Source organism: Bufo gargarizans, chromosome 7 (genome assembly GCF_014858855.1).
Source record: "Bufo gargarizans isolate SCDJY-AF-19 chromosome 7, ASM1485885v1, whole genome shotgun sequence".
In the NCBI taxonomy this organism is placed as follows: Eukaryota; Metazoa; Chordata; class Amphibia; order Anura; family Bufonidae; genus Bufo; species Bufo gargarizans.
The window spans coordinates 108,870,284-109,014,462 of record NC_058086.1 but is presented as its reverse complement, the minus strand read 5'-3'; the positions used below and the strand labels follow the sequence as shown (position 1 = coordinate 109,014,462).

Here is a 144,179-nt window from a genome sequence, read left to right as displayed (position 1 = left end):
TCTACCAAGCCAACCATAGTAAATCGGGTCTAAGTTGAAATCGCAATGAGATTAATTCAAGTTATATTAATCGCATTGCGATTTTAACATAATTCTCAAATCCGACAGTACATTCTAGATTCTAGTATGGAGACGTTCCCATGGTGCTCCATGAGCACGGAAGTCAGCAGAAGCGGCAACGGTCACTGACTGGAGCAGCCAGGAAGCCAGGAATTCTAAGGACAGATAAGAACTACTTTTGGGAAGTGGGAAAGAAAAAAATATAATAAAAATAAAAAATAAAACAAATCTTCGAAATGGCGAATTTATAGCACTATATTCGAAAAATATTTGCAAAAAAAATTTGATATTCGAATATTCGCGCTCAACACTAATAATCGACAGGGCTCATAGGGTACTGAAGCCTCCTCATCTAGGTCCCAGCGTCGCAAGAGACACCTTGGCCCGCATCCATTTCTTCCATACCAAAGAGGCATTGATGTCTGCTGCCAAGAAGCAAGGTATACTACCATTGCCTTATGAATCTGTTAAACTCTTTACTGACCTATCTATGACAACCCTCCGCCAGCGTAGGTCGCTACAACCCATCACATTGGTCCTCCGTGCACACAATCTTCCGTACAAATGAGGATTCCCCTTGAAATTGATCCACAAAAATGGGCAAGTTCACGTTGTCAAGTCATTTGAAGACGGAAAGAAGCTACTGCACACCTGGCAGATTCCAATGGCGTTGGGCAAACCCCAGAGAAGCCCTCAGTTGAACTGAATTCTTATAATCTATTATGGAACCGTGAGGAAGGATCACCATACAATAGCTGGTATTGATATAAGAGAACTCCGGCTGTTGTGCTACTATTCCTCTACCCAGCGCTGAGCAGAAGGGAGTGTTATGGAATACATCTCTTGGTAACTGACACAGCGTCTCCTAGTATTGTGCCGACCCTCATTGGATGCATACCACACTATACCTATTACTCTCATCCTATAAGGACTTTACGCCCTACACCACACTGAGAGGTCGATTACTCATCCGATCTAATCTTTCCTCTCTTTCCTTTCTTTTTTTTTGTGTTCTGGTTTTAACTAGTGCAGATGTATAGCAGCCTTCTCTCCACCATTATGGGTCTTAAGAGTCTGTCTTTAAATGCCAAGGAGCTCAATTGCCCTAAAAAAACGGTCCTATATCTGGAAAGAAGCATCTGCTGATATTTTATGTATCCAGGAAACTCACTTGTTGCAAAGTGATGCAGTGAGAATACGTCACCACCTTTAGAGGGATCCCCCTTCCCGTCTGACATGCTAACCGCCTTAATAGTCACCCTCCCGAAACCAGGCAAGTCACCGGACACCCCCCAAAATGTTAGGCCTATTTCATTACTCAACTCTGATATAAAACTTTTCACCAAACTCATTGCAAGCAGGTTGTCTCCTCTGCTTCCCTATCTGATTGAAGCAGACCCGACTGGGATTGTGGCAGGTAGGCAAGCATCAGACAACACCAGAAGAATAGTTGACTTGTTCAATTATGCTGAAGTACACAACCTACCAATGCTTGCAGTGACATTGGATGTGGAAAAGGCGTTTGACCGCCTACACTGGTCATTTGCATTTTCTGCAATCGGGGAGATGGGGTTTAAGGGACCTATATTGAATGCCATTGAAAATGTATACTCTTATGCCTCAGCTAAAGTATGGGTCAATGGTGTGGTCTCTGACCCTTTCCAAATCACTAACAGTTCCAGACAGGGATGCCCCTTATCACCCCTGCTATTCATCCTTGCCTCAGAACCCCTGGCACGACACATCAGAAACTCAGATAGCCTCTCTGGGATTGAGATTGGAAGCCGGTCTCATAAAATCACACTCTATGCCAATGATATTATCCTAACTTTAACGAGACCCCTCTTCTCGCTAAAACACGCAATGGACATTATTTCCCATTTCAGACGACTTTCATATTATAAAATAAATAGCTCCAAATCTCAAGCGCTACCCATTAATATGACACAAGATGAAGTGACATTGTTGCGGTCCCATTATGACTTAGATTGGCAATCATCTGAATTGCCCTATCTGGGAGTCAAACTTACTTCACCATGCTCGCTAATATACAAGCAGAATTACGAGCCCCTTCTTTCCACTATGACAAAGGACTTCTCGTCTTTTGCAAGGAAATCAGTGCCGTGGGTTGCTAGAATTGCATCATTCCAAATGATGCCTCTCCCCAAACTTATATCCATGTTCTGAGCTTTTCCCATCCCCATTCCATCCACTTTTTTAAAGAAGGCTCAGACTATATTGGGTAAATATATTTGGGGCTCATCTAAACCTAGAATTGCCAAAAATCTTTTGCCCGTGAATGGTGGTTACAAGGCAGTATAAAAGCCTGGTTCCACATAGAAACTCAGTCCATAGAGCGTGGTACTTTGAAAGACTACCTAATACGGTCACTATGGAATTCAGAGCCCCCCAAAGCTAAATTGCTTACAGTGGCCCATGCGGGTAAACTATGGACCCAAACCCACAGGTCACAAGGGGACTCCCACTCGCCACTCTTCCGACATGCTACCACTCACTGAATGGCGGATGAGGGGAATTCATAGTACTTCCCAACTACTGGCAGCAAATGTAGTCCTTCCTTTTGAATCACTTCAGCTGTCTTTTCAACTACCACAGAAAGAACTCTTTAACTACCTGTGGGACAGTCATTTCCTAACCCATATAATAAAATCATCCCCTTTGGTGAATACTGACATTCTTAGACTTTACCAATTGCCTTCTTCAAAAAATACACTCATTGTGAGTCAGGGAGAGCTGCGCTTAGGAAGGGACAGATAGTGTTGGGAATGTGATCGCTATATATTCAATAGAAAAACGTTTCAAAGACCCAAAAGTCCTTTTAACAAATGCAAAAGTATTTTCTGTCTTGAATGCTAAGGATGGCTTCTGGCAAGTAAAACTGGACACTAAAAGCAGTTAGCTTACTACATTCTGGACTCCCTTTGGGCGTTACCGATGGCTACGCATGCCTTTTGGGATTACTGCACCAGAAAAATATCAATGTAGACAACATGAAGCAGTAGAAGACCTGCCCGTAGTGGAAGTTATTGCAGATTATATATTGGTGTATGGCTGTGGTGACACTACAGAGGAGGCCACAAAGGATCATTACAAGAATTTGATTGGACTCTTAGAGAGAGCACGAAAGCTGAACCTAAAATTTAACAAAAATAAGCTTAGATTGAGGCTATCTTCGGTACCATACATGGGACATTTACTCACAGCAGAAGGCCTGCGTCCTGATCCAGAAAAAGTCAGAGAAATTTTAGAGGCACCAAAGCCTGACAATGTACAAGCAGCCTACTAGGGTTTGTAAACTACCTTTCAAAATTCTCACCACATCTTTCGGATTTATATGAACCACTACGCAGACTGACAGACAAAGACAGCTTGTGGGCCTGGCAATCCAGCCATGATGAAGCCCTCAAGCAAATAAAATATATTGTTACTAAACCTCCAGTTTTGAGATACTACAATGTCATTGAAGAAGTAACAGTCCAATGTTTTGCAAGGAGGTCAGCCAGTGACGTTTGCATCATGTACACCGTCTTCAACAGAACAAAGATATGCCCAGATTGAAAAGGAAATGTCGCTCGTGTAAACGCATGTAAACGTCACGCTTGTCTCTCCATTTCACAATGAGCAGTTCTTGGTTACACAAGGCAGCCCTCTCCCCCCTTGCAAGACGGGTGGTAACGAGCCGTTGGGGGAAGCCCCGGCAACTAGGTCGCGCGGTGCCACAGCAGCCAATCTGTTCTAGGAACAAATGCCTGAAGAGGGGCACACTTGTGTAGAAATTGTCCACATAAAGATGGTACCCCTTGCCAAATAAGGGTGACACCAAGTCCCAGACTGTCTTCCCACTGCTCCCCAGGTAGTCAGGGCAACCGACCGGCTCCAGGGTCTGATCTTTACCCTCATAGATCCGATATTTGTGGGTATAGCCTGTGGCCCTTTCACAGAGCTTATACAATTTGACCCCATACCGGGCGCGCTTGCTTGGGATGTACTGTTTGAAGCCAAGGCGCCCGGTAAAATGTATAAGGGACTCATCTACGCAGATGTTTTGCTCAGGGGTATACAAATCTACAAATTTCGGGTTGAAGTGGTCTATGAGGGGCCAAATTTTGTGGAGCTGGTCAAAAGCTGGGTGGCCTCTGGGACGGGAGGTGCTGTTATCACTAAAGTGCAGGAAACGCAGGATGGTCTCAAATTGTGTCCTGGACATGGCAGCAGAGAACATGGGCATCTGATGAATTGGGTTCGTGGACCAATATGACCGCAATCCATACTTTTTTGGTTAAACCCATGTTGAGGAGAAGGCCCAGAAAAAAATTTAATTCAGAAACTTGGACGGGTTTCCACTGGAAAGGCTGGGCATAATAGCTTCCCGGGTTGGCGGCTATAAATTGAGTGGCATACCGATTGGTTTCTGCCATGACTATGTCCAAGAGCTCCGCAGTCAAGAACAGCTCAAAAAATCCCAGTGCCGAACCGATCTGAGCTGTCTCAACCTGAACTCCAGACTGGGCGGTGAAAGGGGGAACTAATGGTGCGGCTGAAGTTGGGGACTGCCAATCAGGGTTTGCCAGCACCTCAGGGACTCTAGGGGCTCTACGGGCCTGTCTGTGCAGTGGCTGCGACGGGGTAACTTTTGCACGTGCCACCATACTGACTTCAACTACCCTTCTGGTGCTCGCCACTTCACCATGTTGTACGGTAGTGCTGGTGTTAAAGATGTGTGAATTTTATTCTATATTTTGTATATCTAGGATTATAATGAGTTAACTTTTTCTACTTCCAAGTGCCCACCCACCCCCCTCTTTGTTTCAAGACTGGAGAGGAGAGAGAGGGGGGCAAAGAGCTGTGCTGTGGGAAGTATCTGATTTCTCATCTTTCTACAGGTGTCCCATAGAGTGTCAGGCATTGCCTTATGCATGAACAGGTGGAATGCGTAAGCCAATCATATGGCTTGATGATATGTATATATTATTCACTGCCTATAGAAAAGCACCTCTTTGAAGTGTCACATATGACGTAGGCAGTATTCTTGTTAGAATAAACTCCATTACAAAATGGCGATGGTAACCAGATGTTTACATTAGTTCACATTCCAAAGTGGTACTCACTGCGCAGATGTTGAAGTGTTATCTCTGTTTCTCTTATCACTTTTTCCTTTTTGACCAATGAAACAATGTTTTAGCCTCAGAGAGGACTGCCCTCTTCTGAAGATTCATATACGCTTAGACCATGTAATAAAGTTAGAGATTGCTTTGACCAACTTCTGTGTCAGTGTCCAGTCTCTCAGCCACGCGTGGATATTAACCCCTGGGGGGGGGGGGGGGTACATTGATCTGGAACACCAGAGTGTATCTAAAATGCCCTAATTTAGGGTGGTTTTAACACTGGTACTAGGTCCAGGGTGGGCTGCGCTGCTGGTGTATGCCTCACCACGTAATCCGACAGCGCCAGCCCCACTCTGCTGCCCTTGAAGCGGATCCTGCGCAACCGGTGGTGTAGCAACACGGGTCCGGGTATGCCTGTTGGTATCAGGGACCTCAACCTCCTCATCCGAACTTTGGGTTAGACTGCCACTGCTTTCTACAGGTTCATATTCGGACCCGCTGGATTCGTCAGATGAGGGTTCCCATTCCTCATCCGACTGGGTCAGAAGCCTGTAGGCCTCTTCAGAAGAATACCCCTTGCTTGACATTTGGACTACTAAATTAAGGGGGTATTCCCTGAGACTACCCAAGAAAAAAAGCAAGCCTGTCTTACAAATGGGAGGCTAGCGAAGTACCGGAGGCCACTGCGATTGATAAAAAATATCAAAACAGATTTTTTTTCTATCGCCGCAGCGCTTGTAAAGTGATTGTGCAGTGATAAAAAAATAAAACATTTTGTCACTGCGGCGGGGCGGGTGTGGGTGAACGCACATGTGGGCAACTGATCAGGCCTGATCGGGCAAACACTGCGTTTTGGGTGGAGGGTGAGCTAAGGTGACACTAGTACAGCAGGCTGGATTTCCAGCCTGCATTTGTGGGAGGGTATTTACCTGCCGCACAGCCTCTCCAGGCTGTCGGCATCACGTGGTGCATCTCGTATTGCGGTGACGTCATCCGGGTGCGACTTCCGGTTCCGGCCTTCCCTGCATCGACGGGCAGCGGTGACGGCGGTACTCCTCGCCTGCGCGGCAATTTTGGTAAGCGAAATCGGCCCCGTTCGCTCTACCACCTGTCTGCATATCCGGGCGGCCACCGCCAGGCTCGCGGTCCCTTCAGCTCTCACCCCGCTCACTGTGCTCCCTCCGCACGCCTCACATGGCCCATGTGTATAGCGGCCCCTGCTGCTTCGCTGTCGGTCCAGGCATGTTCGCACCGCCGCAGCTCCCCCAGGTCTTGGTACATTTCGATCATTTAACCGCTCGTGTGCCGAAGCTGTGGTGGGGGGCGCTTGTCTAGGACGGATCAGTGAAGCAGGTCAGGGCCCATCACTGGCTCCTGGCCGGCTGCACGGCTCAGGCTGTCATTTACTCATTCAGCACCCCCCCCCCTCGCCTGTTGTCAATGCTCCCAGTTTTCTAAATGCCCCTGTATTTTTGGGTTCACTATTCAGGGTCACATTCAGAGGTCACATTCTGCTCACGAGTCGCAGCATCCCCAAACCCCTTTTTCACGCCGAGGGACCCCCCCCGATCCAAGTCCAACGGATCAGTGGGTCTGGCTGGTGGAGAACCCTCCCCGTTTACCATATGCTGCATCTAATCAAGCAGCACTTGCACTGCCAAAAAAAAAGGAAGCTATTATGCCCAGCCTTTCCGGTGGAAACCCGTCCAAGTTTCTGAATTAATTTTTTTTCTGGGCCTTCTCCTCAACATGGGTCTAACCAAAAAAGTATGAATTGCGGTCATATTGGTCCACGAACCCACGCTTTTTTCTTGGGTAGTCTCAGGGAATACCCCCTAAATTTAGTAGTCCAAATGTCAAACAAGGGGTATTCTTCTGAAGAGGCCTACAGGCTTCTGACCCAGTCGGATGAGGAATGGGAACCCTCATCTGACGAATCCAGCGGGTCCGAATATGAACCTGTAGAAAGCAGTGGCAGTCTAACCCAAAGTTCGGATGAGGAGGTTGAGGTCCTTGATACCAACAGGCATACCCGGCCCTGTGTTGCTACACCACAGGTAGCGCAGGATCCGCTTCAAGGGCAGCAGAGTGGGACTGGCACTGTCGGATTACGTGGTGAGGCATACACCAGCAGCGCAGGCCCACCCTGGACCTAGTACCAGCACTACCGCACAACATGGTGAAGTGGCGAGCACCAGAAGGGTAGTTGAAGTCGGTATGGTGGCACGTGCAAAAGTTACCCCATCGCAGCCACCACACAGACAGGCCCGTAGAGCCCCTAGAGTCCCTGAGGTGCTGGCAAACCCTGATTGGCAGTCCCCAACTTCAGCCGCACCATTAGTTCCCCCTTTCACCGCCCAGTCTGGAAGTCGGGTTGAGACAGCTCAGATCGGTTCGGCACTGGGATTTTTTGAGCTGTTCTTGACTGCATCAGCGCGAAAGGCCGATCTATACCGTCTGCTTTTTCCCGAATCACCCAGGGCTCCCGAACCACCCAGAGCCTCCGAAGATCTGGTGTCCATGTCTACCATTCAACTATCCCTGACCCAACTCCACGCGACCATCAACAACTTAGCGTCATCAATTTCAGACATTGATTCCAGGCTCCAGGCCATCGAGAACAAGGTTTCCACGTCTCCTCCTCCCCCAGAACCCGTTCCTTCCACTTCCCGGTCCAACACCCCAGGTAGAAAGTCTCTGCACTCCCGACATCGCCCCCGCCTTCTTCGTGCCAGAAAATATCAGGCGTGATATTCTGGCAGGAAAGGACATCAACCTAGCCGCCATCCTGATCTCCACCCACGACACAGTCGAAAACCGAACAATTGCCTGCGGTGATGTATCAGTGGTGCTCAGGTCTAAAGATGTCCGCCTCAATAGGAAGCTTACCATCCCCAAATTCATGCTGACCTTCAGCCTATACCGTGATATCGTGTGCTCCGTGCATCCCCACCGCAGGGAGGAACTAGATACGTACCTGTACAGAATCACCAAGTTAGGGTACAAATACGGCGGCTCCGCTTTCTATGAATACCACCGGTCATTTTCTGCAAAGGTCTCAGAAGACCTACGATTAAGAATTGTTGACTTGCATAAAGCTGGAAAGGGTTATAAAAGTATCTCCAAAAGCCTTGCTGTTCATCAGTCCACGGTAAGACAAATTGTCTATAAATGGAGAAAGTTCAGCACTGCTGCTACTCTCCCTAGGAGTGGCCGTCCTGTAAAGATGACTACAAGAGCACAGCGCAGACTGCTCAATGAGGTGAAGAAGAATCCTAGAGTGTCAGCTAAAGACTTACAAAAGTCTCTGGCATATGCTAACATCCCTGTTAGCGAAACTATGATACGTAAAACACTAAACAAGAATGGATTTCATGGGAGGATACCACAGAGGAAGCCACTGCTGTCCAAAAAACATTGCTGCACGTTTACAGTTTGCACAAGAGCGCCTGGATGTTCCACAGCAGTACTGGCAAAATATTCTGTGGACAGATGAAACCAAAGTTGAGTTGTTTGGAAGAAACACACAACACTATGTGTGGAGAAAAAGAGGCACAGCACACCAACATCAAAACCTCATCCCAACTGTGAAGTATTGTGGTTGGGGGCATCATGGTTTGGGGCTGCTTTGCTGCGTCAGGGCTTGGACGGATTGCTATCATCGAAGGAAAAATATATTCCCAAGTTTATCAAGACATTTTGCAGGATAACTTAAGGTCATCTGTCCACCAGCTGAAGCTCAACAGAAGATGGGTGTTGCAACAGGAAAACAACCCAAAGCATAGAAGTAAATCAACAACAGAATGGCTTAAATAGAAGAAAATAGACCTTCTGGAGTGGCCTAGTCAGAGTCCTGACCTCAACCCGATTGATATGCTGTGGCATGACCTCAAGAAAGCGATTCACACCAGACATCCCATGTGTATTGCTGAACTGGAACAGTTCTGTAAAGAGGAATGGTCAAGAATTACTCCTGACCGTTGTGCACGTCTGATCTGCAACTACAGGAAACGTTTGGTTGAAGTTATTGCTGCCAAAGGAGGTTTAACCAGTTATTAAATCCAAGGGTTCACATAGTTTTTCTTGCAACTGTAAGCATGTCACCAACTGGGCTGTCTTGGACATGGAGCTCTTTTGCAGGCATTTTGCCGGCCAGAAAGCCCCAGCTTGTTCCAGTTGCCAATCAGTCCTTCATTCTTCCGATTGGTGCCCCCACGTCTCCAACCCACCCCCTTACAGGCCAATCATCAACACCGGAGCACAGAAATCCAACCCCTTTATGGATAAACTCGGCCGTCCCATCACCTTCTTAGGGAAGAATCAAATATGCAATAATTTCAACTTAGGCTTCTGCAGTTATGACAAGTGCAAAGCATTACACATTTGCTCCATCTGTTTTAGGGCCCACCCTCAGTCCTCCTGTTCCCAGCGAACAGCTAAACGCTCCTGACTAGGCGGGGTCAACATCGACCTGTTACTCTCCCTCCTCCAACAGCACCATGACCCCAATATCATCCTGTTCCTCAAAAAGGGTTTTTCCGAGGGTTTTCATACAGGGTTAGTCACCCTTCTGCAGGTCACTCATGAATGCCCCAACCTTCTCTCATCTTTGGCGGACACTGTGGCGGTGGACGAATTGTTGGAGGCAGAATTGCAGAAAGGCTTCATGATTGGCCCATTTGCCGAATCCCCTTTCCTTGTGTACCGGGTCAGCCCCATAGGCCTAGTTGTAAAGAAATCCTCAAATAAAAAAAGATTAATCTACGACCTGTCTGCTCCTCATGCATCCAGCAACCCCAGCCTCAATTCTCTGGTCCCGTCAGACGAGTTTTCCATGCAGTATTCTTCTCTGGACGAGGCCATACAACTCATCTTACAGGTCGGAGCAGGTTGTCGAAGGCAGACATTTCGGATGCCTTCAAGCTGCTGCCAATTCTGCCTCACCTGTGGAAATTCTATGGCATCAAATGGAGAGCAAAGTATTACTTTGCCACCCGCTTGACGTTCGGGTCAAAGAGCAGACCCTGGCTCTTTGATCAGTTCGCCCAAGCACTTCACTGGATTCGGGTCAACCATGCCCATTTTCCGAGGGTGATCCATTACTTGGACGATTTCTTGCTCATTGAGCAGGCCGAACACGTTCCGGACAGGCTGGACAGCCTCCTCAGCCTGTTCAGTAATCTGAACGTTCCAGTGGCCCCCTCAAAGGTCGAGGGCCCCTCCAGGGTAATCACCTTTTTAGGTATCACCCTAGACACCGTCAAAATGGAGGCCAGACTTCCCCTGGACAAGTTAATTAGGCTAAAGGACTCAGTGGGCAGGCTTGTGGGTACCCGCACGGTGTCAAAGCTGGAACTCCAATCGTTGTTAGGGTCTTTCAACTTTGCCGCCAGGATCATGCCGCAGGGCAGATCATTCACCTCCGGCCTACTCAGACTCCTTCCAACAGCCTCAGATCAGCATGCCCTCATCCACCTCGAACGCGATGCGTTGGCGGATCTAGCCATGTGGTCATTTTTCTTGTCCAGCTGGAACGGCATCTCCCTCTTTGTTCCCCAGTGGAACAATGCATCCCCCTTGGTGTTTTACGATGCTGCCGCGTCCCGCGGTTTTGGAGCCATCTGCGGGGACCAGTGGTTTGCGGGTCCTTAGCCCGCGCAGGTCTCTTCAGACCAGGAGACCGCCAAGTCCTCTCCCCTGCTCGAAATGTACCCCATCGTAGCAGCGGCTCTTGTCTGGGGGCAGTCATGGAAGAATAGGCCAGTATGCTTCATGACGGACAACCAAGCAGTTGTCGACATCCTCGCTAGGGGTAGGTCCAGCTCCCCCAAGGTCATGCGTCTAGTTCGCAAACTCACCTGGCTATCTTTGCAACAAAATTTCCACGTCATCTGTAGGCACATAGAGGGCCAAAAGAACACCGCAGCCGATGCCCTTTCCCGATTAAACTTCAATTTATTCTTTCAGATCATGCCAGGAGCTTGGAGAATCGGAATCAACCCTCCAGGGTTCGAAGCCCTGATCATGTGTACATTTCCGCAGCCCACGGTCTCATCCGCTAGTCACTCTTGGCCAATTCTGCCCGGAACTACCAAACGGGGTAGAACACCTTCAGACGATTTTCATGCCTTCATCCTAGGGGGGACAAGGACAAGGTCTCCTTCGTCCTGGCCTTCTTGGCGTACTGCCATAAGGAGCTCAGGTTATCCCACAACACCATCAGACTTTAACCTAGCGGGCATCCAGCATCACCACATGATCAATCATCCCAGTCATATCTCCTTCTTTTCTTCCCAGGCGGTCAAGGCAGTCTTGAGCGGCATCCAGAAGCTCTCCTCTCCGTCCACTCCCACCAGACAACCAGTCACAGGGGATTTATTTCAAAAGATTTCTGCCGCCCTAGATGGTAATCCTTTCAGGCCATTCAAAAGTTTCATCCTCAAAGCTGCCCTCTACCTCTGCTTCTATGGGTTCCTCAGGCCAGGGGAGTTCTGCTGCACCTCAGCCCAAAACTTAGGGCCAGTAATTAGTCAGCTCCACCGTAGTCTCGACCATTTAATTTTCCTCCTACCTTCCTCTAAAACCTCCCAAGTCGGTAAACCGGTTCAGATCGAGTATTTCAATTCCTTCAATCCTTGGTGCCCAGTGGCAGTGTTCAACCAACTGCTCTCCACTCTCCGTGACAGAAATCCTGACAGTCCCTTACTGCCATTTCCCATGCTCTCACTGACTTCTGCGCAGTTCATCAGACATATTCGCACTCTAGCTTTGGGTCTAGGGTTTCACGCTGCCTCCATATCCGGGCATTCCTTCCGAATCGGGGCCGCATCCGCAGCTTCCAAACATGGCGTCCCAGCTCACATCATACGGAAAATGGGACGGTGGCAATCTTCATGTTTTTTCCGTTACATCCCACATCCACGGGTCGAGATCACCAAAGCTTTTTCTAATTTGGTTCTGTAAATTTCTCAATCAATAAACTGCCTAAATTCATGTTTTGCCCCCTTTTCTGGCTTACCCGCGTACATGGCTAAAGGCACACCACTAGCCAAGTTAGGTTCAACCGTGTCCAGTTTCTCTCACCTTCATCCAGCGTTCCCCCCGGAGCCTTGACCACAAATACTATTATAGATCTGACTGTGATCAGTTCTGATCACTTACAGATACTATAAAAGTACAAATGCTGATTAGCGATACGCTAATCAGCGAATCAGTGACTGTGGTGCGGTGGGCTGGGCGTTAAACGATCGCTAAACTACCTAACAAAGGGGCCTAAACTATCCTAAAATTATCAGTCAGTACCAGTGAAAAAACTGTTTACACTGATCACTTTTTTCCCTTTCACTAGGTGATTGACAGGGGCAAGAAGGGGTGATCAAGGGGTTAATTGGGGTGCTGGGGGGTGATCTGGGGCTAAGGTGTAGTGTTTGGTGGCTACTCACTGTGATGCCTGCTCCTCTGCTGAGACCAACCGACCAAAAGGACCAGCAGAGGAGCAGAGAAGCCATTTAACACCTTATATTTACAAATATAAAGTGTTAACTGGCTTCTGATTAGATTTTTGGCTGGCAGGCTGGTGACGAAATACAACTCTAACTTTTGCCGGCCCGCGAGGCGCGTCCAGGAGGAATTACAGGGCCGGTCCTGTAGCGGTTATAGAAGTTCGGGTCTGGGCACCACATTCAGTTTTTTCACGCGCGTGCAAAACGCATTGCACTCGCGCAGAAAAAAAAAGAACAACGCAATCACAGTCAAAACTGACTGAAATTGTGTGCTCACCCACACGATTTCCCCGCCACGCACACGCATCCTGTCCGGCCCCAATCCGTAACGCCCGTGTGAAAGAGGTCTTAGATCTTAACACCTCTCAGAACGTGTTCACACACACTATAGGTAGTCTAGTGGTAGGACCCATGCCACACGGAGATACCTGGACGGTGGTTCAAAAGGGCTCCAATGTGTTCCCGACAGGGATACATTGGCTAAAGTCTCCATTTTTAACATCAGCCTGAGCGATAAGCCAGTATTGTCAGTTGCATAATCATTGTGGTGCACCTTTTGCCAGTGATTTATATATTTGTATATTTTCATCTACACACTACTCCACCTTGTGTAGGATGCCTTTGTGGTGCATATGGTCCGCTGCTGACATCCTCCATTGTATGCATTTTTGCTGGGGATTCCCCCTAGCAACGGATTACATGTGGAGGGATTGCTCCCCTGGTTATAAACACGCTACAGTGTTTGGGGTTTTTGAGCATTTTCTCCCATTTAGGCCACTTTATTTTAGTGATTTTTCCATATATATTTGGACACTGACACAAATTTAGTTTTTTTACCCGTTTACTAAAACATATTCAAGTTCTAGTTATATAATGGACATAATGTCCAGACTGTTAGCTTTCAGTTGAGGGTATCCACATTAAAATTGGATGCAGGGTTTAGGAGTTTCACCTCCTTTACATGTGGCACCCTGTTTTTAAAGGGACCAAAAGTAATTGGACAATTCCATCAAATGCTGTTTCATGGGTAGGTATGGACAATTCCTTCATTACTGTATTTCATTCTCAAATATGCACATAAAAAGGCCTGGAGTTAATTTGAGGTGTGGTGCTTGCATTTTGAAGATTTTGCTGAGAAGTAAACATGCAGTCAAAGGAGCTCTCCATGCAGGTGAAACAAGACATCCTTTATCTGCGAAAACAGAAAAAAAAAAAAAAAAACATCCGAGAAATTGCTACACTATTAGGAGTGGCAAAATCTACAGTTTGGTACATCCTGAGAAAAAAAAGCAAGCACTGGTGACCTCAACAATGCAAAAAGACCTGGACGACCACAGAAGATCACAGTGGTGAATGGTCGCAGAATAATTACCATGGTGAAGAGAAACCCCTTCACAACAGCCAACCAAGTGACCAAAACTCTCTCGGATATAGGTGTATCAAAATCCAAATCTACCATAAAGAGAAGACTGCATGAAAGTAAATACAGAGGGCTCACTGCACGGTGCAAGCCACTCATAAGCCTCAAGAATAAGAAGGCTAGATTGGACTTTGCTAAAAAAAACAGCACACTTCTGGAAGAACATTCTTTGGACAGATGAAACCAAGATCAACCTCTACCAGAATGATGGGGGGAGGGAGAATAAAAAGTATGGTGATTGCAGGGTGGAGCTCATGATCCAAAGCATACCACATCATCTATAAAACACAGCAGAGGCAGTGTGCTGGCTTGGGCATGCATGGCTGCCAGTGGCACTGGGTCCCTAGTGTTTATTGATGAAGGGACACAGGACAGAAGCAGCCGGATGAACTCTGGGGTCTTCAGAGACATAATGTGTGTTCAAATTCAGCCAAACTGATTGTCTATCTGTATTATGAAACTCTGACCAATGACCTAAAACATAAAGCCAAAGCAACCCAGCAGATTATTAAAGCAAAGAAGTGGAATATTCTTGAATGGCCAAGTAAGTCACCTGATCGAAACCCAATAGAGCATGCATTTCACTTGTTAAAGACTAAATTGGACAGAGAGGCCAACAAACAGCAACTGAAAATCGCTGCATTAAAGGCCTGGCAGAGCATTTAAAAAGGAGGAAACGCAGCGTCCGGTGATGTCCATGAGTTCAAGAATTCAGACAGTCATTGCCAACAAAGGATTTTCAACCGAGTATTAGAAATGTACATTTTATTTACAATTATTAAATTTGTCCAATTACTTTTGAGCCCCTGAAATGAAGGGATTGAGTAAAAAAAAAAAAAAATGCTTTAGTGCTTCACATTTTTATGCAATCGTTTTGTTCAACCCACTGAATTAAAGCTGAAAGTCTGTACTTCAGTTGCATCGGAATTGTTTTGTTCAAAATCCATTGTGGTAATGTACAGAACAAAAATTAGAAAAATGTTGTCTGTCCAAATATATATGAGCCTAACTGTATAACTAACTACCACTAACTGCAGGTCTTTTGTCACACAAAAATGAAAAGAAAACCCTCAAATGTGCAGATGTAAGTGAGCACACTACTGATCGGTGCTCTGCAGCACACACGCAGATAGTGTGCAAAAACTGTAATATAAAAATTCACTACAATATTAAAGTGAACACTGGCTAAAAATTAACTTCCATCTATTGTATGGATTTGCTCTGGTAGGCGGATTAAGCGGACACAATTCAGAGACAAGACCACGGTTGAAAAAAAAAAAGTGTTTATGCACACAGAAGAGGCAGAAAAGAAAAAAAAACAATGCTTTACAGAGTTCTGGAGTTAGTTCACACAGCAAGAGCTCCCAAAGTAACATAAATCACCTGACTCCCAGCAGGCAGCTCTCAGCCATGCAGTATGGCGGATCTCCTCAGCTCCCAAAAACGCAGAGCTTCTACAGCTCCACTATCACTTGGAGAAACATACCACACCCAGCTGAGCTGCTGGCTGGGTTTTTAACCCCAGCCCAAAACCTGGCCTGGACGTGGGGAACATCCACCCACCCTGCTCTTTGGCTGCTCCCAATAAGAACCGGCCCAGATTGTCTTTAACCGCCTCCGGACCGCCTAACGCAGATGTGCGGTCCGGAGGCGGCATCGCTGCGCAGACTGACGCATATACGCGTCATCTCGCGAGACGCGAGATGACGCGCTTTGCCGGCCCGCGCATGCGCAGTTCGGGCCGGCATTTCGTCGAGGAGTAATTCGTCATCAGCTTGCCAGCCAATGATCGCGGCTGGCAAGCTGATGATTTTTAAAAAATCCAATCAGAGTGCCAGATAGCAGATCATATTAGTAAATATGATCTGTTATATGGCTGCCTGCTCCTCTGCTGGTTCTTTTCGTCGGTTGGATCCAGCAGAGGAGCAGGCTACACAGTGAGTACACCAACACTACACACTTAGCCCCAGATCACCCCCCTGAACCCCAATTAACCCTTTGATCACCCCTTTGATCGCCCCTGTCAATCACTAGTGAAAGGAAAAAAGTGATCAGTGCAAACTGTCACTTTTTTTTTCCACTGGTATTGACCGTTAGGTTTTAGGTATAGTTTAGGCCCCTTGGTTAGGTAGTTTAGGGATCAGTTAGCGCCCAGCCCACCGCACCGCAGTCCGTTATTCGCTGATTAGCGTATCGCTAATCAGCATTTGTACTTTTATAGTATCTGGAAGTGATCAAAACTGATCACGGTCAGATCTATAATTGTATTAGTGTCACTTTAGTTCTCCCTCCACCCAAAACGCAGTGTTTGCCCGATCAGGCCTGATCGGTCGCCCACACGTGCGTTCGCCCACACCCGCCCCACCGCAGTGACAAAAAAATTATTTTTTTTTATCGCTGCACATTCACTTTACACGAACTGCGGCGATAAAAAAAAAATCAGTTTTGATATTTTTTATCAACCGCAGCGGCCTCCGGTACTTCGCTAGCCTCCCCTTTGTAAGACAGGCTTGTTTTTTTTTCTTGGGTAGTCTCAGGGAATACCCCTAAATTTAGTTGCCCACATGTCAAACAGGGGGTATTCTTCTAAAGAGGCCTACAGGCTTCTGACCCAGTCGGATGAGGAATGGGAACCCTCATCTGATGAATCTAGCGGGTCAGAATACGAACCTGTAGAAAGCAGTGGCTCTCTGACCCAAAGTTCGGAAGAGGAGGCTGAGGTCCCTGATAGCACCAGGCGTACCCGGCCCCGTGTCGCTAGACCGCAGGTTGCGCAGGATCCGCCTTTAAGAGCAGCAGAGTGGGGCTGCTGCTGTCGGATTACGTGGTGAGGCATACACCAGCAGCGCAGCCCTCCCTGGACCTAGTACCAGCACTGCCGTACAACCTGGTGAAGTGGCGAGCACCAGAAGGGCAGTTGAAGCTGGTACGGTGGCACGAGCAGTAGTGACCCCGTCGCAGCCACCGCAAAGACGTGCCCGTAGAGCCCCTAGAATCCCTGAGGTGCTGGCAAACCCTGATTGGCAGTCCCCAACTTCAGCCGCACCTGTAGTTTTCCCTTTCACTGCCCAGTCTGGAGTTCGGGTTGAGACAGCTCAGATCGGTTCGGCCCTGGGATTTTATGAGCTGTTCTTGACTGCGGAGCAGGTATGCCACACAATTTATAACCGCCAACCCGGGAAGCTATTATGCCCAGCCTTTCCGGTGGAAACCAGTCCAAGTTTACGAAATTAAAACTTTTCTGGGCCACCTCCTCAACATGGGTCTAACTACAAAAGCATGAAATGCGGTCATATTGGTCCACGAACCCAATTCATCACATGCCCATGTTCTCTGCTGCCATGTCCAGGGCACGTTTTGAGGCCATCCTGCGTTTCCTGCACTTTAGCGACAACACCGCCTCCCGTCCCAGAGGCCACCCTGCTTTTGACCGGCTCCACAAAATTTGGCCCCTCATAGACCATTTCAACCTGAAATTTGCAGATTTGTATACCCCAGAGCAAAACATCTGCATAGACGAGTCCCTGATACATTTTACCGGGCACCTTGGCTTCAAACAATACATCCCAAGCAAGCGCGCCCGGTATGGGGTCAAATTGTATAAGCTCTGTGAAAGGGCCACAGGCTATACCCACAAATTTCGGATCTATGAGGGAAAAGATCAGACCCTGGAGTCGGTCGGTTGCCCTGACTACCTGGGGAGCAGTGGGAAGACAGTATGGGACTTGGTGTCACCCTTATTCGGCAAGGGGTACCATCTTTATGTGGACAATTTTTACACAAGTGTGGCCATCTTTAGGCATTTGTTTCTAGAACGGATTGGCGCCTGTGGTACCGCGCGAACTAGTCGCGCGGGCTTCCCCCAACGGCTCGTTAGCACCCGTCTTGCAAGGGGGGAGAGGGCCGCACTGTGTAACGAAGAACTGCTCGCGGTGAAATGGAGAGACAAGCGTGACGTTTACATGCTCTCCTGCATTCACGCAGACATGACAATACAAATTGAGCGAGCAACCCGTGTCATTGAAAAGCCCCTCTCAGTCCACGACTATAACCTTCACATGGGAGGGGTGGACTTCAATGACCAGATGTTGTCTCCATATTTAGTTTCCCGCAGAACCAGACGCTGGTATAAGAAGGTGTCTGTATATTTAATTCAATTGGCTCTGTATAATAGTTTTGTTCTCTACAGTAAGGCTGGGAGACCTGGATCCTTCCTCAAATTTCAGGAAGAGATCATCGAGAACCTCCTGTACCCAGGAGGTTCCGTGGCCCCATCCACCAGTGTAGTTTGCCGTCTACACGAGCGACATTTCCCCAATGTCGTTTCTGGTACCTCAACCCAACCGTCACCCCGAAAAAGTTGTCGTGTCTGTAGCAGGAGTGGAATAAGGCGTGACACCCGCTATTTCTGACTGTCCTGACCACTCTGCCCTATGCTTTGGAGAGTGTTTCCGGAAGTACCACTCACAGGTACACTATTAGCATAGGGATCATCTCACCAGGACAGGCACACAGGGCTATTAGGGCCCATTCACTCACACAGCTGCTGCAAACCTCTCCTTTCACCTGGGACAAAGTGCATAACGCACTTCGCCACATCTTTGGGCGATTTGCGCTTTGCACATTGACCCATGGGGAAGGAGAGGTTTGTTCTATAAAGGTAAAAAAAAAACAAAAAAAAAAAGCACCAGTAAGCAAAAAGGTTAATGTTCAGTTAAAAAAGTTAAAGTTTATATATTCTGTTTCAAAGTTAATAAAATTATTGCATTGCGGCCTGTTTTTTTTTTTTTTTTTTTTTACCTTCCAGGTGGACCAACCGATCGACTAGCTGCAGCACTGATGTGCATTCTGACAGAAGCATTGCGCTGCTGTCAGATTACACGCAAGTCGGTGTATGCGGCGCTGCAAGACGAGATTTCTCCTCTGCAGTAACAGATACTTTTGCCGAGGCATACGAGCTGAGGAGGAGGCGGCGTTCCTATGCTTTGGCAAACACTTTGTATGTAAAAAAATAAAAAATAAATCCCGGCAATGATTTATTCATCCACATTGATTGATGTGAATGGAGAAATCTGGTTTGCCAGGGCATACGAGCTAAGTGGGTATGGATGTTGTGCGGAGCTCCTATGTCCTGGCAGACGCCTTTCCCCTTCTTTTTTTTTTGGGGCAGAGATTTTTTCATCCACATTGATTGATGCGAATGAAGAAATCTGTGCCGTTCATTTTTTTCTTTCAGCCCAGAGGCTGAACGGAAAAAAAAATCTCATTACCTGTATGCTCAATATAAGGAGAATAGCAGAAACTCCTAATGCTGGCCATACATGTAATGATTGCGGAGACCCTCAAATGCCAGAGAAGTACAAACACCCCACAACTGACCCCATTTTGGAAAGAAGACACCCCAAGGTATTTGCTGAGGGGCATATTGAGTCCATGAAAGATTAAAATTTTTGTCCTAAGTTAGCGGAAAGTGAGACTTTGTGAGAAAAAAAAAAAAATAATCAATTTCCGCTAACTTATGCCAAAAAAAAAAAAATTCTATGAACTTGCCAGGCCCCTCATTGAATACCTTGGGGTGTCTTCTTTCCAAAGTGGGGTCACATGTGGGGTATTTATACTGCCCTGGCTTTTTAGGGGCCCTAAAGCGTGAGAAGAAGTCTGGGATCCAAATGTCTAAAAATGCCCTCCTAAAAGGAATTTGGGCCCCTTTGCGCATCTAGGCTGCAAAAAAGTGTCACACATCTGGTATCGCCGTACTCAGGAGAAGTTGGGGAATGTGTTTTGGGGTGTCATTTTACATATACCCATGCTGGGTGAGAGAAATATCTTGGTCAAATGCCAACTTTGTATAAAAAAATTGGAAAAGTTGTCTTTTGCCAAGATATTTATCTCACCCAGCATGGGTATATGTAAAATGACACCCCAAAACACATTCCCCAACTTCTCCTGAGTATGGCGATACCAGATGTGTGACACCTTTTTTGCAGCCTAGGTGGGCAAAGGGGCACACATTCCAAAGTGCACCTTTCAGATTTCACCGGTCATTTTTTACAGATTTTGATTGCAAACTACTCCTCACACATTTGGGCCCCTAAATTGCCAGGGCAGTATAACTACGCCACAAGTGACCCCATTTTGGAAATAAGACACCCCAAGGTATTCCGTGAGGGGCATGGCGAGTTCCTAGAATTTTTTATTTTTTGTCGCAAGTTAGTGGAATATGAGACTTTGTAAGTAAAAAAGAGAAAAAAAAAATCCTCATTTTCCGCTAACTTGTGACAAAAAATAAAAAATTCTAGGAACTCGCCGTGCCCCTCATGGAATACCTTGAGGTGTGTTCTTTCCAAAATGGGGTCACTTGTGGGGTAGTTATACTGCCCTGGCAATTTATGGGCTCAAATGTGTGAGAAGTATTTTGCAATCAAAATGTGTAAAAAATGGCCTGCGAAATCTGAAAGGTGCACTTTGGAATATGTGCCCCTTTGCCCACCTTGGCAGCAAAAAAGTGTCACACATCTGGTATCGCCGTACTCAGGAGAAGTTGGGGAATGTGTTTTGGGGTGTCATTTTACATATACCCATGCTGGGTGAGAAAAATATCTTGGTCAAATGCCAACTTTGTATAAAAAAATGGGAAAAGTTGTCTTTTGCCAAGATATTTCTCTCACCCAGCATGGGTATATGTAAAATGACACCCCAAAACACATTCCCCAACTTCTCCTGAGTACGGCAATACCAGATGTGTCACACTTTTTTGCAGCCAAGGTGGGCAAAGGGACCCACATTCCAAAGTGCACCTTTCGGATTTCACCGGTCATTTTTTACAGATTTTGATTGCAAACTACTTCTCACACATATGGACCCCTAAATTGCCAGGGCAGTATAACTACGCCACAAGTGACCCCATTTTGGAAAGAAGACACCCCAAGGTATTCTGTGAGGGGCATGGCGAGTTCCTAGAATGTTTTATTTTTTGTCGCAAGTTAGTGGAATATGACACTTTGTAAGGAAAAAAGAGAAAAAAAAAATAAATCATCATTTTCCGCTAACTTGTGACAAAAAATAAAAAATTCTAGGAACTCGCCGTGCCCCTCATGGAATACCTTGGGGTGTCTTCTTTCCAAAATGGGGTCACTTGTGGGGTAGTTATACTGCCCTGGCAATTTAGGGGCCCATATGTGTGAGAAGTAGTTTGCAATCAAAATGTGTAAAAAATGGCCTGCGAAATCCGAAAGGTGCACTTTGGAATATGTGCCCCTTTGCCCACCTTGGCAGCAAAAAAGTGTCACACATCTGGTATCGCCGTACTCAGGAGAAGTTGGGGAATGTGTTTTGGGGTGTCATTTTACATATACCCATGCTGGGTGAGAAAAATATCTTGGTCAAATGCCAACTTTGTATAAAAAAATGGGAAAAGTTGTCTTTTGCCAAGATATTTCTCTCACCCAGCATGGGTATATGTAAAATGACACCCCAAAACACATTCCCCAACTTCTCCTGAGTACGGCGATACCAGATGTGTCACACTTTTTTGCAGCCTAGGTGGGCAAAGGGACCCACATTCCAAAGTGCACCTTTCGGATTTCACCGGTCATTTTTTACAGATTTTGATTGCAAAGTACTTCTCACACATATGGGCCCCTAAATTGCCAGGGCAGTATAACTACGCCACAAGTGACCCCATTTTGGAAAGAAGACACCCCAAGGTATTCTGTGAGGGGCATGGCGAGTTCCTAGAATTTTTTATTTTTTGTCGCAAGTTAGTGGAATATGAGACTTTGTAAGAAGAAAATAAAAAATAAAAATAATCATTTTCCGCTAACTTGTGACAAAAAATAAAAAGTTCTATGAACTCACTATGCCCATCAGCGAATACCTTAGGGTGTCTACTTTCCGAAATGGGGTCATTTGTGGGGTTTTTCTACTGTTTGGGCATTGTAGAACCTCAGGAAACATGACAGGTGCTCAGAAAGTCAGAGCTGCTTCAAAAAGCGGAAATTCACATTTTTGTACCATAGTTTGTAAACGCTATAACTTTTACCCAAACTATTTTTTTTTGCCCAAACATTTTTTTTAATCAAAGACATGTAGAACAATAAATTTAGCGAAAAATTTATATATGGATGTCTTTTTTTTTTTGCAAAATTTTACAGCTGAAAGTGAAAAATGTCATTATTTTTGCAAAAAAATCGTTACATTTTGATTAATAACAAAAAAAAGTAAAAATGTCAGCAGCAATAAAATACCACCAAATGAAAGCTCTATTAGTGAGAAGAAAAGGAGGTAAAATTCATTTGGGTGGTAAGTTGCATGACCGAGCCATAAACGGTGAAAGTAGTGTAGTGCAGAAGTGTAAAAAGTGGCCTGGTCATGAAGGGGGTTTTAGCTAGCGGGGTTGAAGTGGTTAAACAGTGTCAGCGAGCACTAGCTGCCGCTGACACACAAAATTACCGGTTCTTATCTCACCGAGGCCAGGAACCTCCGTGACACGTACCTTCCGTCAATGACGGACCCTTGCGCCTTCCTACATACCTCCACCCCTTTGTTCAACCCTGAGGGGGGTCAACACACGCCAGACAGTGTACTCGGGACAGGGCATCCGTGTTTCCCTGTAACCGGCCAGCCCTGTGTTCTACTGTGAACTTCCTCCCCAACAGATAATAATGGAGAGACTTGAGTGCCCACTTGATGGGCAGGCACTCTCTCTCCACTATACTGTATTGGGTCTCCGCTGGAGTGAGCTTACGGCTGAGGAAGACAACAAGATGCTCCTCCCCGTTGACTTCCTGAGACAGTACCGCACCGAGACCTATTTCGGAGGCATTGGTCTGTACCACAAATTCCCTCTTGAAGTCGGGCATCACCAAAACCGGGGACCCACACAGGGCCGACTTTAAAGCGGAGAAAGCCTCTTCCCACCATCACCAGGAATTACTTTACTTGTCTAGAGGTGGCAGGTCGGGGCCAATTCTGTATCCCCTCTATTTTGTTTACTTGGGGTTTGACTCCGCACCCAATGACATACCCAAGATATTTAGTCTCCTCTAACCCTATCGCACATTTTTTGGGGCTAGCTTTTAGTCCCGCCTTTCGGAAGGAGTCCACTACGGCCTGTACTTTAGGCAGGTGACTTTCCCAGTCAGTACTGTGAATGATATCGTCCAGGAAAGCCGAGGCATACCGCCGAAGTGGACGAAGTACAATATCCATTAGACGTTGGAAAGTGGCGGGGGCGCCACGCAGACCAAAGGGTAACACCTTATATTGGTACAGCCCCTCTGGTGTAACAAAGGCAGTTTTCTCTTTGGCAGCCTCTGTCAAGGGTACCTGCCAGTACCCTTTGGTGAGGACCTGGCTTAGCCTAACCTCTCAATTAGTTCATCTACCCGAGGAATGGGATTTGCATCGAATTTTGATATTTTGTTCAACTTTCTAAAATAGTTACAAAATCGTAACATCCTATCTGGCTTAGGAATCAAGACTATAGGACTGGCCCACTCACTTTAGATTCATCAATGACGTCTTCCTCAGAGATGGCTTTTTGCAGAGCCTCGAGAACCCGGTATGGCTTTAACCACCTCCAGACCGCCTAATGCAGGATCGCGGTCCGGAGGCGGCTGTCCCAGGCAGAGTGAAGCATATACGCGTCATCTCACGAGACGCGAGATTTCCTGTGAATGTGCGCACACAGGCGCGCGTGTTCACAGGATCGGAAGGTAAGAGAGTGGATCTACAGCCTGCCAGCAGCGATCATTCGCTGGCAGGCTGTAGATGCGATTTTTTTTAACCCCTAACGGGTATATTAGATGCTGTTTTGATAACAGCATCTAATATGCCTGCTACCTGGTCCTCTGGTAGTCCCTTTTGCTTGGATCGACCACCAGAGGACACAGGCAGCTCAGTAAAGTAGCACCAAGCACCACACTACACTACACTACACCCCCCCTTGTCACTTATTAACCCCTGATCACCCCATATAGACTCCCTGATCACCCCCCTGTTAGGCTCCATTCAGATGTCTGTATGTGTTTTATGGATCCACGGATCCATGGATCGGATCCGCAAAACACATACGGACGTCTGAATGGAGCCTTACAGGGGGGTGATCAGGGAGTCTATATGGGATGATTTCATCAAAAGACCACGGCACTCTGTAAATGTTTTACTTGGTTATTTTATTTCATTTTTTTTTTTTTTATATATATATATATATTTTTTTTTCTTTTGTATATCCATCCAAAGGTAATAGCCACTGGCCAGCGTTTCGGTCTAGCCTTAGACCTTGTTCACGCCCTATTACATAAACAAGTACATATTTACATTAATATATACAGTGATAAAGCAAAGAGTAGTTACATACATAGCATGTTCTCAAAAAGACAATGTATTATGAGTTATGTCATTGTTATGGGGAGATAGAGACATCAGACATGAACGAGAGTACCAAATGAACCAGACACATCCATGTTATCCAATTATGGATCTTGGGCTTGTAGTACGTAGACGGATAGGCAGCCTAGTATATAATAGGCAGCCTAGTCTAGAACATGACAGTAGCAAAATTACAATAGTAGAATGACAGTAGCAAAAAGCCAATAGCAAAATGACAGTGGAAAAATGACAGTAGCAAGATGACTGTAGCATCAACTACAGTATTCAGATAGTGAGTTAGTGATTGCCAGGTAGAGATGCCAGGGACGGTATGGATGCAATATCTGTGGGATCCAAATGGTATATAATTAGATGGAGGGTAGTATGTATAGTCATTCCATAGGTATAGTAGAACAACAGTAGCCATGCTCTAAGGGAGGGGGGGGGGGGGCTACATGGTTAGGGACAGCAGTGGCACCAGTAAAGTAAACATATGAGACGTTTAAGCAGTTCAGTAGGCATTAATGTTAGTGGGTAAAATACCCAGATTACTTTGTATGGGCACTGTCTTAGCGTAGCTGACCTAACAATCATACCAAGAATAACATAGCTCATATTATCGCGACTCGCTAGATCGCAGTGGCTATACATACCTTAGTTCTGTGGAGTAAGGAGAAAAGTGGATGGCGTGGGAATGAGGAGCGCCTGTTTGATTTAAAAGGACGGCGGGGATGACGAGGCATGGTGCGACTCGCGTCGGAATGATGACGTCATATCTCCGCGCATGTGCAGAGTGAATGCTCAGTGTCGGACGCGCGATCATAAGTGGGCGCATGCGCAGAGGCACTCAGAGGTCTAGAGAGGGAACTGGCAAGTTGTACTTGTGCATAGGAGAGTAGAAGCTCGCAAGAATGGCAATGGGGAGTCTGTTAGAGGTACTAACATATAGTTTGAGACGTTGGACATATGTATCTTGGGGGAAAAAAAGTATATGTAATATGTTAGTCATTTAGCAGATAACATTGATATGGAGGATTGGCTAGGATGATTAGTAAGATGATATATCTCTACATCTGATAATATATCTATATTTCTATCAATATATCATAATGTTATACTCTAACAATGGCAGTATACTATATTATATCACTAATGGCATACTACTACCTGCCTGATAGTGGTCATTTCACCTGTGGAAAATAAAGAGGGGGGGGGGAAATAGAATTAATATTTGGAAATCCATAATTACGGTAAGCAGGGGACCAGGAGAGCAGGGCAGGCCAGACAGGTGCTGGTAGTGGGAGACTCAATTATTAGGGGAACAGATAGGGCGATCTGTCACAAAGACCGTGATCGCTGAACAGTGTGCTGTCTTCCTGGCGCTAGAGTTCGACACATCGCGGATCGGGTTGACAGATTACTGGGAGGGGCTGGAGAAGATCCAGCGGTCATGGTCCATATCGGAACCAATGACAAAGTTAGGGGTAGGTGGAGAGTCCTTAAAAATGATTTCAGGGATTTAGGTCAAAAGCTTAGGGCAAGGACCTCAAAGGTAGTATTTTCCGAAATACTACCTGTACCACGGGCCACACAAGAAAGGCAGCGGGAGATTAGGGAGATTAACAAGTGGATCAAGAACTGGTGTAGGAAGGAGGGGTTTGGGTTCCTGGAGAACTGGGCCGACTTCTCTATCGGCTACAGGCTCTATCGTAGGGACGGGCTGCACCTCAATGGGGAAGGGGCAGCTGTGTTGGGGAAGAAGATGGCTAGAAGGTTGGAGGAGTGTTTAAACTAGGGACTGGGGGGGGGAGGGTAATTATGTTATAGGATGGGAAGATAGTGCAGATAGAGACCAGGGGCAAGGTAATGGGACTGGGGGAGGAATGGAAGGAGGGACTAGAACAGTTCAAAAGGAAAGGTGTAGGGTAAAAAATATACATAAACCTCTCAAATGTATGTATACTAATGCCAGAAGCCTGACTAATAAAACTGGTGACCTGGAATTTGTGATGTGTGAGGAGGACTATGACATAGTGGGAATAACTGAGACATGGCTGGATGATAGCTATGACTGGGCAGTTAATGTACAGGGTTACAGTCTGTTTAGAAAGGGTCGTCAAAACCGGAGAGGGGGAGGGGTTTGCCTTTATGTAAAGTCCAGTCTAAAGCCCACACTCACAGGTGAAGATATAAGTGAGGGACATGAACATGTGGAGTCACTGTGGGTAGAGGTACAAGGCGCGAAAAACAATAATAAATTACTAATAGGAGTTTACTATAAACCACCTAATATACCATAGTCCACAGAAAATCTACTACTAAATGAGATTGACAAGGCGGCAAATCATAATGAGGTGGTTATTATGGGGGACTTCAACTACCCAGATATAGACTGGGAAACTGAAACTTGTATATCTCATAAAGGAAACAGGTTCTTGGCAATAATCAAAGACAATTACCTCTCCCAACTGGTTCAGGACCCGACTAGAGGGATGGCCATACTGGACTTAGTATTACCAATAGGCCTGACAGAACAACAGACGTGCAGGTTGGGGGACACCTGGGAAATAGTGACCACAAAGTAATAACCTTCCAATTATCATTCAAAAAAGCGTTTCTACAGGGAGGAACAAAAATACCAAACTTCAAGAACAGCTAAATTTAGCCAACTAAGAGAGGCCATAGGCCTAACTAAATGGGATAAAATTCTCACAAATAAAAATACAGCCACAAAATGGGATATCTATAAAAGCATCCTAAAATCTCATTATGAGAGGTACATACCGTATGGGAACAAAAGGTTAAGGAACAAAAAGAAACCAATGTGGATAAACAGTACTGTAAAGAAATCAATAAATGACAAAAAGAAAGCATATAAAACACTAAAACAGGAAGGTAGCACGGAAGCACTGAAAAACTATAAGGAAAAAAATAGAACATGTAAAAAACAAATAAAAGCGTCCAAACTAGAGCCCGAGAGATTAATTGCCAAAGAGAGTAAAACTAACCCTAAAATATTCTTCAATTAGATAAATGTTAAAAAGTATAAATCTGAAGGTGTTGGCCCTTTAAAGAGTAATGAGGGGGGAGTCGCAGAGAGCGACGAGGAGAAAGCAAAGCTGTTAAATATTTTTTTCTCCAATGTATTCACTGAGGAAAATAAACTGTCAGATGAAATGCTGAATGTTGAAATAAATTCCTCATTAAAAGTGTCCTGTCTGACCCAGGAAGAAGTACAACAGCGACTTAAAAAGATTAAAATAGACAAATCGCCAGGACTGGATGGCATACACCCCTGTATCCTAAGGGAATTAAGTAATGTCATAGCCAGACCCTTATTTCTGATATTTGCAGATTCTATATTGACAGGGAATGTCCCACAGGATTGGCGCATGGCAAATGTGGTGCCAATATTCAAAAAGGGTCCAAAAACAGAGCCTGGAAACTATAGGCCGGTAAGTTTAACATCTGTTGTGGGTAAACTGTTTGAAGGTTTTCTGAGAGATGCTATGTTAGAGCGTCTCAACGGAAATAAGCAAATAATGCCATATCAGCATGACTTTGTGAGGGATCGGTCATGTCAGACTAATTTAATCAGTTTCTATGAGGAGGTAAGTTCTAGACTTGACAGCAGCGAATCAATGGATGTCGTGTATCTGGACTTCTCCAAAGCATTTGACACTGTACCACATAAAAGGTTAGTATATAAAATGAGAATGCTCGGACTGGGAGAAAACATCTGTAAGTGGGTAAGTAACTGTCTCAATGATAGAAAACAGAGGGTGGTTATTAATGGTACATACTCAGATTGGGTCACTGTCACTAGTGGAGTACCTCAGGGGTCAGTATTGGGCCCTATTCTCTTCAATATATTTATTAATGATCTTGTAGAAGGCTTGCATAGTAAAATATCAATTTTCGCAGATGACACTAAACTGTGTAAAGTAATTAACACTGAAGAGGACAGTATACTATTACAGAGGGATCTGGATCGATTGGAGGCTTGGGCAGATAAGTGGCAGATGAGGTTTAACACTGACAAATGTAAAGTTATGCACATGGGAAGAAATAATGCAAGTCACCCGTACATACTAAATGGTAAAACACTCGGTAACACTGACATGGAAAAGGATCTAGGAATTTTAATAAACAGCAAACTAAGCTGCAAAAACCAGTGTCAGGCAGCTTCTGCCAAGGCCAATAAGATAATGGGTTGCATCAAAAGGAGCATAGATGCCCGTGATGAGAACATAGTCCTACCACTTTACAAATCATTAGTCAGACCACACATGGAGTACTGTGTACAGTTCTGGGCTCCAGTGAACAAAGCAGACATAGCAGAGCTGGAGAGGGTCCAGAGGAGGGCAACTAAAGTAATAACTGGAATGGGGCAACTACAGTACCCTGAAAGATTATCAAAATTAGGGTTATTCACTTTAGAAAAAAGACGACTGAGAGGAGATCTAATTAATATATATATAAATATATCAGGGGACAGTACAGAGATCTATCCCATCATCTATTCATTCCCAGGACTGTGACGAGGGGACATCCTCTGTGTCTGGAGGAAAGAAGGTTTGTACACAAACATAGAAAAGGATTCTTTACGGTAAGAGCAGTGAGATTATGGAACTCTCTGCCTGAGGAGGTGGTGATGGTGAGTACAATAAAGGAATTCAAGAGGGGCCTGGATGTATTTCTGGAGCGTAATAATACTACAGGCTATAGCTACTAGAGAGGGGTCGTTGATCCAGGGAGTTAATCTGATTGCCTGATTGGAGTCGGGAAGGAATTTTTTATTCCCCTAAAGTAAGGAAAATTGGCTTCTACCTCACAGTTTTTTTTTGCCTTCCTCTGGATCAATTTGCAGGATGACAGGCCGAACTGGATGGACAAATGTCTTTTTTTTGGCCTTATGTACTATGTTACTATGTTACCACCTAATAGACATAAGGGATAATCAGAGCATATAGAGTAATGCGATTATATACTTATAAAACATAGAAACATAGAAACATAGAATGTGTCGGCAGATAAGAACCATTTGGCCCATCTAGTCTGCCCAATATATCTGAATCTTATGAATAGTCCCTGGTCCTATCTTATATGAAGGATGGCCTTATGCCTATCCCATGCATGCTTAAACTCCTCCACTGTATTTGCAGCTACCACTTCTGCAGGAAGGCTATTCCATGCATCCACTACTCTCTCAGTGAAGTAATACTTCCTTATATTACTTTTAAACCTGTGTCCTCTTGTGGTAGTTTTTCTTCTTTTAAAAATGCTCTCCTCCTTTACCGAGTTGATTCCCTTTATGTATTTAAAAGTTTCTATCATATCCCCTCTGTCTCTTCTTTCTTCCAAGCTATACATATTAAGGTCCTTTAACCTTTCCTGGTAAGTTTTATCCTGCAATCCATGTACTAGTTTAGTAGCTCTTCTCTGAACTCTCTCTAGAGTATCTATAGCCTTCTGGAGATATGGCCTCCAGTACTGCGCACAATACGCACAATACTCCAAGTGAGGTCTCACCAGTGTTCTGTACAGCGGCATAAGCACTTCACTCTTTCTACTGCTTATACCTCTCCCTATACATCCAAGCATTCTGCTGGCATTTCGTGCTGCTCTATTACATTGTCTTCCCACCTTTAAGTCTTCTGAAATAATTACTCCTAAATCCCTTTCCTCAGATACTGCGGTCAGGACTGTGTCAAATATTCTATATTCTGCCCTTGGGTTTTTACGCCCCAGGTGCATTATCTTGCACTTATCCACATTAAATTTCAGTTGCCAGAGTTCTGACCATTCTTCTAGTTTTCCTAAATCCTTTTCCATTTGGCATTTCCCTCCAGGAACATAAACCCTGTTACATATCTTTGTGTCATCAGCAAAAAGACAAACCTTACCATCGAGGCCTTTTGCAATATCACTTATGAAGATATTAAACAAAATTGGTCCCAGTACAGATCCCTGTGGAACCCCACTGGTAACATGACCTTGTTTTGAATGTTCTCCATTGACTACAACCCTCTGTTGTCTGTCACTCAGCCACTGCCTAATCCACTCAACAATATGGGAGTCCATGCTCAATGACTGCAGTTTATTGATAAGTCTTCTGTGTGGGACAGGGTCAAAAGCCTTACTAAAATCTAGATATGCGATGTCTACTGCACCTCCACCGTCTATTATTTTAGTCACCCAGTCAAAAAAATCTATAAGATTAGTTTGACATGATCAAAAGTTTTTTCTCTAAAGTTGCAGAAGTCAGTAGAAAAAGCTCAATAGGTTATTGGGATGAAAACAATGTGAGTCAGTAGTATATAGACATTGACAAAGTAAAATAAAAGAGTGCAAGAAGTCAAGAGATGCAAAAATCAAAGTCTCTATTTCATCCACGGGGAGTCAAAGTATTAAGTTCGTAGATCCAGTATGCCTCACGTTGTTTTAACCGCGCTCTCCTGTTTCCTCCACACCTTGCCGATGCTACTTGTTCTAGAATTTGGAATTTTAATTGGTTGATCTGGTGGTTTGCTGAAATGAAGTGATGTGGTACCGGTATTTCGGTTTTGTGGCAGTGGATATCCGATTTGTGTTTGGAAATGCGGTCCCGTACACATTGGGTAGTTTCTCCCACATATGCAAGGCCACATGGACAACGGATCAGGTATATGACATATAAAGATGAGCATGTATAGAAGCCTTTTGGGTGGTATATTTTGCCTGAGTGAGGGTGAATAATCCTGTTACCTCTAATGACATTGTTGCATTGGGTGCAGTTGAGGCATGGGTAGGTGCCTGTTTTTGAGGGTGCTAGTGTGGTTTGTTTTATAGATGGTTTTAATGGTCCAATATCTGCCTTCACTAATCTATCTCTTAAATTTTGTGGTCTTTTGTAACACATGCGGACTGGCGACTGAAATTCAGGGATGTCTGGATAGGAATCTTTCAGAATCGACCAGTGTTTTTTTATTACAGTTTGAATTTTGGGCATGATAGGGTGGTATGTTACTACTAGCGGTAGACGGCGTGATAATGGAGTAGTATTAGAGGGGGAGTCTTGGCGTACGGGAAGAGTCTTTTCTCGTTTGAGTAGAGGAAGAGGATATCCTCTATCTTGAAATTTTTGAGATATTTCTTGTAGTCTTTGTTTCTGAAGTATGGGGTCTTTGACAATTCGAGCTACCCTTTGGAACTGTGAGCGGGGTAAGGATTGTTTGGTGAGAGGATGGCAACTGGAATAATGTAAGAGTGTGTTCCGGTCTGTGGGTTTGCAATATAAATTGGTCGTCAGTGTGCCTGTGGGGGTTTTAATGACAACCGTATCATCATGATTGTGGGTCCGTATGTGCAGTGAATTGTAAGTCAGGGTCAAAACTATTGATATATAGCAGAAATTCAGTGAACGTGTTCTGATCACCTTGCCATATGCAGAATATATCATCGATATATCTGTACCATGTTAGTGCATGGGTCTGGAATTAGGCATTGGAATAGACCCAGTCTTCTTCAAATTGTGCCATAAAGGCATTAGCATAGGGCGGCGCCACGTGCGCGCCCATGGCGGTCCCTTTATTCTGAATATAGAAGTTGTCGCCAAACATAAATAAATTGTGCTGGAGCACAAATTCTAATAGACCTATACAGAAAGTCTGTGCTATTGGAAGGAGTTCAGAAGTACTTAACAGTGTGGTGACTGCTTTAATTCCTTTGTCATGAGAAATTGAAGTATATAAGCTATTGACATCTAATGTCACTAGCAGACTGTCTGGGGGTAGGTCCTGTAGATCAGAGATGATGGATAGGAATTGTGAAGTATCAAGTAGGAAGGAACGTGTTTGAGTGGAGTTAATATCTTTTCAAGAAACTTTGATAGCGGTGAGAGTAGAGAATCAGTGGAAGCTACAATAGGTCTTCCTGGTGGGTGAGTGAGGTTTTTGTGAATTTTGGGCAGAATGTAAAACACCGGAAGAATGGGATTGTTGTTGAGGAGAAAGGTATATGTGGGTTTATCAATGGTGTTGAGTTGAAGCTGATGGTCTAGAAATGTGGTGATATCCTTAGTAAGTTGGAAAGTGGGATTGTGTTGGACCTTCTCATATGTGGTAGTGTCGGATAATTGTATCTGTATTTCCTGAATGTAAAATGTGGTATCCATTACGACTATCGCTCCCCCTTTGTCAGCTGGTTTGATGGTAATTGTTCTGTCTGTAGTGTATTCAAAGCCATATGTTCCTCACTTCTTAGATGGAACACGGAGTTCTCCAATTTTATATGGGATGATCACCCCCCTGTAAGGCTCCATTCAGACGTCCGTATGTGTTTTACGGATCCACGCATCCATGGATCGGATCCGCAAAACACATACGGACGTCTGAATGGAGCCTGACAGGGGGGTGATCACCCCATATACACTCCCTGATTACCCCCCTGTCATTGATCACCCCCCCCCCCTATAAGGCTCCATTTAGACTTTTTTTTTTTTTTTTGGCACAAGTTAGCGGAAATTGATTTTTTTAGTTTTTTTTTACAAAGTCTCATATTCCACTAACTTGTGTCAAAAAATAAAATCTAACATGAACTCACCATACCCCTCACGGAATCCAAATGCGTAAATTTTTTTTGACATTTATATTCCAGACTTCTTCTCACGCTTTAGGGCCCCTAAAATGCCAGGGCAGTATAAATACCCCACATGTGACCCCCATTTCGGAAAGAAGACACCCCAAGGTATTCGCTAAGGGGCATATTGAGTCCATGAAAGATTGAACTTTTTGTCCCAAGTTAGCGGAAAGGGAGACTTTGTGAGAAAAAACTAAAAAAAATCAATTTCCGCTAACTTGTGCCCAAAAAAAATCTTCTATGAACTCGCCATGCCCCTCATTAAATACCTTGGGGTGTCTTCTTTCCAAAATGGGGTCACATGTGGGGTATTTATACTGCCCTGGAATTTTAGAGGGGCCCTAAAGAGTGAGAAGAAGTCTGGGATCTAGAGATACTAATAATTATAATATATAGGATAAAAACACAAATATATATCTACATAAAAGGTTAAAAGATGATACACACAGATAGGATCACTAAATAACGTCTCGAGTGCCTAAGAGACTGTATTTTGCAGGATCGTACACGATATAGTGTGGTAAAGTGGGGCAAATCAATAGGTAAAATCTGTTTAAAAGGATACCAATAACCAATACATATATTGAAATAATGTGGTATCGTAGGTTAATTTACTCACTTTGCGAGGGGGGCGGTTTACCAGGATAAGCATAAAACACCTGCAAACCAAACCCCCCTCCCCCAGCCTGAATCGCTTCTAGAGTTTTAACGGATGAAGGCAGCTAATCACATGGGTGCTTCTCTTCAAAGGTCTTTATTGCATTTACATATAAAAATCCGGCTCAACGCGTTTCGGGACAGGCACGTCCCTTCACCAGGAGCAATAGTATCCCTGTCTGTGGTCACAGGTATTTATACCCTAAGTATATTGTTGAAATGTTTGTTAAAATGGCCACTAATTGGCAAAAAGGCGCCAAAAAACAGAAAAGGGCGCCAAAATTACGTCAGGGGACCGCCCATATGGGAAAGAAGGCATCTGGAGCCTATCTGTACGGCCGGCCGGAAGGGGGAGTGTCCGGCTGCGCTTTTGCGCATGACCGGAAGTTGGTGCGTTCCAGGCTGGAACGCCTCGCAGCGTCCAGCCTTGTTGTTATCCTTCCTTTCCTTCTGCAGTAATTCTATGGGCGGTGCGCTTGTCCGGAAGTTCGGCTTAGCGTTCCAAGCTGGAACGCATGCGGGACTTCCAGTCTTTGGGATCTTTGGTGTCGCTTATTCTTGTGTTTATTATTCTGTTATTTAAACTAAATGGGCACATGAAGCATCAGAATTATGGGGGCATCCGAAATCGGCACGGTGTAATGGGGTAAATCTATCTGTGGGGTATATAGACTTGATATTTATTCTACTGGATATTTGATAATTAAAATTAAAATAAAATAAAAAATCTTTTCTGGTGGCATGTAAAGTCGACCCTGCATATAATATGCCATATATATAGGTCATATAAAAATCGATGTTTATTCATTCTACCTAACATCATGTGGGTATCTGGAAATAGGTGTATAGGGCTAATGGTTGGCGAATATCAGTAGCAAAAAAGGGGGGGGGGTTGTTTTATATGTATTCACATCATGATCTTTATAGTTAAGGTATTTTGGTGTGTTCTTGTACATTCTAATGGGGTATATCATGAAGAAAATATATATAGATAAATGAAAAAGCGAAAAAGGAGGTTGTGTGAACTTGGAGCTTGTGAGAAAAATTAGAATATGAATAAAAGTTATATCACTAAAAGTAAAAATAATATATGGAACATAAAAACGGTGCTGGTGGTGGGGTTGTTTCTTTCGGGATAAAATGAATTCGAGTTTATTGATCAAAGACATATGTATTTAAAATGTGGTTAGAATATAATCAATAATTAAATAAATAAATAGATAATGTGGGATTAGTTTACTCTATGTTGCTGTTTCTTTATTTCTCATAAATAAATATAAATATATATATAAACCGTCCAGCGGTTTAAACGGAACATATATGTTAGTTTGGCAATATGGGGCTGGGGGTGGGGGGGTTGTAAAAGGAGAGGGGAGAAGGAGTACTTTTTTGGGCTTCGGAAGGGGTAGAGTGATGGGGGTATTTTCTGGATATTAGGTGTGACTCTAGTGATAATTGATAATTAGATTAGTAGTTGGCGTGTTCTAGTGTTTCATTAAGGCCAAATGGAGTGCGGGTGTTGAGTTTAAAAATCCAGAACATATCCTTCCTACAAAGTTGTTGGTAGGAAAGGGTTTGCTCTAGGGGGATGACCTTTAAATCGAGGGGGTTGCCTTCGTGCGCTAATGTGAAATGGCGCGAGACGCTGTATGTTGTGATTTTTCTTTTTATGTTTGATCTATGTTCGTCCATTCGCTCTCTCAGGGTTTGTGTCGTATGGCCAACGTAATAGATGTTGCAGGGACATTGAAGTAGGTAAATGACGTTTCTGCTGGCACATGTCATTTGTTGTAGAAATGGGATCTTGTCTATGGGATGTGGAATGTCTATCTCTCTGCTTGCTGTTTTAATCATCTGGCAACATTTACATTTTTAAGCTGCTTATCTTCACAAGGGATTCCCAACCAGTCTCCCTAGCTGGTACTTGCCAAGCTTTAAGCTGCTTATCTTCACAAGGGATTCCCAACCAGTCTCCCTAGCTGGTACTTGCCAAGCTTTAAGCTGCTTATCATTTTTTTTGTTTTGTTTTGTTTTTTTTTGTTTGGTGGGTAGTCAAGAAATAAATAGATGGGGATGGAAAGAGGAGTGGAAGCACTTAGTGGTGTTGGAATCAGTTTTTTTTGAGAAAAAAAATATTGGTAACAGAATACTAAATTTAGCAGAATATGTATGGGGGGAAATTAAAAAAATATTAGAGATTAAAGGGTTTTTGCATTATACACCGATTTGGAAAAATCTTAATTTAAAGGAACTAGAAACGATCAGGATTTATATCGACTGGGAAAAAAAAGGAATGAAATACTTAGATCAGATCTTTGAGGAAGATAATCTGAAGGACTTTAATACAATGGTAATGGAATTTGGGATTCCCCATAGAGATATGTATAAATATTTTCAGCTTAGGAATGCACTGCGGACAGTGGAACAAGATGATAGGTATAGAAGGGAAAAATCGGATATGCTAAATTTATTAGAGGAGGGGAAGGAGGAGGAATAACCGCAAGGAGATATGGGATTTTGATGGAGGGAAAGAAAAAAAGGATTATAATGCCTGCCGTAAAAAAATGGGAGAAAGAACTAGAATCTTTTACGGAAGAGAAATGGAGAGATGCCCTTAGAAACTATGCGAGGGTCTCGGATTGGGGTTCACACAAGGTCTCACAATTTTTCATAGTGCATAGATTACATCGATCTCCATGGATGTTAAAAAGAATGGGTGTGAGGGCGTCAGAGAAGTGTCCAAAATGTTGGGAGGAGAAAGCCGATTTAATACATTGTTTCTGGAGATGCCCCAAACTTCTTAGCTATTGGACAGAAATAGCAGAAACCGTATTTTTGCTTTTGAAGGTTCAGCTGCCCAATGACCCAGTAATCTGTATTTTAGGGGCAACTGAACATTTGAAGTTAGATAAAAAAAATACGATTGGTTTTGAATAAAGTATTATTCCAAGCCAGACTTCTTATACTTAGGAAATGGATAACGGCAGATTCACCGACAGTGGGACAGTGGAGAAAAGCAATAGATAACTTAATTATAGAAGAACGTGCGATAGAGAGTTATACAAAAAAAATCACAAAATCTTGACGAAGTATGGAAAAATTGGTTACTCTAGGGCTGGATGTGGGTTTTTTATTTATTTATTTTATTTTTTTCACGTCCCCCCTTCCTCTTCCTATGGGTAGTGGGAGGGTATAAACAAAGATAAATTGTAACTATGAATTGTCAATATTGACGTTTTTTACTGCCAGATTAATGTGCTTTCTCCTGGATGTTTTTTCTATGAAATCGAAATAAAGACTAATTTAACTTAAAATAAAGAAAAAAAAAAACATTTACATTTTTTCGTGCCGCATTTTGAAGATCCCTTGAATTCTAGTGTTTGTTGATTTTTGTCTGTTCCGTTGTTTTTAGGGTGTGTTTGTTTGGGCATGATGGGGCTATAATGTTTTTAAGGGCTTTGGCTCTTTGGAAGGTGAGTCTTGGTGTTTTCGGTATTTCTTTACCTAGAATGGGGTCTTTGAGTGGTACTGACCAGTGTTTGGTTAAAATATGTCTGGTGATTTTTGTTATATCTTGTGATTAACCATGGTATGAAGGGGGTTTCTTTTATTGGTTTTGGTTGGAGGATTTCCTTCTGATCTATTTGTGAAATTTTCTTTTTCAAATTTTGATGAGTTGTGGGGGGTAGTTTTTGTGCAGGAATCTTAGGCTTAGGGTCTCCATTTGTGTTTTCATGGTGTCCGTATTTGTGCAGTTGTGTCTTATTCTTTTCAACTAGCTAAAGGGTATGTTGGTTTTCCATTTATGGTAGTGACAGCTGTTGAAGTCTAGGAAGCAATTGGCATCTACGTTATTGAAATGTGTGCTGGTGGAGATAATGTTGTTTTTACTGTTGAGGTGGAGGTCTAGGAAAACTGCGTTTGCCGGGTCTGATTCAAGTGTAAGATTAATGTTCCAATTATTTTGGTTGAAGGTCTGTACGAATGTTTTGGGGTCACTGTTATTTCCTTGCCAGATGAAGATGATATCATCAATGTATCTTTTGTAGAATTTGATGTTGGGGTGCTTTAGTAGACCAAGTAGGTCCTCGAAAGCCCCCATGAATAGGTTTGCATAGGAGGGTGCAAATTTGGTGCCCATTGCTGTTCCTTTGGTTTGGATGTAGAATTTATCTTTGTATGTAAAATAATTGTGGTCTAGGATGAATTCTATGGATCTCAAGATGAATTCTTTTTGGGTTGGTGTCATGATGGTGTCGTTGTCCAGATATGTATTTGTGGCTTTAAGGCCTAGTGATTGTATGATGTTGCTGTATAGTGATGTTACATCTAGCGTGGCCCAGATGTAATTATCTTGCCAAGTGACTTCCTCTAGGCTCTGGATGAGGTGTGCCGAGTCTTTAAGGCGGGATGGGAGCATGATAACATATCTCTGACAGGTAAGAGGTAAGGGAATCTATGCCTGAGATAATTGGCCTACCGGGCAAAGGAACCTGGGAGAGGAAACTCCACAAAAGAGCCCCTACACACCATATCCCCCCAGAAAAAAAGCCCCCTTACAGCACTTTCCCCCCAGTAACTAGACAAACCCCACACCTACAAGATACAACAACAATACAGAAATAAAAGGGAAACCTAAAACCTACGCCGAGGCTGCAAACAGGCAGGAAGATAAAAAGTATACAACACAAAATAATAATACGCCCCACCAAATCCGCCCAAACCACCACCAACCATCCCATGCCTCATCAATAGGAGAGAACGACAACAACAAAGAAACCTCCCCACTACCAATACTCCAAAAAACCCAACCCCACCATACGAATACAACCCAGAGTTATCAATTTACACAACACCTCAAGCACCAGACTAGGATCCAACACCCGGCCACACCACACACCGGGAGCTATACAACCCAAATGTACACATGCACATTTTTCACGAAATGCCCACCCACTCCGGCTCCAAAATCATGCAGAAAGAAACGCAGCAGAAACGCAAGCAGACACAGAGAACGACTCACTACACCCACTATCTCCACTTAATATTACCACACACTCAGTTAGCTCATCCTACCCAAGCCCAACATTTTTTAGACTTACCCCCCACTCTAACAGAAAGTCCTCTCCTAGAGCAACTATCCACGCTCAACAAGACAGGACCAACGGGGGGCTCTCCTTCACTTACAATACCACCTCCCCGCCTGAAACTATCAAGCACACAAATCCTAAACACACTCATTTCCACACCAGGCCCCACACACCCAACTCAATCCAAACCAAACCACTAAAAATCAAAATTTTTTACAGCCCCATCTCGAACCCCAAAAAAAGACCAAACCCCGCTACAGAGGATGTAGAGGTGGCAGGAAACAATCTACCAACAAACCAAAAACCCAGTCACGATAAAATCAGTTTCTGACACACTAAAAGAAAAAGGTATCTTTAACCTCTCAGAATATAGCCTAAACGAAACAGAAATGGAACTATTAAGCAAAGGCCTATCCTTCTGCCCCACCAAAAAAACAGACCTTTTTGAGCTATTCGTAGATCTCAACCAATTTATTAGAAGACTAACCCTGCAACGCCATTTCTGTATCAAAAATTATGTAACAAACATAGGCCTACATCTAGAAAAGTTACTATAACATGGTTCTAGATGACCTCAAAGGTGCATTCTCACCAACTAAAGCCCCCCCAAAAAAGGCAAAGATCCAACACGACCAGACATATCCAAACCAATAACAAACTAACCAGATAACCTCAATATTAACCAGAAAAAAGCCCTAAAAAACCACACCAACATCGTCATAAAAAGCGCAGATAAAGGAGGAGGAATAGTTGTCCTCAGCACGGACCAGTACGAAAAAGAGGCCCAAAGAATATTATCAGACACTAATTACTATAGACCGATCACTGAAGATCCCACCAAAGACTACAAAACCCAACTTCACGACCTAATAGCACACGGAACATTACAGGGAATCCTAGATAAAAAGGAACAGAAATACCTCAAAGTATCCCATCCAGCCATTGCCCAATTCTACTACCTCTCCAAAATTCACAAATCCCTATCCGATCTCTCCCCCCCCCCCCCCCCCCGGTAGACCAATTATCTCAGACATAGATTCCCTTACCTCTAACCTGTCAGAATACATTGACGGCATCCTCCAGAGATACGTTATCATACTCCCATCCCACCTAAAAGACTCGGCACACCTCATCCAGAGCCTAGAGGAAGTCACGTGGCAAGATGATTACATCTGGGCCATGCTAGATGTAACGTCACTATACAGCAACATCATACACTCACTAGGCCTTAAAGCCACAAATACATATCTGGACGACACCATCATGACACCAACCCAAAAAGAATTCATCTTGAGATCCATAGAATTCATCCTAGACCACAATTATTTTACATACAAAGACAAATTCTACATCCAAACCAAAGGAACAGCAATGGGCACCAAATTTGCACCCTCCTATGCGAACCTATTCATGGGGGCTTTCGAGGACCAACTAAAAAGCACCCCAACATCAAATTCTACAAAAGATACATTGATGATATCATCTTCATCTGGCAAGGAAATAACAGTGACCTCAAAACATTCGTACAGACCTTCAACCAAAATAATTGTAACATTAATCTTACACTTGAATCAAACACTGGTCAGTACTACTCAAAGACCCCATTTGAGGTAAAGAAATACCGAAAACACCAAGACTCACTTTCCGAAGAGCCAAAACCCTTAAACATTCTAGCCCCATCATGCCCAAACACACACCCTAAAAACAACAGAATAGACAAAAATCAACAAACAAACACCAGAATTTAAGGGATCTTCAAAATGCGGCACGAAAAAATTTAAATGTTGCCAGATGATTCAAACAGCAAGCAAAGAGATAGACATTCCACATCCCATAGGCAAGATCCCATTTCTACAACATGTTGCAGGGAAATTGAAGTAGGTAAATGACGTTTCTGCTGGCACATCTATTACGTTGGCCGTACGACACAAACCCTGCCTGGTTCCCACCGTGAAGCATGAAGGAGGAGGTGTGATGGTGTGGGGGTGCTTTGCTGGTGACACTGTTTGGGATTTATTCAAAATTGAAGGCATACTGAACCAGCATGGCTACAACAGCATCTTGCAGCGGCATGCTATTCCATCCGGTTTGCATTTAGTTGGACCATAATTTATTTTTCAACAGGACAATGACCCCAAACACACCTCCAGGCTGTGTAAGGGCTATTTGACCATGAAGGAGAGTGATGGGGTGCTGCACCAGATGACCTGGCCTCCACAGTCACTGGACCTGAACCTAATCGAGATGGTTTGGGGTGAGCTGGACCGCAGAGTGAAGGCAAAAGGGCCAACAAGTGCTAAGTATCTCTGGGAACTCCTTCAAGACTGTTGGAAGACCATTTCAGGTGACTACCTCTTGAAGCTCCTCATGAGAATGCCAAGAGTGTGCAAACCAGTAATCAAAGCAAAAGGTAGCTACTTTGAAGAACCTAGAATATGACATATTTTTTTAGTTGTTTCACACTTTTTTGTTATGTATATAATTCCACATGGGTTAATTCATAGTTTTGATGCCTTCCGTGTGAATCTACAATTTTCATAGTCATGAAAATAAAGAAAACTCTTTGAATGAGAAGGTGTGTCCAAACTTTTGGTCTGTACTGTGTGTATATATATATCTATATATATATATATATATATATATATATATATATATAGATATATATATATATATATGAGAAATAAAGAAACGGCAACATAAATAGAGTAAACTAATCCCATATTATTTATTTATTTTAGTATTAGATTATATTCTAACCACATTTTAAATACATATGTCTTTGATCGATAAACTCAAATTCATTTTATCCCGAAAGAAACAACCCCACCACCAGCACCGTTTTTATGTTCCATTTATTATTTTTACTTTTCGTGATATAACTTTTACTTTTATTCATATTCTCATTTTTCTCACAACCTCCAATTTCTCACAACCTCCTTTTCGCTTTTTTATTTATCTATATATATTTTCTTCATAATATACCCCATTATAATATACAACACACCCAAATACCTTAACTATAAAGATCATGATGTGAATACATATAAAACAACCCCCCCCCTTTTTTCCTACTGATATTCGCCAACCATTAGCCCTATACACCTATATCCAGATACCCACATGATGTTAGGTAGAATGAATAAATATCGATTTTATATGACCCATATATATGGCATGCGCCGGATCTTGTGTAGTCCGGTACAGTAAGCGCCGCCCAGCTCATCAATATTCACTTTGCTGGGCGGCGCTTACTGTCCCCGACTTCACAAGATTCGGCGCATGCGCAGGGCACTGTTAAGCGAAGCGCTTCAGAGCGGGGACCGCAGAAGCCGCCCAGCAAACTGAATATTCACGAGCTCGGCGGCGCTTCAAATCGGCAGTTGGGGAGGCTGGCTGGGCGCAAGAGAAGTGAAACGCCGCCCCTTGGGCAGATTGCAGACCTTGGAGCAGGTTATAAAACTTAAAGTTTACTGTTTGTATAATGTGGACAGGGGGGATACTTACATGATTGGAATACCCTGTATAAGACCTGTAGTCACATATATAGACCTCAATATGCTTATTGGCCCTGTCAGTGTCCCTTTAAACAGATTTTACCTATTGATGTGCCCCACTTTACCACACTATATCATGTACGATACTGCAAAATACAGTCTCTTAGGCACTCGAGATGTTATGTAGTGATCCTGTATGTATAATCTTTTAACCTTTTATGTAGACGCCAAACAAGGGTGTCCCCTGACTCACCTCGGGGAAGATAGGTGCTAGCTAGTTCAGCACCAGTCACCCCTGTACGACCCCCTGCAGCTCCATAAATGGATAAAACTCCATCTGGAGCTGCGATTGGCCGTTCTGCAGAAACTGGCTAATGGCAGCGATCGGGGCGGAAAAACCTCCCTGTGCCCGTAGGAAAGATGGCTGCTTGACGTGCAGAGCAGCCATTATACCCCAGTCACCGAGCGATTTCATGTACGGCGTTGGTATCCTACGGGTTAATGGTTGATTTATAACATTAGTCATGATATTACTTAGAGAGCTTTCCAGACAACTCAGGTCCCTTCCTCAGGCTTATTTATTAAGCAAGACTCTTATTTTGTTTCTCTTAATGAGAACCATAAACCTGTGTTTAGATTGAAATGGAGAGCACAAGCCTCTTGCACACAGGGCCGGTGCAAGGATTTTTGCCAACACAAGCGAAGCTACGTTTTGGCCCCCTCCCTCTCGCAGCTCACCTGCGAGGGGGGGCCCCCACCTCAGGTCAGACCAGCAATCAGACCCCCATGTTAATCAGACCTCAGATCAGCCCCCCATGTAAGCCATCAGCCCCCCATGTAAGCCATCATGCCCCCCATGTAAGCCATCAGCCCCCATGTAAGCCATCATGCCCCCCATGTAAGCCATCATGCCCCCCATGTAAGCCATCATGCCCCCCAAGTAAGCCATCATGCCCCCCATGTAAGCCATCATGCCCCCATGTAAGCCATCATGCCCCCATGTCACATTTCTCCCCCTCCATGTCAAATCACCCCCCTATGTCACATATCTCCCCCTCCATGTCACATTTTTCCGCCCTCCCCCAGGGTGCGCCCTAAGGCAGCCGCTTGGTCTGCCTTATGGTAGCACCGGCCCTGCTTGCACACAACCGTGTGCCTCCTGTGGCTGTATTTCGGCACGCATATGGCAGGTCCGCAATACACAGGGCACCGGCCGTGTACATTTCACATCATGGATGCGGACCCATTCACTTGAATGGGTTCGCAAACCTGGAGATGCGGAACGGGACCCTACAGAAGCACTACAGAGGGCTTTTGTGGGGTTCCGTGCTTCCGTTCCGCAAAAAGATAGGACAAGTTCCATCTTTTTGCGGGACGGATGGATTGCAGACCTCATTCAAGCAAAAGGGTTCGCGATCCGCATGCGGCATCACCCTGGTTGGTGCCCGTGCAATTTGTAGTCCACTGCCAGCGCCAGCACACATTGTTCGTGAGCAAGAGGCCTCATGCTCAGGAACCCCCTATTCTGGGGATAAGTTGTCTTTAGTAAACAACCCTCAGTTTTGAAACGTTAAAATGAAACAAACATAAAAAACGTTATTTTCTACCATTCACCTGTATTACTTTTTTTTTTTTTTTGGTGCAACTGTAAATGTAAGAGACCCTGAGAGAAAGGGTTCTGCGCAGGTCCTTACTTAGGAAAGGCACTGTGAGGCAGCTATAGCCCAGCCCACCACCTGTAAGAAGGACCGAGTCCTCATAGCAAACCAGTGTCAGTAACACCCCCTTAGGAGTAGTTGTCCTTCGGCTCCCAGCATTCCTCGGACTTCCGGTACGCGAGCGGTGCGTGGTGACGTCACGGCGGCGCTGCCTTGTGCCTTTCCTGTGTGTGGGCACCGTTCTCCGGCACCATGAGCACTATGTTTGCGGACACCTTGCTGATCGTGTTTATATCGGTGTGCACGGCGCTGCTGGCGGAGGGTGAGTGTGTCTGCGCAGGGCGTGGCATGAAGGGAGCAGTTTGCCTAATTTTCTGATGCGCTGACTATTATGGATTTATTATAGCGCTGACATACACACATTAGCATTACCGCTGTCCCCACAGTCTGAGTTCCCGATCAGTATGTCCTTGGAGTATGGGGAGAACTCAAGCCTGAATAGATCACCACTGTGTCCTAATGGCCAGGGAAAGTGAGAACCTTGTTTAGGTGGATAAGTGTTCTCCTTGCTATGGCTGACTATATGGTTGTTTTTGTAAGAAATAAGGATTATTACTGGCCACAAGTAGGGGTGAGCGGATTCAAGATCCAAAGTCGATTTTTTTCCCCCCAACTTTGGTTTAATGCTGTTCGGAGTCCTGTCTACATACAGAGTAAAATGTATGTGCTGCGCAGAGGCAAAATTTGTCACATTCGAAGTCTCGCAAGACTTCAGCCTTAGATTCTACACTTGTAAAAACATTTTAAAATGGGAATCCAAAGTCTGCTTCGGTGACTAGGTACACCCCTAGCTGCAGGCTTGGAAAAGATCAGCCCAATTGCATCAGTTTCCCCCAGTGCCTTCAGTATACCGATACATTCACAAGACCAAAACAGGTTCGCAAACAGGGATACTGGCAATGTCCGTTCTGCATTTTGCGAAACACGCACGGTCCGCCCTCTGATAGAAATGCCTATTCTTGTCCGCAATTGTGAACAAGAATAAGTAGGGCTGCAGCTAACGATTATTTGAATAATCGATTAGTTGCCGATTAATTTCTACGATTAATCGATTAATCGGGAAAAACGACAAAATTACAAAACAGAGGTTTATATGATCTTACTTGAAAAATTATGTTCAAAGGCCATATTAAAACAAATTGTGGACGACACTTATGGGGGATCTGTGGACGACACTTATGGGGGATCTGTGGACGACACTTATGGGGGATCTGTGGACGACACTTATGGGGGATCTGTGGACGACACTTATGGGGGATCTGTGGACGACACTTATGGGGGATCTGTGGACGACACTTATGGGGGATCTGTGGACGACACTTATGGGGGATCTGTGGACGACACTTATGGGGGATCTGTGGACGACACTTATGGGGGATCTGTGGACGACACTTATGGGGGATCTGTGGACGACACTTATGGGGGATCTGTGGACGACACTTATGGGGGGGATCTGTGGACGGCGTTTATGGGGGATCTGTGGACGGCGTTTATGGGGGATCTGTGGACGACACTATTATGGGGGATCTGTGGACGACACTATTATGGGGGATCTGTGGACGGCGTTTATGGGGGATCTGTGGACGGCGTTTATGGGGATCTGTGGACGACACTATTATGGGGGATCTGTGGACGACACTATTATGGGGGATCTGTGGACGGCGTAGTTATGGAGAGGGGGATATGTGCACTGTTATGGGCATAACAGTGCACAGATCCCTTTCCTCATAACAGTGCACAGACCCCCCTTCCCATAGCAGTGCCATACACAGACCCCCCCCTCCTCCCCATAGCAGTGCTATAGACAGATCCTCCCCCCTCCCCATAGCAGTGCTATACACAGACCCCCCTTCCCCCTAACAGCCCCGGCGCTTGCATCTTTATTTTACCTTTTTACAATGACGCTCCCGCTCCTGTAACAGCCAGGCAGAGCGGACGGCGGCGTAACGTCACTCAATCACGTGACGCGCCTGCTCCGCCCACTTCATGAATGAAGGAGGCGGAGCAGGCGCGTCACGTGATTGAGTGACGTTACGCCGCCGTCCGCTCTGCCTGGCTGTTACAGGAGCGGGAGCGTCATTGTAAAAAGGTAAAATAAAGATGCAGCGCCCGCCCGCCCGCCCGAATAGCAACGAATCGGCGATTATTCGATAACTGGATTCGTCGACAACGAATCCAGTTATCGAATATAATCGATTACATCGATTAATCGTTGCAGCCCTAAGAATAAGACATGCTCTATATTTTTGGTGGGGCTGTGTAACGGAACTATGGATGTGGACAGCACGTGGTGTGCTGTCCACATCTTTTGCGCCCCCATTTAATCAATGGGTCTGCACCTGTTTTGCGATTAGTGGACCCATAAATCCGGTGGTGTGAATGTACCCTAATACTGTGCGATCCTGTGAGAGGAGGGGAGGTCAGCACGGGACCTGTCACGGTCATACGCTCACTGGTGGCTGTCTGGCCTTACATGCTGCCAACAGAGATTCGGATTGAGGTGCAGGGTCACTAGATTCTGCTGCCCTCAGGTAGGGCACATCTAGCTGGTACACCATAATACTGGGCACCTCTACAACTACTGACCAGAAACAGTGCCATCCACAGATCACCCCCCCGTAACAGTGTCGCCCACAGATCGTTCCCCCCCGTAACAGTGTCGCCCACAGATCGTTCCCCCCCGTAACAGTGTCGCCCACAGATCGTTCCCCCCCGTAACAGTGTCGCCCACAGATCGTTCCCCCCCGTAACAGTGTCGCCCACAGATCGTTCCCCCCCGTAACAGTGTCGCCCACAGATCGTTCCCCCCCGTAACAGTGTCGCCCACAGATCGTTCCCCCCCGTAACAGTGTCGCCACAGATCGTTCCCCCCCGTAACAGTGTCGCCCACAGATCGTTCCCCCCCGTAACAGTGTCGCCCACAGATCGTTCCCCCCCGTAACAGTGTCGCCCACAGATCGTTCCCCCCCGTAACAGTGTCGCCCACAGATCGTTCCCCCCCGTAACAGTGTCGCCCACAGATCGTTCCCCCCCGTAACAGTGTCGCCCACAGATCGTTCCCCCCCGTAACAGTGTCGCCCACAGATCGTTCCCCCCCGTAACAGTGTCGCCCACAGATCGTTCCCCCCCGTAACAGTGTCGCCCACAGATCGTTCCCCCCCGTAACAGTGTCGCCCACAGATCGTTCCCCCCCGTAACAGTGTCGCCCACAGATCGTTCCCCCCCGTAACAGTGTCGCCCACAGATCGTTCCCCCCCGTAACAGTGTCGCCCACAGATCGTTCCCCCCCGTAACAGTGTCGCCCACAGATCGTTCCCCCCCGTAACAGTGTCGCCCACAGATCGTTCCCCCCCGTAACAGTGTCGCCCACAGATCGTTCCCCCCCGTAACAGTGTCGCCCACAGATCGTTCCCCCCCGTAACAGTGTCGCCCACAGATCGTTCCCCCCCGTAACAGTGTCGCCCACAGATCGTTCCCCCCCGTAACAGTGTCGCCCACAGATCGTTCCCCCCCGTAACAGTGTCGCCCACAGATCGTTCCCCCCCGTAACAGTGTCGCCCACAGATCGTTCCCCCCCGTAACAGTGTCGCCCACAGATCGTTCCCCCCCGTAACAGTGTCGCCCACAGATCGTTCCCCCCCGTAACAGTGTCGCCCACAGATCGTTCCCCCCCGTAACAGTGTCGCCCACAGATCGTTCCCCCCCGTAACAGTGTCGCCCACAGATCGTTCCCCCCCCGTAACAGTGTCGCCCACAGATCGTTCCCCCCCGTAACAGTGTCGCCCACAGATCGTTCCCCCCCGTAACAGTGTCGCCCACAGATCGTTCCCCCCCGTAACAGTGTCGCCCACAGATCGTTCCCCCCCGTAACAGTGTCGCCCACAGATCGTTCCCCCCCGTAACAGTGTCGCCCACAGATCGTTCCCCCCCGTAACAGTGTCGCCCACAGATCGTTCCCCCCCGTAACAGTGTCGCCCACAGATCGTTCCCCCCCGTAACAGTGTCGCCCACAGATCGTTCCCCCCCGTAACAGTGTCGCCCACAGATCGTTCCCCCCCGTAACAGTGTCGCCCACAGATCGTTCCCCCCCGTAACAGTGTCGCCCACAGATCGTTCCCCCCCGTAACAGTGTCGCCCACAGATCGTTCCCCCCCGTAACAGTGTCGCCCACAGATCGTTCCCCCCCGTAACAGTGTCGCCCACAGATCGTTCCCCCCCGTAACAGTGTCGCCCACAGATCGTTCCCCCCCGTAACAGTGTCGCCCACAGATCGTTCCCCCCCGTAACAGTGTCGCCCACAGATCGTTCCCCCCCGTAACAGTGTCGCCCACAGATCGTTCCCCCCCGTAACAGTGTCGCCCACAGATCGTTCCCCCCCGTAACAGTGTCGCCCACAGATCGTTCCCCCCCGTAACAGTGTCGCCCACAGATCGTTCCCCCCCGTAACAGTGTCGCCCACAGATCGTTCCCCCCCGTAACAGTGTCGCCCACAGATCGTTCCCCCCCGTAACAGTGTCGCCCACAGATCGTTCCCCCCCGTAACAGTGTCGCCCACAGATCGTTCCCCCCCGTAACAGTGTCGCCCACAGATCGTTCCCCCCCGTAACAGTGTCGCCCACAGATCGTTCCCCCCCGTAACAGTGTCGCCCACAGATCGTTCCCCCCCGTAACAGTGTCGCCCACAGATCGTTCCCCCCCGTAACAGTGTCGCCCACAGATCGTTCCCCCCCCGTAACAGTGTCGCCCACAGATCGTTCCCCCCCGTAACAGTGTCGCCCACAGATCGTTCCCCCCCGTAACAGTGTCGCCCACAGATCGTTCCCCCCCGTAACAGTGTCGCCCACAGATCGTTCCCCCCCGTAACAGTGTCGCCCACAGATCGTTCCCCCCCGTAACAGTGTCGCCCACAGATCGTTCCCCCCCGTAACAGTGTCGCCCACAGATCGTTCCCCCCCGTAACAGTGTCGCCCACAGATCGTTCCCCCCCGTAACAGTGTCGCCCACAGATCGTTCCCCCCCGTAACAGTGTCGCCCACAGATCGTTCCCCCCCGTAACAGTGTCGCCCACAGATCGTTCCCCCCCGTAACAGTGTCGCCCACAGATCGTTCCCCCCCGTAACAGTGTCGCCCACAGATCGTTCCCCCCCGTAACAGTGTCGCCCACAGATCGTTCCCCCCCGTAACAGTGTCGCCCACAGATCGTTCCCCCCCGTAACAGTGTCCGCCCACAGATCGTTCCCCCCCGTAACAGTGTCGCCCACAGATCGTTCCCCCCCGTAACAGTGTCGCCCACAGATCGTTCCCCCCCGTAACAGTGTCGCCCACAGATCGTTCCCCCCCGTAACAGTGTCGCCCACAGATCGTTCCCCCCCGTAACAGTGTCGCCCACAGATCGTTCCCCCCCGTAACAGTGTCGCCCACAGATCGTTCCCCCCCGTAACAGTGTCGCCCACAGATCGTTCCCCCCCGTAACAGTGTCGCCCACAGATCGTTCCCCCCCGTAACAGTGTCGCCCACAGATCGTTCCCCCCCGTAACAGTGTCGCCCACAGATCGTTCCCCCCCCGTAACAGTGTCGCCCACAGATCGTTCCCCCCCGTAACAGTGTCGCCCACAGATCGTTCCCCCCGTAACAGTGTCGCCCACAGATCGTTCCCCCCCGTAACAGTGTCGCCCACAGATCGTTCCCCCCCGTAACAGTGTCGCCCACAGATCGTTCCCCCCGTAACAGTGTCGCCCACAGATCGTTCCCCCCCGTAACAGTGTCGCCCACAGATCGTTCCCCCCGTAACAGTGTCGCCCACAGATCGTTCCCCCCCGTAACAGTGTCGCCCACAGATCGTTCCCCCCCGTAACAGTGTCGCCCACAGATCGTTCCCCCCCGTAACAGTGTCGCCCACAGATCGTTCCCCCCCGTAACAGTGTCGCCCACAGATCGTTCCCCCCCCGTAACAGTGTCGCCCACAGATCGTTCCCCCCCGTAACAGTGTCGCCCACAGATCGTTCCCCCCCGTAACAGTGTCGCCCACAGATCGTTCCCCCCGTAACAGTGTCGCCCACAGATCGTTCCCCCCCGTAACAGTGTCGCCCACAGATCGTTCCCCCCCGTAACAGTGTCGCCCACAGATCGTTCCCCCCCGTAAACAGTGTCGCCCACAGATCGGTTCCCCCCCCGTAACAGTGTCGCCCACAGATCGTTCCACCCCCGTAACAGTGTCGCCCACAGATCGTTCCCCCCCGTAACAGTGTCGCCCACAGATCGTTCCCCCCCGTAACAGTGTCGCCCACAGATCGTTACCCCCGTAAACAGTGTCGCCCACAGATCGTTCCCCCCCCGTAACAGTGTCGCCCACAAGATCGTTCCCCCCCGTAACAGTGTCGCCCACAGATCGTTTCCCCCCCGTAACAGTGTCGCCCACAGATCGTTCCCCCCGTACAGTGCGCCCACAGATCGTTCCCCCCCGTAACAGTGTCGCCCACAGATCGTTCCCCCCGTAACAGTGTCGCCCACAGATCGTTCCCCCCCCGTAACAGTGTCGCCCACAGATCGTTCCCCCCCGTAACAGTGTCGCCCACAGACGTTCCCCCCCGTAACAGTGTCGCCCACAGATCGTTCCCCCCCGTAACGTGTCGCCCACGATCGTTCCCCCCGTAACAGTGTCGCCCACAGATCGTTCCCCCCCCGTAACAGTGTCGCCCACAGATCGTTCCCCCCCGTAACAGTGTCGCCCACAGATCGTTCCCCCCCGTAACAGTGTCGCCCACAGATCGTTCCCCCCCGTAACAGTGTCGCCCACAGATCGTTCCCCCCCGTAACAGTGTCGCCCACAGATCGTTCCCCCCGTAACAGTGTCGCCCACAGATCGTTCCCCCCGTAACAGTGTCGCCCACAGATCGTTCCCCCCCGTAACAGTGTCGCCCACAGATCGTTCCCCCCCGTAACAGTGTCGCCCACAGATCGTTCCCCCCCGTAACAGTGTCGCCCACAGATCGTTCCCCCCGTAACAGTGTCGCCCACAGATCGTTCCCCCCCGTAACAGTGTCGCCCACAGATCGTTCCCCCCCGTAACAGTGTCGCCCACAGATCGTTCCCCCCCGTAACAGTGTCGCCCACAGATCGTTCCCCCCCGTAACAGTGTCGCCCACAGATCGTTCCCCCCCGTAACAGTGTCGCCCACAGATCGTTCCCCCCCGTAACAGTGTCGCCCACAGATCGTTCCCCCCCGTAACAGTGTCGCCCACAGATCGTTCCCCCCCGTAACAGTGTCGCCCACAGATCGTTCCCCCCCGTAACAGTGTCGCCCACAGATCGTTCCCCCCCGTAACAGTGTCGCCCACAGATCGTTCCCCCCCGTAACAGTGTCGCCCACAGATCGTTCCCCCCCGTAACAGTGTCGCCCACAGATCGTTCCCCCCCGTAACAGTGTCGCCCACAGATCGTTCCCCCCCGTAACAGTGTCGCCCACAGATCGTTCCCCCCCGTAACAGTGTCGCCCACAGATCGTTCCCCCCGTAACAGTGTCGCCCACAGATCGTTCCCCCCCGTAACAGTGTCGCCCACAGATCGTTCCCCCCCGTAACAGTGTCGCCCACAGATCGTTCCCCCCCGTAACAGTGTCGCCCACAGATCGTTCCCCCCCGTAACAGTGTCGCCCACAGATCGTTCCCCCCCGTAACAGTGTCGCCCACAGATCGTTCCCCCCCGTAACAGTGTCGCCCACAGATCGTTCCCCCCGTAACAGTGTCGCCCACAGATCGTTCCCCCCCGTAACAGTGTCGCCCACAGATCGTTCCCCCCCCGTAACAGTGTCGCCCACAGATCGTTCCCCCCCGTAACAGTGTCGCCCACAGATCGTTCCCCCCCCGTAACAGTGTCGCCCACAGATCGTTCCCCCCCGTAACAGTGTCGCCCACAGATCGTTCCCCCCCGTAACAGTGTCGCCCACAGATCGTTCCCCCCCCGTAACAGTGTCGCCCACAGATCGTTCCCCCCCGTAACAGTGTCGCCCACAGATCGTTCCCCCCCGTAACAGTGTCGCCCACAGATCGTTCCCCCCCGTAACAGTGTCGCCCACAGATCGTTCCCCCCCGTAACAGTGTCGCCCACAGATCGTTCCCCCCCGTAACAGTGTCGCCCACAGATCGTTCCCCCCCGTAACAGTGTCGCCCACAGATCGTTCCCCCCCGTAACAGTGTCGCCCACAGATCGTTCCCCCCCGTAACAGTGTCGCCCACAGATCGTTCCCCCCGTAACAGTGTCGCCCACAGATCGTTCCCCCCCCGTAACAGTGTCGCCCACAGATCGTTCCCCCCGTAACAGTGTCGCCCACAGATCGTTCCCCCCCGTAACAGTGTCGCCCACAGATCGTTCCCCCCCGTAACAGTGTCGCCCACAGATCGTTCCCCCCCGTAACAGTGTCGCCCACAGATCGTTCCCCCCCGTAACAGTGTCGCCCACAGATCGTTCCCCCCCGTAACAGTGTCGCCCACAGATCGTTCCCCCCCGTAACAGTGTCGCCCACAGATCGTTCCCCCCCGTAACAGTGTCGCCCACAGATCGTTCCCCCCCGTAACAGTGTCGCCCACAGATCGTTCCCCCCCGTAACAGTGTCGCCCACAGATCGTTCCCCCCCGTAACAGTGTCGCCCACAGATCGTTCCCCCCCGTAACAGTGTCGCCCACAGATCGTTCCCCCCCGTAACAGTGTCGCCCACAGATCGTTCCCCCCCGTAACAGTGTCGCCCACAGATCGTTCCCCCCCGTAACAGTGTCGCCCACAGATCGTTCCCCCCCGTAACAGTGTCGCCCACAGATCGTTCCCCCCCGTAACAGTGTCGCCCACAGATCGTTCCCCCCCGTAACAGTGTCGCCCACAGATCGTTCCCCCCCGTAACAGTGTCGCCCACAGATCGTTCCCCCCCGTAACAGTGTCGCCCACAGATCGTTCCCCCCCGTAACAGTGTCGCCCACAGATCGTTCCCCCCCGTAACAGTGTCGCCCACAGATCGTTCCCCCCCGTAACAGTGTCGCCCACAGATCGTTCCCCCCCGTAACAGTGTCGCCCACAGATCGTTCCCCCCCGTAACAGTGTCGCCCACAGATCGTTCCCCCCCGTAACAGTGTCGCCCACAGATCGTTCCCCCCCGTAACAGTGTCGCCCACAGATCGTTCCCCCCCGTAACAGTGTCGCCCACAGATCGTTCCCCCCCGTAACAGTGTCGCCCACAGATCGTTCCCCCCCGTAACAGTGTCGCCCACAGATCCCCATTAGTTCAAAACCCACAATTTTTTTCTAATTTTCCTCCTCAAAAACCTAGGTGCGTCTTATAGGGCGAAAAATACAGTAGATCATAAGACCATATGTATGTTTCCATTCCTCTCTCCTTCCTTCCCCCCCCACACATTGTGGGTGCACACGTGAGCTGACCTTTTCGTGCCTTGTTTTAGATTAACCCTGTAAGCTCCATTTAGGACCTGACCTAAATTTCCCATATACACAAGATGGAGGACATGTTCATACAAAATAGATTCTCATCCCTTACACATGTGACTTGCAAGCAGGGTGCATAGATCCAGACACCATGGCTCTCAGCCTGAGCACCGTTCTCCTCCACAGGATGGTGCCACCTTCCTTCCCTACACAGGTGGCATTTCTTCTTTAAGCTGAGTCGCGTCTAACCAGACTCTGCACTCTTCTGGGTGCGGCAGGGTACATTTTCTGCTCTTCACCTCGGGCAGCAATGAAGGAGGAACAAAACGCAGCTGGTGTCACTGGCCGCCTAATATACTGGCTTTGAGGTGCAGTTTCCAATTTCCTGCGCCGAGTCCTTGCTGTGAGCCTGAGGTGTCCTGCGCACTGCCTGCGGACTACAGCCTCTGTGTCCGTGTAACTGCCTGCCTTCCGGTACTGAACGTTGTACTGCCATGATTGGAGTACACAAGCAGTGAGTAATAGTAAGCGTTTCACTCCACTCCGTGGTCACATGACACAAACAAATCCTTGATGCATCAAGGATTTTTGTGTCGATTTACTCGATTCAATCGAGTAATCGTTTCAGCCCTAGTTGAGCGCGAAGTGACTAATGTCAGAGTCGGTGGATATCTTTGTGCAGAGTATGCAACTGCATTTCTTCATTGTTTTGTTAGGAGGACTTGTATCATGTCGTCTGCTTGGCTCCATTGCACTTTAACCCGTAGAGCAGGCATGTCCAAACTGCAGCCCTCCAGCTGCTGCTAAACTACAACTCCCAGCATGCCTGGGTAGCTTACAGCTATTAGGGCATGCTGGGAGTTGTAGTTTAGCAACAGCTGGAGGGCCGCAGTTTGGACATGCCTGCCGTAGAGGAACCTCGCCGTACATGTACGGCGCTGGTGGACGTGACTTAAGGGCCAGCACCGTACATGTACGGCGCTGGTGGACGTGACTTAAGGGCCAGCACCGTACATGTACGACACGCTGATCGTACGAGTGCAGGAGCTGCGCCCGGCTGATGAGCCGCTTGGACCCGGGAGTTGCCGACAGCCGGGCCCCTGCTTCATATGCCGGCATCAGTGAAAACACTGATGTCGGCGTATTAATCCCTTGTATGCCGTGGTCAAAGTTGAACGTGGTTTGTGGAGGGTACGGGTGCCCTCTGCATCTCCATTGGGTCCCCGCGCTGCAATGACGAGGACCCGATGGGACCCGATGGCACAGAAGGCAGCCAGATGCCTTCCATAGGCATCGGTGCTCGTCTTCTACAGAACCCTCTTAAGCTGGATCTCACAGGCAGGCTGTCAGCATAAAAGCTGACAGCCAGTGCATTACAATACAGGATGTATTGTAATGCATTGCAGAGGGGATCAGACCCCAGATGTTGAAGTCCCAGAGTGGGACAAAAATAAAAAGTTAAAAAAAGTGTTTTTCATAAGAGATGACCGAATTTCATATTTTTAAATTCATTCACACTTCACTTACTGGTATAAGCCGAATTGCGTTATGGATTCCGTTACCACGGACAATAATGCAATTCTATGACGGAATGCCTTTAGAGGCATTCCGTTATTCATTCCGTCATAATAGAAGTCTATGGACTACAAAACGGATTTGTCCCGTTTCCATTATGCAGGGGAGTCCTCGTCTGCATAAAGGAAACAGGACGGATCCGTTTTGCAGCCAATAGACTTCTATTATGACGGAATGAATAACGGAATGCCTCTAAAGGCATTCTGTCATATGTGGATAAATAGAACTGTAAAGAAAGCAATAAATGACAAAAATAAAGCATATAAAACACTAGAAGAGGAGGGTAGCACTGAAAAACTATAAGGAAAAAAATAGAACATGTAAACAAATAAAAGCGGCCAAACTAGAGACCGAGAGATTAATTGCCAAAGAGAGTAAAACTAACCCTAAAATGTTCTTCAATTATATAAATGTTAAAAAGTATAAATCTGAAGGTGTCGGTCCTTTATAGAGTAATGAGGGGGGAGTCGCAGAGAGCGACGAGGAGAAAGCAAAGCTGTTAAATATTTTTTTCTCCAATGTATTCACTGAGGAAAATAAACTGTCAGATGAAATGCTGAATGTTGAAATAAATTCCCCATTAAAGAGGACCTTTCACTCGTATACAAACTAAAAACTAACTATCTGTGGGCAGAGCGGCGCCCAGGGGTCCCCCTGCACTTACTAGTATGCCTGGGCGCCGCTCCGTTCGCCCGGTATAGGCTCTGGTGTCTCAGCTCTGTCTGTTGTATTGGACTGATTTTTTTTGTAGGAGGCGTGTCCCTTGCTGCAGTGCTGGCCAATCGCAGCACACAGCTCATAGACTGGCTATGAGCTGTGTGCTGCGATTGGCCAGTGCTGCAGCAAGGGACACGCCTCCTACAAAAAATCAGTCCAATACAACAGACAGAGCTGAGACACCGGAGCCTATACCAGGCGAACGGAGCGGCGCCCAGGCATACTAGTAAGTGCAGGGGGACCCCTGGGCGCCGCTCTGCCCACAGATAGTTAGTTTTTAGTTTGTATACGAGTGAAAGGTCCTCTTTAAGTGTCCTGTCTGACCCAGGAAGAAGTACATCAGCGACTTAAAAAGATTAAAATAGATAAATCGCCAGGACCGGATGGCATACACCCCCGTATCCTAAGAGAATTAAGTAATGTCATAGCCAGACCCTTATTTCTGATATTTGCAGATTCTATACTGACAGGGAATGTCCCACAGGCTTGGCGCATGGCAAATGTGGAGCCAATATTCAAAAATGGTCCAAAAACAGAGCCTTGAAACTATAGGCCGGTAAGTTTAACATCTGTTGTGGGTAAACAGTTTGAAGGTTTTCTGATGCTATGTTAGAGTGTCTCAACGGAAATAAGCAAATAACGCCATATCAGCATGGCTTTGTGAGGGATCGATCATGTCAAACTAATTTAATCAGTTTCTATGAGGAGGTAAGTTCTAGTAGAAGGCATGCATAGTAAAATTTCAATTTTTGCAGATGACACTAAACTGTGTAAAGTAATTAACACTGAAGAGGACAGTATACTACTACAGAGGGGTCTGGATAGATTGGAGGCTTGGGCAGATAAGTGGCAGATGAGGTTTAACACTGACAAATGTAAAGTTATGCACATGGGAAGGAATAATGCAAGTCACCCGTACATACTAAATGGTAAAACACTCGGTAACACTGACATGGAAAAGGATCTAGGAATTTTAATAAACTGCAAACTAAGCTGCAAAAACCAGTGTCGGGCAGCTTCTGCCAAGGCCAGTAAGATAATGGGTTGCATCAGAAGGGGCATAGATGCCCGTGATGAGAACATAGTCCTAACACTTTACAAATGAGACCACACATGGAGTACTGTGTACAGTTCTGGGCTACTGTGAACAAGGCAGACATAGCAGAGCTGGAGAGGGTCCAGAGGTGGGCAACTAAAGTAATAACTGGAATGGGGCAACTACAGTACCCTGAAAGATTATCAAAATTAGGGTTATTCACTTTACAAAAAAGACGACTGAGGGGAGATCTAATTACTATGTATAAATATATCAGGGGTCAGTACAGAGATCTATCCCATCATCTATTCATCCCCAGGACTGTGACTGTGACGAGGGGACATCCTCTGCGTCTGAAGGAAAGAAGGTTTGTACACAAACATAGAAGAGGATTCTTTACGGTAAGAGCAGTGAGACTATGGAACTCTCTGCCTGAGGAGGTGGTGATGGTGAGTACAATAAAGGAATTCAAGAGGGGCCTGGATGTATTTCTGGAGCGTAATAATATTACAGGCTATAGCTACTAGAGAGGGGTCGTTGATCCAGGGAGTTATTCCGATTGCCTGATTGGAGTCGGGAAGGAATTTTTTTTTATTCCCCTAAAGTGGGGAAAATTGGCTTCTACCTCACAGGTTTTTTATTTTTATTTTTTGCCTTCCTCTGGATGAACTTGCAGGATAACAGGCTGAACTGCATGGACAAATGTCTTTTTTCGGCCTTATGTACTATGTTACTAATTCGGGTAATTGTTTCAGCCCTAATCCAACCCTTCACCTGAACTCTGTAGAAAAATAAAGTAAAAACTGTGCTAAATACAATCACCTTACATTACAAAAAATGCAACACCAATCGATCAAAAAAAAGTATGCCCCCCCAAAATAGTACCAATCGAACAGTCACCTCATCCCGCAAAAAATGAGACCCTACCTAAGACAATCGCTCAAAAAACTAAAACTATGGCTCTCAGAATATGGAGAGATTAAAACATGATTTTTTTTCATTTGAAAAATGGTTGTATTGTTTAAAACTTAAAAAAAAATCTTAATATTTCCATTTTCACCCAGGCAGCCCCCCTGACTTGAACATCGGAGCAGTTCATGCTCAGATTCCCTCCTTTGCTCTGCGCTAAATCGCGCAGGGCAAAGGTATTTTCTAGAATTCCTGTGACTTGCCGGGCTCTCCTTCGTTCTCACTTTTGTTGGTTGAAGGTGAGTTGCGTTATGGATTCCGTTACCACGGACCATAAGGCAATTCTATGACTAAATGCATAACGGAATTGCGTTATGGTCCGTGGTAACCGAATCCATAACGCAATTCAGCTTATACGAGTAAACAAAGTTTGAACAAATTTCTAAATACGAAATTCGCTCATCTCTAGTAACTATATGAGGTATCACTATCTGTTTTAAAAGCAGAGAAATGGAAATTTGGAAAGTTGCAAATTTGTCACATTTTTTTGTAAACTTTGTAATTTTTTTTTTTAAACTAAAAATGAAAAATATTGACTGTACTTCATGACAGTGGTAAATTTCAATGTGTCACGAGACCACAATCTCAATCGCTTGGATAAGTAAAAGCTTTCCAAAGTTACTACCACATAAAGTGACGCATGCCAAATTTCCCCAAAACTGCCTGGGTCCTGAAGGGGTTAAGACACTGCTGTTACTAGATATATTTTAGCTCCTGCCATGTTCTGTGCTCGGGGGCTGATGTGTAGTTATCATGACATAATTATGAACCAATCCTTCTGCGACCAAGTTCACGATTATTCATTTATTTATTCTTTTTTTTAGGCATCACATGGGTTTTAGTTTACAGGACAGAGAAGTACAAGAGGTTAAAAGCAGAAGTGGAAAAGCAAAGTAAAAAATGTAAGTTATGTCTTAGCCATTTCTACCTTGCACCGTATATTGCATTCACATGCATAAAAGGAAGTTTGTAATTGTATACATTTTAATTGGTGAATTTCACTACTGATGCTTTAAAAGGGGCCACACGTTTGGACATAAAACTTTTTTTGTTTTGTTAGAGATATCTATCTATCTATCTATCTATCTATCATCCCTGGTCTTAAAAGGGTTAGCTGTGATTTTCATATTGATGGCCTATTCTTAGGATAGGTCATCAATTTCCGATTGTGGGGTTCTGACACCCGGGACCCATGTCGATCAGCTGTATGATGAGGCCACTCCATGAGATCTGAGCCATCTTCCTTGGACATTTACATCACCGTACATCTGTCACGTGGCCCAGGCGCAACATCAAGTGAATGGAGCTTAGCTACGATACTAAGGTCAACCACTACCCAATGTACGACGCTGTGCTTGGTGAGCTGTAAGGAGGCCGTGGCACTCGGCATAGCTCGAGTGAGCACAGTGGTTTTCGCCAGGAGTCCTGGTAGTTGAACCCCTGACCATCACATATTGATGTACTATTCTGAAGATAGGACATCAATATGAAAATCCTGGATAACTACTTTAAGACCCCTTTACAAGGGCCGACTGCAAGCAGTTATCGGGAATGATGCTTCTCATCATCTTCTTTATATTGGGACTTGTTTGCTACTGTGATCACACATCTCGATGGATAATTGTTTCTGGGTTACAGATTCTTTACACAGGACGGTCTGCTGGCCAGAAATTATGATTTTGATGTCCACATCAACAGTGGTTTCACCCAATAAACAAGTGTTTTCTCATCCATCAGGTGTCGGCGGCACTATTACACAGGGCAAACATTGACTTCTATGGGAGAGTTTTCTAGGCATGCTCTGTGACTTGTGCAGAGGTCATTGTAAAAGCCATCTATTCTTTCATTGCACAATCACCTATTGTGTATGGTGGATCCTGTCTTATCTATACACAGAGAGAATATTACTACAGGCAGGATTTGAATGACAGATAAGCAGGTAACCTCAGAAAAGTGGCGTGTATAGACTAAGGCTACTTTCACACTAGCGTTCATAGGTCCGTTCGTGAGCTCCGTTTGAAGGAGCTCACGAGCGGACCCGAACGCCTCCGTCCAGCCCTGATGCAGTCTGAATGGAGTGGATCCGCTCAGACTGCATCAGTCTGGCGGCGTTCAGCCTCCGCTCCGCTCACCTCCGCACGGACAGGCGGACAGCTGAACGCTGCTTGCAGCGTTCAGCTGTCCGCCTGGCCGTGCGGAGGCGAGCGGATCCGTTCAGACTTACAATGTAAGTCAATGGGATCGGATCCGCTTGAAGATGTCACCATATGGCTCAATCTTCAAGCGGATCCGTCCCCCATTGACTTTACATTGAAAGTCTGAACGGATCCGCTCGGGCTACTTATACGCTTAGAATTTTTTCTAAGTTATTAATGCAGACGGATCTGTACTGAACGGAGCCTCCGTCTGCATTAATATGATCGGATCCGTTCAGAACGGATCCGATCGAACGCTAGTGTGAAAGTAGCCTTAGATGGGGTGCCTATTATTAGGCTTAGTGACCGAGGCGAAAACTGCAGGATCTTATGGTTTTTGTTTCAGAGATGTTAATACTGATGAGCTATGCTCTGGATAGGTCATCAATATATAATCTGTGGGGGTCCAACACTCAGGACCCCCACAGATCCGCTGTTTGAGAAGGTACTGGCGCTCGCAGTAGCTTGCTGCTTTCCCTAGGCCGAGTGACGGTGCTTTCTCAAACAACTGTAATCAAATCTCGGAAATCCCTTTTAAATAAAGATATTAACATGGAAAATTTAAAATAACACCACCAAAAATTATTTAAAAGTATGTTGAACATAAAAACATGATTTAAACCAGGGATGCCCAACCTCTGTCCCTCCAAATGTTGCAAAACTACAACTCCCAGCATGCCTGGACAACCTACAGCTATCAGTCTACAGCAGGGCATTGTGGGAGTTTTTACAACAGCTGGAGGGCCGCAGGTTGGCATCCCTGATTTAACCACTACCCGACCGCCTAACGCAGGATTGCATCCTGCCGGCAGCCGGGTTATTCCTCCTGGACGCGCCGGCGCGTAATCTTGTGAGACGCGAGATTTCCTGTGAACGCATGCTCACTGGATCCGGAGGTAAACTAGTTGATCTACAGCCTGCCAGCGGCGATCATTCGCTGTCAGGCTGTAGATGTGATATTTTTTTTTTTTGCTTGGATCGACCACCAGAGGACACAGGCAGCTCTGTAATAAGTAGCACAACACTACACTACACTTCCCCCCCCCCCCCTCCCCGTTACTTATTAACCCCTGATCACCCCCCCCCCTGTCATTGATCACCCCCCTGTAAGGCTCCATTCAGACGTCCGTATGTGTTTTGCGGATCTACATATCCGCAAAACACGGACACCGCGGATCTGCAAAACACTGACACCGGCAATGTGCTTTCCACATTTTGCGGATCCACACATTGCCAGAACTATATAGAAAATGCCTTTTCTTGTCCGCAATTGCAGACAAGAATAGGACATGTTCTATAGGCGCTACAAAAAAACGCAGTGTTTGCCCGGTCAAGCCTGATCTTGTGCGCACACTTGCGTTCAGTCCCACCGCAGTGACAGAATTTTTAATTTTTTTTCTGATCACTGCAAAAACACCGTAAAATTGCTGTGGCGCTATAAAGATCACTTTTGAGGGGCATGGGCGAGTTCATAGAAGATTTTTATTTATTTTTTGGCACAAGTTAGCAGAAATTATTAATTTTTTTCTTACAAAGTCTCATATTCCACTAACTTGTGACAAAAAATAAAATCTCACATGAACTCGCCATACCCCTCACGGAATCCAAATGCGTAATTTTTTTTTAGACATTTATATTCCAGACTTCTCACGCTTTAGGGCCCCTAAAATGCCAGGGCAGTATAAATACCCCACATGTGACCCCATTTTGGAAAGAAGACACCCCACAGTATTCCGTGAGAGGGATGGCGAGTTCATGTAAAATTTAATTTTTTTGGCACAAGTTAGTGGAATATGAGCCTTTGTAAGAAAAAAAAAAAACTTCCATGAACTTACTATGCCCATCAGCGAATACCTTAGGGCAGGCATGTCCAAAGTGCGGCCCTCCAGCTGTTGCAAAACTACAACTCCCAGCATGCCTGGATAGCTTACAGCTATTAGGGCATGCTGGTAGTTGTAGTTTTGCAACAGCTGGAGGGCCGCAGTTTGGACATGCCTGCCTTAGGGTGTCTACTTTCCGAAATAGGGTCATTTTTGGGGTGTTTCTACTGTCTGGGCATTGTAGAACCTTAGGAAATGTGACAGGTGCTCAGAAAGTCAGTGCGCAAATTCACATTTTTGTACCATAGTTTGTAAACGCTATAGCTTTAACCCAAACCAATATACACTTATTGCATTTTTTTTATTTTTTATCAAAGACATGTAGAACAATAAATGTAGAGAAAAATGTATATAGAAATGTAGTTTTATTTGAAAAAAATTTACAACTGAAAGGGAAAAATGTCTTATTTTTATTTTTTTTGCAAAAATTTCGATTCATAACAAAAAAGTAAAAATGTCAGCAGCAATGAAATACCACCAAATGAAAGCTCTATTAGTGAGAAGAAAAGGAGGTAAAATTAATTTGGGTGGTAAGTTGTATGACCGAGCAATAAACTGTGAAAGTAGTGTAGTGCAGAATTGTAAAAAGTGGTCTGGTCATTAATGGGGTTTAAGCTAGGGGAGCTGAGGTGGTTAAACAATAGGTTGTTTTCTGATGACATTTTCTTTAAAAACCGTCCCATTTATTTCAATAGGGCAGGCATGCTTAACCTGCAGCCCTCCAGCTGTTGCAAAACTGCATCTCCTAGCATGCCCGAACAGCCTACAGCTATAAGCCTAGAGCAGGGCATTGTGGGAGTTGTAGTTTTACAACAGCTGCAAGTTGAGCATGCCTGCAAGAGGGTCTATCTGGCTGTAAAAACAGCCAAAAATGGGAGGTACTATTTTTGACGGTTGTCCTGTTCGTGTGAATAATAGCATAAGTTGTCTGACTGGTCTGTCTAGACGACATGTCATTCAACTGTGATAAGGAGTTGACTGCCCAAACGTGATCTGTGCAGAAAATTACCTATTGTTGCCATTTGCTTAAGTGAGACAACCCCTTTAAGCTATAGGTCATTTTCTGATGACAGATTCCCTTTAAAGTTGACTGACATGATTCTCTTCCAGTGGAAAAGAAAAAAGAAGCTATAACAGAATCTGCCGGACGCACACAAAAGAAAAAAATAGGTAATATTGCTTTAAGTTTAACGTTTTTAACTCCAAATATGTAGTAAACATTGTGTTAAAGAACAAATGTTGCAAATTTGCATGTAATGTATCAGCCTCATGTGTTCATTGTTTCACTTTTAGACTAGAAATTAAATGTGTTTTTATAAGCATTTTTCTGTCCTTTATTTCTTGTAGAAAAACAAAAAATCCATGGACCCCCCAAAAATGCACCAAAGTGAAGAAAGAGCACCACAAAACATTCACACTGTAGTTTTTTTTTTTTTGTATTTGCCTACCTGACATGTCATGACTTACACTGAAATGTCACTCTCTCAACATAATGGCAATCTATCTATATTTGAAAACTAGCACAACGCTATTTAACTCGTAGTGGACCAGCGCTGTACATGTACGGCGGGCTGATTGGGCGGGTGAAGGAGCTGCACCCGCCCGATCAGCAGCATGCATCTGGCAGTCACTGACAGTTGTGCCCCTGCTGCATACGCCTGCACCGGTGAAGACACCAATGTATGCCGTGTTCAAAGCTGACCGCGGCATGCGGAGGGTAGGGGTGCCCTCCGCATCTCCATCGGGTCTTGCCTCCTACGGAAGCTTGAGAGAGGCTGGGTCTCATAGGCAGGCTGTCTGCATACTGACAGCCAATGCATTACAATACAGGTTGTATTGTAATGCATTGCAGAGGGGATCAGACCCCAGAAGTTGAAGTCTCAGAGTGGGACAAAAATAAAAAGGTAAAGTGTTTTTCATAATAAAAATAAAGTTTCAAGTAAAAAAAAAAAATTGCCCAAAATAAAACACACTAAATTGTATAAAACAAAAAGAAAGGCAGACATATTAGCCCGTCCGTAACGACCAGCTCTATAAAAATATCAGATGATCCACCCGTCACCTGAATGCCGTAGAAAAAATTAAATAAAACTGTGCTAAAACAACCTTTTTTTGTCACCTTACATTACAAAAAGTGCAACGCCAAGCGATGATCAAAAAGACGTATGCCGCCCAAAATGGTACCAATCAAACTGTCACTTTATCTCGCAAAAAATGAGCACTTATAAAAGACATTAGGCAAAAAAAAACTGGCTCTCAGAATATAGATACTAAAACATGATTATTTTTCAAAAATTCTTTTATTGTGTTAAAAGGGAAAAAAATAAAATATTTGACATATTGGGCATTGCAGTGTCCGTAACAACCTGCTCTATTGAAATATCACATGACCTAGCCCCTCAGATGAACACCGTAAAAAAAAAACACGAAACAAACGGTATAAAAAAATCCATTTTTTGTCACCTTACATAACAAAAAGTGTAATACCAAGCAATCAAAATGTCATAAGCACCCCAAAATAGTACCCATTAACCCGTCGTCTTATCCTGCAAAAAAGTATCTACCTAAGACAATCGCCCAAAAAAAATAAAAAATGACTTTGGAGTTTCTACTGTAGGGGTGCATCAGGGGGTCTTCAATTGTGACATGGCAACTTAAAATTATCCCAGTGAAATCTGCCCTCCAAAAACCAGATGGCACTCCTTTCCTTCTGCGCCCTGCCGTGTGCCCGTACAGCAGTTTAGGGCTCTTTCACACCTGCGTTCTTTTCTTCCTGCATAGAGTTCCGTCGTCGGGGCTCTATGCCGGAAGAATCCTGATCAGTTTTTTCCTAATGCATTCTGAATGGAGTGAAATCTGTTCAGGATGCATCAGGATGTCTTCAGTTCCGTAACGGAAAGTTTTTTGGGCAGGAGAAAATACTGCAGCATGGTGCGCTTTTTGCTCCGGCCAAAAATAATGAAGACTTGCCGCAAGGCCGGATCCGGAATTAATGCCCATTGAAAGGCATTGATCCGGATCCAGCCTTAAGCTAAATGTCGTTTCGGCGCATTGCCTCCTCTGACGTTTAGCTTTTTCTGAATGGTTACCATGGCTGTCAAGACGCTAAAGTCCTGGCAGCCATGGTAAAGGGGAGCGGGGAGCAGCATACTTACCATCCGTGCGGCTCCCCGGGCGCTCCAGGGTGACGTCAGGGCGCCCCACGCACATGGATGACGTGATCGCACGTCATCCATGCGCATGGGGCGCTCTGACGTCATTCTGGAGCTTCCCGGGAGCCGCGCGGACTGTAAGTATACTGCTCCCCCGCTCCTACTATGGCAACCAGGACTTTAATAGCGTCCTGGCTGCCATAGTAACACTGTAAGCATTTTGAAGACTGATCCGTCTTCAAATGCTTTCAGTACACTTGCGTTTTTCCGGATCCGGCGTGTAATTCCGGCAAGTGGAGTACACGCTGGATCCGGACAACGCAAGTGTGAAAGAGGCCTTACAACCACATATAGGCTGTTTCTGTAAACTACAGATCGGGGTAATAAATAGTTTTGTTTGGCTGTTAACCCTTTGTTACTGGAAAAAAAATGGATTAATGCTACTTTCACACTTGCAAGCAGTTCCGTCGCCGGAACTGCCTGCCGGATTCAGCGAAATGTATGCCAACTGATGGCATTAGTAAGACTGATCAGGATCATGATCAGTCTTAAAAATGCCTGATCAGTCAAAAAAATTGAAATGCCGCATTTGTCTTTTCGGTGTCATTCAGACCGGAAGGACTGATCTGGCATTCAGGCAAGTCTTTAGTTTAGTCTTTAGTTTAGTTTATAACTGAACTGAAGACATCCTGATGAATCCTGAACGGATTGCTCTCCATTCAGACTGCATGGGGATAAAACTGATCAGTTCTTTTCCGGTATAGAGACCCTAGGACGGAACTCTGCCAGAAAAGAAAAACGCTAGTGTGAAAGTACCCTTAAATGGAAAATCTGCCAAAAAAAGTGATTCTGAAATGTCATCTCCATTTTCCTTTAATACTTGTGGAACACCTAAAGGGTTAACAAAGTTTGTAAAATCAGTTTTGAATAACTTGAGGGGTGTAGTTTCTAAAATGGGGCCATTTATGGGTGGTTTCTATTATGTAAGGCTACTTTGACACTAGCGTTTTGGCTTTCCGATTCTGATATCCATCATGGGCTCTCACAAGCGGTCCAAAACGGATCAGTTTTGCCCTAATGCGTTCTGAATGGAAAAGGATCCGCTCAGAATGCATCAGTTTGCCTCCGTTCAGTCACCATTCCACTCTGGAGGCAGACACCAAACCGCTGCGCGCAGCATTTTGCTATCCGCCTGATGAAGCAGAGCCAAACGGATCCGTCCTGGCACACAATGTAATTTAATGGAGGATGGATCATTTTTCTGACACAATCTGGCACAATAGAAAATTGATCCTTGCCCCATTGACTTTTAATGGTGCTCAAGGCGGATCAGTCATGACTGACGCATGCGGTTGTATTATTGTAACGGAGGCGTTTTTGCAGATCATGACGGATCCGCAAAAAACTCTAGTGTGAAAGTAGCCTAAGCCCCACAAAGTGACTTCAGACCTGAACTGGTCCTTTAAAAGTGGGTTTGGGAAATTTTCTTAAAAATTTTAAGATTTTCTTCTAAACTTCTAAGCTTTCTAACGTCCCAAAGAAATGGGAAATGTAAAGTAATAATTATTTTAGAAGGTATCATCATTATCTGTTTTTAAAGCAGAGAAATTGCAAATTTTTCAAAATTTTTGGTAAATTTGGTATTTTTTTTAATATATAAAAATGAAATATTTTTACTAAAATTTACCACTGTCATGAAGTACATCATGTGACGAGAAAACAATCTCAGAATGACTTGGATAAGTAAAAGCTAGTGACCGCTTGCCCCCGGACTGCCGCTCTGTCCCCATCGACTATAATGGGGGCGGTGCGGAGGCACGGCGCGAGGCTGACGGAATAAATGTCGGACATGCCATATTTTTATTCCGACAGCCTCTCGCCTTGGGCTGCTGTGCCTCTGACGGAACTCCGCCCCCACCCGCATTATAGTCAATGGGGGCGGAACGGCAGTCCGGGGGCACATGGTCACTAGTGGCAAGACTGATCCGACAGGCTGTTCACCCGACGGAACAGCCTGCTGGAGGTCCGTTCCGCTAGTGTGAAAGTAGCCTAAGAGCTCCTTGAACCACTCGCCATATTATTATTTTAGATGTATTATATATTGCATTTATTGTAATCTACTTTGAAATAATTTAGAATGGCTAAGTAGTTCTCCCAGTAGTCCATGCAAAGCATGTTTAGTACTACTGAAGTTAAATCTGTGAATGTCACGGAAAGTACCCTGCAAAATTGTACTTGCATGTTTAAAATGGGACTATAATGTAACTTTTCATTATTGTAGAACGTCAGGAGGAGAAGCTGAAGAATAATAATCGTGATTTGTCCATGGTAAGACAACATTGGTGTTTATGGGGAATTTAGATTTTTGCCACTGTGCTGTAGGTTCCCCTTATGCTCATCATATCTATTATTCATGACTGCCATTTACTCTATTTAACCACTTCAGGACACACGACGTACCGGTGGGTGGTGATCATAACAAGGTGCTTGCTCAAATCATTGAGCAGGCACCTTGGCTCAATGCCCAGGGGGGTCGTGTGACACCCCCCCCCAATGTCGGCGATCACCGCAAGTCAATTCAGACCTGAGGTTTGCAGCTTTTTATGTTGCAGCGGGAGTGCCATCGGGTTCCCGTGGGGCTGTAGGGGGGACCTGATGGCATGGAAGGCAGCACGATGCCTGAGGTGGGCATCGCGCTGCCTTCCGGTGACAAGCCTGTGAGATCTAGCCCCCTGGATCTCACAGGCCGGAAGCTGTATAAGTAATATTAACTGTATTACTCATACAGCCAATGCATTCCAATACAGAAGTATTGAAATGCATTGTAAAGGATTAGACCCCCAAAAGTTGACGTAAAAAAAATAAAGTGAAAAAATTCAGTTTTCCCCCTCACAAATTATCTTTCAAGTAAAATAAACAAAAAATATCATTTCCCCACAAAAAAAGTAAAAAAAAAAAGGTAAAAAATAGGGGGGGGGGGGGGGGGGAAGTATACATATTGGGTATCGCCTCATCCATATCAACCGGCTCTATAAACATATCACATGACCTAACCTCAGATGACACCGTAAAAAATAAAAACTGCGAAATAAACCATTTTTTTTTGTCACCTTACATCACAAAAAGTACAACAACAAGCAATCAAAAAGGTGTATGCCCACCAAAATACCTGAGACAATTGCCCAAAAAATAAATAAACTATGGCTCAGAATATGGAGAGACTAAAACATCATATTTTTTTTTGTTTTTGTTTTAAAAAAGGTGTTCGTGTGTAAAACTTACATAAATAATTGAAAAAAAAACTATACATATTAGGTATCGCCGTGTCCGTATCGAACAGCTCTATAAAAATATCACATGACCTAACCCCTCAGGTGAATACCATAAAAAAAAAACTGTAAAAAAAGCAATTTTTTTTTTGTCACCTTACATCACAAAAAGTGGAATAGCAAGGGATCAAAAAGTCACACGCACCCCAAAATAGAGCCAATCAGTCATTCATCCCAAAAAAAATCATACCCTACCCAAGATAATCACCCAAAAACTGGAAAAACTATGGCTCTCAGACTATGGAAACACTAAAACATGATTTCAGTTTTTAAACAAAAAAATAAGTGTAAAATTTACATTAAAAAACAAAACAAAAAAAACCCCATACATATTAGGTACCGCTGCGTTCGTGACAACCTGGTTATAAAAATACCACATGATCTAACCTGTCAGATGAATGTTGTCAATAACAAAAAATAAAAACGGTGCCAAAAACAGCTATTTCTTGTTACCTCGCCTCACAAAGTGTAATATAGAGCAACCAAAAATCATATGTACCCTAAAATAGTACCAACAAAACTGCCATCCTATGCTGTAGTTTCTAAAATGGGGTAACTTTTTTGGAGTTTCTACTCTAGGGGTGCATCAGGGGGGCTTCAAATGGGACATATGGTGTCAAAGCCAGTCCAGCAAAATCTGCCTTCCAAAAACCGTATGACATTCCTTTCCTTCTGCGCCCCCTGCTGTGTGCCCGTACAGCAGATTATGACCACATATGGGGTGTTTCTGTAAACTACAGATTTTAAAGCCATAAATATTGAGTTTTGTTTGTCTGTTAACTCTTGCTTTGTGACTGAAAAAAAAAAAATTTAAATGGAAAATCTGCTAAAGTGAAATTTTAAAATTGTATCTCTATTTTCCTTTAATACTTGTGGAACACCTAAAGGGTTAACAAAGTTTGTAAAATCAGTTTTGAATACCTCGAGGGGTGTAGTTTCTAGAATGGGGTCATTTTGGGTGGTTTCTATTATGTAAGCCTCACAAAGTGACTTCAAATCTGAACTGGTCCTTGAAAAGTGGGTTTTTGAAAATTTCAGAAAAATGTAAAGATTTGCTTCTAAACTTCTAAGCCTTGTAACATCCCCAAAAAATGTCATTCCCAAATTGATCCCAACATGAAGTAGACATATCGGGAATGTAAAGTAATAACTATTTTTTTTAGGTATTACTATGTATTATAGAAGTAGAGAAATTGAAACTTGGAAATTTGCTATTTTTTCCAAATTTTTAATTAATTAATAAATATTTTTTTTTTTTTTTTTTTTTTTTTTTTTACCAGTGTCATGAAGTAGAATATGTGACGGAATGGCCTAGATAAGTCAAAGCGTTTTAAAGTTATCACCACATAAAGTGACACTGGTCAGATTTGCAGAAAAATGGCCTGGTCCTTTAAAGAGGACATTTCACTAGTTTAAAAAGTAAAAACTAACTATCTGTGGGCAGAGCGGCGCCCAGGTCCGGTGTCTGCAGATCCCTCTGTACTGGGCAGAGTTTTTGTATTAGGGTGTCCCTTGCTGCAGCGCTGGCCAATCGCAGCGCACAGCTCATAGAAGTGTGGCCCCCCCTTACGTCTCTGCAGAAGTTGTTACCCAACTTTTCTAAACTACTAAACTCTAAATTTGCCTATTAATGTTGTGATAAATTCTTTTTATATAAAGTACTGTGCAAAAATTTTGGGCACAGGTGTAGAAAAATGCTGCTATTTAAGAATACCCCTAAAAATAGAAGTGTTAAAGGGGGTTATCCAATACTATAAAAATGTCCCCCATATGCTGTGCCCCTCACAGTGAATATACTTGTCCCGCTCTCACGCCGCTCCTGGTCCCTGCACCACGGTTGCTGCTTCTCATCATGCGCGGATGAAAATATCCAGTGTCGGGGTGAAAGGAGCAGCCGATGGCAGACGGGGACGAGCCTCCCTCGTCCCCGCCTGCCATTGGCTGCTCAATCCCGACACCGGATGTTTTCGCCTGTGCACGGAAAGAAGCAGCAGTGGGTAGCAGGGTAAGTATATTCACGGTGAGGGGCCCGGCATATCTGCTAACAAAAAAAAAATGCAAACTGAATAATGAAAAGAGAAATCTGAATCCTATAAATATTTGCTTTCAAAACAGCATCAGCTTTTCCAGGTAACTTAGGCCTCTTGCACACTTGCGTTGTCCGTATCCGGCGTGTACTCCACTTGCCGGAATTACACGCTGGATCCGGAAAAACGCAAGTGTACTGAAAGCATTTGAAGACGGATCCGTCTTCAAAATGCTTTCAGTGTTACTATGGCACCCAGGATGCTATAGTCCTGGTTGCCATAGTAGTTGCGGGGGAGCGGTATACTTGCAGTCCGCGCGGCTCCCGGGGCGCTCCAGAATGACGTCAGAGCACCCCATGCGCATGGATGACGTGCCATGCGATCACATCATCCATGCGCGTGGGGGGCCCTGGCGTCACTCTGGAGCGCCCCGGGAGCCACACGGGCGGTAAGTATGCTGCTCCCCGACTCCCTGCTACACTTTACCATGGCTGCCAGGACTTTAGCGTCCCGGCAGCCATGGTAACCACTCTAAAAAAGCTAAACGTCGGATCTGGCAATGCGCCGAAACGACGTTTAGCTTAAGGCCGGATCAATGCCTTTCAATGGGCATTCATTCCGGATCCGGCCTTGCGGCAAGTCTTCAGGATTTTTGGCCGGAGCAAAAAGCGCAGCATGCTGCTGTATTTTCTCCGGCCAAAAAACGTTCCGTTCCGGAACTGAAGACATCCTGATGCATCCTGAATGGATTTCACTCCATTCAGAATGCATTAAGATAAAACTGATCAGGATTCTTCCGGCATAGAGCCCCGACGACGGAACTCTATGCCGGAAGACAAGAACGCAGGTGTGAAAGAGCCCTAACCCACTGTTTTTTAAGTATCTCAGCAGGTAGGTTGTTCCAAACATCTTTGAGAACTAATCTGTGATAACAGATCTTCTCTGGATATAGGCTTGCTCATATCTTTCAGTCTCTTCATGTAATCCCAGACAGACTCGATGTTGATCAGGGGTCTGCTGACGATGGTTCTTATTGACATTGTATGTTTGGGGTCGTTGTCTGGCTTCAGATATAATTTAGAGCCAATCAAACGACTCCCTTATAGTATTGCATAATGGGTTTGTATGGGTATACCTGTATTTCCTAGCTTTGAGGGCCCCACAAATCTTTACCAAATCCCCCAACTTCATTTGCTGAAATGCAGCCCCAAACTTGCAACGCACCTCCACCATGTTTCACCGTTGCTTACAGACATTCGTTACTGTACCATATTTCATCCCTTCAGCAAACAAACCTTTTTTTCCCTTTTTTGTTACATTACATCCATATAATTTAACTCGTCAGTCCAGAGCAACTGCTGTCATTTTTCTGTGTTCCAGTTGCTTTGTTTTTGTGCATAGTTGAGTCACTTGGCTTTGTTTCCACGTCAAAGGTATGGCTTTTTTGGCAGAAATGCTTCAATGAAGACCAGTTCTGGCCAGCCTTCTCCGTACACTAGATCGTGTACCTGAGTCCCACTGGTTTCTGTCAGTTTGAAGCTGATGGCACTGCTGTCCATCTTCCATTTATTTTTATTTTTTAAGGGATGTGGTCATGATGTGTCTCATCTGCTGCACTAAGTTTCCTTGCCAACCACTCCATCTATAGTCCTCAGTGTGGCCAGGATTAATGGTGTTCTCAATGCTGAAAAATGCTCTCACACAACTATGCACAAAAACATAGGAATTGGGGTGCGGAAAAATGGCAGCAGTTGCTGTAGACTGACGAGTCAAAAGTTGAATCCATCCAAGTCAGAATGCTTTTGAACTGTTGCAGCATGTCGCATTGCGACACCATTGACTGTCAGTACAAAAAAAATGTATTGCGATAGTTACAGCGCTAGCCGAAAACAGATTATTTTATCTGAACAAGCCGCACAAACTGAACCTGTTTAATAACGGCACTGTAAGTGGCTGCATACCCCCTTGGGTCTGGAGGTGATAAAGATGGACACATGCTATTGCCCTCCGTCCACAGTGGTATCAGAACGTCACAGAGTAGTAAAGTGCTGAAGTTGGTCTGTCCTCATCCTCCCTTGCTACCTACACTAGAACTTGGAGCATGTTGCTGTGTTATTAGATGTTTTGGGCAGCAGCCGTATTGCTCATCAAGTGCAAGGTCATACACATGAGCATTTTTTCAAAGTGTACAGTTGCCTATACATGTGTCTATGAAGGAATTGGTATGTGATCTTCACTCATATTACTTTTTATGTGTTTGCTCCCCTGCAGGTTCGGATGAAGTCAATGTTTGCTATTGGCTTTTGCTTCACTGCTTTGATGGGCATGTTCAACTCAATGTAAGTTACGTAAGGCGTTAATACATTGGATTTAGTGACGATTCCTAAAATTTGCCAAATTTTAGGCTTGTGCTGCTACTGCCTATGTTGGGGATAACGCAGTTTCTAGTAGAAGAACCTAATGCACTTATTTTAGTGTAGTCATGTGAGTTGTAAAAACAGTTTAAAGGGGTCTTATTGATGTCCTATCCTTACTGTAGGTCATCACTATCAGATTGGTTGGGTTTTTCAATTCCGGCACCATGCTGATCATTTGTTGGAAGGGACCATAAAGCTTAGATGAGCCCTTCCGCTGTCTAATGCCACTTGACTTTTCTGCAGCTCATTGCACTGAATGAAATTGAGCTGCATTAGCATGCAGAGCCGCCCCCAAAAAAATATTGCTGTACTTGGTATTAGGATTCAGCGAATCGACCTTTAGAACTATGATACGAAGTCGATTCGTTCAGATACTTTGATTTTAATGCTGTTTCCGTACAGCATTAAAAGGTATTGGCTCTGTTGAGCCAAAGTTAATTTCTCCCGAAGTCACGAAAGACTTCAGTCAATTTAAAATTGCAACTGAGGTACCAGCCAGTACCAAAGCCCAGTTCAGATTGCTGTTTTAAATTGTTCTTCAATACGCAGCTATAAATACAGTAGGAATTCACCATCTCCTGCGACTTTGGACTAGAAGAACATTTGGCTCCATGGAGCCAATACATTTTTTTAATGCTGTACGGAAACTATATGGACCTATGATCTGAGGGTCGATTCGTTCATGGTCGCAGAACTCAATGTGGCTTCTGCGATGTTCCTGGTAGTCAGGACTTCCCACCAATCTGATATTGATGACCTATCCTGAGGGAACCTCCAATTCCCTTTTATAAGTATTCATATACAAAATACAGAAGACAAGTAGACTATTGAGGGGGCATTTCATATTATTTCTGTGCAGAAATTTAACTCCTTCGCTGCCAACGCTGTACATCTACGGCAATGGGCAAACATGTCTCTCGTGGCTAATTACCTTGACTAGAAATTATGCCGATCACAGTAATTAAAGCCTTTTAGATGCCGTGATCAAGTGCGGTCAATGAGCATACCAGTAATTCATTTAACCGCCTAACGCGCCGATGCGTCCGGGAGGTGGTTGATTTACTCCTCCTGGACGCATCGGCGCGTCATCTCGCGAGACGCGAGATTTCGTCACAGCCGGCCCGCGCATGCGCATCGCGGGCCGGCATTTCGTCAGCAACCTGCCGGCCAATGATCGCGGCTGGCAGATTGCTGATTTTTTAAAAAAACCAACCAATCAGAGGCCATATATCAGATCATATTTGTAAATATGATCTGTTATATGGCTGGCCTGCTCCTCTGCTGGTTCTTTTCGTCGGTTGGATCCAGCAGAGGAACAGGCTGCACAGTGAGTACACCAAACACCTCATACTAGCCCCAGATCACCCCCCTGAACCCCTATTAACCCTTTGATCACCCCTTTGATAGCCACTGTCAATCACTAGTGAAAGGAAAAAAGTGATCAGTGCAAACTGTCCCTTTTTTTTTTTTCACTGTTATTGACCGTTAGGTTTTAGGTATAGTTTAGGCCCCTTGGTTAGGTAGTTTAGGGATCAGTTAGCGCCCACCGCACCGCAGTCCGTTATTCGCTGATTAGCGTATCGCTAATCAGCATTTGTACTTTTATAGTATCTGGAAGTGATCAAAACTGATCACGGTCAGATCTATAATTGTATTAGTGTCACTTTAGTTCTCCCTCCACCCAAAACGCAGTGTTTGCCCGATCAGGCCTGATCGGTCGCCCACACCCGCCCCACCACAGTGACAAAAATGTTTATTTATTTTTTTATCGCTGCACATTCACTTTACACGCACTGCGGCGATAAAAAAAATCAGTTTTGATATTTTTTATCAACCGCAGCGGCCTCCGGTACTTTGCTAGCCTCCCCTTTGTAAGACAGGCTTGCTTTTTTTTTCTTGGGTAGTCTCAGGGAATACCCCTAAATTTAGTTGCCCACATGTCAAACAGGGGGTATTCTTCTGAAGAGGCCTACAGGCTTCTGACCCAGTCGGATGAGGAATGGGAACCCTCATCTGATGAATCTAGCTGGTCAGAATACGAACCTGTAGAAAGCAGTGGCTCTCTGACCCAAAGTTCGGACGAGGAGGCTGAGGTCCCTGACAGCACCAGGCGTACCCGGCCCCGTGTCGCTAGACCGCAGGATCCGCTTCAAGAGCAGCAGAGTGGGGCTGGTGCTGTCGGATTACGTGGTGAGGCATACACCAGCAGCCCAGCCCTTCCTGGACCTAGTACCAGCACTGCCGTAGAACATGGTGAAGTAGCGAGCACCAGAAGGGCAGTTGAAGCTGGTACGGTGGCACGTGCAGTAGTGACCCCGTCGCAGCCACCGCAAAGACGTGCCCGTAGAGCCCCTAGAATCCCTGAGGTGCTGACAAACCCTGATTGGCAGTCCCCAACTTCAGCCGCACCTGTAGTTCCCCCTTTCACCGCCCAGTCTGGAGTTCGGGTTGAGACAGCTCAGATCGGTTCGGCCCTGGGATTTTTTGAGCTGTTCTTGACTGCGGAGCTCTTAGACTTAGTTGTGGCAGAGACAAACCGGTATGCCACACAATTTATAACCGCTAACCCGGGAAGCTTTTATGCCCAGCCTTTCCGGTGGAAACCAGTCCAAGTTTCCGAAATTAAAACTTTTTTGGGCCTCCTCCTCAACATGGGTCTAACTAAAAAGCATGAATTGCGGTCATATTGGTCCACGAACCCAATTCATCACATGCCCATGTTCTCTGCTGCTATGTCCAGGAGACACGATTTGAGACCATCCTGCGTTTCCTGCACTTTAGTGATAACAGCACCTCTCGTCCCAGAGGCCACCCTGCTTTTGACCGGCTCCACAAAATTCGGCCCCTCATAGAGCATTTCAACCTGAAATTTGCAGATATGTATACCCCAGAGCAAAACATCCGCGTAGACGATTCCCTTATACATTTTACCGGGCGCCTTGGCTTCAAACAATACATCCCAAGCAAGCGCGCCCGGTATGGGGTCAAATTGTATAAGCTCTGTGAAAGGGCCACAGGTTATACACACAAATTTCGTGTCTATGAGGGAAAAGATCAGACCCTGGAGCCGGTCGGTTGCCCTGACTACCTGGGGAGCAGTGGGAAGACAGTCTGGGACTTGGTGTCACCCTTATTCGGCAAGGGGTACCATCTTTATGTGGACAATTTTTACACAAGTGTGGCCCTCTTTAGGCATTTGTTTCTAGAACGGATTGGCGCCTGTGGTACGGCTCGTTAGCACCCGTCTTGCAAGGGGGCAGAGGGCCGCACTGTGTAACGAAGAACTGCTCGCGGTGAAATGGAGAGACAAGCGTGACGTTTACATGCTCTCCTCCATTCACGCAGACACGACAATACAAATTGAGCGAGCAACCCGTGTCATTGAAAAGCCCCTCTCAGTCCACGACTATAACCTTCACATGGGAGGGGTAGACTTCAATGACCAGATGTTGTCTCCGTATTTAGTTTCCCGCAGAACCAGACGCTGGTATAAGGTGGTGTCTGTATATTTAATTCAATTGGCTCTGTATAATAGTTTTGTTCTCTACAGTAAGGCTGGGAGAACTGGATCCTTCCTCAAATTTCAGGAAGAGATCATCGAGAACCTCCTGTACCCAGGAGGTTCCGTGGCCCCATCCACCAGTGTAGTTAGCCGTCTACACGAGCGACATTTCCCCAATGTCGTTCCTGGTACCTCTACCCAACCGTCACCCCGAAAAAGATGTCGTGTCTGTAGCAGGAGTGGAATAAGGCGTGACACCCGCTTACATCAGTAAGCAAACAGGTTAATGTTTAGTTCAAAAAGTTAAAGTTTACATGTTCTGTTCCAAAGTTAATAAAATTGCGTTGCGGCCTGTTTTTTTTTTTTTTTTTTTTTTTTAATTTTTTTTTTTTTTTTTTTTAATTTTTTTTTTTTTTTTTACCTTCCAGGTGGACCAACCGATCGACTAGCTGCAGCACTGATGTGCATTCTGACAGAAGCATTGCGGTGTATGCGGCGCTGCAAGACGAGATTTTCTCCTCTGCAGTAACAGATACGTTTGCCAAGGCATACGAGCTGAGGAGGAGGCGGCGTTCCTATGCTTTGGCAAACACTTTGTATGTAAAAAAAAAAAAAAAAAATCCCGCCAATGATTTATTCATCCATATCGATTGATGTGAATGGAGAAATCTGGTTTGCCAAGGCATACGAGCTAAGTGGGTATGGATGTTGGGCGGAGCTCCTATGTCCTGGCAGACGCCTTTCCCCTCCTTTTTTTTTTTTTGGGGCAGAGATTTTTTCATCCACATTGATCGATGCGAATGAAGAAATCTGTGCCGTTCATTTTTTTTCTTTCAGCCCAGAGGCTGAACGGAAAAAAAAATCTCATTACCTGTATGCTCAATATAAGGAGAATAGCAGAAACTCCTAATGCTGGCCATACATGTAATGATTGCGGAGACCCTCAAATGCCAGGGCAGTACAAACACCCACCAACTGACCCCATTTTGGAAAGAAGAAACCCCAAGGTATTCGCTGAGGGGCATATTGAGTCCATGAAAGATTTTAAATTTTTGTCCTAAGTTAGCAGAAAGTGAGACTTTGTGAGAAAAAATAAAAATAAAATCAATTTCCGCTAACTTATGCCAAAAAAATACATTTCTATGAACTCGCCATGCCCCTCATTGAATACCTTGGGGTGTCTTCTTTCCAAAGTGGGGTCACATGTGGGGTATTTATACTGCCCTGGCTTTTTAGGGGCCCAAAAGCGTGAGAAGAAGTCTGGGATCCAAATGTCTAAAAATGCCCTCCTAAAAGGAATTTGGGCACTTTTGCAGCCTAGATGCGCAAAAGTGTCACACATCTGGTATCGCCGTACTCAGGAGAAGCTGGGGAATGTGTTTTGGGGTGTCATTTTACATATACCCATGCTGGGTGAGATAAATATCTTGGTCAAATGCCAACTTTGTATAAAACAAATGGGAAAAGTTGTCTTTTGCCAAGATATTTCTCTCACCCAGCATGGTTATATGTGAAATGACACCCCAAAACACATTGCCCAACTTCTCCTGAGTACGGCGATACCAGATGTGTGACACTTTTTTGCAGCCAAGGTAGGCAAAGGGGCACATATTCCAAAGTGCACCTTTCGGATTTCACTGGTCATTTTTTACACATTTTGATTGCAAAGTACTTCTCACACATTTGGGCCCCTAAATTGCCAGGGCAGTATAACTACGCCACAAGTGACCCCATTTTGGAAAGAAGACACCCCAAGGTATTCCGTGAGGGGCATGGCGAGTTCCTAGAATTTTTGATTTTTTTGTCGCAAGTTAGTGGAATATGAGACTTTGTAAGAAAAAAAAATAAATAAAAAATCATCATCATTTTCCGCTAACTTGTGACAAAAAATAAAAAGTTCTATGAACTCACTATGCCCATCAGCGAATACCTTAGGGTGTCTACTTTCCGAAATGGGGTCATTTGTGGGGTTTTTCTACTGTTTGGGCATTGTAGAACCTCAGGAATCATGACAGGTGCTCAGAAAGTCAGAGCTGCTTCAAAAAGCGTAAATTCCCATTTTTGTACCATAGTTTGTAAACGCTATAACTTTTACCCAAACCATTTTTTTTTTGCCCAAACATTTTTTTTTTTTATCAAAGACATGTAGAACAATAAATTTGGCGAAAAATTTATATATGGATGTCGGTTTTTTTTTTTTTTGCAAAATTTTACAGCTGAAAGTGAAAAATGTCATTTTTTTGCAAAAAAATCGTTACTTTTTGATTAACAACAAAAAAAGTAAAAATGTCAGCAGCAATAAAATACCACCAAATGAAAGCTCTATTAGTGAGAAAAAAAGGAGGTAAAATTTATTTGGGTGGTAAGTTGCATGACCGAGCGATAAACGGTGAAAGTAGTGTAGTGCAGAAGTGTAAAAAGTGGCCTGGTCAAGAAGGGGGTTTCAGCTAGCGGGGCTGAAGTGGTTAAATACGCTAGGTCCCGCTGAAGAGTCAGGGCATTTAAGCTGCAATTCCTAATTTGGCCAGCAGATGGCAGGCTAACATAGGATATGAGCAAGTATGACATTTAAATGGAAATAAAATAAAAAATCCATATTCAGAATTAAATATGTTCAGAATTTTTTATATATATATATATATATATATATATATATATAATTTGCAAATACCGCAGCAGCACAGTCAGATGGTGTGTACTGGGTGCAATTCCTCTAGTAAGGCAGGCTTCTCCTCCACTGTATATATATCCCAAAAAACGAGGCAGCACTCCAGAATGACGTGAAAGGGTCAAGACCCCAAACTTTAATCCCTCAGCAACGTTTCGTCCTACTCAATGAGGCCATATAGATAGATATCTATCTATCTCTCAGAGAGAGAGATATATATATATATATCGCTATCTATCTAGTACAGACCAAAAGTTTGGACACACCTTCTCATTCAAAGAGTTTTCTTTATTTTCATGACTATGAAAATTGTAGATTCACACGGAAGGTATCAAAACTATGAATTAACACGTGGAATTATATACATAACAAAAATGTGTGAAACTGAAAATATGTCATATTCTAGGTTCTTCAAAGTAGCCACCTTTTGCTTTGATTACTGCTTTGCACACTCTTGGCATTCTCTTGATGAGCTTTAAGAGGTAGTCACCTGAAATGGTCTTCCAACAGTCTTGAAGGAGTTCCCAGAGATGCTTAGCACTTGTTGGCCCTTTTGCCTTCACTCTGCGGTCCAGCTCACCCCAAACCATCTCGATTGGGTTCAGGTCCGGTGATTGTGGAGGCCAGGTCATCTGGCGCAGCACCCCATCACTCTCCTTCATGGTCAGATAGCCCTTACACAGCCTGGAGGTGTGTTTGGGGTCATTGTCCTGTTGAAAAATAAATGATGGACCAACTAAACGCAAACCGGATGGAAAAGCATGCCACTGCAAGATGCTGTGGTAGCCATGCTGGTTCAGTATGCCTTCAATTTTGAATAAATCCCCAACAGTGTCACTAGCAAAGCACCCCCACACCATCACACCTCCTCCTCCATGCTACACGGTGGGAAACAGGCATGTAGAGTCCATCCGTTCACCTTTTCTGCGCCGCACAAAGACACGGTGGTTGGAACCAAAGATCTCAAATTTGGACACATCAGACCAAAGCACAGATTTCCACTGGTCTAATGTCCATTCCTTGTGTTCTTTAGCCCAGACAAATCTCTTCTGCTTGTTGCCTGTCCTTAGCAGTGGTTTCCTAGCAGATATTCTACCATGAAGGCTCTCCTCTGCAGCAGAGGTGACTCTTAGTCTTCCTTTCCTGGGGCGGTCCGCATGTGAGCCAGTTTCTTTGTAGCGCTTGATGGTTTTTGTGACTGCACTTGGGGACACTATCAATTTTTCGGACTGACTGACCTTCATTTCTTAAAGTAATGATGGCCACTCGTTTTTCTTGCCATAATACAAATTCTAACAGTAAATTCAGTAGGACTATCAGCTGTGTATCCACCTGACTTCTCCACAACGCAACTGATGGTCCCAACCCCATTTATAAGGCAAGAAATCCCACTTATTAAACCTGACAGGGCACACCTGTGAAGTAAAAAACATTTCAGGTGACTACCTTTTTGAAGCTCATCAAGAGAATGCCAAGAGTGTGCAAAGCAGTAATCAAAGCAAAAGGTGTCTACTTTGAAGAACCTAGAATATGACATATTTTCAGTAGTTTCACACTTTTTTGTTATGTATATAACTCCACATGTGTTAATTCATAGTTTTGATGCTGCCGGAACTTGCTGATAGCCGTCACATCCTCGGTCTAAAAAAACGCCACACCTGCCCCGTACCGGTCCTCATTCAGCGCAGGCACTCTGAGAGAAGAAAGCTCGCTTGGCTGCTCCTTCCTCCATGCGCCTGCGACAATGACGTAAGCCCTACACCTAGAAGAGAAGACGCCGGCATCGCTGGTAAGGAGGCGGAGAGTCTGGTGATGTCGCTGGATGCTTGATTCAGGTTGCCTAATAAGCATGCAGCCACTACAACCACCAACGAAATGGGGTGCCATTATTTTACAAAAAGTATATTTAGACACACTATACCACAATTTTTTTTTTTTTTTCATTGCTTCTCTTGCCCAATTTTTTTTTATAAATTGTGATCAAAAAGTCACACACTCCAAAATATCAATATACAGTATATTGTCCTGCAAAAAATGAGCCTTACACAGATCAGTAGCTAGAACTATAAAAAGTTATGTCGGTCAGAATATTGTGATGTAAAAAGTTAAAATTTTATTTTTACACTATTTGGACATTTAAAAATAAAAAAACTATACATTTTGTGTTATCGTTGTAATTGTACTGACCCAGAGAATGAAGGGCATGGGTCAGTTTTTCTGCAAATGGAATGCTGTGTGAACAAAGCCTGTAAACCGGGGGAGGAAATTGTTATTTATATATATATATATATATATATATATATATATATATATATATATATATATATATATATATATATATATATATATATATATATATATATATATATATATATTTTTTTTTTTTTTTGTTTTATTTTTTCCCCTTGCCACCCCATTTGGAATCCCTCTAATTGTGGCATTAGAAAGTACAACTTGTACCACAAAAAATAAGCCCTCATACAGCTATGTTAACGGAAAAATACGTTTATGGCTCAAGGCACATAGGGAAGAAAAATGAAAACGCAAAAATGAAAAAAGTTCTGGTATCCTAAGGATTAAAAGGCATCTGTCATGTCTTTGTATGATCTGTCTGTATGCAGTACAGGCAAATCATACACGGCGAACCATGGGTAGTATTGTCTGTATTAGGTATAGCACAGAACACCATGTCCAACGGGTCGATACTTACCTTCATTGGTTGCGCTAGATGTAGGCACAACTCTAGTATAGGCAACCCAAATATACAAATATATTCCCGGCCGTTGCATGTTTAATGTGTGTAAAGATCAGAATAGAAGCGGAGAGAGGCCTGATGAAGGGAGCAGCTTGCTCCAGAAAGTCGTTACAAAGCCTCTTCATACACTTCTCTACAGACTCTATACTTTTCTCCTGTTGTCATAGGACAGTAGATTCTAATATCTTGTAAATTTTGTACTAATTTTGGAACTTTTATATAATAAATTTTAATTATATATATTTTATTTTTTTCAGTTTTGATGGTCGTGTTGTGGCAAAATTACCGTTCGTTCCCTTGTCATATATTCAAGGGCTATCGCACAGGAATCTTTTGGGAGAGGATTTTACTGACTGCTCATTTATTTTTCTCTACATACTTTGCACTATGTCTATCCGACAGGTAAGTAAGGTTATCGCTTGAATACAGCGATCCTATTTACTCAATAATTTTGTATTGCACTTTTCTCACAAGGATTCAAAGGACTGGGATAGTTGTGTTGCTTGGGCAACTCCCTAGGATGTCAGTGGCTGCCATATAAGTGTTCGACCCCTGATGCACAATAGGGTCAATTTCACAGGTAGCCAGTTTGTATATTCTTAAAGTGTGGGAGAAGATCGTAGATCCCGCAAACCTACTCCATGCTAACCACTAAACCACTGTGCTGCCCAAACGTCATCCGCACACTTAGAGTTAGAAAAGTCTATCCTTTTCACCCCCAAGTTAGTTTTCCTTTTTTGTGTTTTCGCTTTCTCATCCATATCATTGGGGGACACAGGCTTGACCATGGGTATAGCTGTTGTGACACTAGGAGGCGGACACTAAGCACAAAGGTGTGAGCTCCTCCCTTCAGCTATAACTTCCTACAGGGACTAAGCTAAATCGGTTTTAGTTTAGTGTCTGTAGGAGGCAAACCTCCCTGCTTGGCAGGTCTGCCAATTTTTATTTTTTATTTTAGTGGGATTTCAGGCAGTCCTAGCTGCCTACATTCCCACCCAGAAGACGGGAGATCAGGGGGTCCCCAAGCCCGCTGCTTGTTCCCGATTTCCAGAAGTCAAGGAGGACCAGAGGTTCCTAAAAACTCTACATCCTGCCAGCCTTTGGATCACCACAGCCTCCCACCACAAGTCCCCTCTGTTTCCGGTGTTGCAGCCCTGCCCATGGGGCCACACACCGAAAGTGGTGATCCGGCTGGAGCCAGGGGGTCAAAAGACGACGGATGGGTGAGTATTTCTGAACCCAAGCTGGAAGGTCGATAGCCTAGGTGTCTGCCTGCCCTATAGAAAGTCTGGGTTCAGAACCCTGTATTGAACTATACATTTTATTGCTTTGTAGAGTGCTCCCCTCCTACCTCCCCTTCCTAATTACCTTCTGTGTCCTTTCCCCTATGGAGCCCTTGTCCCCTCCAGGCGTTATTCTCTGTTCGGGGGAGGGGGTGGTTGGGAGAGGTGCTCTGTCTGCTGTGCGCTCCATCGGCTGGTCATTCCACCTTGTTTATGTGGCCGGTTCGGGGCTCCACGACGAATTGAGGCCCCAGCTTTGTTTGCGGCCTTTTCCCGCATCGGCTCCCCGCAGACTCTTGTCTCCCGGACGGCGTTTCTGCTCTGCCGGGGCTTTAGAGTTGGGGTATTGCGGACGCCTCTTTGCAGGGATGGCAGAGAGTCGGGCCTGCGCTTCCTGATTCCCGACAGTTTTCCTGGGGGCTGACTCCATTTTGGGGGCGGGGCATGAAGTTCTCCTTCTTCCTCCTTCAACTGCATCCCTGGGGTGAATCTTGGCTCCTTTTTCTGCCTCCGTCCACATCTTGTTTGAAATGCACCGCGGTGGGATTCTGGAGAAGCTCCTCCAGACAAGCTGCATTGAGGGATACAGGCCGGGTAAGATTTGTCTCCACCTGCTACAGGGTTTAACCTACCCCCCATCCTCATTATGTCCGTTCCCAAAGCAGGCGGTTACTTCGGTGCGCCATTTTGCTTGTGAGTCGTGTCGCTCAAAATTTTCATCCGGTCAGTCAGATCCCCTCTGCTCTGCGTGCTCTGCTCCACCGTCAAGTGGCTCTGCCCCTGACCCAATCACCCCTACTGCCCAGCCTATGGTAGAGCCAGAGTGGGTGCGCTCCCTGTCGAGGATGGTACAGTAAGTCTCCCATACCAACAAAGCTATTGTGGAAATATTGGGGCGTTTGTCAGCAAGGCCAACCTCCAACCAGTCTGACTCTGGGGGATCCTGGGGCTCATTCCCATTGCGGCTGTCCCGCTAAACGGGCCAGACCATCCTCCCCAAAAGGGTGTCGGTCTCCTCTTTCCTCTGCCTCTCCGCCACCCACCAGAGAGTCTCATTCCGATGTGTCCTCCGTGGAAGAGTCATGTTCCGAGGAGATGTTTTCAGGAGATTTTCTCTCTTCTGAGGGTCAGTTGACTAAACTATTCTCCATGGTGGACAATCTTATTACAACGGTTATAGAGACTTTACAGGTTGAGTACCCCGCACCCTCATTGGCTGGCTCGAGTTTTTCCTTTAGGAGGTCCCGTCGCTCGGCCAAATGTTTCCCCAACCACCAGGATTTAGATTTTTCTTTCCAAGAAGTGGAATTTTCCAGATAGGCGTTTTGCCTTGTCCTTTATCCATTTCCGGAGGATTTGACTAAGAAGTGGTCGTCCTCACCAGTTTCCTGTTTTTCTAAATATACTACCTTGCCAATGGCGGATGGGGCTTCTTTCTCTGATATCAGGGATAAAAAATTGGAAGCTTTTGCAAAATCTTCCTTTGAAGCAGTAGGCACAGCACTGCAAACGGTTTATGCCTCTACATGGGTGAGCAAAGCTATGGGTGAGTGGGCAAATAATTTACGTCAGGGTCTCTCCTTGGGCGTCCCCTCTGAGGAACTGGCCGATATAGCCCTGCAGCTCTCCAATGCCAGTGCGTATATTTGTGAACCCTCTTTGGTTATGGCCCGCTCATTAGCCCATTTGGTGGCTATTCGCCATACCCTATGGCTCTCCTGTTGTTGGGCAGATAATGCTTCAAAGCAGACCCTAACCGCGCTCCTCTTTACCAGCAGCAGACTTTTTGGCAACTGTCTGGACGAGATCATTTCTGACACTACGGGTGGTAAGCGCACTCGTTTAAACGAACCCTGTTCTGTGGTAAATAAGTCAAAAAAGAGTAAACCTTTTTCGCCCTTTCAGGGTTTTTGCAGCCCCAAGCGTCCAGCTGACAAGTCTGCCCTGAATCACATGCGTAAGCCTTCCTTCAAACCTTGCCCTTCCTGGCATCCCTGTCAACAGGGCTTCAAGTCATATAATCCCAAGACCTTCTCTGCATGACGTGCAGCTTCCAGCGCCCACCAATCGGGTGGGTGGCCGGCTTCATCTGTCGGCAGGTTTGGCTGGCTCATGTCTCGGATGCTTGGGTGAGAGAGATCGTCCCGATTTTATATATTTTTTTTATTCGGTCGTCCCATCCGACCTCTCCCTCTGCTGCAAATTCCTTTTTTCAGGCTATTCACACACTTCTGCGGCAGGGAGTGATTGTCCTGGTTCCTGCGCAAGACCGTTTTCTTTGGAGTTAAACCTATCTATTTGTGATCCCCAAAAAGCAGGGGACGTTCCGTCCCGTTCTGGACCTCAAGGCACTGGACCGCACTCAACCGCTTCCGGATGGAGTCCCTGAGATTGGTCATTGCGTCCATGGAACCGGGGGAGTACCTGTCCTCGACAGACATCGAGGATGCTTATCTTTATGTTCCCATCTGTGTCAGTCATCACAATGTCTCCGGTTCGCAGTGGGTCCCTTTTCACTACCAGTTTGTGGCCTTCCCGTTCTGCCTGCCAGGGGTATAGTGGTGATCCCTTACTTGGCCAATATCCTCGTAAAAGGACCGTCATTCTGGGCAACTGCGCACAGCCTGCGCATAGTTCCGGACACCCTGAAACGCTTTGGATGGATCCTGAAACTGCAAGAGTCTTGTCTTTATCCATCTCAGCGGCTAACTTATCGGGTCATGGTACTCGACACCTTTTAGGCCAAGGTACTCTTGCCCACAGAGAAGCTATCTACTCTCAGGCTTCAGATTCTCGCCTTGTTGCAGCCCCGTCCTCATCCCATTCGTCACTGCATGCGGGCTCTGGGTCACATGGTCTCTGCCTTCGAAGCAGTTCCCTATACTCTGTTCCATACCAGGACTATCCAGCGAGCCATTCTGACAATTGGGACCGCTCCCTAGCCTCCCTGGATCGGCCCATATGTCTCTCTGCCCCAACCTGCTGGGCCCTCAGGTGGTGGTTGGTTTCCCCGATGTTGACATCGGGCCGCTCGTTCCTTCCTCTCTGGACGGAGTTGACAACGGACGCAAGCCTCTGGGGTTAGTGTTGGGAAACCTATTCTTTCAAGGTGTGTGGTCACGCGAGAAGTTCTCCCTCCCAATCAACATTCTGGAGTTGAGAGCGATTAGTCTCTGCAATTGGACCAACCGTCTCCGAGGACGTCCCGTTCGAGTTCAGTCAGACAACTCCACGGCTGTGGCGTACCTTAGTCACCAGGACGGCACCCGGAGCCTGGCACCCATAACGGAAACAGCTCTGATCCTGGGTGGGGAACAATGTTCCGGCGCTGTTACAGTCGTGGCAAAAAGTTTTGAGAATGACACAATTAGTTTTCACAAAGTTTGCTTCTAAACGGCTTTTAGGTCTTTGTTTCAGTTGTTTCTGTGATATAGTGAAATATAATTACACACACTTCATACGTTTGAAAGGCTTTTATCGACAATTACATGACATTTATGCAAAGAGTCAGTATTTGCAGTGTTGGCCCTTCTTTTTCAGGACCTCTGCAAATCGACTGGGCATGCTCTCAATCAACTTCTGGGCCAATTCCTGACTGATGGCAACCCATTCTTTCATAATCACTTGTTGGAGTTTGTCAGAATTGGTGGGTTTTTGTTTGTCCACCCGCCTCTTGAGGATTGACCACAAGTTCTCAATGGGATTAAGATCTGGGGAGTTTCCAGGCCATAGACCCAAAATGTCAACGTTTTGGTCCCCGAGCCACTTAGTTATCACTTTTGCCTTATGGCACGGTGCTCTATCGTGCTGGAAAATGCATTGTTCTTCACCAAACTGTTGTTGGATTGTTGGAAGAAGTTGCTGTTGGACGGTGTTTTGGGGCAAAATTGTGAGTGAGCCCACTCCCTTGGATGAGAAGCAACCCCACACATGAATGGTCTCAGGATGCTTTACTGTTGGCATGACACAGGACTAATGGTAGCGCTCACCTTTTCTTCTCCAGACAAGCTTTTTTCCTGATGCCCTAAACAATCGGAAAGAGGCTTCATCGGAGAATATGACTTTGCCCCAGTCCATTCACCTTTTTTTCTGCAGAAGATTTTTTTTTTTTTTGTTTTTTTTTGGAGAGAAGTGGCTTCTTTGCTGCCCTTCTTGACACCAGGCCATCTTCCAAAAGTCTTCGCCTCACTGTGCGTGCAGATGCGCTCACACCTGCCTGCTGCCATTCCTGAGCATGCTCTGCACTGGTGGCACTCCAATACCGCAGCTGAATCCTCTTTAGGATCCTGGCGCTTGCTGGACTTTCTTGGATGCCCTGAAGCCTTCTTAACAAGAATTGAACCTCTTTCCTTGAAGTTCTTGATGATCCTATAAATTGTTGATTGAGGTGCAATCTTAGTAGCCACAATATCCTTGCCTGTGAAGCCATTTGTATGCAACACAATGATGGCTGCACACGTTTCTTTGCAGGTCACTATGGTTAACAATGGAAGAACATTGATTTCAAGCATCACCCTCCTTTTAACAGGTCAAGTCTGCCATTTTAACCCAATCAGCCTGACCTAAAAATCTCCAGCCTTGTGCTCGTCAACATTCTCACCTGAGTTAACAAGACGATTACTGAAATGATCTCAGCAGGTCCTTTAATGACAGCAATAAAATGCAGTTGAAAATTTTTTGGGGGGGGATTAAGTTAATTTTCATGGCAAAGAAGGACTATGCAATTCATCTGATCACTCTTCATAACATTCTGGAGTATATGCAAATTGCTATTATATAAACTTAAAGGGGTTGTCCGGGTTCAGAGCTGAACCCGGACATACCCTTATTTTCACCCCGGCAGCCCTCCTGAGCCTGGCATCGGAGCATCTCATGCTCCGATGCGCTCCCGTGCCCTGCGCTAGATCGCGCAGGGCACAGGCTCTTGTGTTTTCAATAACACACTGCCGGGCGGTAACTTCCGCCCAGCGGTGTGTTCGGTGACGTCACCGGCTCTGAGGGGCGGGCTTTAGCTCTGCCCTAGCCGTTTTACTGGCTAGGGCAGAGCCAAATCCCGCCCATCAGTGCCGGTGACGTCACCGGGCTGCCTGTCAGCCCCATAGAGAGCCCCGGTACGTCACCGGAACTCAGAAAAATGCCTTTGCCCTACGCGATTTAGCGCAGGGCAAAGGAGAGCATCGGAGCATGAACTGCTCCGATGCTCATGTCAGGGGGGCTGCCTGGGTGAAAATGGAGGTATGTCCAGGTTCAGCTCTGAACCTGGACAACCCCTTTAAGCAGCAACTTTTCCATTTCCAATATTTATGTAATTCTCAAAACTTTTGGCCACAACTGTACACAGTAGTCTGCGCCCGTGCGGACTACTGGCACAGGCGCCGTCGATCCAACTGCGCATGCGCCGACTCCCTGCGCACGTCAATAGCCTCGAACAGTTTGAAGAAAAGTGGGACTACTCCTTGCAGACAGAAGGTTCTTGGTCCTCTGACCGATTTGCTCATAATACTAAGGTCTTTTTCTGTGCCAACCCCTCGGGCTCTTTATCAAGGTAATTTACATGGCAATAAAATCGCTTTTTTGACGAATAAGACACACAGAGCAGTAGGAGTGGGATTATTTAATACAAAACTAGGAGACTGATGGGCACATATGAATATCTCTATAGGGTAAATCCTGGTGACAGAATCCCTTTTAAATCTGGGAGGGTCAACTCAGATGGTTGTTGGGCTCCACACCCTGAAGAGCAGCTTTGTCTGACGGCAAAACAGCAATGCTCAAATGCCTTCCAATAAAAGTACAGCATTCTCCATGTTATCTTTTTAGTATTTTCTCAGGTGTGTGACACAGCAATATACAATAGAGCATTGCCATGTAGATATTATATAAATCATTCATGTGTATTCTTGTACAGTCTATAAACGGACAGTGTATATAGATCAGCATATATGAGTGCTTTTAGTCTTGATCACAGACATGACTGTTTAGTGTTGAGGGAATTAGTAGATAATGGTAGTCCATTTCTACTCATAGCTTTGCTGTCGGTTATGCATGCATTCCAAGTACCAATCCCATCTTTTTGATGTCTCCTTTAATTTTTTGATCTGGCTCCAAAATCTCGGCGAGAGATGCCTGTTAGAAAGCTCTTTATTACTGTAATTGAAGCTTTGATTACTTTCACATCCTTTCTCAGTGACAATTTCCTCTGCAGTTAAGGATGCTCCATCTTTACCATGTTCCCTTTGCCGGATAGCATGCAATTCCTGTGTTTGAGACTTTCCTGTCCATAGTGGCCCAGACTCCGTGGGAATGTAAATTTAGGTGTGGTGTATTAATGTCATCCTGTGCTTTCTCAAAGTGTACTTAAACTTTCAAGTAAAATATTTTTAATAATATTCTAGTATATAAATTCTTATGTAATTTACTGCTTTTATCGTTTTACAAGCTAAAGAGGCCCTTGAGGCCTTTAGAAACGCATGCAGAATCTGTACATAGTAGCCATGTATATGGTGTACAGATTCTGATTTCTGCAATATGTGGTGCAGTGAGCACATCGCTGCTCCTGCCTGTGCCCTCCCAGAAAGCTCTGCCATAGAACATTGATATATGATACCCTGCACTGATGTGCTTTGCCAAGCTTTACCGGATCACAGCAAGAGCAGCAATGCTGTGCAGAGCTTCTGCCTGTCCTTTCTCTGCTGAAGCCCTGGCACAGCACATTGTTCAGAGTGTCAATTGAGTGGGCACAGGCAGGAGTGGCGATGTGTGCCGATCCCAGTACACTACTCCCTGAGGCACATATTGTAGAAATCAGAATCTGTACACCACGTCCATGGCTATGGTGTATGGATTCTGAGAAGAGCTTCAGGAAGGCCCAAACTTCGTTGGCCTCTTTTGCTTTTAAAACTATAAAATCAATAGATGATGATTGATTGATGATGATGATCATCTTGGGTACGCTTTAAGGCTACATCCACACGAGAGTGAAAAAAAGTCAGTTAAAAACTGACATTTTTAACGGACATTTATTTCACTGATGCCTGAGAGAGAGAGACGTTAAAAATTGAAAATCACATGATCTGTACATTGAAAAATAAATGATAAAAAAAAAACTTTGCCAGAACAGCCATTTTCTGATTATCTTGCCTTACAAAAAGCATAATATAGAGCGATCAAAAATCATAAGAACCCCAAACTAGTACCAACAGAACGGGGTCACTTTTTGGGAATTTCGACTGTAGGGGTGCATCAGGGGGACTTCAAACCAGTCCAGCAAAATCTGCTCTCCAAAAAACAATTTGGGACTCCTTTCTTTTTTTAGTTCTTCCATGTACCCATACAGCAGTTTACAACCACATATGGGTGTTTCTGTTAACTGCAGAATCAACATAAGAATCCATTTACAAAATTACGGACCCAGAATTACGCTCATTTGAATGCACCCTAATGGATATTGAGTTTTGTTTGGCTGTTAACCCTTGATGTGTTACTAGAAAAAATGGATTAAAATGGAAAATCTGCCAAAAAAAGTGGAATTTCTAAACCATTTTTCCTTTAATTCTTACACCTAAAGGGCTATCAAAGTTTGTAAAATCGGTTTTGTATAAAGTAAAGGTGGTAGTTTCTAAAATGGGGTAATTTATGGGTGGTTTCTATTATGTAAGCTCGACAAGGTGACTTCATAAATGAATTGGTCCTTTTAAAAAGTGGGTTTTGGAAAATTTCTTAGAATTTTAAGTCTTCTAACGTCCCCCCCCCCCCCCCCCCCCCCAAAAATGGCATTTACAAAATGCCAACGTAAAGTAAACATATGGGAATGTAAAGTAATAACTATTCTATGAAGCATCACTATCTGCCTTAAAAAGTGTCTGTGTGCCGGTCTGTGTCTGTGTGCCGGTCTGTGTCTGTGTGCCGGTCTGTGTCTGTGTGCCGGTCTGTGTCTGTGTGCCGGTCTGTGTCTCCTCCAGGAGACTGGCTAATTCTCCAACGCATATACTTTCCAAAGAACGAGGCAGCACTTCCAGATTAACGTGAAGACCCCAAACTTTTATTCCCCAGCAATGTTTCGGCCTGCTCAATGAGGCCTTTGTCAAGCTATACAACAGTGCATTAATAGGGTATATATACCAACAAACCAGTACAATAAAATCACGTGGTATAATTAGTGAGATCACATGATATCAAAAAGTGCTCAAATTACATGATCTTTACAATACATCAATTTCACAAGGTTATATAAAAACATTCAATCGTTGTGTACAATCGTTGTATCAGGTAAAAAAAAACTTGTGTATCATTGTAATACATCTATCCTCTCCTACCACCCACATAGGATCAAATCATCTGTCTGCTAAAGTGTTACAAAAGTGCTATGTGCATGTACATGAAGGGTTAAAAAAATATATCAAGATACAGCAGTATCCTCTTAGTGCATTTAAATAATAGTGCGTACCATTGGTTGCTCAGTGTGGCCGCGAGTATCTGGCGTCCCCTTCTGGGCCGTGCGCATGCGCCGAATCAGACAGCCGGCCCTGTCCTCCCAGTATGCACCCTGCACTCACGCTCACTCGCTCTCTTGGAACTCGACGTGAGCCGCAACGTACGTGGCGCTAGGAGAGGAGGGGGAGGACCATGTGACTCAGTCCCATTCAACCGGCTACAGAGGGGATGTGCTAGTCGTCATGGTGAAATAGAGTGTAAACTCAAAGTAAAACATCAGTGGGCGCAACTGGGTGATCGCAATAGCGAATCAGTAAACTGCCAAGTCAGATGTTCCCATGTACTCATGGGATGTGTGTGGGTGCATGCTGTGCCGTCAGGGTCATCCACCTTGGTCACCCTGCTCAGCACTCGGTCCAAAATTCCGTTCTCCGGGTCACCAGTGGACAGTAAGAGGGCCTGCATCGCTCCCCGCAATCCCCACTTTCACTCACTCAATTTCCAACTGGTGACTAGAGGTGGGAATATCCTTACCTCTGATTTACAGTATATCGTGGTATTGACACGAGTGAGGCCACAAGACAAGCCCCTCCTACTTCCCTCGTGTTGATGCTGACTGCCACAGCATTGCTGTGACCATTTATACTGCACTACAATCACCACCACTGTAACTAACAATCATATTTATTCATCCAAATTAACATCAGGCAATGTACTGCACTCTCCCAGATGTGCCCACTGATGTCCATCTCTCCTTCATACGATGGGTGAGGCCACACTCGCGGACATCCAGAGTCACTTCAGGTACCATCTACTAAACTAAGACAAAGGTCCAAAGGTATATCCAAACGTTCTAAAAAATAGAAAAAATCAAATCATTAACATCCAGGTTAGCACTGTTGTACATTCCCCACACCAGACTGAACAGGTAAAATCCCCCAAGTCCAGCAAGCTAACCGCACCTTCTATCCACATATATCCCATCTGCATTCACTATTCAGACCTTCTGGTTTCAATGAACGCAACCGATGGATCCACATTATTTCCCGCTGTTTCAATAACTGTTCCCTATTACCTCCTCTTTTAAGGGTGGAATGTGGTCGATGACTCTGCATTTGAGGTCCTTCTCCCTGTGTCCAACCTCAGCAAAGTGTTTAGACACAGGGAGATTCCTACGTTTCTGGCGTTTCGAGTATCTATGATAATTCAACCTAGATTTTATGTCTTGAGTGATCTCTCCAACATAGAAGAGGCCACACGGGCATGATAACAAATATATCACAAATGAACTGTTACATGTGAGGAAATGGTGTATATCAAACTGCATATTCAATTTTGTGTGTGTGAATTTCTCTCCTTTTAGCATGTAGCTGCAATTAACGCAGTTTAAACACGGGTAACAGTCATTTCTTTTAGAGCCTATGTAGGTTTGGGTTGATGTTTTCCCACTACACACATCGGCTCTAACCAATTTATCGTGTAAGTTACCAGATCATCTATATGACATCAGGGGAGGCACAGCAAACTCTTTGACATTATTAAAGTTACTCTTCAAAATTGACCAGTACTTTTTGATCACACCTGCTATCTGGTAACTACCCTCAGTGTAGGTAGAAATAAATGGTATCCTGTCCGCAACCTGCTTATTGGTTACCTCAGAATTACCTGGTCCTAATAGATCTAAATGTCTCTGGATCAATTTCTTAGGATAACCTCTGTAAGCAAATTTATCTGACATCTGACAATCTTGTCTCACATAATTTTGGATCTTTCACAATTCGTTGTACCCGGAGAAACTGACTACGTGGCAGCGATTTCATCATGGAGCGTGGGTGGCAGCTCTCAAATCTCAGCAGCTTATTACAGTCGGTCGGCTTAATGTACAAATCTGTCATCAGTGTATTACCCTGTATCTTCACCATGGTGTCTAAAAATTGTACCTGCTCGGTGGAGTGAGTAAGGGTGAACTGGATCTCAGGATCCATCCTGTTTTAAGAACTGATGAAACTCAGCCAACTCCTCCTCTGTGCCATTCCAGACGACAGACATCATCTATGTATCTCCACCACCCCAGCACATGGCTGAAGTGGTGGGGCACATAGACATGCCCTGCCTCCAGATCTGAAATGTAGATGTTGGCATAAGTAGGTGCCATATTTGAACCCGTTGCGGTTCCTCGCAATTGCAGATAGTAGCCTTCTTAGAAGGCAAAATAGTTATGTCTTAAAACCACATTGAGCAGGTCAATAATAAACTCCTTACACTCCTCCGTGTATTGTGTATCAACCAGACATTTTCTAACAGCCTCCACACCTCTATCATGATTTATTGAGGTGTAGAGGCTAACCACATCGAATGATGTCAGAGGTCACCTTCACCTGTGCAATTTTTCTCCCCAAAAATCTCCTGTGTCTCTTATGTACGACTTAGCTGCAACTGCAAACCGACGGAGGATCCTATCCCAAAAAATGGCGATGCTCGAGAACACTGACTCTCAGCCAGAGACTATAGGCCTCCCTGGGGGGTTGTTAAGACACTTATGAATTTTTGGCAACACGTATATTAATGGTGTCTTGGGATGTGTCACCGATAGAGATGTATACAGGGGTCCATCAATAAGACCTCCCCTCTTGGCTTCATCAAGGACATTAGTAATAAGTCTGATCACGTCAAACTTAGGGTCACATTTGAGACGCCTGTACATTCTATCATCACTGAGCTGTCTCTGGATCTCAGAGATGTACCACTCAGTGTCCTTAACAACCACGCCCCCCCCCCCCCCCCCCCCCAAGCCGGTTTGACTGTGAGGGAGCCGTTGTTGCACAGCTCATCAATGGCTCGTATCTCCTCAGATGTCATATTCGGATGCCTCAAACCACCATCTTGCATCAGACCCTTTAAATTTTCAATATCAGCCCTGACTGCATTGATAAGTGTCAATGGCTGGACAATTTAACTGTGGCGTGAAGTCGCTCTTCAGGTGTAGACCAACACCACGAAGGGAGAGTTCACAATCACCCGTATTCACATGATTCATCATATTTCTATTCACATCTGCAAACCACACTTTGAGCTTGATGTTCCTAAAAAAAAAACCCCGCTGTAAATCAACCTTGAGTTGGAACCAGTCCACACCCACCGACGGGCAGTATGACAAACCCTTAGATAAAAGTTCAGTCTGTGCAGGGGTCAATGTAAAGGAAGATATATTTACCACTGTTGATTTCTTTTCCTCACAGTCTGATTTCTTGCTGTATGCTGTTCTTTTTCTCCATCTGTACTGTCTATGTCCACCACGTCTGGTTCTTTTGGTTCTAGGACTGTGCCTAAAAAAACGATCTTCCTGTTCTGCTTGTGTAGACCCTGTTGCCATAGACTATATCACTTTATTTCTGGAGTTACCAGCAGGTTTCATATTATTGTTACCATACTCAGGTGGACGTCTCTGGCCCCTTTGCTCATGCCAGTTATAGATATTTCCACGTCTGTAATCCTCCTCATCTCTCAACCATTTGCGCCTCTTAATTATTTCTTGTTCCGTTCTGAATTTGTCCAGATATACAGAACAGCTGGACAGGTAAACATCATAGTCCTGTGCAGGCAAGACCTCCTTCAACTTGTCAGCATTAGCCAACTGTTTCCGTGTGACACCTAACTCATGCTGGAGGAATTCTAAGGCCTTTTTCACACTTGCGTTGTCCGGGTCCGGCGTGTACTCCACTTGCCGGAATTACACGCCAGATCCGGAAAAACGCAAGTGTACTGAAAGCATTTGAAGACGGATCCGTCTTCAAAATGCTTTCAGTGTTACTATGGCACCCAGGACGCTATTAAAGTCCTGGTTGCCATAGTAGGAGCGGGGGAGCGGTATACTTATCATCCGTGCGGCTCCCGGGGCGCTCCAGAATGACGTCAGAGCGCCCCATGCGCGTGGATGACGTGCCATGCAATCACGTCATCCATGCACCTGGGGCGCCCTGACGTCACTCTGGAGCGACCCGGGAGCCGCACGGATGGTAAGTATGCTGCTCCCCGCTACACTTTACCATGGCTGCCAGGACTTTAGCGTCCCGGCAGCCATGGTAACCATTGAGAAAAAGCTAAAAGCTAAACGTCGGATCCGGCAATGCGCCGAAACGACGTTTAGCTTAAGGCCGGATCCGGATCAATGCCTTTCGATGGGCACTCATTCCGGATCCGGCCTTGCGGCAAGTCTTCAGTTTTTTTGGCCGGAGCAAAAAGCGCAGCATGCTGCGGTATTTTTTCCGGCCAAAAAACGTTCCGTTCCGGAACTGAAGACAGCCTGATGCATCCTGAACGGATTTCACTCCATTCAGAATGCATTAGGATAATCCTGATCAGGATTCTTCCGGCATAGAGCCCCAACGACGGAACTCTATGCCGGAAGACAATAACGCAGGTGTGAAAGAGCCCTAAGTTGAGTAATATAATATCCAATGCATACTTATTGGAGATCTGCGTAAATTTATGTGCAAAAGGCGAATCCACTGAAAACAAATTGGGTTTTAGCTGGGAGCGCATTCCCCTTGGGATTCTGTGAGATTTGAAGTATTCTGCCAAAGTAGCAAGGTGTAGCTCCATAGAGGCTAGGCGTTTACCATCAGCCTCATAGCCTTTCTTTATCTCAGTCACAGATGGGGTAGATAAAAAGGTACAATTGCTCACCAAACCATGAAGGATCCTCTCCTCGTCCAGCCTGGTGTAGGAAAATGCATCGGGTGGGGGGGGGGGGTCTGTTTCAGATGGGTTCAACATCTTCAGTATTCTCAGTGCTGAGCTGCGAAGTCCTTAAATATATACTTGCAAAAGCCGCAGCAGCACAGTCAGATAACGTGAACTGAGTGCAATTCCTCCAGGAGACTGGCTAATTCTCCAACGCATATACTTTCCAAAGAACGAGGCAGCACTTCCAGATTAACGTGAAGACCCCAAACTTTAATTCCCCAGCAACGTTTCGCCCTGCTCAACGAGGCCTTTGTCAAGCTATACAACAGTGCATTAATGGGGTGTATATATACCCATAAACCAGTGCAATAAAATCACGTGGTATAATTAGTGAGTTCACATCATATCAAAAAGTGCTCAAATCACATGATAATCTTTACAATACATCAATTTGACAAAGTTATATAAAAACATTCAATCGTTGTGTACAATCGTTATATCCGGTAAAAAAAAAAAAACTTCTGTATCATTGTAATACATCTATATATACAGGTCCTTCTAAAAAAATTTGCATATTGTGATAAAGTTCATTATTTTCTGTAATGTACTGATAAACATTAGACTTTCATATATTTTAGATTCATTACACACCAACTGAAGTAGTTCAAGCCTTTTATTGTTTTAATATTGATGATTTTGGCATACAGCTCATGAAAACCCAAATTTCCTATCTAAAAAAATTAGCATATTTCATCCGACCAATAAAAGAAAAGTGTTTTTAATACAAAAAAAAGTCAACCTTCAAATAATTATGTTCAGTTATGCACTCAATACTTGGTCGGGAATCCTTTTGCAGAAATCACTGCTTCAATGCGGCGTGGCATGGAGGCAATCAGCCTGTGGCACTGCTGAGGTGTTATGGAGGCCCAGGATGCTTCAATAGCGGCCTTAAGCTCATCCAGAGTGTTGGGTCTTGCGTCTCTCAACTTTCTCTTCCCAATATCCCACAGATTCTCTATGGGGTTCAGGTCAGGAGAGTTGGCAGGCCAATTGAGCACAGTAATACCATGGTCAGTAAACCATTTACCAGTGGTTTTGGCACTGTGAGCAGGTGCCAGGTCGTGCTGAAAAATGAAATCTTCATCTCCATAAAGCTTTTCAGCAGATGGAAGCATGAAGTGCTCCAAAATCTCCTGATAGCTAGCTGCATTGACCCTGCCCTTGATAAAACACAGTGGACCAACACCAGCTGCTGACATGGCACCACAGACCATCACTGACTGTGGGTACTTGACACTGGACTTCAGGCATTTTGGCATTTCCCTCTCCCCAGTCTTCCTCCAGACTCTGGCACCTTGATTTCCGAATGACATGCAACAGTCCAGTGCTGCTTCTCTGTAGCCCAGGTCAGGCGCTTCTGCCGCTGTTTCTGGTTCAAAAGTGGCTTGACCTGGGGAATGCGGTACCTGTAGCCCATTTCCTGCACACGCCTGTACACGGTGGCTCTGGATGTTTCTACTCCAGACTCAGTCCACTGCTTCCGCAGGTCCCCCAAGGTCTGGAATCGGTCCTTCTCCACAATCTTCCTCAGGGTCCGGTCACCTCTTCTCGTTGTGCAGCGTTTTCTGCCACACTTTTTCCTTCCCACAGACTTCCCACTGAGGTGCCTTGATACAGCACTCTGGGAACAGCCTATTCGTTCAGAAATTTCTTTCTGTGTCTTACCCTCTTGCTTGAGGGTGTCAATGATGGCCTTCTGGACAGCAGTCAGGTCGGCAGTCTTACCCATGATTGCGGTTTTGAGTAATGAACCAGGCTGGGAGTTTTTAAAAGCCTCAGGAATCTTTTGCAGGTGTTTAGAGTTAATTAGTTGATTCAGATGATTAGGTTAATAGCTCGTTTAGAGAACCTTTTCATGATATGCAAATTTTTTGAGATAGGAATTTTGGGTTTTCATGAGCTGTATGCCAAAATCATCAATATTAAAACAATAAAAGGCTTGAACTACTTCAGTTGGTGTGTAATGAATCTAAAATATATGAAAGTCTAATGTTTATCAGTACATTACAGAAAATCATGAACTTTATCACAATATGCTAATTTTTTGAGAATGACCTGTATATATGATCAAAAAGTATCCACAACACTTCCTTCAGTAAAAAAGTGTAGGTTTATTCACCAGTAGCCTACTTTTTGATGATTTATCTTGGAGAGGATCGCTCGATTGGCTGCTGGCACCCGTTTCTTTACATTTCTGCTGTGCGGTTCACATATTTGGGACTAATATATATATATATATATATATATATATATATATATATATATATATATATAAGCCAGCCCAGGGTTATTTTCCAAAACGAAAATAGGTACAGCTTCCAGCAGCCAAGGTCCAAACAAACCCAACTTAAAGTCCGCTTAGTTCAGTACAACATAATCAATAGAACAGTCCGTTCAAAATATTATAAGGTATTTTTACTCTGGGTTCTTTTTAGTCCATGGTAGATTCCAGTCGGCTTTCCTGCCAAACTTTCCACATGTCCTCAGTTTCCAGCTCCGTTCACAGCCAGCCACAGCAGTGTGTCCACCACACCACACACTCACTCACTTCCTTTTCCTCTTATCAGGAGAGGGAGTTAACCCTGTGGGTACTGGATCCTAGGTAGTGCTTTCTTAAAGGCACCACAACCCAAATAATGGTGATACATATCTGTCACTGAGGACCCAACCTTGGCGTCCTCTACAATATATATAGATATAGATAAAATGTGTATAGAAGAATGGCGGCACTGACAAAAAATAGTTAGAAAGGTTGAGTGCACGTTCACTGGGAAATTAGTTGCCTTCCCCTTGGTATATAAATAGAAAAACAAACAGCACTCCTGGAATCCACAGAAAAGGTTTTTCTTTATTCACCCATGTGATGCAACGTTTCGGCTCTGAACTAGAGCCTTTGTCAAACCTTTTTTGTGGATTCCAGGAGGGCTGTTAGATAGAGATCTATATATTATTTATATTCTATATCTGCTAAAATGTATTAACGTCACAAAGTACAATGTGTCACGAAACAAACTGTCTCAGAATGGCTTTGATAAGTGAAAGCTTTCCAAAGTTATTACCACATAAATTGACACTAGGCTGTGTAGTACTGTGCAGTCTATGGAAGATGTCCATAAAATACAAGTTGACTTGAACACTCTGAGTGATTGAGCATCAACTTGGCAAACGAGGTTCAATGTGGATAAATGTAAAGTTATGCATCTTGGTAGTAAAAATCTCCAGGCATCATATGTTCTAGGGGATGTAACACTGGGAGAGTCACTTATAGAGAAGGATTTGGGTGTTCTTGTAGATGTTAGATTAAATAACAGCATACAATGTCAATCAGCTGCTTCTAAGGCCACCAGGATATTCTCATGCATTAATCGAGGCATGGACTCGTGGGGCAGGGATGTAATATTACCACTTTTGCAAAGTGTTGGTGCGGCCTCATTTGGAATATGCAGTAAAGTTCTGGGCACCAGTCCATAGAAGGGATGCACTGGAGCTGGAAAAACTACAAAGGAGAACAGTTAAACTAATAAGTGGCATGGAGGCTCTTGGTTATGAAGAAAGATTAAAATAATTCAATTTATTTTGTCTTGAGAAGAGATGTCTATGGGGGGGGGGACATGATTAACCTATGCAATTTATATAAATGGGCAATACAAAAAAATACGGTGAAAAGCTGTTCCATGTCAAATGCCCTTAAAAGACAAGGGGTCCTGCCTCCGACTGGAGAAGAAAAAGTTCAGTCTCCAAAAGCGTCAAAACTTCTTTTTTGTTAGAACTGTGGAATAGACTTCCTCAGGACGTGGTCACAGCAGGATCAGTGGACAGTTTTAAAAAGGGTTTAGATGAATTCTTAAAAGTAAATTACATTAAAGGGGTTGTCCAGGATCAAAGTAATTTTTAAAAACGTTAGTAAAAACCTTGACATTAGTAAAGTCATCATGATGCTATGTATTTTTATTTATTTTTTTGTCATCCCCTTTGCTCCTATGAGTCCCTAAGGCTAGTTTCACACTTGCGGCAGGACGGATCCGGCAGGCTGGTCTCCCTGTCTGATCCAGCCTTCCGCTGTTTTGCCGGACCGCCGCTCCGTCCTCATTGACTATAATGGGGACGGGGGTGGAGCTCCGGCAGTGCTTGGCGAAAGCCGCCGGACTAAAGTCGGACATGCAGGACTTTTTAGTCCGGCGGCTTTCGTAGTGCTGCGCCGGAGCTCCGCCCCCGTCCCCATTATAGTCAATGGGGACGGAGCGGCAGTCCGGTGGAAGGACGGATCAGACCTGCCGCAAGTGTGAAACTAGCCTAATACTGCTGTCAGTATTTACATAGCGCAGGAGCTGCTATGTCATTTCCGGCCAGACTATCTTATGGGTCCCACAAGGCTGCGTGACTCTGCAGCTGGACCTCACAAGCCTCACCACTCCCCCTAATCAGTATTCTGCCTCCTGCCACTCATACTCCTCATCAGTATTCCTCCCCTAAAACCATCTTTTCTCGGCCAATTCCTTGGGGGACACAGGAAACCTTGGTATAGCTCAACTCCCTAGGAGGCGTGACACTAAGTGAATACTGTTAAGCCCCTCCTCCAGCAGCTATATCATCAGCCTGGAGAGAGAGAGACTACCAGTTTTTGCTTAGTGTCCAAGGAGACAAGACACTCTCTGCTTGCAGGGCTGTTTTTTCTCCTTTTTTTTTTTTTTTCCTTTTTATTCTTATTTTTTTATTATTTTTTTTTACAGGGACAACAGAGACTCCTGGACCTCTCTGTTTCTCCCGGGGTCGAGCTGCGCCAGTGACGGTCACCTGCATTGCTGCCTCCCCCACAGAGGATAAGGAGGACCAGCGCAGCCCAGCTCCCCTGCATCCCACCAGTGTAAGGGTTGCCCACTCGTCAAGCCCCTCTCCAGCTCCCTGACACTGCGGTGCCAGCAGCTGAAGGGGCGACCCTGCTGGAAATGGACAGAGGGTGAAGACTCCTGGATGGTGAGGGTGTCTGTTCCAGTCCCCCCTCCTCCGGGCTCTCTGCTCCTCCACTGTCTCTTCCTATGGCCAAAAGCATGCTGTGGCCGTCGCTGGGCCCCATGTACTAGGGACCCAGTGCATGAGCGGTCCGGGATGTCACGGGCTCAGACTTTCTACAAGGGCCTTGAACCTGGACTAACCTTCCCTGCCGGATCGGGCCTCTCTTCAGGAGGCATCGGGCCAGTGAGGAGTGCGCAGCCGGCAGCGCAATGCATCTTGCTGCGTGGCGTTCGTTAGGAGCGCTCGGCTGCAGAAAGGGACAGGGCTTTAATGTCTGGCTTCGTATCGCCATAGTGGAGTCATGAGGTGTTTGCGGACATTGTTTTTAAACTCCAGGCCGCAGACTGCAGACCGCCCCTTCTTTGCTTCGCTTACCGCTCCCGTCCTTCCCGCCTCTGTGTTCAGCTTTTCAGCGTTAGTCTGGCCACTGCTGCTGCCGCTCTCTTCACCTACCGTGCTGTGTGACTGCTCTTGCCTGCCTCTGCTGCCTGCTCCTCCTGTTATTGCACTCCTGTGGTCGTCGGTCTGGTAGGATTGTTAACCCTTCCCAGCACCAGTAGCCCTAGTCTGCATTGCGCCTGCACCGCCTGTCAAGCGCCCTTTCCATGGGGGCAGTCAGACCCACATTGCTCTGCTTGCCAGGCCCCAATACAGGGTCCGCCACCTGCCGTGCCGCCCCCTGTTTCCTTGGATCCACCTGGTTGGGCGAGATCCCTGTCTCAGGCCGTGGAAACCCTCACTCATGTCGTGGGTCGCCTTGTAGAGATACAGCCTGCTACACCCTGTCATACCCTCCGGGTCCGCTACTGCCGCCGACCCGTCTGGGTCTCTCGCTTCTGGCGATACCTCCAGGGCCTGACAGCTCCAGAAGCGCCCCAGAGTGGAGTGTGCCTCTTCTTCGGATGTGTCCCTGTCCCCTCCAAGGGTACGGTGTCAGTCGGGCCCCTCCTCGTCACAGGACATGCCCTTTGAGGGAGAATTAGTGGATTCGGATTGGGACATGAACTCGGCATTACTGTCCAAGCTAGCCTCTGCTGTGGGTCATCTCATCTCCAATATTCGCGACACCGTTAAAATTCACGACGACCCTCCTAGCACTGATAAGGCCAGTGTGTCTTTTTTTCCCCCCCAAGCAGGCGTCCATGGTTTTTCCCCTCCACGCCGACTTCTCGTCAGTGGACGCTAAGTCTAGGTCTCGCCCGGATGCCTGCTTTAACCCCCCCCCCCCCCCCAAGAAGTTGGATATCTGTTATCCCTTCCCAGCGGATTGCATCTCCTCTTGGGCGTCTCCACCTAAGGTTGACCCTCCCGTGGCCCGCTTGTCAAAAAGCACGGCCATTCCTGTGGCGGACGGTTCCTCTCTTCAGTCCACTGAGGACCGTCGCCTGTATTCCCTTACAAAGGGCATATTTGCCACCTCAGGTTCAGCCCTCAGACCAGTCTTTGCTTCAGCCTGGGCCGGTAAGGCGGTCTCAGAATGGGCTTCCCAGCTGGACCAGGAGCTTGATTCGGACGTCTCCATTCAGGACCTCCTTTCTTTAGCCCAGCTCGTTGTTCAGGCAGGAAAATTCATTGCCCGTTCCTCTGCTCTGGCGGTCTCAGCCAGGAGAGAACTTTGGCTAAAAGTTTGGACGGCGAACGCTGCTTCAAAATGGTCTCTTGCTGGCCTTCCCTTTTGCGGGTTCCTGTTTATTTGGGACCTGCTTGGATGAGATAATTTCTGAAGCCATGGGGTGGAAGAGCACCCACCTTCCCCAGCCTAGGACCAAGAGCGCCGCTCGAGGCAGTCTTGGTTTCTCTCGCTTTAGGTCTTCCCGCAGGTCCTCCGGCCCTCGACCCGTGTCCGGTCCGTCTGCTACTTCCTCCCAGGATAGGCACAAAAAGCCCTTTTTTCGGACTCAACCGTCCTGGCGTAAGTCCCAGCCTGCTCGCCCCCCCTCGGCCAAGCAGACCCCCGCCTGAAGGTGCGCCCCCTCCTTTTCAAGGACGTCTGGCAGGCAGACGTCTCCGATGCCTGGGCTCTCGAGGTTGTGTCCTTCCGGCTACAATTCGCATCCCTCCCTCCGAACAGCTTCTTTTGCTCCCGTGTCCCGGAGGACGACCAGCGTACGGCCGCGTTCTCCGAGGCCATTCGCACCCTTCTGGAAAAGGGAATGATCAGTCGTGTTCCTTTAAGGGACCGATTCAAGGGGTTCTACTTGAACCTTTTTGTAGTCCCCAAAAAGGAACGCTCGGTGAGACATATATTGGACCTCAAACGATTAACCAGTTTCTCAGTCTTCGTCGGTTCAGGATGGAGTCCCTCCGATCCTTGGTGGCTGCCCAAGGGAGTTTCTGTCGTCTATCGACATCCAGGATGCGTACCTCCACGTCCCGATTGCTCGATGTCACCAGCGTTTCCTTCGCTTTGCGGCGGGGAACGGCCATTTTCAATTCCTCGCCCTCCCCTTTGGCCTGGCGACGGGGCCTCGGGTGTTCACCAAGATCTTGGCCCCTGTCCTGGCCTTGCTTCGCTCCAGGAGTGTTTTTCTGCTTCCCTACTTGGACGATCTGCTTATAAAGGTGCCTTCCTTTTTCCAGACGTCCGCCAGCGTGGACCTCACGCTGCACACCCTAGAGCGGTTCGGTTGGATCATCAACCTCCCCAAGTCGTTGCTTACCCCTTCCAGACAACTCATCTTCCTAGGGATGCTGCTGGATACAGAATCGGCGGAGGTTCGGCTCCCACCAGAAAAGCATCTGAACCTTCACAGTTCGGTTCGGACCCTTCTTCTCCACCGCAGCCCGTCCTTCCGGTCCAGCATGCAGGTATTGGGACAGATGGTGTCCTGCTTCGAAGCGATTCCTTTCGCGCAATTTCACTCCCGCATCTTCCAGACGGCACTCCTGTCTGCCTGGGCCAAGTCCCAGGAGAGTCTGGACTGGCCCTTCCCCCCTACCCCCCCCACGTTCGGTCCTCCCTCCTCTGGTGGTTACGGACCCCTCTCCAGGGAATTTCCTTTCTGCCGCTGTCCTGGTTGGTGGTCACCACCGACGCCAGCCTGCAGTGTTGGGGGGGGGGGGGGGGGGTTCCCCTCCCCATTCCTTCCAGGGCACTTGGTCTCCATCGGAGTCCAAACTGCCGATGAAATATTCTGGAATTGAGGGCGATTCTCCTAATGCTCCGGCACTGGACTCCCCTGCTGCCGGGCCGCCCCGTCTGAGACCAGTCGGACAACGCCTCTCCTATACATGTTTCTGCCCCTTCTGCCGCGGGTTCTTCGAAAAATCGCGTCAGAGGGCATACCTGCGGTTCTGGTAGCCCTGGATTGGCCGCGCCGGCCTTGGTACGCCGACCTACTGTTGCTCCTGGGAGACTCGCCTTGGCCACTGCCTCTAAGAGAAGACCTCCTCTCTCAAGGGCCGATCTTCCACCAGCATTTAGAGTCACTACGTTTAACTGCATGACCGTTGAGACCGCAGTTTTAACGCAACAGGGTTTTTCAGGGGATGTGGTTCATACCATGATCCAGGCACTGACGCCAGGATTTACTACCTACGTGGCGGTCTTACTTAGGCTTTTGCGAACATCTGAATATTCATCCTCTTCGATTTTTCCCTTCCCACGATCCTGTCCTTCTTGCAGTCTGGCCTGGACCTGGGTCTCAGCTCGTTGAAAGGTCAGGTCTCGGTGCTTTCCATTCTCTTCAAGTGTCCTTTGGCTCCTCTCAGACCTGTCAAGACCTTTATCCAGGGGGTCGCTCACTCTGTTCCCCCGTATCGTTCTCCCATTCCACCTTGGGATCTTAATGTTGTGCTCTCAGCGCTCAGGTCCTTTCAGTTCGAGCCGTTGCGGAAGGTCTCTCTTTGTTTTGTTTTTTTTGTCCTGCAAGGTCATTTTCCTTGTGGCCATCACGTCCCTTCGATGGGTGTCTGAATTGGCGGCATTTTCTTGCACGGAACCCCTTTTGGTCTTCCACCAGGATAAGGTGGTTCTCCGTCCGGTTCCCTCCTTCCTCCCGAAGGTGGTCTCCGCCTTTCACCTCAATGAGGACATCGTCCTCCCTTCCCTTTGTCCGTCTCCTTCTTATCCTCGAACGGGAGCTGCACCGCCTGGATGATGTTAGGGCCCTGAAGATTTACCTGAAAGTTACCGGACCCTTTCGGCACACGGACTCCCTCTATGTGGTTCCGGAAGGTCTGTGCAAGGGGTTGGCGGCGTCCAAGGTGTCTATTGCCAGCTTCATCAAGATGCTATTGCTGAGGCTTACCACGCCAAGGGCAAGGAGACACCTTTTGGTGTTACCGCTCATTCTACCAGAGCGGTCGGTGCCTCTTGGGCTCAGAGGTATCGGCTTCGGCTGAACTGTGTAAGGCGGCCACCTGGTATTCCTGGCACACCTTCACCAAGTTCTACAGGGTGAACACCTATGCATCGGCGGATGCTGCTTTGGGCTGCCTGGTCTTGCAGGCGGCGGTTTCTTGATACCTCTGGTGGTTTCGCCTTGGGCTGTAGACCCTCCCCACTTGGACTGCTCTTGAACGTCCCAAGGTTTCCTGTGTCCCCCAAGGAATTGGGCGAGAAAAAACGAGACTTTTGTATAACTTACCAGCAAAATCTTTCTCGCTCTTCCTTGGGGGACACAGCACCCACCCAATTGTTCTGGCTTACCGTTTCGGTTTGGTTGCCCCTGTCGGGTAGTTGGCTTGTTTGGTTTTACATGGTTGGTTTTTACCTTTTTTCACTACTTGGCCACGCAACTGATAGTCTCTCTCTCTAGGCTGAGGGTATAGCTGCTGGAGGGGGGCTTAACAGTTTTCATTTAGTGTCACGACTCCTAGGTAGTTGAGCTATACCAAGGTTTCCTGTGTCCCCTAAGGAAGAGCGAGAGAGATTTTATTGGTAAGTTATACAAAAATCTCGTTTTTTTAAGCCTACAAGCTGAATCCTTCCCTGCTTCCATGTATCTGCTCTCTGCTAGCATTGCATAAAAGTCAATAGTTGCAGGGAGCGATCTGCATGGCATGTAGGGACATGGGAGGCTTGGTTAGCACCAATACTGTAGCACATCCCATTCATTGCAAATGACCAACTAAATAGCATAGTTTGCTGCCTCCAATAGAACCTCCTACGCCTAATTACGCTAGTCTATGGCCGGTGACGTCATCGGCAGAGGGGGGCTTTTCCTTAGTGAGGCGAGTTTTCTCCTTCAAATACTGCCACCTCCTTCCCAGACTAACGCCCTCTGTGCCAGGCGATGTCACAGAGGGGCGTGGTTTAGTTCTGACATTTCCCTCCTACTGACAGCCTCCTTGCTAGTTCCAGAACATTCCTGTGTGCTGCTGACGTCACCGGGCTACTTGCTAAGCGGAAGAGGCGGCTTAGCACACCAGTAAGGAGTTCGGTACATCACTGAATCCTTGAAAATATGAACTTCCGGCGGAGCATTTATGAAATACAGGGCATCAGAACACTCTGTCAAAAGTAGGACAGGAATGTATGTAATATTTATGTGCTTGTTGTACCCTAACAACAATGTCCCCAATCCCGAACAACCCCTTTAATGCTTATGAAAATGTGTAGAGTCTCGCTTCCTTCTGGGATTCGCATCGCCACCTATGCCTTGGTTGAATTTCATGGACTTATGTCTTTTTTTCAACTGTATAACTATGGAACATGTCAGATTTGCAATAAAATGGTCTGGTCCTTCAGGTGCAAAATGGCTGTGTCCTCAAGGGGCTTTATGTACATGTTTGGCGCTTCCTCCAGCAGGCCATGTAACAGACTTAACTTTACTCAAGCACTCTTGCTAGATGTGTTAAACAGATGCCTGCCTTGTAGTCTCTAATATCTGTGTATGCTTTTAAGTATATATTGTGTCATTCTGTACGCTTTGATGCCACCATTCTGTAATATTGTCTATATGTTGCTGCTCAATCTGAAAACCTGTTTGGGGAATGCACATTCCCTTTGGAAGAAATTGAATTGCCACTAGCCTGTTAAAAACTGGATTTGGAAGTGATAACGCCATCTCTCCTGGATTCTACACTCAAGCCCCATGAACATGCTTAACACCTGAGACATGGCAGCACCTTCCCACTAGGCCTGCACAATATATCGCAATCGCCAATTGGCCGACCCAAAAATGCTGCAATTGTATTGCCATATTTTTCGCTTTATAAGACTAACTTTTTCCCCCCCAAAAGTGGGGGGAAAATGGCAGTGTGTCTTATAAAGCGATGGTTGTCTTTTTACGTGGCTGACACGGATGTATCGCTGGGCGATATGCTGCACAGCGCGGCCGGCGATGCATCAGTTAGTGCGGGGAGGGACTGGAGGCAAATCGATATTTTAATGAACAAATGTTCTTCTATTTATTCTATTTATCTGTTCTGTGCAGTGCTATTAAGAAAATTGCAAGTTTTGTACTTTTGCAGTAATGCTAATGTTATTTAATTTAAAAGATTTTTTTTTTGTTAAAAACTGCATTTGAGTTCTTGAGTTGAGCATAACTACAATTCAGCATTATCAGTAATTTGTGTGTGCTTTTGCCTTGAAAATCCAAGCAAATAGACCTCTAGCACAATTCCCTTTTAAAATACCGCATCGCATATCGTTATTGCAATTTTTAGGGCCCTAATCGCAATCGCATAAAATTCCCATATCGTGCAGCCCTACTTCCCACAGAATGTGTCCAGGAGCTTTTCAGCTTGAATACCAGAGGATGAATAAAATATATAAGTTCTAGCTCATTCCTGGTGCAACGCACATAATACTGTAATAATTGTGTTTGATATAATGTGGGCATCACAGGGAGTCCAAACACACCACTGATGGCAGCCGGCGTTTCCACATAATAAGAATCTCCTCTTCTGGTACCCCTTCACTGGTCATATTTGGTATTAAAACGATCGGCATGATGAAAACACGTTGGCACCCGTATGTCTGTAAGAGCAGATGGGGAGACATACTTTATTGTCTTTATCTCTTTATTTTATTTTTATTTTTTTTGTAACCTACATACTGTACATTTTCATTACATTAAAGCTACATATTTAATGGTTTATCTTGTTGCCTGGAACAAGCCCATTAAGCTTAATTTTAAGTGTAGAAGTGCGGTTTGTGTTATCGTGTGGCTAGTGCTACTGTGAGCCTGCTTGTGAGTGGGGCGATGTGGGGTTTTCTATGAGCCCTTAATTTGTATATTAAAATATCATAGATGATGGTGGCGTGTTAGAGTGCATTAAAGGCCTTGTTGGGTGTGATTTATGTTCAATCTGTGACCTGCATGAAGGAGCGTGTGAGATTGATTGATTATGTGAAATTGATCAAACCCTTGTCAATTGCACCTGGGTCACGTGACGGGGGGTCCCCATAGAGGCCGATTGCGTAGATTTAAGCCATTTTCCAGCTAAAAATCAGTGTCGAAAATGATAAATGAGCCAAGCCTGCCTACCTCACACCCTCTTTGGAACAGTGATGTAAGCAGGGAAAAGTCACAAGTTTTGTTGCATACAAGCCGTGCGCCAAGACTTGACACCTTTATGTCACTTTTGCTGTGATATATGCCCACCCCCCCATATGTTTTCACATTAAAGGGGTTGCCCAGGCTATCCTCGGGATAGGTCATCAATATAAGATCGGCGGGGTCCGACATCCGGCACACCTGGCAATCAGCTTTATGTGGAGACGGCTCACACAGAGTGCACACCTTTTAGTCTCCCTTCTCTTCCTGTGCGCTGCTGCTGTCCCATAGACATACAGCAGAGGACAGGAAGAGAGAAGGGAGAGACAGCACGTGCGCATTGCGCGTGCCATCTCCCAGTACAGCTGATTGGCGGGGGTGCCAGGTGTGGGACCCCCGTCGATCTGATGTTGATGACTAGAGATGAGTGAATTTCCGGTTATGAAATTTGTTTGCGATTCATTTGCTGGTAAAAGGTGAATTGCGTTATGGATTCTGTTACCACAGACCATAATGCAATTCAATGATTGAATGCATAACACAATGCTTTTAAATCCATTCCGTTATTCATTCAGTCATAGAATTGCGTTATGGTCCGTGGTAACTGAATCCATAATGCAAGTCACCTTTTACCAGTAAAGAAGCGTGAACGAATTTCAAAATATGAAATTCGCTCATCTCTATTTAATGACCTATCCTGAGGATAGGTCATCAATATTAAAAAGCCTGGACAACCCCTTTTAATTAAAAGATATTCGTATAAGATAACAAGGAAAAGTGTTTTTAAAACGTAATCTTTGTTTATCCGCAGAACATCCAGAAGATGCTGGGACTCGCACCTTCTCGGGCGGCTACCAAGCAGGCTGGAGGATTCTTGGGACCTCCTCCACAAGCTGGAAAGTTCTCATAGTGGAACTGGCAGACTATCACTACTGTCTTTGTTGCGTGTCCATGCCATTGAATTCCCCATTCACAAGTTGTACATTGAATCTATAGTCATAAATGACTGATAAGGTTTTGTATGTCAAAGATGTGTCACTCGATTAGTGACAAACTAATGCTTTTTTTTCAAATAAACCATTTTAACTCGCTAATTCCTGAATTCAAATAAGAAAACTAAGTTTCAATATGATGGGGGGAACAAATTAATTTAATTTTAAGTGTTAGATTTGATTAAATAGTAAATTATTGAGACGGTCATGGCTGTAATTCATGTTTCTGATACTAAGTTTCTGTAACATTTTGTCTGTCATTTGATATTTCCTTCAGTTTATTAATTAAATCAAATGTAACATGAAATGCAGAGTGACAAAGTATTTCCCGTTTAAATGGAGAGTTTTTAGTTTTTGCATTTTCCTATTTTACTCCCTGCCTTTATGGGACGATAACTTTTTTTATTTTTCAGTTTATATTTGCCGTATGAGAGCTTGTTTTTTGCTGGACAAGTTGCACTTTCTGATTCCAACATTTAACTGTTTGGCTACTTTTTCTGTTTGCATATCCATATAAGGACTTTTTTTTTTTTTTTTTTTTAACGGGACAAGTTGTACTTTCTAGTGCCACCATTTATTATGAGATACAATGTAGAAGGAAGCGGGGAAAAAAATTCCAAATGGGGTAGAATTGGAAAAAAAAACACACAATTCCTCCATTTTACAGGTTTTGTCCTTATGATGTTCCCTTTGCGGCAAAACTGACCTGTGCCCTTCATTCTCTGGGTCAGTACGAGTACAACGATGCCACATACATATGTATAGGTTCTGTATGTCTAAATACTGTAAAAATAAATTAAAACTTGTGATAAAAAAATATTTTAATCACCATATTCTGACCCCCATAACTTTTTATTAGTCCCAGTTATGTCTACTGGGATCATAACACTATATACAGGTCCTTCTAAAAAAAATTAGCATATTGTAAAAAAGTTCATTATTTTCTGTAATGTACTGAAAAACATTAGACTTTCATATATTTTAGATTCATTACACACCAACTGAAGTAGTTCAAGCCTTTTATTGTTTTAATATTGATGATTTTGGCATACAGCTCATGAAAACCGAAAATCTCCAAAAATTTGCATATCATGAAAAGGTTCTCTAAACGAGCTATTAACCTAATCATCTGAATCAACTAATTAACTCTAACCACCTGCAAAAGATTCCTGAGGCTTTTAAAAACTCCCAGCCTGGTTCATTACTCAAAACCACAATCATGGGTAAGATTGCCGACCTGACTGCTGTCCAGAAGGCCATCATTGTCACACTCAGGCAAGAGGGTAAGACACAGAAAGACATTTCTGAACGAATAGGCTGTTCCCAGAGTGCTGTATCAAGGCACCTCAGTGGGAAGTCTGTGGGAAGGAAAAAGTGTGGCAGAAAACGCTGCACAGCGAGAAGAGGTGACCGGACCCTGAGGAAGATTGTGGAGAAGGACCGATTCCAGACCTTGGGGACCTGCGGAAGCAGTGGACTGAGTCTGGAGTAGAAACATCAAGAGCCACCGTGTGCAGGAAATGGGCTACAGGTGCCGCATTCCCCAGGTCAAGCCACTTTTGAACCAGAAACAGCGGCAGAAGCGCCTGACCTGTGCTACAGAGAAGCAGCACTGGACTGTTGCTCAGTGGTCCAAAGTACTTTTTTCGGATGAAAGCAAATTTTGCATGTCATTCGGAAATCAAGGTGCCAGAGTCTGGAGGAAGACTGGGGAGAGGGAAATGCCAAAATGCCTGAAGTCCAGTGTAAAGTACCCACAGTCAGTGATTGTCTGGGGTGCCATGTCAGCTGCTGGTGTTGGTCCACTGTGTTTGATCAAGGGCAGGGTCAATGCAGCTAGCTATCAGGAGATTTTGGAGCACTTCATGCTTCCATCTGCTGAAAAGCTTTCATTTTTCAGCACGACCTGGCACCTGCTCACAGTGCCAAAACCACTGGTAAATGGTTTACTGACCATGGTATTACTGCGCTCAATTGGCCTGCCAACTCTCCTGACCTGAACCCCATAAAGAATCTGTGGGATATTGGGAAGAGAAAGTTGAGAGACGCAAGACCCAACACTCTGGATGAGCTTAAGGCCCCTATTGAAGCATCCTGGGCCTCCATAACACCTCAGCAATAAATACAATGGAGGCTAGCAGAAAGGTAGTGACCTCAAAGATTTATTCCAGAGTCTGGTCAAAATTTTGTGCCTGGTGTTCTCAATCTAAAAATTCATGCCAGATTTTTTCCATTCAGACAGTATTAGGATTCTTACAAACTGGTTTTGACAAAGGGTTACGTCCTAAAAAATACTTTAAGGGTGCAAGTTTCAGCACTGAGTTCAGTTTTTGATAAAAGAAAATTGCGGACCACCCTTGGATCGTCAGGTTTTTGAAAGGAGCAGATAGATTGAAACCCTTTACTAGACCTTATGTCTCTCCTTGGGACCTTAATCTGGTCCTTTCAGGGTTAATAATAGCCCACTTTGAACCATTGTCAGATGTGTCCTTAAAATATATCACACTAAAGGTCTTTTTTTTAGTGGCTATCACATCAGCTCGCAGGATATGTGAGATTCAGGCACTGAAGATAGTGGAGCCCTTTCTCATGATATTTCCAGACAGAATGGTGTTTAGGTTGGATGTTTCCTTCCTACCTAAAGTGGTTACCAATTTTCATAGACAGGAGGAGATTGTGGTTCCTTCCTTTTGTCCCAATCCAAAATCCAAAGGTGAAGAAAAATTTGGCAAACTTGATGTGCAGAGCCATCTCAGTTTATTTAGAGGCCACAAAGGATTTAAAAAAAATCTGACTATTTGTCCAATTCCAGGGAAAATTTAAACTTCATAGAGCCACAAAAGACTCCTTAGCCAGGTGGATTAAGACGGCAATATTAGAAACGTACAACTCCTATGGGGGTTTCTCCGCCCAAAAATTTCCCTAGGATAGTATTGATCTGATATATCTCATGGTATGCCGTCATGGAGGATGAAAGGGAAAAAACATATTACTTACCGGTAATTTCCTTTTCATGAATCCTCCATGACGGCAGGAAATCCCAGCCCCCAGCGCCCCCCCCCCCCCCCCCCCCCAAAAAAAATAATAAAAAAAAACATAGAAAAAGTAGGTATTAGGTATGTGGGTGTGTGCAATGTGCAAAAAAAAAAAATATATATACAGTACAGACCAAACGTTAGGACACACCTTCTCATTCAAAGAGTTTTCTTTATTTTCATGACTATGAAAATTGTAGATTCACACTGAAGGCATCAAAACTATGAATTAACACATGTGGAATTATATACATAACAAAAAAGTGTGAAACAACTGAAAATATGTCATATTCTAGGTTCTTCAAAGTAGCCACCATTTGATTACTGCTTTGCACACTCTTGGCATTCTCTTGATGAGCTTCAAGAGGTAGTCACCTGAAATGGTTTTCGCTTCACAGGTGTGCCCTGTCAGGTTTAATAAGTGGGATTTCTTATAAATGGCGTTGGGACCATCAGTTGCATTGTGGAGAAGTCAGGTGGATACACAGCTGATAGTCCTACTGAATAGACTGTTAGAATTTGAATTATGGCAATAAAAAAGCAGCTAAGTAAAAAAAAAAACGAGTGGCCATCATTACTTTAAGAAATGAAGGTCAGTCAGTCCGAAAAATTGGGAAAACTTTGAAAGTGTCCCCAAGTGCAGTCACACAAACCATCAAGCGCTCAAGCGCTACAAAGAAACTGGCTCACATGCGGACCGCCCCAGAAAAGGAAGACCAAGAGTCACCTCTGCTGCGGAGGATAAGTTCATCCGAGTCACCAGCCTCAGAAATCGCAGGTTAACAGCAGCTCAGATTAGAGACCAGGTCAATGCCACACAGAGTTCTAGCAGCAGACACATCTCTAGAACAACTGTTAAGAGGAGACTGTGTGAATCAGGCCTTCATGGTAGAATATCTGCTAGGAAACCAATGCTAAGGACAGGCAACAAGCAGAAGAGACTTGTTTGGGCTAAAGAACACAAGGAATGGACATTAGACCAGTGGAAATCTGTGCTTTGGTCTGATGAGTCCAAATTTGAGATCTTTGGTTCCAACCACCGTGTCTTTGTGCGACGCAGAAAAGGTGAACGGATGGACTCTACATGCCTGGTTCCCACCGTGAAGCATGGAGGAGGAGGTGTGATGATGTGGGAGTGCTTTGCTGGTGACACTGTTGGGGATTTATTCCAAATTTAAGGCATACTGAACCAGCATGGCTACCACAGCATCTTGCAGCGGCATGCTATTCCATCCGGTTTGCGTTTAGTTGGACCATTATTTATTTTTCAACAGGACACTAACCCCAAACACACCTCCAGGCTGTGTAAGGGCTATTTGACCATGAAGGAGAGTGATGGGGTGCTGCGCCAGATGACCTGGCCTCCATAGTCACCGGGCCTGAACCCAATCAAGATGGTTTGGGGTGAGCTGGACCGCAAAGTGAAGGCAAAAGGGCTAACAAGTGCTAAGCATTTCTGGGAACTCCTTCAAGACTGTTGGAAGACCATTTCAGGTGACTACCTCTTGAAGCTCATCAAGAAAATGCCAAGAGTGTGCAAAGCAGTAATCAAAGCAAAAGGTGGCTACTTTGAAGAACCTAGAATATGACATATTTTCTGTTGTTTCACACTTTTTTGTTATGTATATAATTCCACATGTGTTAATTCATAGTTTTGATGCCTTCAGTGTGAATCTACAATTTTCATATCGTGAAGATAAAGAAAACTCTTTGAATGAGAAGGTGTGTCCAAACTTTTGGTCTGTACTGTATACATTATATATGACTTCGAAAGACACTGAGGATATGCTGGAGGAGGGTCTGTTTTATACTTCCTCTCCCTACCTGGTTGGAGGCGGGTCATCTCTCATGGTATGCCGTCATGGAGGATTCATGAAAAGGAAATTACCGGTAAGTAATATGGTTTTTGTATTCAGCCAAAACCTGGCACTCTATGTATCCAACATAAGTTTATCTTTATATCTATGTATTTAGCATATCTATGTACCCAGCACTATATTGAGCACTTGGCACTTTATGTATTTGATGTATTCAGCAAAGGTGGATATGATATATGATTGTAACTAAAACTCATTACAATTCCATACATCCTACCTGAATATATGTTACAATCCAGTATACTTAGCCAGCAATAGACATAATAAATCCCAATACACGTATCCAACACGAAGAGAGGACCCCCCACCCCTACTGCTTTGTTACCCTTTTTTTTTCTTTTTTTTTTTACAGATTTTTTAATAAAAATAAAACATTTTATTACTAGCATCGTTTCCAAATTCATTCCGTGCAGCAACTAGTGAGTGTGTGCCTTTCATACTTATCTGCAATTTTGTCCCCCTATATTTTTATTTATTTATTTATTTATTATTCTCTAAGGAAAGCGGGTGATTTTAAATGTATTTTTTATTTTAATTTTAATTTTTAAAACTTATTTTGTTTTTTGTTGTCAGTCTAGGAGGCTACAACATTCCCCATGTATTTTTTATTTTTTATTCAATATCACCGCACTCCATGCAGGAGCATGGTAATATGTCAATTGCTGATTTCTTATGCCTACCACCTGCTGTTCAACATTAAGCCTATTAAAGTGAATTGCTGACTTCCCCATTGGCTGCAAGGGGATGCCTGTAATAACCCTGAAGCTTTCACTTCTGGGTTTTTCACTGTTCAGATGCCGTGGTCACACTTGATCACAGCATCTAAAGGCTTTATGACCGCTATCTGCATCATTGCCGGTAATGGTAATTAGCTGCGGGCCTCTGCTGTTTGAAACAGCAGAGGCCCGCCGGCTGTGGCGCCCACAGCACGTGCGAGCCATCGCAATGTTTGCGCATCACTCCAGTGCTGTACATGTATAGCGCTGGTATCGAAAGGGTTAATATTGCATACAATTTAGTGGGGAACTGCAAAAAGAATCCAAATCAGGTAAAATTGGAGAAAAAAAAATTCAGTTACAATTTTATGGGTATTTGCTTTTACGACTTTCCCTCTATAGTAAAACTGACCTGTTACTTTCATTCTCAAGGTCAGTATATTTACGGAGATACCACATATGTATAGTTTTTCTAGCATTTACATATTTATTTTTAGTTTTTCCCTTTTCGTCGCCGTATTCTGAGCCCTATAACTTTTTGTAGTTAAGTGTACAGAGCTGTGTGAATGCTCATTGTTTGTGGGACAATCTGTACTTTTCATTAATACTGTTCTGGGTGTCTAAGAGTTTTTGATCACTTTTTAATTTTTTTGTGGGAGGTTAAGTAAAAAAGTCAAATCGGTCATTTTGACTTTGACTTTGTTTCAGTTTCCCCATTTGCCATATGGGAAAAATATTTTTAAAGTATGGGTGTTTTCGTACACTGTGATAGCCATGATGTGTCTCTCATTGTTTACACTTTATTTCTATTTTGGTTAAAGGGAGTGATTTGATTTTTTTTCAAAACTTATTTTTAAACATTTTTATAGTTCCCATATGGTTTGCTTCTCTCATACACTCCAGTGCAGTAGAATAGGATGGCAGAAGGCCAGGACGGGCAAGAGGAATAAAAGGAGGAATACCTGGTTATAGGAATCGTAGGTATAAGTGGCTGCCATTGCACTGGAGGTGCCCAGCGTTCTCGCATAACTTCTGCGGATGCTCTGGAGCAGCCGTATGTAGAGGGAGGCAGGAAAGCAAAGCAGCTAGGATGCCAGTTGTAACGCTGATGCATTGATGACTGGTCTGCATGTGCACTGGAGTACAGCTGCATCTCAATAAATTAAAATATCATTAAAAAGTTTATTTCAATAAAAAAAAACTCATATATAATATATAGCTTCATAGTTATCTATTTCAGCGGTTTTTCAACATGAGTATGGCTTACAACTAATGAAAACCCAAAAGTTGGTATCTCAGAAAATTTGAATATTATATAAAATCAATAAAAAAAATTGTTTAATACAAAATGTTGGCCTATGGAAAAGTATGTACAGTATATGAACTCAATACTTTGTCAGAGCTCCTTTTGCATGAATTACTACATCAATGCGCCATGGCATGGAGGTGAGCAGACTCTGTTGCTGCTACCCTGTTATGGAAGCTTTGGGGTTCATATATACAAAATATAAAAAATGGCAGCACCAACCTTGGTATATATTAGAGATTGGGTGCAAGCTCCAGTGGGAATATTGTCCTAGGATAATATCAATGAAAACAGAGCAGCACTCCAGTAAGGTGAAAAAAAGAAAGCTGTTTATTCACCCAGTGGTGACGCAACGTTTCGGCTCCAACATGAAGCCTTTCTCAAGCGTTTGAGAAAGGCTTCATGTTGGAGCCGAAATGTCGCGTCACCACTGGGTGAATAAACAGCTTTCTTTTTTTCACCTTACTGGAGTTCTGCTCTGTTTTTCATTGATATATATATTCAAATCTCACCCTTCCCTCTACAGTCCCCCTTTCCCTTACTCTACACTCTGATAGTGCTCCACTCCAGTGTGCACGCTGACTATATTGTAGTCAGTATATCGGCCTCTTGATTGACATCCTTCGCCCCCACCTCCCTCTACACACGGAACCTCCAGCACATGCGCAGAGGGTATTTGCTGTGCTGGGCACCTTCTGTGCTTCCCAGCACAGCACTGTAGCAGCAGCTGCTTACTCTCAGCATATCTATAACTAGTTAGTCCTCCTATTTCTCCACTTACCTGTACTGCACCTTGTGTCATCTCAATCTACTGCTCATTAATACTAATATAAACCATTTCATATGTGTCTGCCTACATTCATTTCTATTATGCTTTTGGGTTTACAATCTAGTTCTACTATATAGGTTCTACTGTATTAGGTAAAAATGTATTATTGCGTGTGATGCGTGTCACGACACCGGAAGTTACATGGACAGGAAGTCCTGTGCGCTCCAGGGTGCGGTCCGGAGGCCAGAAGTGTTTTACCGGCGTCCGGATGTGGTCACCTGAGCGAGCGTAGGCTTTAAATAACCGTCGCCCTCACCGCCAGAGTTAGCTGGGCCCCTACCAGGTTTTTTGTGGGAAATCTGCCACTCTCGCTAAATGTAAGTAAGCTCTGTACATCCTAGCAGTGCCCAAGTGTTTAGTGGTACGAGTGCATAGCTCGTGTAGCATGTGGGCATCCCACTGATATGTTTCTTATTTATGTATTTTCTTAGGTATCTTTGATGGGCTCTGTCTCCCTTGTTTTGTTAACCCAAAAACCTGCGTCTTACATCTGGCCTTTTTAGCTAAGTATCTTTTTTTTGTATCAGGTCTCTTTATCATATAAGCTCTATCTCATCTGAATAATATACCCACCTCCTGATGAGCCTGACGAGTCTCAGGCAAAACGCGTCTGGGTTCGTGTATTAGTCCAAAGAGGGCTGGTGGCGTCCATTTTTCTGGACCACCATCCACTCTCTATGTATCTTTTGTCAATATTTTTAAATATCTTTTCCCTGATTAGGGTTTGTGTAGGGACTGGATAGCAATAGGGACAGGGAGTCTCCACCATCAGGGGGTCACCCTGGGCTAAGCAGGTATAGGGCAATTAGGGTAAGTTTTTGTCTGCCCTGCCCCCCACTAGACCCTGGTCCTTTTTTTCCCGAACCTGTAGTTTTGTGTATCTCGTCACCACTGATTGTTTTTTCTTTTGGGGGTCGCTACTCCCCTTTCAAACAAATTTTTGTTTAATTGTAGTACGCAATGTTGGTATACACATACCTATACCCGCTTTATCATAATTAAAGGTATTTTTAAAAGTCACTATTTCTATTTCAATTTACTCTAAAAACTATTGTGACAAGACATCCGGAATAATCTAAATATTTGGTAGCAAAAATTAATTATTCTTTTTTTCTTTTTAAAAGAATATTTATTCAAAGAAACGATATGTAGAAGGAAATTCAGTATACAGAGCAAGTACAAAACATAGCCATGGCAAATATACATTTCCAGATAATAGGACAGTTGGCCATTAATAGTGAAGATACCATTTCCTTACACTATTCTTCAACTTAAATACATAGAAACATAATGCAATTGGGCTTCAAAGTAATGTAACATAGTACATAAGGCCGAAAAAAGACATTTGTCCATCCAGTTCGACCTGTCATCCTGCAAGTTGATCCAGAGGAAGGCCAAAAAAAACCCTGTGAGGTAGAAGCCAATTTTCCTCACTTTAGGGGAATAAAAATTCCTTCCCGACTCCAATCAGGCAATCAGAATAAATCCCTGGATCAACAATATCTCTCTAGTAGCTATAGCCTGTAATATTATTACGCTTCAGAAATACATCCAGGCCCCTCTTGAATTCCTTTATTGTACTCGCCATCACCACCTCCTCAGGCAGAGAGTTCCATAGTCTCACTGCTCTTACCGTAAAGAATCCTCTTCTATGTTTGTGTACAAACCTTCTTTCCTCCAGACGCATAGGATATCCCCTCGTCACAGTCACCGTCCTGGGAATAAATAGATGACGGGATAGATCTCTGTACTGACCCCTGATATATTTATACATATTAATTAGATCTCCTCTCAGTCGTCTTTTTTCTAAAGTGAATAACCCTAATTTTGATAATCTTTCAGGGTACTGTAGTTAACCCATTCCAGTTATTACTTTAGTTGCCCTCCTCTGGACCCTCTCCAGCTCTGCTATGTCTGCTTTGTTCAGTGGAGCCCAGAACTGTACACAGTACTCCATGTGTGGTCTGACTAATGATTTGTAAAGTGGTAGGACTATGTTCTCATCACGGGCATCTATGCTCCTTTTGATGCAACCCATTATCTTATTTGCCTTGGCAGCAGCTGCCTGACACTGTTTTTTGCAGCTTAGTTTGCTGTTTATTAAAATTCCTAGATCTTTTTCCATGTCAGTGTTACCCAGTGTTTTACCATTTAATAAGTACGGGTGACTTGCATTATTCCTTCCCATGTGCATAACTTTACATTTGTCAGTGTTAAACCTCATCTGCCACTTATCTGCCCAAGCCTCCAATCTATCCAGATCACTCTGTAGTAGTATACTGTCCTCTTCAGTGTTAATTACTTTACACAGTTTAGTGTCATCTGCAAAAATTGATATTTTACTATGCAAGCCTTCTACAAGATCATTAATAAATATATTGAAGAGAATAGGGCCCAATACTGACCCCTGAGGTACTCCACTAGTGACAGTGACTCAATCTGAGTATTTACCAGTAATAACCACCCTCTGTTTTCTATCACTGAGCCAGTTACTTACCCACTTACAGATGTTTTCTCCCAGTCCGAGCATTCTCATTTTATATACTAACCTTTTATGTGGTACAGTGTCAAATGCTTTGGAGAAGTCAAGATACACGACATCCATTGATTCGCCGCTGTCAAGTCTAGAACTTACCTCCTCATAGAAACTGATAAAATTTGTTTGACATGATCGATCCCTCACGAAGCCATGCTGATATGGTGTTATTTGCTTATTTCCGTTAAGATGCTCTAACATAGCATCTCTCAGAAAACCTTCAAACAGTTTACCCACAACAGATGTTAAACTTACCGGCCTATAGTTTCCAGGCTCTGTTTTTGGACCCTTTTTGAATATTGGCACCACATTTGCCATGCGCCAATCCTGTGGGACATTCCCTGTCAATATAGAATCTGCAAATATCAGAAATAAGGGTCTGGCTATGACATTACTTAATTCCCTTAGGATACGAGGGTGTATGCCATCCGGTCCTGGCGATTTGTCTATTTTAATCTTTTTAAGTCGCTGATGTACTTCTTCCTGGGTCAGACAGGACACTTTTAATGGGGAATTTATTTCAACATTCGGCATGTCATCTGACAGTTTATTTTCCTCAGTGAATACATTGGAGAAAAAAATATTTAACAGCTTTGCTTTCTCCTCGTCGCTCTCTGCGACTCCCCCCCTCATTACTCTTTAACGGGCCGACACCTTCAGATTTATACTTTTTAACATTTATATAATTGAAGAACATTTTAGGGTTAGTTTTACTCTCTTTGGCAATTAATCTCTCAGTCTCTAGTTTGGTCGCTTTTATTTGTTTTTTACATGTTCTATTTTTTCCCTTATAGTTTTTAAATGCTTCCGTGCTACCTTCCTGTTTTAGTGTTTTATATGCTTTCTTTTTGTCATTTATTGCTTTCTTTACAGTTCTGTTTATCCACATTGGTTTCTTTTTGTTTCTTAACCTTTTATTCCCATACGGTATGTACCTCTCACAATGAGATTTTAGGATGCTTTTAAAGATATCCCATTTTGTGGCTGTATTTTTATTTGTGAGGACTTTATCCCAGTTAGTTAGGCCTATGGCCTCTCTTAGTTGGCTAAATTTAGCTTTTTTGAAGTTTGGTATTTTTATTCCTCCCTGTACAAACGCTTTCTTGAATGATAATTGGAAGGTTATTACTTTGTGGTCACTAGTATAAAGTTGCTTGCGTGTGATGTAGAGCAACAAACAACCCAATCACCACCAACAGGTAGCCTTGGAACTTTTTCCCCCTAACAACAGTAAAAACAAACAAACAACAGAGAAAGAGACGGTCTAAAAGAAGTAAAAGCTAAGTAGCCAAAGGTCCCAAACCAGTGGGCGGAATCCTTACCAAGGTCACCAGACCTTGTCAAATTTATCATGACAATCTTGGGATAAATGGGTAAGCTGTCACGGCAAGTGGGGATAAAAGGAACACCAAGTAAACAAACAGCAACAGGTAAACAAACTAGGCCCCAAATCTAGGGAGGAGGGAATGGTAACCTCCTAACAATCCCTGAGCCTCTCCCTGACTGCTAACAGTATGAGTGTCCTAATGGTGAATGAACTCATACGTTGTAACCTAGGCTCTGTTCACACTGTCGCAAACCCTAACTTAGGGAGCAGAGAATGAGACAGCCGGTACCTTCCACCGTAAAGGGACCAGCGTCTCCCTGAGACCTAGAAGCAACACATGCACAAAGGAGAAAACAGGAGGACTTAGCTTGAGACGAGCGGGAAGTAGAGGATCCACAAATAACCAGTATAGCACTCCAGAAGGGAAAATATCAACCGCAAAGTTAGCAGTAAGAGGCGGACTTAAATAGAGCCTCTTAACAGCTAACTAGCAGAACCTGTGGAGAGGTGGGATCCAGCCCACAACCACAAACAGAAAGGAAACACAGAAAGACCTGTCAGATAAACTCACGTGCTGCAAGTCTATCTGATCTTCTCATATCTCTCGCAGGGCAGGCAGTGACATAAGCTTATAAAGTGGGAGTACCATATTCACCTCTAAGGCTAGTTTCACACTAGCGGCAGCCTTCTCCGGCAGGTGAACAGCCTGCCGGATACGTGCTGCTGCTAGTGCATGCGTGCCCCCGGAGGTCCACTCCGGCCCCTTTGACTATAATGGGGGCGGGCCGGAGTTCTGGCAGCAGCGCGTCAAACATGCCGACATTATAGTCAATGGGGCCGGAGCAGACATCCGGCTGCACGCGTGCATTGGTGGTAGCACGCATCCGGCAGACTGTTCACCTGCCGAAACAGCCTGCCGGAGAAGGCTGCCGCTAGTGTAAAAGTAGCTTAAGCCAGTCTTTTTTTAGTGGGCCTCTATTCATGCTTCCAATTATATAGAATAACCTATTTTGCATAATAGAGCAGTAGTTTAAATAAGGTGCGTAAAGCCACAGTAAGGCCCCTTTCACACGAACGATACGGCTTAGGTCTGGATGCGTATGGGTCAGGATTCAGTGCGGGTGCTATGCGTTCACATCACCCGCGTGGAAAACTCGCTCATGTGAGGCAAACCTTGAGATGCAGTATATGTGGCATGGTCAAATTAGTCTCCATAAACCCCAGAACGTTTCTCCAATATGCCTGTAAGACTCTACAGTCCAAGAACATGTGTAGCGTCTTACCATACGGCATCTGAAACACTGATGCCATATGGTACGCACCCAAACACCTACAACAAAGTCTGTGAGGGGTATAATACAACCTATGTGTAAATTTAACACATATTAACGTTTCTCTAGCACTAATTAGTGAGGGGGAGGGTGGGCCTGAAGCAGTCAGGAGAGCCTTACACATCCTCATCCAGATCTGGGATGTCCCTTTGCCATTTCTGTAATAAAACAGATAAAGGTCCCCAAATTGTGCCCGGGAGGCATGTTTCAGTTCATAATAATTATACAGTGCATGACTAGGAAAATTATAATTGGCTTGTAAATATTAGAAGGAACAAAGGGACCCCCTATCTGTGATATGTACAAGAGTAGTAATAGTAGTAATACCATGCTTCCTCCATATCTGCATATTAGGCAATCCCACAAATTGGGGAAATCAGGGGTTAAGCCAAAGCGGGCTGTATGAAGACTATCTTCACGCCTCTTCTGGGACTAGTTTAATTGAATGGTCCCACAGCTTGAGAGTTACCATCATAGGTTCAGGAAGAGAAAGAGCCAAGCACTATACGTTCTAGACGTACAGCTGGATTGTAATCAGTAGCCGTTAGCCACCAATGTGCATATACTAACTGACTGGCCAAATAATAATTATAAAAGTAAGGCAGTGCTAACTAACCCCCCCCCCCAATCTTCTGGAAGACAAAAGATCTCTAATTTAATCCTAGGGACAGAACCTGCCCACAGAATGTCCAATAAATGTATTCAGAGAGAAAGGAAGAAACTACGGGGAATTGGGGTGGGAGAGCCATGGAAGAGATACAGAAATTTGGGTAGCAGCTTTATCTTAAGTATGTTAATTCTGCTCACCAAGGTGAGTGGGAGAGATTTCCACTTCTGGGACGTGTTTTTTTTTTTTTTTTACTAATTTCAATAGGGGGCAGATATTGTCCACATAATAAGTGCTTATTTGTCTACTTACTCGCACCCCCAAATAGTCAGTCTGGTCCAACCAGCATAGTGGGGACTGAAGCGTCACTTCACCCGCCTGTACATTTAGAGCCAAAAGATGGGTTTTTATCCCAGTTAACACGGATCCCCGAGAAAGATCCAAAGGACTCAAAGATCCAGAGGACTTCAGCAAGAGATCCCTGGGGGTCCTGCAAAAACAGAAGTGTATCGTCTGCATAAAGGGCAATTTTTTCTTGATAATTACCCAATATACGGCTACTTTCACTCTAGCGTTTTAGTTTTTCAGTATTGAGATTCGTCATAGGGGCTCAATACCGGAAAAAATGCTTCCGTTTTGTCCCCATTCATTGTCAATGGGGACAAAACTGAACTAAACAGAACGGAATGCTCCAAAATGCATTACGTTCCGTTTAGTTGCGTTCCCATGCCGGAGGGCAAACCACAACATGTAGTTTGCTTTCCATCCTGGGATGCGGAGCAAGACCCCCAATTCAAGTCAATGGGGACGGATCCGTTTTCTCTGCCACAATAGAAAACGGATCCATCCTCCATTGATTTTCAATGGAGTTCATGATGGATCCATCTTGGCAATGTTAAAGATAATACAACTGGATCCGTTCATAATGGGTTCAGATGGTTGTATTATCAGTAACGCAAGCGTTTTTGCTGAACCCTGCCAGATCCAGTAAAAACGCTAGTGTGAAAGTAGCCTTAGGCCCACTATACTAGGTGACACACTAACCTGAATAGCCAGGGGCTATATGGCAATCGCAAATAGTGCTGAGGACACTGGGCACCCCTGTCTAGTGCCTCTATTCAGGGTAAATGTATCAGATATGTGAGCGTTAATGCAAAAACTGGTATAGGAGTTGGACCCACTTAAGGAACGTCTGACCAAGCCCAAAGCATCCCATTACAGCCCACAGATGCCTCTATTCCACCAAGTCAATGGCCTTAGCGTGGTCAACAAAGATCAGAGTACGCATATCCGAGTTATCATGAATAAGGGAAATATTCATATATTGAAAAATCACTTAAATAAAGTGGCCTAAATGGGAGGAAATGCTCAAAACCCCAAACACTGTAGCGTTTTTATAACCGGGGGAGCAATTCCTCCGCATGTGATCTGCAATCCCCAGCAAAAAATGCATGCAATGGTGGATGTTGGTAGTGGACCACATGCACCACACAAAATGGAGTAGTGTGTGATGAAAATGGATACAAATATTCAAATACATAAATCACTGCAAAAAGTGCACCACAATGATATGCAACTGACAACACTGGCTAATCCCACTGATGTTAAAAACTGAGACTTTAGCCAATGTATTCCAGTCAGGAACACACCGGAGCCCTTTTGCACCACCGTCAAGGTATCTCAGTGTGGCATGGGTCCTACCACTAGACTACCTATGGTGTGTGAACACGGTCTGAAAGGTGCTAAGATCCAACTCACAGCTAAGCTCCCACATACCTCCATAGTGAAATCACTCATTCAGTGGGATAAGAGATAAGGCTGCAGCCCCACCTATAACAGGCCATGTGACACAGGCTACCAGGCGCACTAGAATGTTACCAGCATTGCGCACCCTGATGGTGGTGCAAAAGGGCTCTGATGTGTTCCTGACTGGAATACATTGGATAAAGTCTCAGTTTTTAACATCAGCCTGAGGGATTAGCCAGTATTGTCAGTTGCATATTATTGTGGTGCACCTTTTGCAGTGATTTAAATATTCATATATAACCTACGCAAATTAATGTCAGTGCTCTTCCCTAGCATAAATCCAGACTCGTCAGCATAGATAATTTCCGGAAAGACTCGGGACAGACTCAGCGCCAAGACTATCACAATTTAACGGGGATATAGGTCTATACAACTCACAATCCGTCAAAGACTTAGGGATCAATACTATCAGAGTCTCCCGCATACTGCAGGGAAGAACCCCTGCTTTAAAAGCTGCGTTATAGAGGGCCAAAGGTTTGAGTGCCAAAAAATGATCTTGTTGCTTATACCATTCAATAGGGAAACTGTCAGTACCAGATGATTTCCTATTGGGGAAAGAACAGATTGCCTCTACTATTTCATTTTCAGTAACAGATGTTTCCCTTACGTCCTAACCAGCAGCACAAGTGGGGGTATTCGCCCCTGTGAAGCTGGTCAGGACAGGCGGAATTTTTGCTGAATAAAATTCTGCATCCTTAGTAATTAATTAACTAATTAACTCCCCCCTCCTTATATAGGCCGTCCTTCATAGGGCTAGTTGCTTTTTTTTTGTCCTGTGTGTTGGTCTGACAGGCATGACTCTATCCAGAGTCTCTCCCCCTGTAGTTTGGGGAGAAATTTGCTAAATTTCTGCATTATTAGATCACTCTTATGTCTGTAATTTTCTCTTGCAGGTTCAGGCAGAGGACGGCTGTCTCCTGCCTGTCAGCAGGCGTAAGTATGTGAACATCCTGGCTGTAGGTAGCCGGTAAGTTACACAGGGAAGTGCAGAAAGCGGAGCTGTGTAGCTCCCTTCCCCCTGTCCTCTCTCCGCTCCTGCCCCCCCCCCCTTCCCCTCACCTCCCTCTGTAGTCATTCAGTCCGGCCCTGAGATCGCGTCTCAGCTCCGGTGAGTCAGACGCGAAACCGGAAGTGCGTCACTGAAGCACTTCCGGTCCGCAACTCAGATCACGGCCGCTACAAAATACAGTTAATAAGCTGTATTATTCTTGCGGGGGAAGGGGGAGGAGCGAATAGGAATAGGTCTTAGTGGTTATTTCCTATTTTGATAAGTTAGTCCCACGCTGGGGAGCCTGGGGATTGTTGGAGGAGGAGCTGTTGCTCCCTCCTCCCCTTCCTGCTATATAAGGCCAGACTGCTGGCTGGGTCAGTGTTGCACTCAGTTTCTGTGTGCAGCTGACCTTGACTGTTGGCTGATCCAGTGTTCTCCTTACTCTGATCAGAAGGCTCAAGGTTGTGCTTAAAATTCTTAAAGTAATGACGTCACCTTCCCACGGTAAGATTGACGTCTGGGCTGGACCCTTTCTTTTTTTTTTTGGGCGTTGGAACCATTTAATAGTGCTTACTTCTTTTCTTAGGAAAAGCCTCCCACAAGCAGAAGCACCTGTCTTGTTCCAGTTGTGGCACCCCGTTACCTGATGCCTACGAGTTCCATCGCTGTCCAGGCTGTCGCCCTAGGGCGGCCAATCCTGAGCCTACGGTCGTAGAAATGTTCTCTTGGATGAGAGTTCTTGGACACCTCCGTCGCGGAGATCAAGGGGGCGGTCTCCAACAAGAGACCTAGGCAGGCCTCGCCTGGGCCTGTTCCAATGTCTGAAGATGTGATCTCGCTTGGCGAGAATTCTTCCTCTGAGGAAGAGGAGTCGGTCTTTTCCTTTCCAGCGAAGAAGACACAGAGATTATTGCGCTCCATCAGGTCAAGGGACCAGGATGTTGAGCATGGGGAAGGTCCACACTCCACCGCTAGGGGGCCAAGGGCCTTCAAAGTGGACGAGTCGCTCAAAAAATTGATGGCGACAGAATGGAAACATCCAGAGAAAGGAGCGATCTTAACCAAGAGGTTTAAACTGATGTTCCCCCTACAGGACGGGGACTCCCTGGATTGGGTCCCACCACCTAAGGTGGATATGGCAATAGCCAAGCTTTCCAGAAGAACCTTGGTGCCTTCCGATGACGGGAGTAACCTGAAGGATCCCCTGGATAGACGCGCAGAATGTTCGCTCAGGCGTAATTATGCTGCGGCATCCACCTCTGCCTCTGTGGCCATAGCCGGTACCGAGGTGTCTGATTTCATTCGCGCCTGCACGCTGAAGATTCAAGCAGACATAGATTCGGGAGTCGCCAGAGATGACATCCTGGATCAATTTAAATCCCTCTTATTAGGCATAGATTTTATGGCGGATGCGTCTCAGCAGCAGCTAAGGCTTGCTGCCAAGTCAATGGCTTTGTCTGCTGCCAGCAGACGGCCTTTATGGCTGAAGCCCTGGGTAGCGGACAATATATCCAAATTTAATTTGTGCTCCCTCCCTTACGAGCCTGGCAGGTTGTTCGGCTCCGAACTAGACCGCCTCATGGAAAACCTAGCAGACAAGAAGGGAAAATCTCTCCCTCAGCAATCCTTTCGAGGACGTGGGAGAGGCAGAGGAAGATTCCAGGGGAGAGAAGGGAACCAGAGACGTTCCGAAGGTAACAGGAGAGGTAGAGGTCGCGGTCGTGGGAACCGCAGGGCTGATCAATGACTCTCGGCAGCCCACCACCTCCCCATCTTCACCTTCCACACGAATCTCCCTGCCTGAATCCTCCAGTAGGAGGTTGTTTATTTTTGTTCAAAGATTTTTGGAAGCAAATAATTCCAGATCCTTGGGTGCTGCAGGTCATCAGCACCGGTTACAGGATCGATTTCAGTTCCCAACCTCAAGAGAGGTTCGTCCTTACAGGACGTCTAACACCCAGCAGACAACTGATCCTGGAGGACTCTGTACTCCAGTACATTGTCAAAGGGACCTTAGAGGAGTTTCCTCCTCGAGAGCTCGGTCAGGGAGTGTATTCTCCCATCTTTCTTGTTCCAAAGCCGTCAGGAGACTGGCGCATGATTATCGATCTGCGTTACCTAAATCGGTTCATCAGAAAGAAGCGTTTCCGGATGGAAACCATTCGCTCAGTCCTAAACATCCTGAACCCGGCAGACGTGATGGTGACGATAGATCTGAAGGACGCTTACCTTCATGTTCCTATCTGTCCGGCCCACAGGAAATATCTCAGAGTTGCTGTCTTCATAAAAGAGGTAGTGAAGCACTACCAGTTTGCTGTGTTGCCCTTTGGCATCTCATCTGCACCACACACCTTCACAAAGGTTGTGGCTCCTGTGGTCGCCCACTTAAGGCTCCTCGGCTTAGAAGTCGTCCATTATTTAGACGATTGGCTTTTAAAAGCCGTGTCCGCAGACATCCTACAAGCCCAGCTTCAACAAGCTCTCCACACTCTGCAGAACGTGGGGTGGCTCGTGAATTGGGACAAATCAGAGTTGGTCCCCTCTACCACAAGGCGGTTTCTGGGGTTTGTGATAGATTCACAACTAATGACCCTATATCTATCTCCACAGCGGAGAGACAACGTAATAAAAGCTGCAGAGTTTCTCCTACCCCCCAGACGGGTGTCTATTCGGGTTCTCATGAGGATGTTAGGCCACATGTCAGCGTCTGCAGAGGCAGTACCTTGGGCCTTGTGGCATCTTCGGCCACTACAAGAGGAAGTCTTAGCGGTTTGGAATCGCAAACCCAGAGACCTAGATCGGAATCACTCCCTGTCTGTAGAAGTCCGTTCCTCCCTCAGGTGGTGGAAGAACCTAGTGGATGGAATGCCTCTAGCCCAACCTACTTGGGTGATCCTGACCACGGACGCCTCCCTTCTAGGCTGGGGAGCCCATCTGGGACACAATACAGTTCAGAATACCTGGAATCCTCAGGAGAGACTCCTATCGTCCAATCTGAGGGAGCTGAGGGCGGTGAGATTAGCCCTCAATCACTTCTCACCTCTCATCCAAGGTCAAGCCGTGAGAGTACGGACCGACAACACGACTGTGGTTGCTTATCTAAACAGACAGGGAGAAACGAGATCCCAGACCCTCCTGAGGGAGGTGGGATTAATTTTATCTTGGGCAGAGAGCAATCTATCTCATCTAGTGGCAGTTCACATCAGAGGGGATCTCAATATAGTAGCAGATCGTCTAAGTCGGGGCCTTCCGGTACCAGGAGAATGGTCCCTGAACGACAACATCTTCTCCAGGATAGTCCAACGCTGGGGGACTCCCGAGATCGATTTGATGGCAACCCGTCTGAACGCCAAAGTAAGCAAATTCTGCTCCTTGTACAAGGAGGACAATCCGGTAGCGATAGATGCTCTGTCCATAACATGGAGGTTCAGGCTGGCCTATGTATTCCCTCCAATTTCCATGATACCAAGGGTATTGATGAAGATCAAGCAAGACCAGACCTCAGTGATAGCCATCATCCCATTCTGGCCGAAGAGGTCTTGGTTCACCCAGCTCATGCAGATGAGTCAGGGCAATTATTGGAGACTTCCCCTTATACAGAACCTAGTGTACCAGAACACAGGTCCCTGTCTAGATCTGAGGAGGCTCAGTCTGACAGCCTGGAGACTGACCGGTCCCTTCTAGAAGCTAGAGGGCTTTTGGTGGAGGTCCTGAGAACAATCTCTCACTCCAGAGCGGATTCTACGAATCAGAAGTATTCACGCATATTCCAAATATTTAAGCAATGGTGCACGGATAGAGAGGTAGTTTCCTCAGATCCTCCTCTCTCTGACATTCTTCAATTCCTGCAAGATGGTCTAGACAAGGGTCTAAGCCCATCTACATTGAGAGCTCACGTTGCTGCCTTATCAGCATGCCTTGGTAAACCAATTTCTCAGGACCCCCTAATCAAGAGGTTCCTTAAAGGTGCTCAGAGGCTTAGGCCCAGTATCCAGAGACCAGTCCCTGAGTGGGAACTGCCAGTGGTCCTAAGGGGGTTGTGCTCCCCCCCTTCGAGCCTTTGGAACAGGTAGACTTAAAATACCTTTCCCTCAAAGTTGCCTTTCTCTTGGCCATAACCTCAGCCAAGAGAGTTGGGGAACTCCAGGCTCTGGGGGCAGCGGAACCATATTTAAGGTTTCTGCAGGACAAGGTCCTGTTAAGATTTCTGCCTACCTTTCTACCAAAGGTTCCTTCATTTGTGAACACCAACCAGACAATAATACTGCCTGTGTTTTCTCCTACTTCTAACACTCCTGAGGAGGAGAGATTACTTTCTTTGGACATCCCAAGAGTCCTCTGAATATACTTGAACAGAACTGAAGAGTTCAGGAGATCAGAAAATCTGCTGATCTCTTATTCAGGGAACAACAGAGGGCTCAAGGTTTCCAAGCCCACCTTGAGCAGATGGATTAAAGAGGCTATTAAGCTGGCGTTTACGTCCCAAGACTTACCACCGTCATCCTTCTTATCTGCCCATTCTACAAGGGCAGTTTCTACATCGTATGCGGAAAGAAAACTAATCCCTTTAGAGCAAATTTGTGCTGCTGCCTCATGGAGTACGCAGAACACCTTTATTTCCCATTACCGCCTGGAGAATAGGCGTTCAGAGGGAACAGCCTTTGGACGGTCTGTGTTAAATGCTGCTCGTCCATAGGTTAGCTCTCTATCTCCTGTGGGATAATTCAACTACTTAGTAGTAGTCCTTTAGCCCTCCCAAGATTTGTGCGAGGTTCCTTGCTACTTCCCCACTTGTGCTGCTGGTTAGGACGTAAGGGAAGCGTCAATTTTGACGTAAATTTGTTTTCCCTTAGTCCTCACAGCAGCACACTAATATCCCTCCCTCTATGCTGTTATGATTACTTGTTAAAAAAGCAACTAGCCCTATGAAGGGCGGCCTATATAAGGAGGGGGGAGTTAATTAGTTAATTATTACTAAGGATGCAGAATTTTATTCAGCAAAAAATTCTGCCTGTCCTGACCAGCTTCACAGGGGCGAATACCCCCACTTGTGCTGCTGTTAGGACTAAGGGAAAACAAATTTACGTCAAAATTGACGCATCTTTACTAGGTAAGGAAAGCATTGGGAATGGAATAGAGAGCAAAAAACTGAGTAGATCCTCATCAGAGCAGGTCAGGACAGAGGAGTACAGCTACCAGTAAAAGTCAAGGAACACAGCATTGATTTGAGAGGAATGGTAAAGCAAGGACCCAGAAGGGGTCCGTATGGAGACAATAGGAGGGTGGGTATTTTCTTCTCACGACAGATAAGCCAAGAGGAGGCCATTTTTGTCTCCCTGATCAAAAGCATGCTGTTGGCTAGCTAGAAGTTTCTTAGTAAATTCTGTCAGCAGTAGTGTATACTCCTGCCGAACCCTTCAATGAGGAGTGATGCTCCTCTGAGGGGTAAGCTACACATTTGACCTCCGCAGCAGAGAGTTGACTCTCTAGTGAGAGCCTAGTTGCCTGTAGCGATTTCCGAAACTCTGAGATCGCCGAAGCATAGGAACCCCTATAAAAGGCTTTGAAAGCCTCCCACACTATAGATGGAGATGCCGGCCCAACGATCACTGACTCCCTCTCATCATAACCCTGTACCTCAGCTTGGGTTAATCATTGGGGACTCAATCTCCAAGGGGGGTGTCTCCCTAAATACCAATTGCAGTGGAGAATGATCCAAGATGCCCTTAGGGAGATAAGACACATCCTGGATTAGAGGGAGACAACCCGCCATGCCAAAAAACAAGTCTATCCTACTAAACCTATTATGGGAGAGAGAATGACAAGAATAGGCTACAGCCTGTGGGTGTCGCAGCCTCCAAATCTCAGTCAGTGAATATGTTGATGCCCAGTTTCCCTGTCACGGAAGGTGTTGCAGAAAGCTGGAACTTATAAATAAACATCCGACTGGCTTGATCCCAAACTAAGGAGCATATGGAGCCCTATAAAACCCCTAGAGCTCTCCCTGACTGCTATGCCCATGCAAAGGTCTTAATGGTAGACAGATCTGTGAAGAAGTGAGGAACTGCACTCTGTTCAAGTCTTGATACCGGTGCCAATCAAGGGCTTATTAGGCCGTATCCAAGTAATGAAAAATTGAGGCACTCAGTCTGGAAGTTATGCAAATTAAGTGAATTTTATTCTTTCATTTTTTCTATGCCATCCATAGGCCCGTTATATGTTAAAGAATGACAGATTATTTTCTGACCAGACGTTTCGGTCACGGTGGACCTTCATCAGTGGTCATGTTATCTGTGTGTGGGATATGGGTTTGCCTGGGCTCTGGATGCAGAGCCCAGGCAAACCCATATCCCACACACAGATAACATGACCACTGATGAAGGTCCACCGTGACCGAAACGTCTGGTCAGAAAATAATCTGTCATTCTTTAACATATAACGGGCTTAATGGTAGACAGATGCATGCCCTCGTACCTTATACTATGTGACCTTAAAACCCTACAATAGTGAGGGGACACGACCACCGGCTCCCTGCTCCTAATGCGGACGGAGTCAGGGTCACCTACAATCAAGCCAGCAAGAAAGCACAAATAAAGGAAACAGACTTAACTGAGGAATCAGGAGAAGCAGCATCCAGCAGTGAACACAGTCCAGGAAGAAGTATAAACCGCAAAGTGAGGCAGTATGGGAGGGAATATAAAGGGAGAAAATCAGTGCAAATAGGTGACAGCTGGGAGAAGGAAAGGAGATTAGAAAGTGAAAGCAAAACAAAGAACATCACACAACAGTTAGAGAAGAACGTCTGCCAGATCTTCTCACAGAGCTGGCGGTGACAGTACCCCTCCCTCTACGGGTAGACTCCGGACACTCAGAGCCCACCTTCTCAGGATGAGACCTATGGAAAGCCCTGATGAGACGAGTGGCCTTAATGTCCGCCACTGGGACCCACATCCTCTCCTCAGGACCATAACCCTCCCAATGAACGAGGTACTGGAGAGAACCGCGGACAATGCGAGAATCCACAATCCTAGAGACCTGAAATTCAAGATTACCATCAACAACAATCGGAGAAGGAGGCAAAGAGGAGGGTACAGTGGGTTGGACATAAGGTTTTAATAGGGACCTGTGAAAAACATTATGGATCTTCCAGGTCTGATGAAGTTCAAGACGGAAGGCAAGGGGATTGATGACGGACAAGATCTTGTAAGGCCCAATAAACCTAGGACCCAACTTCCAGGAGGGAACCTTCAGTTTGATATTCTTTGTAGACAACCATACCAGATCCCCCACATTCAGGTCCGGACCAGGCACACGTCTCTTATCCGCCACACGCTTATATCTCTCACTAATCCTCTTCAGATTACCCTGAATCTTTTGCCAAATAAATGACAAAGACGAGGAAAATCTCTCCTCATCAGGTAAACCAGAAGACCCCTCTCCAGAGAATGTCCCAAACTGTGGATGAAGCCCATATGCACCAAAAAATGGTGACTTATCAGAGGACTCCTGGCGACGGTTATTTAAAGCAAACTCCGCAAGGGACACAAAAGATCACCAAGCCTCCTGATTCTCCGCCACAAAACAGTGCAGATATGTCTCCAGATTCTGATTGACGTGTTCGGTCTGACCATAGACTGCGGGTGAAAAGCAGAAGAGAACGACAACCGAACCCCTAAGCGAGAACAGAAGGCCTTCCAGAATCTGGATACAAATTGCGTTCCCCTATCAGAAACGATGTCTGAAGGAATGCCATGCAATTTAACAATGTGATCAACAAACGCTTGCGCCAGCGTCTTAGCATTGGGTAACCCAGGAAAGGGAATGAAATGCGCCATTTTGCTAAAACGGTCCACTACTACCAGAATCACGAGGAACGAGGCAGATCCGTAATGAAGTCCATGGACAGATGCGTCCAAGGACGGGAAGGAATGGGTAAGGGGAGGAGAGAACCCGATGGCCGTGAATGAGGGACCTTGGCACGAGCACAGGTCTCGCAGGCTGCCACAAAACCCTCAACCGTCTTACGAAGAGCCGGCCACCAGAATCTCTAAGCCAGGGATGTCAGACTCGTGGCCCCCCAGCTGTTGCAAAACTACAACTCCCATCATGCGGGTCTTCAAAGTTCCCCCTACCAGAAAACAACGTGACAGGGCATCTGCCTTCACATTTTTAACCCCACGGCGGAACGTAACAACAAAATTAAACCTAGAAAAGAACAAAAACCATCTGGCCTGTCTCGGGTTCAGATGCTTGGCCGATTCCAAGTAGGCCAGATTTTTATGGTCTGTAAACACGGTAATATGGTGCTGGCTCCCTCTAACCAATGGCGCCATTCCTCAAAAGCTAATTTGATGGCCAACAACTCCCTATCTCCCACATCGCAATTTCTCTCTTCAGAGGAGAGTTTTTTTTGAGAAAAAGGCACACGGTCGCCATTTGACAGGAGAGGGACCCTGAGATAAGACCGTACCCACACCCACCTCAGAAGCGTCCACCTCAACAATAAAAGGTAGAGAGACATCAGGTTGTACCAAAATGGGAGCGGAAGCAAAACTCTATTTGAAGTAGAAAAGGCTTTAAGCGCATCTACCGACCACGAAGAAAAATCTACCCCCTTTTTAGTCATATCAGTGAGTGGCTTATCATCAGAGGAATAATTCAAAATTAACTTTCTGTAATAATTGGCAAAACCCAAAAACCGCATCAGGGCCATCTGATTCTCAGGAAGCTCCCAATCAAGCACAGCACGGACCTTCTCAGGGTCCATGCGAAAACCAGAAGCAGAGAGAAGAAAACCAATAAATTGAATCTCCGGGGCCGCAAACACAAATTTTTCCAGTTTAACGTACAATTTATTATCCCGCAGAATCAGCAAGACCTGACGTAGGTGGTCCTGATGAGTTTTGAAATCAGGAGAAAAAAATCAAAATGTCATCCAGATACACCAGTACAAATTTCCCCATTAAATGATGACAAATGCTGTTCACTAAATGTTGGAAGACGGTCGGAGCATTCATCAAACCAAAGAGCATAACCAAATTCTCGAAATGACCCTCAGGGGTATTGAAGACAGTCTTCCATTCGTCCCCTTCCCTGACCCTGACTAGGTTGTATGCCCCTCTTAAATCCAACTTAGAAAAAACCTTAGCCCCAACAATCTGGTTAAACAGGTCCGGGATCAGAGGAAGCGGATATGGGTCACGAACCGTGATACGGTTCAGCTCCCTGAAATGCAGACAAGGTCTTAAAGAACCATCTTTTTTCTTAACAAAAAAAACTCAGCGGCAACAGGTGACTTCGAGGGTCGGATGTGTCCCTTTCTCAGGCTCTCAGAGATATAAGTACGCATAGCGACTCTTTCAGGTTGGGAGAGATTGTATAAATGTGATTTTGGCATTTTAGTGCCTGGGATGAGATTAATAGGGCAATCGTACTCCCGGTGCAGGGGCAATTCCTGGACACCACTCTCGGAAAACACATCCGAAAATTCAGAGAGAAAAGATGGCACAGTCTTGTAGAAATCTCTGAAAGAGACGCCATGAGGCAATTCTCTCTGCAAAACTCACTCCTCACTCACTTGTTTGCCAATCAATGGTGGGGTTATGTTTAGTGAGCCAGGGTAGCCCCAACACTGGAGGAGTAGGTAATCCGCTTAAGACGAAACATGACATATCCTCAACATGAGCGTCACCCACAGTCAAGCGGATATTGTGAACTATGCCCTTTAACGATCTTTGAGAAAGTGGAGCGGAATCGATAGCAAAAACAGGTATATCCTTTTCCAAAGTGCATACCTGGAAACCATGTGTTATTGCAAATTGACTATCAATGAGATTGACAGCTGCTCCACTATCTACAAAAATCTCACAAACAATGTTCTTGCTGTCTAGTGCCACCCTGGCAGGTAGGAGAAAACGGGAACTACAAGTAAATGGCAAACCTTCAATTTCCGCCTCAACCTTGCCAATAGTAGCAAATTAAAAGTTTTTAGAGGGTTTTTTTCTTTTTGTTTTTCTTTTATTACCCTCAGAAAACTCCATGAATCTCCTAGCCAAATGATTTGTACCCCCACAACAGAAACAAACACTCCTCTGAGAGCTGAATCCTCTACTATTAGAGGCAAGCAAACCCAGCTGCATGGCCTCCTCCTCAGAGGGGATTGAGAGACTGAGACCACTGCACACTGAATGAGACAGCCCCACTGTCCTTGGACTGAATATGACAGGAAGGAGTAGTCTCCTCTCTCTCTCTAAGACGCCTGTCAATACGAACAGCTAGAGACATGGCAAATTCTAACGAGGCTGGTCTCTCATGAAAAGCAAATGCATCTTTCAATCTTTCCGAAAGACCATGGCACAAAATTGACTTCGGAGTGCAGCATCATTCCAACCAGTATCAGCTGCCCATCTCCGATATTCTGAACAATATATCTCTGCGGACTGTTTACCCTGGCATAAAAGACGCAGTTTAGATTCAGCCAGAGCAATACGATCCGGGTCATCATATATCTGTCCCAGGGCTACAAAAAAATAATCCACCGATCGGAGGGGCTGTGCCCCGACTGGCAGCGAAAAAAGGCCCAAGACTCAGCGTTATCCCTGAGCAGCGAGATGATGATCCTCACCCTCTGCTCCTCATCACCAGAGGAATGGGGAAGTAGGCGAAAATAGAGTTTGCAAGTGAACAAAATTCTCACTACCCCGGAGAATGTATCCGAAAGCGAGATCTTAAGCTCGGAACAAACTCCATGAACGCAAGCAGAACCGGTCACCTGAAACTGAAACACAGTTTTGGAGATCTGCTACCTCCAGTGAAAGACCTTGCATGCGGTCAATCAAGGCTGAAACCGGATCCATGCTTAAGACGGTTAAGGCGGTTTATAATGTCACGGAAGGTGTTGCAGAAAGCTGGAACTTATAAATAAACATCCGACTGGTTTGATCCCAAACTAAGGAGCATATGGGTGAGCCCTATAAAACCCCTAGAGCTCTCCCTGACAGCTAGGCCCATGCAAAGGTCTTAATGGTAGACGGATGCATGCCCTCGTACCTTATACTATGTGACACCTGAAAACCCTACAATAGTGAGGGGAAACGGCCACCGGCTCCCTGCACTTAATACGGACAGAGTCAGGGTCACCTACAATCAAGCCAGCAGGAAAACACAAATAAAGGAAACAGACTTAACTGAGGAATCAGGAGAAGCAGCATCCAGCAGTGAACACAATCCAGGAAGAAGTATAAACCGCAAAGTGAGGCAGTATGGGAGGGAATATAAAGGGAGACAATCAGTGCAAATAGGTGACAGCTGGGAGAAGGAAAGGAAATTAGAAAGTGAAACCAAGGGGGCGTGGCATCTCAGACCTGCTAATCCCCACTAATAACCACCAAACCGACGTCTATTCACCAATCTCAGCACCCTGCATGCCTCCATGATGACTAGAGGCAGGAAAAGTTTGATGCAGCAGGGTAAACTGGACTTTTTCTTTGCCCAGGAGTAGACCAAAGATGGCACCGGTGGAGGCGGCACACGGAGCATGCCGGGCTCCAGCCCTTCCTCATCAACAGACTCGCGCTCACCAACCGGGCCCCTGCAAAACAAGTCTCGCTCCAGCGCTTCTTCTGCGGAGTCCCCTCCTGCAGCGACTTCATACAGACTTCAGAGGATGGCAGAGGAGTCCCTCCCCCTGGAAGCGCCGATACCCAGGCCTCACCGACAGCCAGCCCGGACAAGCAGCGACCAAGACACCATGGTCCCAGCGATTCCGGTGAGTGCACAACTTCCCCCAGGGGCCAGCCGGGTACACCCTCCATACATGAGGCGCTACAAAGTCTGCAAACAACAGACCAACCAGCCTCAGGAACCCTGTTGAAGGACATGTTGCTGGCATTTCACCACTCCATAACGGCACAGATCTCAAAATCGATCGTCCCGATCCAGGCTACTGTTAGGGAGCTGGGGGATAAAATGGTGCATGTGGAGACCAAAATGGGAGAGTTTGCTACCTCCCATAATACATCAATTGATTCCCATGAGCTCCTCTCTCAAGAGGTCACCCAGCTTAGGGCAAAGATCGCAGACCTGGAGGATCGTTCCCGCCGAAACAACCTCAAACTGCGGGGCATCCCAGAAGACGTTACTACATCTCAGCTGGCAGTCTAAATTCAGAATCTGATACAACTGCTTCTGCCTAAATGTGCTGAGCGCGACCTAATAATCGACAGGGCGCACAGAATTGTCAAGCCCAAGCACCTACCTGATGACGTCCCAAGAGATGTACTGGCTAGGGTGCACTTTTTCCACATTAAGGAGCGACTCCTCACGGCCGCAAGGAAAATGGAGACTCTCGCGGCCCCTTATGAGGGGGTTAAGATTTTTGTGGACCACTCAGCAGTGACATTACAGCTCCGGAAGTCTCTTGCCCCTATTACTACACCTCTGAGAGCGCACTCCATTGCTTATAGATGGGGCTTCCCCGTTAAGCTTTTAATCCACAAAGACGGCTCTTTGGTGGTGATCCGCTCAGTTGCTGAAGGGAAAGCGACCCTTGCATCTTGGAACATTACTGTGGAATCCATACAAGATTCTGATGCTCCTAGACGTCACCATACATCTGGAGAATGGCAGTTGGTGGAAAATAGGCGACGAAAGAAAGCGCACTAAAGGGGACCTTTTCGTTTCTACCTCTATGGAGCAGTAGTCCTACTATTCTCCGTTCTGGCATTTGGCAGGACTCTTTCCCCATTAGTTGTTGAGGCGCAAACATGTGCCTTACTAATCTGTTGTGACTCCCCAGTCACTGTTTGTGTTTGTCACTTTTCAGTTCTGGTTTTCTACATATTCCTGGCAGAGTATTACTTTTCGCTATGCTTACTTTTGTGTATTCACCGCTGTTGGAATTGCGCCTCCCTCCTCTTCAAGGCACTTCTTGTGTTAATAGCAATACTGATTAAGGATGGTACTGAAGCTTAGCTCTTTAAACGTTAGGGGGCTGAATAGCCCTTACAAACGCAATCTGATGTGGAGGGAGGCCCTCTCCCTACAGTGTGACATTTTTTGCGCTCAGGAGATGCATATAATAGCTGCGGATGCTGACCGCCTCAAACATAGATGTTTCCCAGTTGTTCTCCAGGCTCACTGTACTAAAAAGAAACGAGGGGTGCTGCTAGCAATTAAGAATACTGTAGCTTATACTGCGGTGTCTTCTACCGAAGGGCGGTATATCATACTCGCTTACAGACTGCCTAAAACAGGATCACATAACTACACCCCTCCCGACATGTTTCGCCGCTGTTGCGGCTTCGTCAGGGGATGCGGGGTATATCTGCACATATACCCCGCATCCCCTGACGAAGCCGCAACAGCGGCGAAACATGTCGGGAGGGGTGTAGTTATGTGATCCTGTTTTAGGCAGTCTGTAAGCGAGTGAGAGGAGATTGCTGGCTACAAGATACAGGGATATTAGATAAGCATAGTGAGGCAGAGTGAGGCAGCGATTGGTGTGGTGTGCAATACCTACCTCTAGTGTCAGGCAGCCTGCATCGCAGGCATAGGAATGTTTAGCAGTGCAATGGACACAGAGATATGGTTACACTGACCTCTATGACATAAATAGAGGCAACATTGTAGCCAATCTGAATCGTGTGCAGATACAAAAGTATCAAAGTAGGGGACTGGTAACAATCTGTAAGCCCCAGTAGACAACAACTGAGTTTAGGAGGCCTAAAATAAAGGCTCTCTATATGCACCCCAAATAAAACAAAGCATACAGTTCAGATGCTAAACCCAGATTGAGAATTCTAAGTGAATCCTAAATAAAGGGTAGTCTGCTACACACCAACAGCCCCCACGCTATGCAATAAGAGACAATCACTGTATCCAGCCACATACAAAGACATTGCCACTAAAGGTTGCAAAAACCAGGCAACCAGGTTTATCTATTTTTGTCTCATAACTCCTTACGACTGAGAGTTTTAATCTATTTTTCTTTGTATTTTCTCTATTCTATGTTTGTGAGTACAAATTATAAATAATAAAGTTTACATTTTTAACTGTTAAATAGGGATCCCTGAAGGGATTTTTTGGTCCTATAGACCAATATAGCATTATGAATTTATATCCCGAGGATCTCTAAAGGGACTGTGGAGATTTAGTATCACTTGTGGTTGCCGCTGGCAACATGTTATTTTGTATGTCGCAGTATTGCAGCCTGAGCTGGTGCTAGGCTGCTTGCTGCTATGTGCATGCGGTTGCACCTGGCCACCTGCCTTTATATGTGTGCACATTCCCTGTTTGGTGTGCACAGGGTTTGAGTTGTATGCACTTCCCCTTTAAGTTGATGTCTTCCCTTCCCTGGTGTTGGAAGGGTTAACTTCCTTCCTAGTGTGTGTGCACTGGGTGTGTTTGATTGTGGGTGTGACTACATGGGCTATAAAGCCTCAGTTAAGACCTGATGTCTGAGGGGTACTCCAGCCTTGTAGTAAGCTGGAGGCACTCTCCTGGTCCCATATACCATCTGCCATATACCATCTGCCACCCTTGTGGTCATAAATTGTGATACAAAATGTTATGTGATGTTAAGTTTATGTCTATGTGGTGTCTGTTATTATTGCAGCTATGGTTCTGGGTCCCTGTGTGTTTATGTGTGCTGTGTCCTTTTATGTCTGTGTGTGGACTTCAGCACTTGTGTCCAGGGATCCAGTCAGTGTGTCTGTGGCAGGTAGAGGTGGAAGTCTTTCACTCTCCTGCCATATCCATAGCCTGTTTATGGTTATATCCCATTGCAGCTCGGCCAGTTTAGACACCTGTTTCTCCGCATCCAGGAGGAACAGGTGGTCTACCCAGCTCCTAGTTCAGGGATCGGCAGAGGGTTAGTAGGGATCCGAGGTTCCTGAGCATGGGCCCTCCTACCTTCAAGGTCGGCTCATGCAGCTAGGAGTTAGGGTCGGATTAGGGATGCGTTAGGAGGTGACCTGCTCCCTTATTCTGTTGTCCTGGCCGAGCAGCGACTAACATCACGTGGCATCGCACGGCTGAGGGTTTTCCCCGCCCTCAGTCGTGACAGGGACTGGCAGACCACAGGAGTCCAATATCTTGGGGTTCAACTTACCCCCACTATTCAAAAACTGTATGATGCAAATTTTCCTCGATTCCTCCTAGACCTTCAGATGGAGTTGGAAAACATAGCAAAAATTGACATATTGTGGCTAGGCAGATTGGCAGCCTTCCAGCAGCATGTGCTCCCTAAGCTTCTCTATTTGTTCAGAATCCTCCCACTGTAACTTCCCAGTTCCTTTTCTAACGCTGTTAATAAACTGCTTAATAGGTTCATTTGGAAGAAAGGTCCCCCCCGCATTACCAAGACACCTATGTCCAAATTTAAGAAAGTAGGTGGATCAAACCTCCCAAATAGTTATGATTACTACCTAGCTACTAGGGTACACCAACTTAAAGAATGGTGGGCTGTTGATAACCCCAAACACTGGGTCCACATTGAGCAGACACTCGCTCCAGCCCACAACTTAAAAGCAATGATGCTGGCTTCCCTCTTTAAGGAAGTACCGTCGCAATCTCTCCCATACCTACTTTCCACCTCCTTGAAAGCCTGGAAACGGTATCATAGTGGTGGTCACGGAACGATTGCTTCTATAGCGAAATTCACCCCAATAGAGGCGTTGCATTACCTCATTCCTGGCCTCTCTCTGGAAGGGTGGAGGGATGGAGGCGCAGTAACCTTTGCAGACTTGCTTTACCAGGCAGGTTTGAACTCTTTTGAAAACTTGCAAACCCGTTTCAATATACATAAAAGTGATTTTTATAAATATTTGAGGATTCGCCACCTATTAGCCTCCAATCCTACGCTTACTGTGAACTCACACGTTGAGCTCCCGAACCAGTGGAACCTGACACAAAATTAAATGGAAGGGAATCCGCCCTCTCTTCTCGTTTCTAGGCAGCAAAAACTCCTTTGTAAAGTCTACCCCCATTATCTCATGGGAACAAGAATTAGGACGCGGTATCCCCCCAGCACAGTGGTCCACAGCTATTAATTACGCGACTAAAATACTGAAGTGCGTATCACACCTTGAATCATACTCGAAACACTACTCAGATGGTATTTCACCCCCCTGAGACTGAGTCGCATTTACCCAGGCTCGGGGCGGCTGTGCTGGAGGAGATGCGGTGGTAGAGGGTCCCTTTTACACATACTTTGGGGTTGCCAAATCTTGCAATCTGCCCAAGCCTGCAATCTTTTCAGATCCCTCTGTAGTAGTATACTGTCCTCTTCAGTGTTAATTACTTTACACAGTTTAGTGTCATCTGCGAAAATTGATATTTTACTATGCAAGCCTTCTACAAGATCATTAATAAATATATTGAAGAGAATAGGGCCCAATACTGACCCCTGAGGTACTCCACTAGTGACAGTGACCCAATATGAGTATGTACCGTTAATACCCACCCTCTGTTTTCTATCATTGAGACAGTTACTTACCCACTTACAGACGTTTTCTCCCAGTCCGAGCAGTCTCATTTTATATACTAACCTTTTATGTGGCACAGTGTCAAATGCTTTGGAGAAGTCCAGATACACGCAGCTGTCAAGTCTAGAACTTACCTCCTCATAGAAACTGATTAAATTAGTTTGACATGACCGATCCCTCACAAAGTCATGCTGATATGGCGTTATTTGCTTATTTCCGTTAAGATGCTCTAACATAGCATCTCTCAGAAAACCTTCAAACAGTTTACCCACAACAGATGTTAAACTTACCGGCCTATAGTTTCCGGGCTCTGTTTTTGGACCCTTTTTGAATATTGGCACCACATTTGCTATGCGCTAATCCTGTGGAACATTCCCTGTCAGTATAGAATCTGCAAATATCAGAAATAAGGTTCTGGCTATGACATTACTTAATTCCCTTAGGATACGGGTGTGTATGCCATCCGGTCCTGGCGATTTGTCTATTTTAATATTTTTAAGTCGCTGATGTACTTCTTCCTGGGTCAGACAGGACACTTTTAATGGGGAATTTATTTCAACATTCAGCATTTCATCTGACAGTTTATTTTCCTCAGTGAATACATTGGAGAAAAAAAATATTTACCAGCTTTGGTTTCTCCTCGTCGCTCTCACAGCGGCCCGAGGAAGCGCGATCCCACTCGCGAAATGGGCGTCGCCGCTTGCAACAGTGTGTCCGCCCCTGGATCCTTTATGTATCGTCTTCTAAGGAAGTTCAAATAAAGCAGCAACATTTTGTCTACTCCGGTGAGTGCCGCGATTTCTTCATCCTCTCTCTCCTTATCGCAAACTATTGCCTTAACCTCTGTGTCGCTGAGCACCACGCAGCGGAGTATACTGTACCACACTAACGGTTTCCTACCACTGAAGGCTACATCAGTGAAGGCAGTGCCGCCTTGCATCTCTTTCCTCACACGTATCAGCTCTCTGTGACTAGGCAAACATTTCATCTCCGCAGTCGGTTTTCCATGTCATCGATCTTTCTCTGCAGGGCTGTGGAATCCTCATCCATTGCCTGCAGTGGGGCTCTAAATGGAGCCACTGTATCCTCCAAGTCAGAGATGCGGGACTATAATGCCTGTAGTGCGTTTCTGTAAGGTCTGTATATCAGCCTGGAGGATGCTAATATCTGACTATAGTGCATCAATTTTCCCAATCAGAATAGAACGTGAGTCTGTCACAGCTTTAAGCACATCTGCAAGAGTAGGGCCACTCTCTTTCTCAGTATGCTGTTCTAATGTTTCAGCAGTTGGTGTGACAGGGTCCTCTGTTGTCTGTGGTTTGGGGTCAGGAGGTGCAGTAGGCCGCACATATTGCTCAATTTTGTTAGCAGTTTTATTCTTCTTAGGGGAAGTCATCAGGCAGAAAGTATCAGGCAGAGTTGGAAAATATGTCTAGAGCAGAAAAGGTGTTGCAGGGGAGCAGTCACTGATGTTAGATTAATATGTGGAGATGTGGAGGGGCATGTCACATTCCACTCAGGGCATCATAGAAAAAAGGAGAAAAAGAACTCCTCTTGCAATGACAAGTTTGGACAGTAGATGGCAGTGTCAGTCCGTAGATAATTGCAAAATGAAGCCAAAGTCTGATTGCCTGACTCTTGGGGACCTCAGTGACTGTAATTAGGTCCAAGTTCCACACGTCTCCCACTGCCCCTGATCATTACCAGACCGCAT

The 144,179-nt window shown here is 45.6% G+C and overlaps 1 protein-coding gene across 1 annotated transcript; it reads left to right on the top strand.

Annotated features, from left to right (window-relative positions):
- The first annotated feature begins 44,163 nt into the window (after positions 1 to 44,163).
- On the top strand, positions 44,164 to 109,722 carry TMCO1 (transmembrane and coiled-coil domains 1). The gene is made up of 7 exons (XM_044302114.1): positions 44,164 to 44,319; positions 58,608 to 58,685; positions 62,969 to 63,028; positions 67,292 to 67,338; positions 72,638 to 72,705; positions 81,966 to 82,110; positions 109,440 to 109,722. Exons 1-7 carry the CDS (start codon positions 44,250 to 44,252, stop codon positions 109,536 to 109,538), a joined length of 567 nt encoding a protein of 188 aa, XP_044158049.1. The 5' UTR covers positions 44,164 to 44,249; the 3' UTR covers positions 109,539 to 109,722.
- Positions 109,723 to 144,179: the final 34,457 nt, after the last annotated feature.

What these genes read in the sequence shown, in the direction of transcription:
- TMCO1 (XM_044302114.1), top strand. Translation starts at nt 44,250, where the DNA reads ATGAGCACTATGTTTGCGGACACCTTGCTGATCGTGTTTATATCGGTG. An exon ending in CACGGCGCTGCTGGCGGAGG is followed by an intron (nt 44,320 to 58,607) that starts GTGAGTGTGTCT and finishes TCTTTTTTTTAG; the next exon opens with GCATCACATGGGTTTTAGTT. An exon ending in CACACAAAAGAAAAAAATAG is followed by an intron (nt 63,029 to 67,291) that starts GTAATATTGCTT and finishes TCATTATTGTAG; the next exon opens with AACGTCAGGAGGAGAAGCTG.